Source organism: Scomber japonicus, chromosome 6 (assembly GCF_027409825.1).
Source record: "Scomber japonicus isolate fScoJap1 chromosome 6, fScoJap1.pri, whole genome shotgun sequence".
Taxonomy (NCBI): Eukaryota; Metazoa; Chordata; class Actinopteri; order Scombriformes; family Scombridae; genus Scomber; species Scomber japonicus.
Window position 1 is genome coordinate 29004652 of NC_070583.1, and position 142655 is coordinate 29147306.

General features: G+C 39.8%; 2 protein-coding genes and 3 long non-coding RNA genes across 5 annotated transcripts; 4 read left to right on the forward strand and 1 right to left on the reverse strand.

The window, feature by feature from the left end:
- Nucleotides 1-2530: 2530 nt before the first annotated feature.
- LOC128360365 (uncharacterized) lies at nt 2531-14530 on the forward strand. Its single transcript, XR_008321494.1, has 3 exons — nt 2531-2801; nt 13367-13435; nt 14482-14530. It is a non-coding gene; the product is annotated as an uncharacterized LOC128360365 (long non-coding RNA).
- Nucleotides 14531-15684: 1154 nt separating this feature from the next.
- On the forward strand, nt 15685-43307 carry elna (elastin a). The gene is made up of 35 exons (XM_053320253.1): nt 15685-15823; nt 19940-19997; nt 20110-20243; nt 27533-27568; nt 27780-27851; nt 28604-28633; nt 29645-29718; nt 29938-30015; nt 30436-30487; nt 30628-30690; nt 31663-31695; nt 31808-31879; nt 32692-32733; nt 32817-32891; nt 32986-33036; nt 33152-33223; nt 33435-33470; nt 33620-33751; nt 33922-34053; nt 34148-34252; nt 34962-35066; nt 35190-35273; nt 35370-35402; nt 36228-36350; nt 38366-38476; nt 38669-38773; nt 38926-38958; nt 39471-39569; nt 39659-39694; nt 40155-40205; nt 40334-40344; nt 42367-42393; nt 42840-42866; nt 43064-43117; nt 43242-43307. The coding sequence occupies exons 1-35, from the start codon at nt 15685-15687 to the stop codon at nt 43305-43307; spliced, it is 2451 nt and encodes an 816-aa protein (XP_053176228.1).
- LOC128360364 (uncharacterized) lies at nt 37289-38181 on the reverse strand. Its single transcript, XR_008321493.1, has 3 exons — nt 38140-38181; nt 37576-37593; nt 37289-37339 (listed from the first exon to the last, which is right to left on the reverse strand). It is a non-coding gene; the product is annotated as an uncharacterized LOC128360364 (long non-coding RNA).
- Nucleotides 43308-43493: 186 nt separating the features above from the next.
- LOC128360362 (uncharacterized) lies at nt 43494-51843 on the forward strand. Its single transcript, XR_008321491.1, has 7 exons — nt 43494-43505; nt 44120-44182; nt 45906-45944; nt 46467-46526; nt 47967-48002; nt 50064-50129; nt 50295-51843. It is a non-coding gene; the product is annotated as an uncharacterized LOC128360362 (long non-coding RNA).
- Nucleotides 51844-54101: 2258 nt separating this feature from the next.
- Nucleotides 54102-101989, forward strand: limk1a (LIM domain kinase 1a). The gene is made up of 16 exons (XM_053320764.1): nt 54102-54159; nt 59666-59765; nt 78729-78867; nt 93703-93812; nt 94925-95149; nt 95470-95575; nt 95953-96164; nt 96322-96508; nt 96738-96824; nt 98599-98730; nt 98872-98931; nt 99353-99418; nt 99813-99981; nt 100115-100170; nt 101222-101379; nt 101744-101989. The coding sequence occupies exons 1-16, from the start codon at nt 54102-54104 to the stop codon at nt 101910-101912; spliced, it is 2034 nt and encodes a 677-aa protein (XP_053176739.1). The 3' UTR covers nt 101913-101989.
- Nucleotides 101990-142655: the final 40666 nt, after the last annotated feature.

The window sequence follows — 142655 nt, forward strand, 5'->3', positions numbered from 1 at the left end:
CATAAGACATGACTATAGCAGATTATTTATACTTATTCAATATGAGGTTATTTTTTTCATTTATGTGATGAGTTCACTGGGAAAAAGTGATGTTTCAGTCAGCGTTGAAATCTATCCAGCATGTGTGATATTTATTTTATGGCAGTTTAAATTTACTATTGGCTATGATTGGCATTTGGTGTGGTATGGTCCACTGGTGCAATGGGACCTCAGGTATGCCCTGAGAACAGCAAAACTAAATTAAACTGTTTAATTGAATTTAAACAATTCAGTGAATTTGTAAACAGCCCTGTTTATAAAGTTAATAACCAGGCCTGGCAGCTCATTTTATTTACTTGCTGGCCACCTTCATCCGTTTTCATGCAGTTATGTCATGAACACTATGTTTAAATATTGTAATTTAATTAGTGAATATGTGAAAATGGTCTTTCAGGCATCTTCACCTATGTGTGCCTCTCTGCAAGAACATGTGTATTTGAGAAAAAGTAATCAAACTAACTTTTGGCCTTTAGATCACAGTCTCCTTCACGCTGTATTTCCCACCATTTCGATTCAGTGGAATAGTAATCATATTTGGCTTCTTGCAGGGCTCAGTCTATGCCAGAAACAAAGTGTAAGTGTAAATCATCCGTTTCTATAGTTGCATTTACTCTAAACGTAAAGAGAAAACTGACATTGTAGCTAATATGAATATGTGTGAAAGACACTAATTGAGATGCATCCACTCAAATGGAAATTGCTTCTATTAGAAAGAAAGATTAAACCTTATGTGGAGCTGAATGACTCTACCCTCATAATTCAAGTAAAAATGTGCTCTGCATTCAGTCTGAACAGCTGATATTATTAGGATGCTTGACCTAACTTGAAAGAAATCAGCATGAGGGAATATGAACATTAATGGTGGACGTCACTACTATGAAGGATATTGTGTGTCTTGGAAAGCAGAACCCATTAGCATGCATGCAACAGCCGGGTCTGTCAGGTTTGTGTCTGAGAGAGTAATGAGTTTGGCCAAAGCTTTTGCCAATAAAAAGTACCTCTGCTCAACCTGTTCTACTTAAAATCTCAAAAATGTATCCCGGGGCAGAATAAAAAGATGGACAATGACAGCTTTGTCAGCAGTGAGGTGTTTTTTAAGTAATGACTAGATATTTTTGAGCCAAGCTGAATCTGTCTGGAGAGGATGTGTCCTGTTAGTGATAGAGCTCTGGTGCAAATCTCCTTTCGACACGAGATCTGTGAAACAGTTAATCAGTCAGGAGTTGTTTTAAAGTGATTTGTTGATATTATATTTGGTAAATGAAGAGGAGTCTTAAAACATACTTTTAGGAAATACAGTTAAGATTTTTTTTTGGGGGGGGTAGTCTCTTCTTCTCCATAATGTTTTTAAAACAAGTACATTAAAGGGCAACTGCCAAAATGTGATTATGCTCTGCCAAAAATCTTAATTCATAAAGAGATAAAGCTTGTATAGCCTGTGGTAACCACTGATGCACACATATTATCAGGAACGAGGAGAATCTTGCCCCAATTTTTCTCTGACTTTGGAAAACCATAAAAGAAATATTTAAGCCATAAAGCAGGTTTTTATTTTTCTCTATTCTGCAGCCAGTCTTAAAAGCACATACAGTAGGTTGTGAAAATTTCATATACTTCAAAGATTGATTGTTCAGGGATCAGGTCTGTTGGCTCCTGCTCAGAAAAGTCAGTCACCTACATCCTGTAAAGTTGAGAATTGACAGACGTTGGTCCGTGCTTCCTTTTGATCCCCGTTATGAGACTCACAATGTCAATTATCTTGATGAACTGGCTCTGACACACTGCCCAAACTAGCAAGCTGGTGTCTGTTGGCTTATTTATCCTCTGTCATTTGTGTCTAATGGCGACTGTTTTCTCATTTCTGTATTTGAACCTCTGTGACTGGCTTCTATGCATGGACTGCCTGGCATGGTGCACTGCTATTTCCAGCTTATTCCTGCAGCCAGTGACTTTGTAATGTCTTGTTCTGATATTTTGTAGACACATGCAGATAGTTCCTGAGTTTTATCCCCTCTGTCTTAAAGTTTTCATATCGATTTCTTAAGTAAAACAGCAAGAAATGGTGTTACTGCTTGTGCTGAAAACTAAGCAGCTGAAAATTAGAGCTGTAGTAATTATCTGGGTATGTAGTTTGCGCTTCTTCGGTCTCTTTCCTGACTCTTGCAGATAAGTATGCTCCGTATCCATGCAAATGCTTGGCAGACAGTTCAATTCCTTCTGGATGAAGGGGGGGGGGGGGGGGGTCTCTCTCTCTCTCTCTCTCTCTCTCTCTCTCTCTCTCTCTCTCTCTCTCTCTCTCTCTCTCTCTCTCTCTCTCTCTCTCTCTCTCTCTCTCTCTCTCTCTCTCTCTCTCTCTCTCTCTCTCTCTCTCTCTCTCTCTCTCTCTCTCTCTCTCCTTCTGAGTGTGTCTCTTTCCCTCTCTCCCCCTTTCCTTGCTGGCAGCAGCGTCTGTGCTGTTGGCAGGAGTGACCAGAATAAAAACAGCAACACCAGACATAGAGGAGGAAAAAAAGCAAAGTTATCCATTGAACTAGAGTCTTTGCCCTCTCTTAATTACGTCAAGTCCCGTATCTTTTCCCTTTTTTCACCTTTTTTCTTCACTCTGTTAGACTTCGTGTTAGTGGTAATTAGCTAGAAGAGAATAAAACCAGCTGATCGAGAGAGGGGTGGTGCATTTTGGAGCGAGATGGCTAACAGAAACATTCTGTTGCTCTTCTGTGGACTCTTCCTCATAGCACTGATTCAGCCTTCTCTTCAAGGAGGTAAGTGTGTACCACAGGTGAACTGAGCCGTGATCTTCTCTGCATCAATCACAGACTAAGAACAGGTGCATTTTGTGCAGTTTGTGTGTCTTTGTCCATCTGAGACATGAAACATCACAACATCTTAAGTGATTAAAGTTTTGCAGATGCTTATCAGATGTCAGGTATTAAGCTTAACTTTAACTTATTTTTAAGCAAAGTTCTTTTTATATAATATTTTAAACATGTGATTTATGTGTTGCAGTATAGCTGAGTGTCATTTTTTATTAAATAAAAGTGTTTAGTTTTTACCCAACTGTAACTTTAAAAAAAAACAGTTATGCAGTTACATTGTTATGCAGTTCTGATTTGGTTGCTGAATTAAATATACTGGTAATATAAAGCTCCCATGCTGCAGTCATGAAAGTGAAAGAGTCTTATCTGTCTGTCTGTCTTAGTCTGTCTTATCTGTTGCATGCTCAATGAATCCCTGAATAACTGTTTCTATCACTTCACTGTTAAATAGAAAGGGAGTTATTCTTAGCACCAAATTTACATGTGCATTGCTAATAGGCTGGAGGTTATGTATCCAGGGCTTGACTAGATATTTGTGTCCACAGGCTTTACATTGTTGTCGAGTTTAACAATAAGAGATGACTCTTCATCATAACTTTATATTAGTTCTGCTATAATTTTAGTGTGTGCATAATTTAAATCTAATTTTAAATGATAAACTAACATGTAGTCCTCTATAATATATTTTCATGCCTGTATTTTTCAGCATAAGACAATTAAGTTGCATCCCACTTACACCTATGCATTCATTGTGTATGTTAACATGACTCCAGACAGTGTATATCAAGTCAAGTGTAAAGCTTAGGATCCATCCTGTAATAATTCAGGATGAGAAGGTTCCAGCTGGTCCTTCTTTTCATTCAGTAAAACCAGTAGTTTTTAATGCACCCCTGATCAACTAGCAGATGGACAAACAGTCTGTGTGAGTCTCACCTTGAAAGCTTTTCTTGGAACTACCAACTCTACCCAAAATCCACAAAGCAGTAACATGCAGATTTTCAGGAGTTCGTTTCAAGTGCAGTTTGAGTTTGGCTGAGATTCTCTCAAATATTCAACCCCCAACTGGAAAACATGTTTAGCATCTGGGACTGTGTATGCGGGAGTCAAGTCCATTTTATGTTGTATTTATTTCCTTAAAAGTCACAGCTGTTTATGTTCCTTATCTCCCAGTGTCCAAATGATCTTTCAGATGCATCATGGTTAGATTGTTAGATTTTGTAAAAGAAATATTTTGTCCATATTAAGTCTCACTTTTTTTTTTTACCTGTTTGTTGGCTGTCTCTAATTTAATGATGTTTATAAGATCTACCCAGGATGTCTTTGTCAGGTCATAGATTGTAACATCAAAAAATGTATTTGCCCTTCTTCCGTCTCTGTCTCATAGCACATTTATCCTTTCTTCTCGGTGCCAGGCACATTTCACTTGAGATTTCAAGGCGCATTTGGGCAAAATATATTGCAGGTAAAGGAGCCAACAGATATCAGTACTGGCTTAAGAGCACAACTTTGATCTCAAGTGAGTGTTAAATCCATCCATAACATTTCTGTGGCGCTTAAATCATCTCCACGTGTCTATGCACTCAGACCTGAAATATATAAGACTCTGCTTGGCCCAAGGGTCAATTATCTATGTGTAACATGAACCTCATTAACGCTCATACAATGCCTCTGCACAGAAAACTGCACTTATGCTTGCGAAATTAACCACTTGAATTATGATGGAGCGCAAAGCCTGCCTGACTGTTTTCCATCAACAAGTGTAAATGAGTTATGGTTCTAGAGGAAACATCTGGGAAGGAGTTTGTTAATAAATATGCCCCCTGTCATCTTACCAAACCATTTGCAGGCACTTGAGTATATTTGTTGGTTCCCTTCAGTACAATGAAAGAGGCAGACTTTCTTAAGATTCCACAAACAAACATCTGTCTTATGAATACAGTGGATGTTATTCTTACAAAATAAATGTATGTTGATGCAGCTTTGGCTCAGTAACCTTCTTTTTATTGCTGCATTAGATAACTAAATTAAATCCAGCTCTAGACTGCTGATAAAATTCTTTGAATAAATTCCTAAACTAGGGAATTTAATCAAGCTCATACTTCACTGGCCTAATAAATGGAAGTGAACCGCTCAACAAAGTGCTTACAAATTTGTAATGAAATGACACCAAGTGCTTTGTAAAGTTAATTAATGCAGAGACAGTATCAAGTGACCCATCCATCTATTTCTAACCATGATGTATGCTGTGTTGATCTAGACAATCTCAACAACCAACTAGTGAACTTGTGCCAAAGTCATTAGTTTGCTTTTTATGATGGACGCTGTTAATGGCACAGTTCTGACCAGCAAAGGCCAGTGGGAGATGAAAAGGGGAAAATAGCTGCTCTGTTCCTTCATAGTCTCAAAAGAATTTGTGTGATGTTTTCTTTAGTACTGCTGGAAGCTAGTTTGCCTCATTTGGCATTGACCACATTCAGCCCTGAGACTAAGGAATTTAATACATTAATCAGTGGCAATTCCCTAGCTGTGTGTGAAGTTTAATGAAATCAGTGCCGATTGGATGGCATGCATTGGCTGTCACAAAACACTCGTGATGAATAGCAGCATTACCACAGGCATTGCTGGTAGATACCCAATCTGATTGTGTTGATTCCTCAAGCAAGTGGTGCTTCAGGCTTTATTGGTAGCGTGTGTTGTGAACACCTCTCTGGCACTAATCCCTCTTTTGGCAACGGTGAGCGCCAACCACAGCGTATTGGATTAATGTGACACAGTGGCGTCCCTGCACTCAACAACTCTGCAGTGCAATTAAAGAAACAGACCATGTGCAGTACTGTCTGAGGAAGACACAGAGGTTTTTCTTCTGTGAGTTTTTTTCTTGTTTTTTTTTCAGCGTCTTTATTGTTGGACCCACAAAGGCATTTTAATTTGTTGATGTCAAGTGGTTTAGTGTGATTTGCAGTGAGGTGACCTCATTCAGTATTCATTTGGGTCCGAGCCTTTTAGTCACAAGCACTGTGCATGCAGGGTTTGCAATAGTGAAAGAACTGTTATTCTACTGTATTCATGTCGTACTCTGGCACAAATCCTAGGAAAGTGTTGGGAGATTGGACAATTCTATCCACGGTTTGCAGTTTTACATCAAAGCATGTTGCCTGGCTGGGAAGTCACTTTCTGCATCAAACCTCCAAGCCAGAAGGGATTACTAACATTTTGGCCAACAGGTTTTCCTATCACCATCACTGAAACTACTGTTAAAAGTGTTGTAGTGTTCAGATCAAGGGTTAGGGATGGATGAGTTGTTTTAATAGATACATAATTCAAAAAGACTGCACTATCTACATTATAACACACATCATGTTTTACTATAAGTGTTACCTTTGTAAAACTGACAGACTGTTTAATAGAATGAGATCTCTTCATAAATGGAAAGCTGATATGATTCACAACCTAATGTGTAGATGATGCAAACGCCTGCAGGTTTCTTATGTAGCTGTAGAGTTTTATGTATGTACTGCATGTGCACAGTTATGAGGGTGAGGGTATTCACATATTAGCAAATTGTCACCATTACTAGAGAACACAGAGTTAATAATATGTTTAGCTCTTACTCATTGGTTGTGGATAAATGTCAGTCCTGGCATCTCCCAGTCAGATGTTTGGTCTGTGATCAACCAGTGCCAAGTCTTCAACAAAGAAGCACATTAAGGCAGATGACTCATCCCAGCCACACTGCAAGCAGGCCTCACCAGTCTGTGAGCTGTTAGGAGAAGTCTGCAGGCTTGCGATGCGAAATGGCTCCTGTCAGGAATGTTTTTGTCTGATTATGATATTCATGTCCAAAGCTCTTCTTGGTTTACACACAACATGACAATACGAGTGCAACATTAGTATGAAAATATTGTTACAGTAAAAAACCATAACTGATGATGAACTGATAAGAAAAGATGGTAATAAAAATGAAGCTCTGATTAAGCACATTACATCAATTTAATCAAAATCCTCTGGAACAAAAACATTGTATTCTGTCTTGTATTAGTTTCAGTTGACTTTTTTTTTGTTGGAGAGGGTAAACATGGCGCCTTTAGGTCTTTGGCATTAATGAGTTGGTCTTAACTAAACATTTTGGGTTGTAGCAGCACAACTACTGTCAGGTTCCCACAAACACTTTACAAAATGTCTGCAGACTGGACTGTTTGTTAGGATTTTGTTCTCAATCACATAAACCACAGATTTCATGCTTTCCCATTTCAACTATGTAAACCGCTTTAGTCCTCGCCAGGATAAAAGTAAAATGGAAATATCAATACCTTGTTCATAAATATGATCAAATCATTCTTCGCTCAGCCACATTCTTTCTCACAATTCAGATGCCAAGCCACTATATTTCAGGAGGTTCATTCCAAAACACAATTTAATAGTTTTGCAAGCAAAAACATGCATTATGTCTACACTAAATTTTTCATTATTTAGTCTAGGCAAGATTAAGTCAGGTTGCTTCTATTTTCAGGTTCCCCATCAATTCATGTAATGTGTTTTGGTGTAAGAGCTGAAGATGGAGTAGAAACAGGCATTGCGGTGTGTTTAGTCTGACATTCCACATCTGATAAATGTTTTATATGACAGCACAAGAAACTTAAGGCACATGAAAAAGTGTATATAAACAGTAAATAGTAAATATATGGTCCTTTTTAACATTGCATCAGTCCCTACTGTGAAAGACGGTCACATAAATCAGTTTCTGGAATGGAGTCATAATGTGAACTCTTTGTTCCACTTCCTTATAGTGATTTCACATGGTTGATGGTAATCTTCAACCATGGTTTATTCTTTCGTCATGTTCAACTCCACATCATCCACAGCTGTTACAGACACACTCTTTAGTTTCAAATCCTGTAATGATCCTCTGTCAGTTTCCAGCAGGAAGGCTTCACCCATGACACCCAAAGGAAAGCAACTGACCCACAGCAAGATTAGAATCAGGTCTACGTCATTAAAATATTGCCATCTGTGGGCTGTGTGTTTGTTTGCCAGTACATACTTCACACTGATGCTCTGTTTCAGAGAAGTGTTGCTGAAACAATGATGGGCAAGTGTAGAGAGGTTAGGATATAGTGATAAGATGGATATATCCATTTTGATTCTTACTGTCTTTGATGCTCCGCATACTTTCCTCCATCCCCTTCCAACATGCTGTGGAAAATAGACAGTGCGAGGGGTGACCGACAGGCCAGCTGTCACATGTCCGATAACGGGAGATGTAAGGGTGCCAGGATCCACAATGTTTGCTTCACTGCACTGTTGCTCTGGGTAGCAGTATGAAAGCTTCCCTTAAAGAGAGAACCAAACCTCTTCCTTTGGGACAGTGGGTTTGGATGTGTCTGAACACCGCAAACAGTTGTTAGTTTGCCAAGTTTTATATTATCAAGAATGATGGAAATATGTGTGCAGAATTGTGTAAATATCAGATGGTTGAAGTGGTGTAAACAGATGACAGAATACTTTTCCTCAGGACTTCCTAAGCTATGCAGAGCACAGCATCGTGATCAAGAATGTTAACGCTCCTGTAAGTCTTTAATGAAGGACGAGGAATGCCGTAATTAACATTTCTGAGATTGAATGTGTGAGTTACGTGTATGTACTCACATTTGAGTTTGTTTTGTGTGACTGAGTGCAAATTGTTAGATAAACGCTTAGTCATTCAATTATTTAGCAAAAGCCCAGTAATCACACGACCACAGCACAGGGTCATGGAAATGTCACATTACTCACTAGCTTGTTGTAAATGAAGTGAAACTAAACGCTTTTAAGTTACAAAGAGCAATTGTAAAAACTGTCATTAACATGGGAGGTACTGCGGAAAAACCCATCATCGGCTTTGGTTTGATTCAATAACAAAACAAGTTCTGACTTACAATTTCCCAACTTTTCTGCTATTCAGTCATGATTTGTGGACCCAATAACCCAAATCCCCCATAAAATTAAATGTTTTAAGCCATCAAGTTTTTCCACATAGACTGACTTGTAGATAAATCCATGAATCACACTGATGCATGCTTTATCACCAGCAGTGATGCTCAGGCAAAAATATCAAATAAAATATCTTGCCAGCTAAACAGTTGATAAACATGTCACTTCATATTTTCCAGGCTGACACGAAAAACATGATGATGATACAAAACTAAACATACGGACGCTGAATACAATCCTGTCCACCTGTTAGCTTGTGTCTGATGGACTACATCATTTTATCAAAATTCAAAACAAGAATCTGAGAAACCAAAACACTCTCAAACACATATGTTGTGTATGAAAATGATTTTATCTAAGCCTTTGAGTTTTCACATATCGTTCTCTGTGTGTTATATAAATACAAATATGCAACTCCTTGGAATCAGGATTTTGTGTTACGAAATTTCTTAGTAATTGTGTTGACTTGTCAGTCACTAACCAAGTGAAAGTGTCAAGTGGTGACAGGATTTTTTCTCCTAAAGGAAAACTTCACTCTAAAAGACTTATGTGGTATTTTAAAACCACAATGTTGATAAATGTACTTAGAATTTTAGGGCTCAAGTTGTTTGGTTGAGTATCATACAGGCCAAAATACAGTTTAAAATGTGTTACCCAGCCACCGTGTCCCTGTGGGCTCCACATGGGTCACTGTTGGGCTGGAATTTGGTCAACCCAAGTGGGAGCGATAAACTTTGTCCACCAGCTCCATTTATGTGGACCCTTTAGACATTTAGAGGATTCCTCCATATGGTATTCATGTCAGCAATCATCATCAAAGTCACTTCAGACTGAATACAAGTCCGTTTCTCTTGCTTGTGCAAAGTCAACCGCTAAGGTGATGTTGAAGTCATACTTTTTATTTTACCATACTGCCTGTAAGAGGTTAGGATATGTGTGTTGAGGGGATGGGATTGGGGGGAAAAACAGGGAAGAATGAAAAAATAAAATTTACAATATAAATATGTCTGGGAAATCATATATTCAAGTCCAGACACTTGTTCTTGACCTCGTGATTGACATGGAAACTTTTCAGAAGTGCCAGTATAGCACTCCTGGACCATGTACAATATTGTACAAATCTGTTTGACTTATTTCCCTTCTGCTGTTGACTGGCTGCATTCATAGCCAGCACGCCATCTAATGTGAGTCTCATGGTTGGAACTCATTCAAAGCCGAAGTGAAGATAAATTTAAATCACTGTCAGGATTCCTGTGAGTGAATCTACACCATTACCCTCTCCGTCCACTCAGAGCAGCTATGAACTGTTTAGCCTAAAGACAAACCGCAAGGAGACTGTCCTCCCAAGAAAAATGACAGTCCCCTAGAGGCCGTTATTATGACAGGAGCAAAAGACGAAATCGGGTGATGTCATTGTAGAGTGACAAAGTCCGTGTGGGGACGAGGTCAGGGTGGTCTGATGGGTCAACAAAACATTATTTGTTTCCTGTTTCCAACTGTGAGTCAAAATTGTTTATTCCAAACCATCACTACAATTGTTACCCAACCTTAACCACATCATTATTATTGTAACCATGACAACGAAGGTCCCTTAACTTTAACTAAATTAAACCGTGATGTGTCCCAAACCTCAATGGAGTTTTTATTTGAACCCAAATACAGTAATGCTATTTCCCTAAATCTAACTAAGTTGTTTTTGTGCCTAAATTTAACCAAACCTTTATCATAGCATTGCTACCTCGTAAAATGTATTAATTTATCAACTGGGATTTGCACCAGTTTTGGCATAGACAAATGATGTCCTACTGATAGAGGCATCAGCTCAGAACATGACTTCATGTTGCTCTGCAGTGGACCAACAATGTATTGTGCAGTTTAATTCGGGAGACTTGTTGGCACACGAGACTATTGACAGTTTATCTGTGTTAACATAGAAACAAACCACAACAGTAGACATGCTTGGTCCACAATCTAAGGTTTATTACTTGGTTTATTACTTCTGTCTCACCTTTTGTTACACTGTCCATGTTCGCAAGTTGTGAAATTCTCTCAGATTTCTTGCTCTCTCCAGTAGAATAATATAGGCTTAAGTAATGACTTTAACTTTCATCTTCGAGTTTCCCAGATTTATACATGTTAGGCTGTATTTGACAGTCTTACCTTTTTCCTCTTCTTCTCCATGAGTAATTGTTTCAGCAACATAAGATATAATATTAAAAATAACTGAATAATAAAATAAACGTTCAAATCTTTCCCAGGGTTTTATATTCGCCAACATTAATCATATCCCAAACACTCATGGCAAACTGTTGACTAAAGTCAAATAAATTTTGCTTCGTCTAATCCCTTGTGCTCTACAAGTCAGTCTTGTCCATCACATACATTCCAGCACATTCCCATGACCTGGCTGAGATCACTAGGAATGCAGGCGCATGATGATGATGACGATAATTAGGACAATCATGAAGAAACCTTCAGATTTATTGAGGTAGGTCAGGTCACTTGGCAGAGGTCAGAATGAGCCTTATTTGGATGTGTGGTCTCGGTGAACCTATTGCACTCTGTTAAAGTGGTACAGTAGCACGATTGGATCCTGAGCATAGGAAAACTGGACCAGACACACACTCCCCTTTTCCTCGCTTGCCACGCCGAGACAGGAAATCCTCCTTTTGATTGTGAAATGAAGGAGCAGAATTGAAAACAATGACTCCACCTTCGTCATGTGGTGCCTGCACCTGAGATCTCAGCAATGGAATCAATACCACTGACAGACAGACATACACTGAACGCAGACGAATGCACACACGTATTCAGACTTGAATTAGTTCTGTGATAATCAAATACAGACCTCTGTGTATTATTACTTGGTTCTCATTTTTATTTGAGCCTGCAGAATTTCAAGATCTTTTCAATCAGTCTGCAGTATCACAAGGACAAACCTCAAAAAAATCTGATCTGTTTCCACCATCGTCCAGCTCTATGATCAGCACAAGATGAAGCTAAAAGGCATCCTGCCTCTCATCTGCCCGTGGGTTCATTCATGGAGTCATTTTCTGTCCAAAGCCATGGCCACCACTATAACTGTTTCCATTTACACTCCCCCTGAAAGAAAAACATGGCCAATTCACTGACATTGTACATGACCATACTCTGTGAACTCTAGTTGGCACAGTGCTTGTTGCTTGAGAAAAAAAACCCTCTCTTGAACAAAAACAGGCAAATGTTTTTAGCTCATTCTAATCCAATTTTAGTGAAGTTTTTGAGTATCTAAGTGAATATGACAATGTTGTCCTTGCTAACTTTAACATAAACAACTCACAGTTACGTCAACATGTTTAGATTTTGTGGTGGGGATGTTCAGAGTTTCTTAACTTCTCTGCTCATTTTCTTTGGGAGCCATTCACCCCACATTATTATATTATATTCTTAAATATAGTGAGTATCCTCTGCATGCTGTCATACCTTCACAACCCATCCAACAATTGAACCTTTCTGTGTTTCAGAGCTCACTGGCCTCCACTGATTGGCACTAACTGGCTCATTGTGTCAACTGTACAATAGAAAGAATACTGTTGTAATTGTGGCAGAAACCCATTAATATGTCACAGCTCATTAGAAAAAAGGGTCCAAGCCTTCTTCAGTACCATGGAGCAATATGCTGGCATAAGTAATAAACTGCTCTGACTTTTAGCTTTTGGCAGTGGCGTGTGTCATGAAATTTCATCAGTTAAATCGGACAGTAATACCTTGTAATGTCCGTCCCTAATGGCCACACTCAGCGGACAGAACACAAAGCACAGTGTTCACACGCTAATAAACACATGAACGCCTTTTGACATGTGGTTTAAATTAATTGGCCTCCCTACACAAGTAAGAACCATTAAATATAATCATTGTGATTCTACAGCCCCTATTCTCTCCATAATGTTGTGTTTTTTGTTATATAAACCAAGTTTTTCTCTCACAAAATATAACTTGGATTTAGCTGTTAGTTCTCCCAGATCAACTAGAGCCATTTTTTTTTCCTCCCTTGCTATTATTTCTGTTGTTGTTCCTTGCACACATGAGGCCACCATGTCTGGAATCCAGAACGACCATCTCAGGAGTTACTCAGGCCAGAAAGGAGGCTAGGGGATATAGGTGGGGGTTGAGGGTGTCTACAGCGCTGCAGCAGCTTTCTGAAAGAAGTTTTCCAACTGCAGTACCTCATCAAAAAGAAAACAACAAGAATTTTCTCCTAATCAAGCCTGTGAAGTTTTTTTCTGTATGAATTTACTTTTGCTCTGGCTGTTGTGTTCATGTTTCATTTTGCACGCCATCACTGCCATGACTTAAGGCAGTTGTCTATGTCAAAGACAGTTTTTCAGTTTTTTGCTGTCTGGGTCACAGATGATGAATGTCTTTGGGAATGTTAATGTAATGTCTAATAAATATGGTCATTGTTTAGAAATGCTGTTACAAGCGTTGCAATGAAAAATAAATATTAATGGCTGAGAACTGATCGACCTTTTGTTTTTTTTTCTTTTCTGTTTCTGTTGTAGGTGTGTATGTACCACCTGGTGCTGGGATAGGACCAGGAGGCGTCGGACCAGGAACTGGATACTTTCCAGGTAACAAAGCCTCCAATGTCTGTCTGGACAGTTTAAACAAAAATAATCCAGAACACAGCCACAACAAACAAAGTCTGTTTTTACTTTAGCGGAAATAGCAGTTAAATTACTGCACTGTAGACCAGACCTTTTTACTAAAAATACCTGAATTTGAACCTGAAATGAAACTTAACGTACTTCTTAAATGTATAGAAATGTAAAGTTTGTAGTGGATGATGTCAAAAATACAAAAACAGTATTAAGTGTTTTTTTTATCAATGCAAACATTTGACAGCTTGATTGAACTACTTCAGATGGTCTGAAATAACTCACAGTTATTGCTTTTCTTTGGGGTTTTTTTCTTTTCTTTCTTTTTCCTTCTTGTGATACTGTGTTCTCAGTGTGGTAAACAAACAGCAACTACATTTGGATTGATAACTGCTTTGTTCATTCAATCTGTTTTGACTTAACATTCAGTACATCTTCCCTTACTCACTTAGAAGGGAGTATTAAGTAATTTCCGACCACATTGTGGAAGTATCTGTTTGGACTTTCTCTGCTAATAAATTTGAATAAATAACTGTTTTTTTAAACTTTCTGATTGTGCACAAAGGTCCATGTACAACCAGCTGTTTTCTTGTTTTCTTGTTTGGTTTGTGTTAAGTTTCTTTGTCCACTTTGTGTTGAACATAGAAGTATGAGTCACTATCTTAACAACTATTATCACGTGAACAAGAACAAATACATATATATACACATACTGTACATAATATACATATATATATATATATATATATATAGTACTGGTCACATGAACATACATTATATGACACAAACTTCCTTATTGATGTATTCTCCATTGTGACATAAATACGGACAGTGCATAAGCATACAAAAAGCACATTTCAGCAAAATGCACAAGATGCCACACTCGATGTCCCAAGATAAAGAGAAAGAGAAAAGTCAGCTGGTGTAACGATGAATTTCTGGGCCAAGAAACTGTCCATTACATCACTACATGTAGGCATACCATAAGTCAATTCTCTGTGCGATTGTTGTTTTACAAGGATCTACTGGAGGAGTCCCGGCGGGCTATAAACCAGCGAAAGCAGCAGGTGAGTAGAGAAGACATTAGATTTATGATTTTTTTCCCCCATATATAAAATGGGCTTTTAAGAATCTCATGTGGTTCATCATGAGATGGTGTACTACTGTTTCAGTGATTTGGATATGAGGAGCTACTAAACTCCTATCATTAAGCTTTCTGTGAAATGTTTCAGGAACATGTTTTCAATGTATTAAATTGTAATGTAAAATATTTAGAAATCAGTTTCCAAAGCACTTGAAGTTTTTAGATCAACTATTATTCATTATTCACAATAAGTCTGTTTTGTGGTTAGTGTTAGGGTCAGGGATTAGGTTTAGTCATTCTTTCACTTAGCTTTATTATATAATAATATATAAGGTTCATACCAATAAAGTTTGCTTTTACTTCTTATAAACTTTCTTTCTTTCTTTCTTTCTTACATTCTTTCTTTCTTACATCTATAAAGTCATTTTCCTTTTGTAATCTTTCAGTCATGAAAGCAGAGTTGCTTTCTCTGAGCTCTGCTTATCTTTTCCAAGTGGCCTTGGCCTTCATTGTTCTTGCTGCAGCCACAGATATTCTCTCTGGTGTTTGTCATTCACACATTCAACATATACACTTAGCCCTCCAGGCACAGTCCACCTTGGCAGCAGTTCACCAACCACAGACAATGTCCTGGCATGGCCCCAGCTCCCATTTGCTAAACAACTTTAAACACGTGTCCTCTTCACACCTTTTAGCTTGAAGTACTAAACCCATGACTTCAGAAACATCTGCTGTCATGAGAGTATTGACTAGTGATGATCTTATACTGTAAGTTGTTAGTTAGATGTTTGTACGTTGTATCTGAGTGCTACTGTATGCACAAGCTAAAGTTTTATGTTAACAAAAACAAGAAAAAACAGATTGTCTGTCAACACTTAACTGTGGTCTTGTCAGATCTGGGGGAAAACACATGTTGGGACTTCTTTGTCACACCACCACAAGATTAGAATAATTAAATCTAAGGGATATTGCTGTGGGAAAAAAACATGTGTTCAGGGGCCAACCACTGTTGTTAAACTAGTTTAATAGAAAACATTATGAGGTTTGTGGTTTGGAAATGTGAGATCTGTTGCACATTTCTCTCAACAATCCTATACAAAGATCATGACATGGTGACAGGGCATGAACATTGTTAATAATGGTGTTAATATTGGCAGCACCTGACATCTGTCTCTGTTTGACACTGACAATAGGAGGTTATGGAGGCCGCGGTGTAGGCCCAGGTGGTTTGGTGCCAGGAGGCGTTGGACCTGGTGGCATTGGAGGATTGGGAGCAGGTATGAAAATAAAAAACCTAGAACACAGGTTTTTTTGTTTTTTTATTTTAGCAGTGTCTGTCAGCATACATCTTCCACAAGAAGTTGTTGTCATTATTAATTCACATCAATACAAAATTAAAAGGATTATCCTGTAAATCAAGATCAAGACGTCTATGTATGAAAGGCATGAAAATGCTTTATTATTGCAGGGAAAAACGTAACTTACATTTTGTTTTTCACCTAACAGGACAAGGTGGAAAGGCCCCTAAACCTGGTAAGTTGGAACATTTATATTATTATGTGTTATGGAAAGTGGTGTAAAGGATGGACATGTTTTATTGTATATGTGATATGCTTTAAAGTTATACTGTAATGGAAGCAAAACAGATTTCTTTTTTAAAAACATGGAAGATTCCTCTGTATTACTTTGAGCAGAAAAGGCTGAAGTACCCTGAAAGGAAGGAAACTGAGTGTGTTGTTATTGGGTGGATAAAGTAGGTTAATGTATAGAATGCATTAAGTTAACACACACATAGAGAGACCTGCACAGACGAAGGTCAATGACTTAAGAGAAACAGTCTTTTGATTGGTTGTCACCAGGTTTTTCTTATCACTCCGTGTTATCGCCAGTGTTGGTTTACACTGGCTTTGCAGCCGCTTCAACGGTCCTAATTGGGTGGGACCTTACAGAGATTCCACCACTCCTACACCTTTGCCATAGTAGGGAGTGATGATTGGCAGAGTGTAAACGGCCATCAACGCCTGCCAAACAATGGTGCCAGAGCACTGATTAATGTTATTGTAATGTTAGACCCTTACAATATCTGGAAACCTCCTTGTTGAAATTTACCACAGCCCTCCTGTGCGATACTGTACAATATTTTTCTTTGCTGTATTTCAGTCTGCAGTACATTGGTGCTTTAGCAATGTTTAGCTATCGTTTAATTTCCGTAAGTACTGCTGATACAATCTCGGCCTACCTCTATGTGTTTAGAAAGATAAGGAACCTAGCAGACGTCTTATTGTCCTGATAACACATGGAGCGGGTTACAGAAGGGTCCCCCTAGAGTGCCCAGCCCCACCCTCTATCAAGAGTTGCAGGAGAGCCATTTTGTGAAAGTGACCTAATATCCAGTATTCAGTGGAAGTTGATTTTGGCTGGGATAAGCACACTATTAGTGGGGAAGTATTGCGCTAGCTTTTGTATGCATTTATGTTCTGCCTCTCTCTCACAGTGGACATGGGAAAAATTACATCAGTAAGAAAAATGAAAGCATATTTTGTTAAAAAAAAAAAATTAAATCAATTTGGGTGTGGGTGCTCCCTTCCATATTCATTACTAATCTCTGCTGGAAGAAAAGAAATCCTCTAACACAGAGGCAACAGTTATAGTCTCTTTGTTTTAAACATTTTTTTGTAATCAGAAGGGAGGCTTACATTTACAAAGGAGTTATGTCCCACTTCATGGCTGCAGTTATGTTCAGTAATCTCTGATGGTTTCCATCAGTGGTGACTTTTCATATCAGTGATTTAGATGCCATCAGAAGAATATTGGCTGAGGCTATCCAAAATTTGATATAAGACCTTCCTACGTATTTTACAAATATAAATCGTCCATAACTACACAAATGTACATCTAAAAGTTCACCAGCATGTAAGCCTCACACAGTGGCAGGTTGAATCCATCTGCATCAGTTACTCAGTGTTTGGCTTGCATTGCAGAAAACATGCCAGAATAAATTCCTTTCTGCCAGCATAAGAAAAATCGTTTACCTTTTAATATATTAAGCACAATGACAAAGATTCTGTTGCTAAAGAGAGGCACATGCAAAAGGTGAACTGCGCGTAGATGCACACATTGAGAGAGCTGTCATTCATTCTCATGTGTAAGCCAAGCAGTGACATTGCATTCCACAGATACGCACCTTGCCTGGCCAGTAATGGAGAACAGCAGCTGGCGATGTGAGTAGCGTGACTGCAGTGAATTGCAGCGTAGCTCATGCAAGACCTTGTAAATGTTACACTAATTGTGAAGTCTGTCAGCATCCAGCTTTGACAATACACCGAAAGTTGGAAAGGGGAAGTTTTACGAACAGCTGTTAGACACTGTCATCTTTCCTGTGCTCCTCAAGTAAAGGTGGATTCAATCCTCATGCTGTCATTGCCAAAACTTGGCTTTTGTAGTATAACCTCTTACCACTTTCAGGCAGTGTGAGGGCAATATCGATCTAGGAGATGATAAAATGAAAAATGATATGAACAGTCAAAGTCTATAAGCAGTTTGCACCCTCGGAGATTATACTGTAGGTATCATAGAGGAGCTCCATGAAATACACTAGTCACCACTGGGCTATATTTTGTCCATCTTATTTAAATCAATAAATGTTTGACACATTTTTAGTATGATCCCATATAATTCATCAGCAACACAAAAACTCAGAACACAAAAATGTCTCTTAAATCCTGTATGAAGTTAGGATTTATTGCGTTTAGCATTTGTTTAGAACTGGAGTGCATATAGTCCTTACTTGCTGCATTTGAAGACAGCATTGCACATCGTTGGACAGGAAAGCTTTTTTCTAAAGCTTTTAGCTTCATGTTGCCTCCCCATTGCCTCTAAATAAACACAGCAATACAAAGTAATGGAAAAATTGCGAAAATAATCACAACAATTAGGTGCAAGATAAAATCATACTTGGAAAGATGTTTGAACTGCAATGCATGTGTAATCTAAGATGATGGATTACATTGGTCAATGCAGCTACATGTCTCCGCAAGTTGTTTTTGACAGCGTTCAGAAATCTTGGATCACTCTGCGAGCGCACTTCAGTTTGCAGTAGATCAGACAGTTGTAGCCTCTGATTGCAGCAAATACATACGCAGGTCTACAGTTTATAGAGCCTGTTGCCAACATTTGAGTCTATTTTGAAGCTGGTATTCATTTTATGGCTTTTTCTAAGAATATTTCTCATGTGCAGCTACTAAGAAAATGGTTAGTTCACCACCGAACCCCCACTTTGTAGCATGATGAATATTGTGAGCACCTTTCTGAAATTTGAAATGCACAGCCCATGGATACACCTGAGTCTTCTGGTCCATCATTTATCCCTCTGGTTCATATTGGGTCATTGTTTGAAGAAGAACGAAGTGTACTTGCCTGCTTCTCAACAGGAAGATACTGAGGAAAGGTAGAAAGGAGGACAGAGAAGAGACAGTGTGGAAGCAAGGAGGATGGAAAATACCAAAAACTCTCACATATATATTGCATATATGTCATAATTATAAACCACTCACACACACACAAACACACAGCATTATATGCAACACACATGCTTAAAAAGCTTGCTGACAAAGAGGAGACTGATAGATTGAGGTGCGGATGAAAGTGTTTAGCCAAAAGAAGATGAGCTTGGAAGAGGTCTCGTCTCCTGGAGCACATATGCTTTTTATTACCGGAGCTCAGACCTGTCCTCGGAGCTGTCAGAGACTGGAAGCGTCTGCATGTGCATGTGGCTGACCCAGAGAGTATGCAAATATGTTTATGATCTTCAAATGTGTGTTATTACAAGTGTGAGCACATGTGCACGCACGCAGACACATAAATACTCAGAATGTATCCTGACAGTGGTTTGGGGACATATTGTATCCCTTCTGGCCACATACACAGACACATGCCATCGATCAAGTGCTGCTTATTCTGTCACTATTTGAACGATGGCATTTTTCTCTGTTTATACCACCTACATATCTTTCCTCCTCAATCTGCCCTACATCAAGTCTTGGTGGCAAACTTTCAATATCTTGGAACCTAAACTGTCTACAGAGGAAATGTTTAGGAAATGTTTGTTTTTTCTAAATATCAGAGCCACCTCCACACTCAACTCAGCCCACCCAACATACACACACACAACCACCTTTTTTGTTCACATTGTAAATGTTGTTTCCCCAAACAGTTTTTCACCAGATGTTTTTATGAATAATCTCACTAATTTATCTAAATAATTGAAATGATATCAGAGTAAAGCCAGATAAAATGCAAGATAAGATATGGGATTTATTAGTTTTTATTAGTGTGTAATGATTCATGCATGCCTCACATTACAGTTTATAACTGATATTTTCCCCATATTGAAGCGATATGTTATAACTCAATAGCAGCTCCCCAGCCTTTCATCAACCCGTTCTGTGTCAGGTCTGTGTAGTTAGCATTTTACCACCAATGGGTTTTTTTTATGTTCACTGTGTGAGTTGATGAGCCATCCTTTGGCATGCTCTCACAACCTCTCCCGTGCTCCCTTTGCCAGTACTCTAGGTCTGGAGCATGGACCTCTATCCTTATCCATCTGGCAGCATAGCCCAAGTGTTGTTTACACAATGATGGAGAAATTTCAGCCCATGAAGACAGATGGCCGATTGAACGACCTGGTTGTAATCAGTGGTAGAAGCAGACTGAAGTCTGTTAGGTCTGAGATCCTGTTGTGTGGATTTGCGGCTGAGTAGAAGAGTTGAGGATTTTCAGTAGATAAGTATTCTCAACCTTTGTATCATGCCGCACTTCAGAAGCTACATAAAATTTATGCAATCCAATATGTCAATTGAAGCATTTTTTAAGACATAAAAGGCTGAAGAGTCTCCCGCCACAGTATAATGGCGATGAACCTGAGAGCAAGATAGGCTTCTGCATATTTTCGTGTTGGCTCAATGAGCCTCACCTGTTTTCATTTTCTTCCCTGTCAAAAATGTGTCCATCTAGGCAACAGTACATGTTTTACTATCTGAATAAATTTTGCTAACTTGAATGTTGCAGGCCTTTGTAGCATCAGAGCACTCACATTTCTCACCCATCATCATTTAGAAAGTCACTGCAAAAGATGTCCTTCCAATGTTATTTATTCTCATATTCAACTTTATTAAATCTTGTGTTTCCAGTGCAATTTTCTTCATTTTTAAAATATGCTTTGAAATAATGTGTGTCATTGAAAGTATCTGACCCCAGTGAAAAAATGTTTTCCTGTATTTCTCAATAGTTGTCAGGGTGCAATTCTGGACTAAATGCCTTGCGGAAACGAATGGTGTTTAAACGACTTTAGACCTATTGGCCTTCCTTCCTTCTACACTTTTGCAACAGCTTTTTCACTGTCAGTGACATAATTTATCGTCGTCACTTGTTTTCCTTCGTATTGTATCCCATATATTTGCTACAGTGAAATGTGTCATATGTCTGCCCTATGATCTTAGCCTTCGTAATGACAGAAGAACTTGGAAAATGCTTTTAGGGCCGACTCGATGAAGCTAACATCAATGTTTCAATGTGCATGTTCTTTGTCGAGCTGACCTGTTGAACGCAGGTCTCTTTTCTCAACCCTGAGTTGTCAGAAAAGTATTCAGTGGAATGGCAGTTAGATGCATATGTGGACCATCTGGTAGAGGAAATATACTTGGCCAACATTACATACCATGGCCACAGGCTGCACTTGTTGACTGGTTTTCTCGCATTATGCATCATTTGCACAATTGATCTTCTCTAGACATAGTACATACTGGTCAGAGATCTGCAGTTTTTCACAACTGGATTCTCTAAGTGCACATGTACTCTTTGTACTACACTCTAATGCTTGCAGTGTGCTTCTGCCTTATCTGCGTGCCTTTACAGTACATACTGTGAGTGTGTGTGCCAAGCTAAAATGAGTGATGGTATGAGTGTTGGGTTAGGGATAATCTTCAGACATATTGAGGGGGCTCAGTGTTGGCGGAGCAACTGTGACATTCCTTTAGTGGTGGATAAAAAGAAGAATAGCAAAGCCTCTCAACTCTCACAGAAACCAGTAAAAGCGATAGTTGTTTGGTTGGATTGAAAGCTTATATCATGTCATGCTGTGCTCTGTATGAGTTGTAGAATAAACAATGACATCACAACGTGAGTGGATATTATGTACAAATTAGCACAGTTTGAATTAAAGGACAGCAGTAATGTCTTTACACAGATGTGTTTGAAATAAGGCATGTGTTTGCAGAGTTGTGCTGAGGTGGGAGACTCACACGGACTCAGGCTGGTGAGGTCAGTCAGCACCAGACGTCACTGGGCAAGGCAGCCAGGTTTGGCACGGTGGCGGTGCTTGTAATCCACATACGCATGGTTACTTTTACAGTTACTGTTAATTTGGAGTCATTTGTAAGAATTGCTCAACGCCTCGGAGATGATGTCTTAGTTCTGATGCCCAAGTGTGTGGGTGGGTGAGACCCTCCAAAGTTCGATCATCAGTGTGAGAGCTTACTGCATAATGAAACCGAACTGTCTTTTTTAGTATGATGCAAGTGTCCCCTATTAAAATAAAGCTGACCACCCATTACAGCAATGACTAAGTACACCGACATAGCAGCTTGGAAGTCCAGTTTTATTACACAGATTTCTACCTGGATATTGTCCCAAAAGCAGAGATTTAAAGAGAGTGAGGCAATCTGAGACCCTTCCCCTGTTTGTCTGTAGGAGCTCTGACAGTTGTGCACTTGGGGTCATCTGGCAAGGTGGGAGGCTGAAGCTTTGAGACTTCTCATAGATAGTGTCAATGACTGCATGGAAAAGGAAAGCGAAAACAATAAAGAGGCTTGCCGCCAAAGTCGGCTGGCTCACACCAGCCAGCGAGGGAGAGATTTTGTGTGTAGTGGTGCGACAGCGCAAATACTTAATTAGTCCAACATGCAGCTAGTCCTGCTTCTCCCAGCTCGGTGGCCATGACTGACAGCACAGAGAACGTGAAAGTGACAAGGAGCAGGGGAGGTCAAAGGAGAGGGAAGGGAGAGAAAGCAAGGGGGGGCTTCAGTGTGTCCACTTGTCTCACGCGATCTGGAATTACTACAACACCTCGCATCATTCTGCTTTCATCCAGTTTATCCCACGTCACCTCGTAAGAATGCAATCTATCCACCAACTTGGAAGTGGAACAGTGCGATAATTTGATACTGATAAAAATCTGGTGTCGTGGCTGTGAAGGACATAATGATGGGCTTTGTTTTCAAAGTGGAAATTTATATGGGACCACAGCCGAAGAACAGAATCTACCTGTCAATCCCAGTAAAATGCTGATTCTCTTGAGACCTCCCAGAGTCTTTGAAGATGAAGTTATCATAGAGATTTTCCTTCACATTACAGAAAGTCTTCTTTTCCATGGCCAGCCTCTGGGCTTCTTGCAATTACCCTTTACCCTTTCTGTGTTTGTGGTTCGATGGTTTGTGATGATTGTACAGCAAACCCAGTATTTAGCTGAACACAAGACTCAAGATGTGTCATTTTTCTGTGACATGCTGGTCAGTTTTACAACTCAGATGACAGTTTTAAAGGGATTTGTGAGATTTAATTGTATGACATGACCTTACTGTAAATAAACATTTGTTCTCAGACCACTTGTCTGGTTAAATATGAGTTTAAACAAAGAATATGCTGAGAAACAGACCCCCAAAATTTCCTGGACATTCCAGAACTCCGGCTTCTAAGTCTGCTCTCTGCGCGTCTGCCGTCAGTTACAGTGGATCCCTGCCATGGAATTCTTAGCTCTCCTAAATTAAACCCTTCACCGGGCCCAGCTGGTTCACAAAGTAGAGAAAAGGAGAGAGGGGGGAGAAAAAGGGAGGAGAAAGAGAGAAGCGAGCAAATCCATCTTTCACTTCTCACGTTTGGCTTCCTCTGGCCCCTGCTATTAACACCTCATGTCTGGTTGGCGCAACCCCTTTGACACCGATTCGAGAGGAAAGAGAAAAGAGAAAAGGATGGAGGAACAGGGAGAACAAGAGTAAGAGACTGAGGGCCGAAGACAATGTTATGATTAATGTCTCTTGTATTCCTGTGGTTCTGAAATAGATGATTACCTTACCTAACCCCAGTGGAGAATGAGCAAGACGTTTCAATTGTGAGATTGAAACCAGATATTCCTGTTCACACTGGCTCATATCCATCACTTGTGCTGGACTTGAGTTTGAGAACATGACTGGTGACTGAAAGAACTAGCCATGCTGTCTGGCCAGTTTTACTCCAATGTCAGTCTTCAGTTTTAATACCATTGCATATGACATGGTACAGCAGGAGGTAATAAATATGGCAGCCTGTCCTTCGTCACATTTTCATCTCTCTCTCTGAAAACAAGACTCCCTCTTTGTCAGAGAGGGTCTAGACATGCTTTTACATGCATACCCTAACTGAGGTCATTCACAAACCAGCAACCACAAATGAATCACCGCTGTTGGGCGCTGCTCAATTCCACACTGTCTCACCATCGCAGATTTCACCTCGACAACCTGCTGGTGCACTTGTCACTGCGCAGCTGTGAAAGCTAGTGGTCTTTTCTGAATGGAAACTGGCGATTAAACAATGTTTCTGTCAATTTTTTTGGGAAATCTAAATGGAGGGAAACTATGATGCATTTCAGTCTTGCATCACTTACCTTCCAACTTCCTTGGCCCCCAATTCTCCCTCCTGTGTAGTATTGGGTTTCTGTCCCTTCCATCTTGTGTTCAGAGCGTTGACCTTTCGTTGGGTTCCTCTGACCATGGTCCAAAGGCATTCAGTGTTTTAACTGGTCTCTTGGGCTTCCCCCTATGCCTTCGGGGTCACTAAGAAAAATAGCCGCTACATTGGTGTACAGAAATCCTTCAGTTTGTCAGCAATCAGCTAAGTGCTGGGAGTAGCACCAAAGAAAAGTGATGATTTGATATCAGGGTCATGGTGCAGACTTTCCATGTGTGTGGTTCATGACAACAAACAACATTGGTGTAGACTTCCAATAAAGTGTGAGCTAAGACAGGTCTATTTATGTGAGCTGACGTGCTGTAGTAATGGTTGTCCAACAAAAGCATGCTTGTTTGGGCTGACAAGATGTTGTGAATATGGTTAAACAGAGAGCTTTTGTACAAGAGCTCAAACTCCATCTCCCAAATACTGTATACAATCAGTGAAGAAATGCCAAAACAGCAACGGTCCAGATTTTGTTAGCGTGTCCTCTCACTGTGAACCTGAAAGTACACAACCTCCAGGGTAGTATTTTTTTACTTGAGAGCATTTTATTTTCCCAATGTCTAGTGATGTCAGAACCACAAAAAATGAAGTTTCTGTTCTTTTCATTCTTGTCTAAACTTTGTGTCTGCCCAAGGCCTGCACTCATGGTCACACACACAGACACACAAAGTTCACAGGCTAACTTCTGCGCATCTGCATCTTGTCTCCTGGTCTCAAATCAGAGAGTTGAGCTCAACGTGGCAGGTGCTGGTTGACCCTGAGCTCAACTGCCAGAGCCAGGTTGGGTCATGCACATGTGAGCACAGGTGGGCCAGATGATGGATTCACAAGCTAAAAGTCTCCACAGTGCTGCCTGTTTTCACTCTCTCTTCATGTTTTTCTCCCATTGACATGCATAATCTCTCAGTTGCGCACGCTGTACTGTATATTTCAAACACAAACACCTCCAGAACAAAACTAATCATCACAGGGGAAGACCAGAACTCCAGAGTCTAAATTAAAGAAACATTTTACATTAGAAAAATGTCCCAAAGATCTTGTAACTACTTTTGTTTCAGTTTCCTGTGAGCTCCTTCTGTGCTATGTACAGTTCACTGATAAAAGGAGACAAATGAGAACAAGTTCATCGTGTCAATCCAAAATACAATGGAAGAGGGAAAGCCCTGTATTAGTCTGATTTATATAAGAATTGAATACTGTTGTTATAACTTCGAGGTGTGTCTGGGGATAGAGCAATGGAGGAGACTCTCACTGAAAATTTTGAAGGAGATGGATTATCACAAGGCCGCTTAGCTTAGCGTCTGGGCTCGCATTGCATGCTCAGTGTGTGTGCCAAGCCCTTGGCAAGGCCAGTGCCCACATTTGTTTTGACTAGGTCATGAAACTCCACACTTCCATCTTTCTGTCTGTCTCTCTCCCAGCACATTCCTTGTGCTTGTCAGTATCATTACCTGAACCCTGCACATTTCTGAACAGACTCCAAGCTCTCACCCTCCGCTTCAATCTGACTCTCTCTCTCTCTCTCTCTCTCTCTCTCTCTCTCTCTCTCTCTCTCTCTCTCTCTCTCTCTCTCTCTCTCCCTTCCTTGTCCAGCTTGTTTCCCATGCTTAGTTGTTCTCACCCTAGATTTTTTTGGCTTACAAGTATTGATGAAAACAAGTTCCTCGGTGGACTAATTTGTTGGCAGCATTTGAATTTGTTCTTGTTTCAAAAACAGTCATTACTCCAACATGTTTATCTCTGATTGGGGAGCTTGTTCAACTCAAAACTTCTTTAAAAGTAGCACTGACCTTCAAATTCTTAATCACAAGGTCTTGTATGAGAGACCAAGAACATCACTCTGACTGTATCTGGAGATACTTAATGTCAACTTAATTGAATCTTGCTGTCAGTAATAGCGAACCTTCACTTACTTTTTTCACATTTTTACATATCATAAAACAAAATTACATGAGCAAAACACTTTTACCAAGGACAAAACAAATTTACATTTTAGAAAACAAATTGACAAGATGCGAAACACTTACGAGTCCCAAAACAAATTTACAAATGACACAATCTCCACGGTAAGGGAATACCGAACGTGACGCGGAAGTGATAAAGTGAATGGCGACCATCCACCAGTGTGTTTCCTCAGCTACTAAATAGACTATAGACAAATATACTTATATATGTCAATGAAATAAATTAGCTGCTATTCTCATGCGATGGACAACACTGAACAGTTTTCGTCGTCTCACGACACTTTCACAACTCGTTTCTTACTGACTCTACAGCTTCACCTGGTGGCAGAATTTATACAACGCTTAACTCATGAATGAACCAACTGCAGTGCAAATTAAACCATTTGTAAATTTGTTTCAGGACTGGTAAAAGTGTTTCACCACTTGTAAATTTGTCTCAGCACTTCTTAAAGTATTTTGCATCTTCACATTTTGTAATGTTATTTTGCACTTCCTGGCCACTGTAGTTTTTCTAATGTAATGAGCAGTTGGTTCCTATATCTTCTTTGCTTTTTAGTAGATACTTTTTTACTTTTAGCCTTCAGATTAAAGCTGTTTCCAATTTCCAGTCACCCAATGACACATTTAAATATGCATACTTCAAGATTCATGGCTAGAGTAAATCACAAGTTAAGTTGAATATTCTTTGAAAGTCATCCTGAACCTTGTCAGTACAAAATACTCCCTCTCCCCATTAGATACTAATCTTAAGGGTCTGTAACTCTTTTTTAATCCATGAGCAGGTGGTGAACAGTTTATTCAATGGTATTCCCTTCTTTCCACACTTTTTCCATTTCCTTATCTTCTCACTTTTTTGTTCTTGTCAGCAAGCAGATATCCAAGCTGGGATATGACTTTATTCATGGCTCAAGTCAAGCCAAAAGCGTTTGCCGCTCATAGATTAGTTTGCAGCCTCAGAAAGATCAAACTGCTCCCTCCAGTGTTTAGAATACAACATAACCAGATGGATTACCCTTTCTGATCTTATGTCTATCAAGTTTCTTAGTAAGTGGGTTCAGCTCTTTCCCCTGCTCCCAAGGTACAGGCCTTGGCTCTAGAAACATAAATGTGAGTGTTCTCAATCAAAGTTAATTAGGCACACATGATATTGTGTCATATTTTGTATGCATTGTTTTCCAAAATGTATAGTATGACATCTTGCAGGTCCTTGAAAATGTTTTGATGTAAGACTGTGTAATTGATTTCTTTCTTCTCTAGGTTATGGCAATCTAGGAGTTGGTGGTCTTGGACCAGGTGAGTACTTGAAACCTGGGACTGAAACTGGAGTTGGTAGTTTGTATAAGTGTAACACTAAGTTGATATTTGGTTTGAATGTTTGACTTTCAGTGTAATATCCAAAGAACTAAAACACCCACTTCACACACTAACAATGTCAAATGTTTTTTAAAGTTTACACTACACCTTAATCCAACACTCACTTACCTTTACCCCTTGTTTCATTTAGGTGGTTATGGTCCTCCATATGGCGGCGCCGGAGGCTTCTACCCAGGGGTTGGACAAAAGGCTGCCAAAAGAGGTACAACAGATGCTTAATGACAAAATCTCTTAATGTTTGATAAATCAGTCACACCCGCACACAGCAGAATCCAGACAACTGATGTTAGTTTAGTGGAGATGGACATGTGCTTTAGCTATTTACTGTAGAATTAATTCCTGGCATCTTTTTGTTAATGGATGCTTCCACTGGACATAATTATGTGCTCCACTGCATCTCAGACAGTGGTGCGCTTTTTCCTTGAATTCAGGCCAAGCATTTCTTCAAAAACTATCAGTGCATAAAGCCAAGTTACTTTAATAGAAGCTGGGGATCATCAAACACGATGACAGTATGGAATATTGTGTCTGCACGACACACCAAACATCTTCCATTAGCTTATTCTGAGTTGTTTGTTGTGTTGCTTTCCTTTCTAAGTCACAGTAAATATGTCTACAAATTCAGCTCTAAAATTTCCATTGGTGATTGTGAGCATAGTTTTAGATTAAGAATTTAGCTCTTCACCTATTGTCTGTATGTTAAGTGCAAAGTCCAGTGCTTGAAAATTTAAATATGAAGCAGCATCAATTTATCACTGTAGAAGGGTGTAGTGTTAGGGTTAGGGTTAAACATTAACTCACGCTTTGGTGGTCACCTGCTAAAGGATGAGTTCCTGCCTTGTTTCAGAAGAGATTATTAGTCTTGATTAGACAAATATTCAGCTTTGGTTCAAGCATTGTCTCAATAGTTTTTCTGATAAAGTTACACAGAGATTCTTGGTGTCTTAATCACAGGTGCTGGAGGCCCTCTGCTACCAGGAGGAGGTAAGCTGATTTTTGGCCTGATGACAGACTACTGCATGAACTTTAAGTGTGCTCAACACTGATACATCTGCATGCATGTATGTTAGAAGAAAGCCAAAATGAATGTTTCACATTAATGGTAACTCACGAATAACAGAGTTTGGCACATAAATGTACATTTTTATTATGTACCTGTAAACTTTAGACAGTTTGAACTTCAGCCGAGCCGGCGTGACCCGAAGTCTGTGCTTGTATATGCGCATGATTTGCTTTAAATTAGGCAGGCTGATTAAACATGGACTCAGGAGGGCCCAATCATGAGTAGGACTGCATTATGGCAAAGAGCCTTCTCTTAAGTATTGGTTGGCAATAACAAAACTAGTCCCTTGAATCAATCTGTGCTCTTTTCATGACACTCAAAATAACATGTCATTCCTCTGAAAGAGCACAGATAAAACAAAACATTTCTTTGCCAAACTTTTCCTCACCTCCCAGGCCACATACTTACAGACAGTGCGCAACGTCTGTCCGACAAAGTATGGGGAGTTTAAGATTAAAAAGTGAAAATAAAAAGGTTTGAACAAATAAACGATTGTGTTTTATCCTGTTGCCAAGCTACTTTACAAGTGAAGCTGACAGCTAATTTCCTGCACGAGGGGATAGCCAAAGAAATGAGGCATTTGATGAGGCAAGGCAAATGCCATGCATACTGACTGCGTCCACTGATTAGATTAAAAGTCAGCCATGTTGCATTTGATCATGTGGTGATGACAGACTAGAGGGGCCCGATTAGGTGCTACCAATACTAATGGTCAGTCTGGGTGTCTGGCTCCCTGCTGAAGAGGCCAAACCTGGCACAAGACGTAAACCTGTTCATTATGACTTTATCACAGAGCCCTCTAGTGGCCATGGGATGGACAACAAGCATATCCCACAATACAAGGTTTCATGGTTTTATGTGATGCTCACAGATGTATAAGTATAAGCTTTAAACCTTGAACTGTTTTCGTATAGTTTATATTTAAATATCAGAATACTTTGCTTTGGAACAGGGGCAGGAGCAGGACCTGGAGGAGCAGGAACTGGAGCCGCACTGCCAGCTGGAGGCAAGACACACACACACACACACACACACACACACACACACACACACACACACATACACACACAAATCACATCACATTACATCACATTACCCTGCTCATTTTCATTTTTAATCTTATTTTGCTCTGTTTTCAATGAATAGTGAAAGTGACTTTTTTTTCCAGTTTTTCTCCAATTTTTGTCTTGGATGACCCACTAACATTTCATCTTTTTTTTTTCAGTCCCTGTTATTCCTCAGACAGGCCTTCCAGGAGGAGGAGCTGGTGTTGGAGCAGGAAAGAAAGCTGCCAAAGTTCCAGGTTTTGTATCAATTTGATTTTGTTTTTTTAAATATATTAAATAATAATGTTTTACACATTTAGGGTCTGCAGTGTTATGTTGGCCATGCTTATGTGAGAATAATAATAATAGTAACTTTATTTATATAGCACCTTTTATAGACATGATACAATAAATTAAATAGTGCAATAATTATATCGAATGATATTAAGAAAGAAGTGAGTCTTACGAAGAGATTTAAAAGGTGACTCAACTAATTTTAGTAATAAAAACAGTCCTGAAAGAAAAGTAAAGACACTTCTGTAACATGTCCGCAACACCATTCTGTCTTTGCTGCCTCCTGCTTCATCGTGACAGTTTTTGTCATAAGTCCAGATCATTTTCACATATTTAACTATGGAATAAAAAGTACAGTACTGTCCTTTTATTTGTTGTGGCAGGTGTTGGTGTGCCAGGACTTTACCAAGGTGGATTGGTACCAGGGAAAGGTGTGTCACTTTCACTGATTAATCTCAGGCACTATATTGGCACTTGATATTGTCTTTTATTATGTGAAATGTCACCGGTTTTGCAAATAAGCACTTTACAAGGATTTAATGTGGCTGTTCTCTGATTGATTATGGCTCCCTCAGGGTTTGGCGGACGCGGTGTTCTGCCGGGAGTAGCCACTGGCACCGACCTGAATCAAAAATCAAGTAAGGTGTAGCATTTTAGTCAGGAGTATTGGCTGGTTTTGAGTTTCTGTCATTGGCATTGAATAACGCTTGCATTTTTATTTTTTTTAGCACTGTTTCTATTGCCTGTAAAAGTAATAAGGACCCTGGGAACACAGCAGCTCAAGGCAAAAATAATATAAAATACAAAAACACTATACACATCTGGCTCACAGTACTGGTGATCTGTGATACCAAATACCGCAGCCAAAATGTCATCAGGAAACAAATAGGACTGTTCAAAACTCACAATTACATTTGTAAAGAGTGTCTCCAGTAACTTGATTAGACCATTTCCAGAACATCTGCAGTACTGGAACAATCCCACAGCTCTCATGTGAATGATCTATATTTAGGAATATCTAATTTATCTTATATTTAGATAAATTTAAGCGATGTAACACCTTGAACTGTAAGAAGCTATGTCTGGGAATCCCTCCCAGTGCTCCTCTGAGATCTCTTTGTCTAGGTCCTCCTGCCTGACCTGTCTATATGCTGCACAGTTTTTAATCTTATGAAACAGTTAAATACTATTTGCTAAGAGGGTTTTACAGAAACATCAGTTACACAAAATTAAGTTTGCTTAAAAAGACACCTGCATATACTTAAAACCTGAATCTCCTTCTGTATGAGATTAGATTAAATTAAGTCAGGAAGAGATCCAGATTCAACAATCTGCTGTTCACCTGAATCATAACACATTTGAAAAGAGTATATTTGGTTTTGAGCCTAGTGTCCTATTAGCTTAAATACTTGCTGGGGATTTGAATTTGGCTGTGCTCAGGACTTTTGGGAAAAAAGGATTTTCATCATGTTGTATCCAAGCAGCTGTCCTCTTCAATTCTCTAGCGTATTGTGTGTTTTTCTTAATGTTAGACTTCTAGTACTTGCATTCAGACATTGATCTTCCTTCATATGTGCATCTGATTGCATGATGTGAATTCTCTTATGCAGTTGGAGGCGGAGGACAGGGAGGTGTAGGACCAGGTAGGCTTTTTTATGATTATTACTGCATTTAAAATAAATGTATTTCTAATTTTGTCTGTATTATTAGTATTAGTTAGTCAGGATTTACATTATTTTTGTCTCTGATCTGGAGGCCGCGGGTATGGTGGCGGGATGCAGACAGGAGTTTTTCACGGATACCCCCTCAAATCACCCAAAGTTCCAGGTGAGATCTGAAACTAGATAGAAACTGCGGTTTACAGGTTGTTGCATTCATCTATCCACCGATTTATTCATAGCGAGTATTTGAACCTTGTTGGTGTTGCAGTTCTTTCAGCCCTAAGGTCTTCCATGGTGGGTTTATCACAGGGGGTTTCAGCAGAGATCTGTCTTTGGGGACCCAGAAAGCTTTTTCTTTTTTTCTCCATTTGTCAACTTTCTGAGGCCCCAAAAACAGGACATGGCTGCGTTGTAGAGATTCCCACAGTAATGTTACTGTTCTACTAACCCTAGTAGAGGAGACAAACGCTGCTACTAAACTTTACATGATTCAGCAAACTTGCCAACTCAGAGAGTGCTCCAAAATTTCATAACTGAAAGGAGGTTTTACGAAACTGAATCTTCACAGAGAAGGTTATCAAGATTGTATTCTTCACACTTTTATCTCATTGCACTTACACAATCAGTTACATCATCATTGAATTGGCAGTTCTGCCTTTAATGTACTGTCTTAGATTATTTTCTGACAGTTACTATCTAAATGAGGCATGTTAATCACTTGGATATTTGTGAGTAAAGACACTGATAAGACACTGCAGAGAGGACACAAGTGATGAGCAAGCAAAAGAATCATTCATATGTGAGCGTCTTTCTAAATGACATTATCGAGTGATAAACCATTAACTTTTACAGGGGGGTCAAAAATGTAAATATTGTATAAAGAGTTTCAAAGGGGACATTTCTATCCCTTTATGGCAGTCTTTTTACAGACCCTAACCCTTGTCCCTAAGGAACTCTAAGAGGTGTTTTTCTCTTCAGGTGCCTATGGAGCAAAACCTGGAGGTGGCAAACTTCCCTTTGGTAAAAATACCTTTTCTGTTTTTAAAGATTTGTTATTATTGAAATTTGAGAGCAAATAATGATGTGTCACATTACACATTCAGGTTATGGGGGCTTTGGTGCTGCTGGAGGAGCTGGACTTCCAGGAAAAGGTGGCCCTGGTTATCCTGTTGGAACTGGTGTGTGTGTTTTTTTTAATAAATATACTGTTAATTGATGTGAAAGGTAGAAAATACCACAAAATCTCTCTCATGTTGTTTTTCTTTTCTGCAGGAGTGGGTCCCGGTGGTCTCTCTCCTGCTCAAGCTAAAGCAGCCAAATATGGTAGACCACAGCATTCATTAACCAACACAATACTTTCCTATCATTAAAACATTATGTAAGTTGTGTAAGATTAGTTCACATTTGTATCTGACTGAAATATGTGCTCTATGCTCAGGTTTGGGCGGTCTTGGAGGCGCTGGAGGTGTTGGTGGCACTGGAGGAGCATTTCCAGGGCAGGTGCCAGGAGGTATAATATCTATCAAAAGACATACAAAACAAGGCTAAATATCAAAAGCCATGCTAGTGCCCTCATGACTGAGAAACCCTTCCCACCAGAACATAGACCTGTTCAATGGTGGAAAATATTGAGACAAGTTAAATCATTACTACTATCAATGCATCTAGTACAATTTCCACTGATGTTATTAAATGCTTCTGGATCTTTACATATTTTCCAGCAGGCTATGGAGCTGCATCCAAGGCTGCTAAATATGGTGAGAACATATTTTTCCATATCATGAAAGCAATTTTTACAATCACATTCTCAAACATCTTAGTTTCCTTCATCCTAAAAGAAAATGATATCATAAGTACCTCAAACATCCATCACCTGTTTGTTCCACTGGTGTCTCATGGATATTAGGAGTACCAGGTGGAGTACCAGGTGGAGTACCAGGTGGAGTACCAGGTGGAGTGCCAGGAGGAGTACCAGGAGGAGTACCAGGTGGAGTGCCAGGAGGTGGATATTCAGCAGCAGCCAAAGCAGCTAAATATGGTATGATGCATAAATTACACCATCCAGCACTTTATGACTTAAAATTGTTAGCTTACAAGTTTTTTCTCCTAAAAGAAAATTATATCAAAATTATATCAAGTACCTCAAACATCTCCATTTACATTGACTCATTTTACTTGTTTGTTCGACTGGTGTCTCATGGACATTAGGAGTACCAGGTGGAGTACCAGGTGGAGTACCAGGAGGAGTACCAGGTGGAGTACCAGGAGGAGTACCAGGAGGAGTACCAGGTGGAGTGCCAGGAGGTGGATATTCAGCAGCAGCCAAAGCAGCTAAATATGGTATGATGCATAAATTACACCATCCAGCACTTTATGACTTAAAATTGTTAGCTTACTTTTTTTTCTTGCCCTCACTCGGTCATGTGCACTCAAGGACAAGGAGCAGCAGGAGGACTAGGAGGACTGGGAGGAGCAGGAGGACTGGGAGGACTGGGAGGAGCAGGAGGATACCCTGCCGCTGCAAAAGCTGCTAAATATGGTATGGATTTTTTTTTTTGTCAACCAAAGAAAAAAATTCCATTAAAATCAGAAGTATGATTTTTTTCTGTCATGCAAAAGAGGTTCTGATCCCAATTACATTAATTGAATAATTGTGTCTTTGCAGGAGTAGGAGGACTGGGAGGAACAGGACTGGGAGGAACAGGACTGGGAGGCCAAGGAGGATACCCAGCCGCTGCAAAAGCTGCTAAATATGGTAAAGTAATAATGATTACTATTCATAACTTCTGAGGTAGTTGCCCTGGTTGGATTTAGATTCTTTTTAGTGTGACGCAGATTACCAAAGGCCAGGAAAGAAGCCTGAGAGGGACAGAGACTGGATACAGAGGAGTGGAGGTTCAATGCAATAGTCTGGTTTTTGTTTTGTCTGTTTAAAGCTTTGACAAGACGACAGCACTTTTGCAACTCAACAGTGTTGACAGTACTCAGACCTGGCCTCTTGGTACTCACTATTACAAGTTTAATAGAGTCTGCTTGATAACAGTTTCAGATGCAAAGTAAGTCAAATAGTGCTGCTGTTGCATACATCTGTTTATGATCTAATGTGCATACAAAAAGTGAAGGGCTCAAAAAGTCTGGTCGGGTGAAAAAGACCATAAAATACCCCAATTGTCAGCACACTCTCCCCCAAATATACTAGACTAGACCATATCATCAGCTTTACCTGGAAATAAATGTGTCTTCCACAGGAGCGGCAGGACAAGGGGCAGGAGGACTGGGAGGAACAGGATTAGGAGGTGGAGGATACCCAGCTGCTGCTGCCGCTGCTGCTGCTGCTAAAGCTGCCAAATACGGTAACTCTTAACAATCAAAAATCTAAATTAATTTAAAAAAACTTGCTAACCAAATAAATTGTCTCTCAATTGGCATTTTAAGTGAATGTGCAGCATTATAACATGACTATTTTTTAATAAAAGGTCAAGGTGGTGGTGCCGGGGTACTCCCAGGTGGTGCTGGAGGTGCAGTTCCTGGAAGAGTCCCATTTTTACCAGGATATGGATGTAAGCAATCCTTGAGACAGATATTTTACTTCATTGGTTTTCAAAGTTACAAGATCATTTTCTAATCTAACATCTGTCGGGTATGTTGTGTTGCAGCTTTGGCAGCTGGAGCAAAACCTCCTAAATATGGTGAGACTGTGATCTTATCTTATCCTTCTTACAGTTCATAGAGTGTGACTAGACTGATTATAATATATACAGTACCAGTTAAAACTTTGAACACACTTTTTCATTGAAGTGAATCAAACTTTTGACTGGTACTATGTGTGCAACAACATTTTGCCTTAAATTCCTTAATAGATACATTTTCTGTGTAAGTGAAGATGGTGTTTACTCACTCCTCAAGTTTTTCAGATTGATTTTGCGTCCTTTTTTTTTCTTATATGATGCACAATGCTTTATTCCCTTACTTAGGGGTTCCAGGAGGAGCAGGAGCAGGGCTAGGAACAGGAGGCTTCGGAGGGGCAGGAGGAGTACCAGGAGGAGTACCAGGAGCTGGACAATACCCTGCTGCCGCTGCTGCTGCAAAAGCTGCAAAATACGGTACTGTAAATAAGCCCTCAAACACACCGATCCTGCAGACATTTTCTTGTGTATATAAATCTATTTTTCACCTGCCTTTTCCTACTCAATGTTATATTTTTATTTTGACTATACACTAATGATGCAACTCATGTTACTGACTTATTTAGGTGTTCCAGGAGGAGCAGGGCTAGGAACAGGAGGCTTCGGAGGGGCAGGAGGAGTACCAGGAGCTGGACAATACCCTGCTGCTGCTGCTGCTGCTGCAAAAGCTGCAAAATACGGTACAGTAAATAAGCCCTCAAACACACCGATCCTGCAGACATTTTCTTGTGTATATAAATCTATTTTTCACATACCTTTTCTTACTCAGTGTTATGTTTTTATTATGACTGTAAATTAATGATGTAACCTGTGTTACTGTTTTTTTAGGAGTTCCAGGAGGAGCAGGGCTAGGAACAGGAGGCTTCGGAGGGGCAGGAGGAGTACCAGGAGGAGTACCAGGAGCTGGACAATACCCCGCTGCCGCTGCTGCTGCAAAAGCTGCAAAATACGGTACAGTAAATAAGCCCTCAAACACACCGATCCTGCAGACATTTTCTTGTGTATATAAATCTATTTTTCACCTGCCTTTTCTTACTCAATGGTATATTTTTATTATTACTGTAAACTAATGATGCAACTCATGTTACTGACTTATTTAGGAGTTCCAGGAGGAGCAGGGCTAGGAACAGGAGGCTTCGGAGGGGCAGGAGGAGTACCAGGAGCTGGACAATACCCTGCTGCTGCTGCTGCAAAAGCTGCAAAATACGGTACAATAAATAAGTCTTCAAACACACCGATCCTGCAGACATTTTCTTGTGTATATAAATCTATTTTTCACCTGCCTTTTCATACTCAATGTTATGTTTTCATTATGACTGTCAACTAATGATGTAACCTGTGTTACTGCTTTATTTAGGAGTTCCAGGAGGAGCAGGACTAGGAACAGGAGGCTTCGGAGTACCAGGAGCTGGACAATACCCCGCTGCCGCTGCTGCTGCAAAAGCTGCAAAATACGGTACAGTAAATAAGTCTTCAAACACACCGATCCTGCAGACATTTTCTTGTGTATATAAATCTATTTTTCACCTGCCTTTTCTTACTCAATGTTATGTTTTCATTATGACTGTACACTAATGATGCAACTCATGTTACTGCTTTATTTAGGAGTTCCAGGAGGAGCAGGGCTAGGAACAGGAGGCTTCGGAGGGGCAGGAGGAGTACCAGGAGCTGGACAATACCCTGCTGCTGCTGCTGCTGCAAAAGCTGCTAAATACGGTACAGTAAATAAGCCCTCAAACACACCGATCCTGCAGACATTTTCTTGTGTATATAAATCTGTTTTTCACCTGCCTTTTCTTACTCAATGTTATGTTTTCATTATGACTGTACACTAATGATGCAACTCATGTTACTGCTTTATTTAGGAGTTCCAGGAGGAGCAGGGCTAGGAACAGGAGGCTTCGGAGGGGCAGGAGGAGTACCAGGAGCTGGACAATACCCTGCTGCCGCTGCTGCTGCAAAAGCTGCTAAATACGGTACAGTAAATAAGCCCACAAACACACCGATCCTGCAGACATTTTCTTGTGTATATAAATCTATTTTTCACATACCTTTTCTTACTCAGTGTTATGTTTTTATTATGACTGTAAACTAATGATGCAACTGATGTTACTGCTTTGTTTAGGAGTTCCAGGAGGAGCAGGATTAGGAGCAGGAGGAGTACCAGGAGGAGTACCAGGAGCTGGACAATACCCTGCTGCCGCTGCTGCTGCAAAAGCTGCAAAATACGGTACAGTGAATAAGCCCTCAAACACACCGATCCTGCAGACATTTTCTTGTGTATATAAATCTATTTTTCACCTGCCTTTTCCTACTCAATGTTATATTTTTATTATTACTGTAAACTAATGATGCAACTCATGTTACTGACTTATTTAGGTGTTCCAGGAGGAGCAGGGCTAGGAACAGGAGGCTTCGGAGGGGTAGGAGGAGTACCAGGAGGTGGACAATACCCTGCTGCTGCTGCTGCTGCAAAAGCTGCAAAATACGGTACTGTAAATAAGCCCTCAAACACACCAATACTCAACACACACACACACGTGTCTAAACTTGAGACTTTTGCTTGTTTATGAGTTGATTGTGAGGGAAATAGAAAGAGTAAATAATAAAATAATTCCAAAACTATTTTCTCAGTTATATATCATTTAATGTAAATGAAACTGTTTTCCTTAATTAGGAGTTCCAGGAGGAGCAGGAGCAGGATTAGGAGCAGGAGGCTTTGGAGGGACAGGAGGAGTACCAGGAGGTGGACAATACCCTGCTGCTGCAAAAGCTGCTAAATACGGTACTGTAAATAATAAGCACACAAACACACCAATACTCAACATCCCGACACGTGTTTGAATATTCAGACTTTTGCTTGTTTATAAATTGATTCTGTTGTGAAGCGAATAGAACAAGAAGGGGATAATTAAATAATTCCAAAACTATTTTCTCACTTATCTCACTTTGTTTCCCTTAATTAGGAGTTGCAGGAGGAGCAGGGTTAGGAACAGGAGGACTGGGAGGAGCAGGAGGAGCTGGTTTGGTACCAGGCGGTGGACAATACTCTGCTGCTGCAAAAGCTGCTAAATACGGTACTGCACTGTACATAAGCAGAAGGATATTACATATTCAGAGACACTGACAATACTTTAAACACTAGAAAGTGTGTCCAAACTTATGTCTGGTAATCTATGTATAGAATACACAATATTTATAGTGATTGTTGTGTATGAACTGTGGTTCTAATGGGAAGTTTATGTAACTGCTCTGTTTTCATTCATTAGGACTGCCAGGAGGAGCTGGACTGGGAGGAACTGGTGGAGTACCTGGTGGAGTACCTGGTGGAGTACCTGGTGGTGTACCTGGTGGTGTACCAGGAGGGTTTGGAGGTACAACATGTGCATGTGTATGAAAAACCTGTGGAGTTACTATTATTATTATTATCATCATTATTACTAGATTATTTAAGAGGTTAGATGTGACACCATGCAAAGTGTATGATGAGAGACAAGAGTATTGACGATGCTTTGTTTGTATGCAGGATATCCAGGCGGTGTGAAACCACCTAAATATGGTGAGGAGAAGCTGTAAAACTACCACACTTTAATTATTTCGTATCATTCTGTTTACTCAAAGGTCAAAGGTCTTTTGTAATGTAATAGTTCATTATATCTTACCTTAAAGCAGCTATAATCAATATTTTTGGAATAACAATGTATGAAATGGCAATGTGTAATGTTTGTTACGTGCAGTAATTATTCTACAGAGAGTTATGGCAGAGACTCTGCAGCTCCGCATGGCTTTAAAGAGCTTTCGGCACCTTGTCAATTTAACGTTTTGGTTTACTCTCACTTCTCTCTTAGCTTTGTTTTTGGCCACTGCAGGCAGCTTCTTTCAGTGAAAAAGCACCAACAATCCTCTGCACACTCACTGCTAAGCACAAAATGACAAACACACACACTGTCTGGTGAACATTGCCAAGCATTTAGCAACTACAAATACAGATATGTCCTTCAAGAGTTTGTAGAGATTAAACACAGAGCTAAAAGAGAGTGAATATGGGACTTACATTCACTGACCTAACAGGCGTCACCGGACTAGGACTTGCCGTCCCAGGAGCTACACCAGGTCAGGCTGTCGGTGTTGGTCCAGGCGGTACAGGTGTTCCTGTAGGCTTAAAACCAGGTAAAGCTTTGAAAAGTTAAGTTACTATTTTTTATATGAACCCTTTTCTATATTTTGCATAATGAATGATGTTTTTATTGCTTTTACAGGAAAGGACCTTGTTCCTGCAGGAACCCCTGATCCAGGTACAGTGAAACACTGTAATATATCTACAGCGTTACGGGAGTATAGTACTTATAGTACTGCATAATCAGCAAAACAGCCCTGGATCATTTTACACTGATCGTAAATATTATACCATTAAGGATATTTTCAAGCATTAGAAGCTCATTCAGCTCAGTCAGCAGCAACACACAGACGGTCGGCCAAACCCACCACACATTTCCACTTTCACCTGGCACACTGCTACAAGTACTTCCATCATCATTGTTTATGCCCTCTACATTTTTCTTCAGCCATTTCCTGCCCACACAGCTCACGTTTTTATTGCTAGTGCTACCAGCTATTGACCCCCTCTAGCTTACATCCTCCCAGCCGTGGCAATGTCAAGATCCACCTGACGGCTTTTGCCTTTTCTAGTCTCTCCCACTCTGCTGCATTTTAAAGCACAATGGATGAAACTGCTACCTGTTGTCTTTTTGGCAGGGCCCACGCCTATTGCCACAACTGGCAAGGCCCCAGAGGTCCCACAGCCCAGTAAGACTTAATGTTTGCATGAAATCTTTCGCCATGTAGTGCCATCTGTGGTATTTAGTATGCCTCAAATTAAGAATTGTTATGTATTTTCTACTGTGATGTAGTACACTGTAAATCGCTCCTCTCAGTATTTGTGAATGTGAGTGTTTCTCCCAAACTAGACATTTTAGTCAGTGTTTTATTCAGTGTTGCAGGTCTGCATCAATATTTTAAGCAGCATCCAGATTTAGCATGTTAATGGCTACATATTTAAATATGAATAACACAATTTATCATCCAAAAATAGACAATATAGTACCTACCATCAACTTCTTCTAGTGCTATATTTCCATCTCTTTGTCTAAATCTTCATGTATTGTATTGTGCAGTATGGGAATATATTCATAATATGTCCAGATATTACAGTATGAGGCTTACATTCATCATTCATCTTCTCAAATACTGTTTGGACTGTAGAAAACTGTCTTTAACAAACAGACAAGTGTTATTCACTTCCTTCTTTCAGCATTACACATGATCTAATAAGTGAATTTGGCGTCTTTTGTTTTAATCAGCAGCATTGTTTGCTGTCAGATACAAGAACATTTTACATCCCAAAGCTTCAGATGTTTCAGACACGTTCTTTAAATGCCGGGCCTCATGTAGTGCTGAAAGAGACTTTAGTTTAGCCTGCCTGAACTCTTCCACTCCAGTATTATTATTGTCAGTTGTGGTTAAAAGTTGTGTCTTTTTTCTCAACAGCACTTGTCTTGCACATGCCTTTTCTTTTTAACTAACCCCTCACTGTGCTTGATGGATTATTTTCATGCATACCTGTAATATTTGGATCTTCATTGAGTCTACATTCAAAATGTGATACTGTTGATTAACTCTGAAATCTAATCTTCACACTGTTGACTTCTCATCGATGTTTCGAGACGTTTGTGTTGACATGTCTGCATTGGCTCAGTTTCTCCTGATTAGTGTTACACTTCACGTTCTACAGCAGGGGAGCTTGGTGATATTTCCAGGAATCAAATTTCACAAAATCATTGCCATGAAAGTGTCTAATGTGTCATTTAACTTGCAGTTTTATATAGTTGTATACTGTATGAACTGTGAAGCCCCTGCTATAGAATACTACCTTTTAGTAGGTTGTTGTGTTGTATGTCTGCTGTCTTGACGAGATGTTCTTGTCATGTTATGTTAAATGTTTCTTTTATGTAATTATGGTGGTGTCTTGCATTTTGTTCCCCATTCTCATTTCTGCCTTTTCCAACATGTAATATTAAGTTATTTTTCATTTGTTTCATCATCAACAGCCATTGTACATTTAATAATTCTTAATGTGACTAAACAAAACAAATACATTATAAAATTTCACATTATAAAAGACAATTTAACTTTAACTTTTTTTCTCTCCTTTTTCTTGCACTTGTGGTGGATGTCTTAAAACAGGCGGTAGGTTGAAAATAAGTCTGTATTTTTTTCATTTACTTGATTTAATTCTATTGTATGTTTCAATCTGTGCTTACACCCTGTTACTTATTATCTTTTTGATAGTTGCTGGTGGAATTATTCAGCCAAGTGGTGAGTAGTACATATTAAATGTTTTTTTCATTAATCATTGTACTACAGCAATCTGTGGGCCTCCACTCAGACAATGTTATGTTATATGATCTCATAGACACTCAACAATTAAGCCTGTTTGGCATCATTTCAGACCACCCAAAAGACATTAAAAAGTCTTTCCTAAGGCATTTATTAGTTTCTGACTATGGGAACGTGGGAAAAACAGTAAAATTGTGCAAGTCTACTGTACTCTGAACTACCTCATTAACCTAATCACACATTTTGGCTTTTCTACATTATCTCCTTTTGATAACTAACTAATATTTTTTTAACTTCTATTCACTGAACCTCCCCTGAATGTGCTTGAAGAATGCCCTGGGGGGCCCCCCTCCCATTTTGAAAACCTCTGTGCTTTAGTAAACTACTGTATCTGAAAAACATAAATATGTATTGTAGCAAATTAAACCTAATGAGTTTTTATTTTATTTTATTTCACAGCTGGAACAAGTGTTGGTAAATATATATTATATTGAAATACACACAAAAATAAATACCCCGAAATCTTATTATTTGATATGTGACACTTAAATTGTGTATTTGTATGTCAAAGGTGGAGCAGGTGTTGCGCCCTCTGGTGGTAAGAGCAGTTTTTACTTACTTTTGTATGTGTATTAATTATGTGACAATCAATTCACAAATGCAGTGTTTTGTATACAAAAATATACAAAAAATGAATAATAATGTTTTAAATATTTAAAAAAAAAATTCATGTCATAATAATAAGTCATTTGATTGCAATTGAGTCTTACATATTTCGGGCAAACCATCCTTTAGTGTTAATACTGTGAGCAGTATGTGTTTGCCTTTGTTTTTGGTTGTATTACATTATGCTGTTGTTGTTTTCCTTCTTACTCTTTAGACTGTAAGATTTTTTTCTTTTGAAGTGTTTTGAAAAAGGTTGTTGGGAGGTTTCTTTTTTGTGTTTGTTGTTGTGTTTTTGTCCTCAGGCTTATTTGCATTAATAACACATTTTGAAGTAGGGTATGTTAGATAGTTCATGTCTTAGTCTCTTCTTTCTTTCAGTTGCACCCGGAGTCCCACAACCTGGAGGTAAGCCAATATTTATACCATTATTGATTCAAAAACTCAACATGGTTGCTGTAACCTTTGAGTTGTGTTTTGTTACTGAAACTTTATGGATTGAATAAATTCAAGTGGCCACATGGTGGAGACAAAGACTAACACAGCAGCTCTGTCTCTGCTGCAGCCTTTGACTCTATAATGATACTAAACACTCCTGCTTTCAGGTATTGGCGTTGGTGTTGGAACAGGGGGCAAACCACCTAAACCAATCTTACCAGGTAACAATGACCAATACCTACCTTTTAAAATATTCCCTTTAAAATCACTTCCACTTTATTTTCACTTAGACATAATAGACTTGTTAATTGTGACTATTCTGCTTTTATCTTATCTGTGTTTTAGTTCCTTATGGTGCTGGTACCGGCCCTGGAATCGGAGCGGGAACGCTGCCTGGAGCGAAACCTTTGAAACCTCCAGGTATGTGTGCATGCAAGCAAAAGCCATCAGAACAATGTTTGAAGTGTAATCTTTAAATATACTTACTTGTAAAAGTTGTCATGCACATACTGTGACAGACACACATAATCCTGTCTGTACGCTCACAAATTACTATGTTGTGCCTTTTTGCAGCAGTGGGTGCAGGAGGAATCCCATTGGCAGCAGGAGGTGAGAACACAACTATTTTTTTCCCATAACATGAACCATGGTTGTATTTAACATGTAATATTATAAAAATAATTTGTGAACCCCAGAAACACTAGAGTCAGGTATCAGTCAAAGGATATGCAAAGTATTAAATATATTCAAAAACCCACTACTTTTTCTTTTAAATTATTTTTTGTTATAATAAGACTTGCACACATATAAGCCACATACGCATTTGTACTGTGGGAGGTTACAGAAGGTAACCCAACAGACAATAATGCTACCTTCGTCTGTCATCTTGATTCAGGGGTATGAACAGGTTATGTATGAGACAAGAGGGAGCTGACAGCAGCACTAATACACAATGTTCCAAAAAACGTTCTGCCCAGTGCTCAAAGTGACAGTTGGTCAGGAGATGCCATCGCACTGCGCTTCCTGTGCAGGAAACTGGCCAACATGCTGATAAGTCTCTGTATGGGGTGTAGTATCAGGGAGGAGAAGCCAGCTGGATAATTTGTCCAAGGAAAGCGACTGGTGTTTTAGAGGAAGCACTAATTATCGGAATAGTTTTGCCATCCAATCCTACACTAGGTATTCCTAATCTATATCTATATATTTCCTTTCTGTTGTGATAGGTGGGTACCCTACTGGTGTTGGACTGGGAGGTGCTGGTGGCGGAGCTAAAGCACCCAAACCAGGTAGGCCTGCTTCTGTCAGAGCACATGCAAGCAAACTGAACTTGTGTGCTGTGTTGTGAACTTAAGTCTTGTTTTTCTGATAATCCCCTTCAATAATATGGTACAAATATTGTCCTTCCTCTTCATCCACAGTAAGGTTAAAGGTCAAGGTCATATACACAACAGCACTTGGGTGGGAGTAGATGACAGCTAACAAATTATGTGACGACCCAGATTTTCAGTTCTCAGTATCTGTTCTCACTATTGCACCATGACTCCCCTTTTAGCCTCTTCCACTCCCCCACTTTTACCCATTTTTGACTTTTTTATGGGGGACATGGGATCTTTAGGGGGACGTATGTCAAGTTTTTCTCCTCATAAATCTGTAATAAACAGTGTATTTTGGTTAGGAGCCTATTGATGGCAAGCACTTCTGTTTTGGAAATTGCTCGGAAACCCTCTCATTGTCAATATACCTAGGAGAGCTCTACATCCTCTGAATGCCCTAAAGTACGCCTCTAGTTTGCAGCTGTAAAGTTTCATGAGGCTGTAATTATCCTAGAGGTCACAATAGGTCATAAATTATAGAGTGAGGTCAACTTTCAAATACAATCAAATAGCTACTATGGAGACTAACATCATTACACATGAAGACAATTGGTCTTATTGAATCCACAAGCTTCCGGCTTTCCAGTCATATGAAATTGAAGCAATTCCAAGACTGTTTGGTGAAACCAGTATGCAGAAATATTCAAAGACATTAATTTTAGAATAGATGAAAATAACACATTTATACTGCATGCATAAAACTGCATGGGATTAGCATAAAGTGGGCATGTCAGTAAAGGGGAGATTTATGTGTACCCATAAAACCCATTTTTATGGAGATATCCTGAGGAGAGAGATCAAGGGAGCCCTTTGAAAATGACTATGCCAGTTTTTCCCTCGCTAACATTTAGCCTAACTTTGAAGCGTTATTTAGCCCCAACAAGCTATCATGACATGGTTGGTGCTGATCGATCCCTGAGGTCTTCTAGTTTCATATGATACAGCCGCATAAAGACAGTAATGGCATAGATGTCCTTGGAGAGTTCAAGAGGTTAATATCACTGGAGCTGGATTTTCAGTCCTGTATTTAAGAAACCGTTTTTGGCCTTATACTCTGAATTTAGTATCAGTCAAGTGCTGTTTTGGGAACAGTTTCCTTTAAGTGTAACAGAGAATCTGCTGAAGAAATGACTGAAATGTATTATTATCAATGGGTCCTTTTCAGTATGAATGTAATGTAACAATACAGTATTTTGTCTCAGACACTGAGATATCATTGGGGGACATTCATTGGAGATTCTGTAACCCTGAACTAATGATTTTACATAATTCAACGCCTCTAAAGATCCCTACAGTATTACAGTACCGTTAGGACTTTGGAAATGGAGCATGTCAGCAACAACAACAATTCCTGATGGAGGCTGATTACCGTTAGTAATACTGTGTACAACATCAAAGTGTGACTGTTTGAAGATAACACAAACCTCTGGAGAGTCCTGCCCTGAAACGGCAAAACTCAGCCAGAGGAAGTTTGGACGAGGTGGTTGCAGTGACTTCAGCCGAGCAACTGGCTGCATGTCACTGTAGGGAGTACAGTTATAGACACATAAAGCTGATTATAAGTCATGTTTACTGTACTGTAATGATTAAAACAGACATATTCACGGATTGGTTTGTCTGCTTTTCATGTGAACAGGCTATGGCAATCTTGGAGGTGGTGGTGGATATCAGCCAGGTGAGGACAGTTGTTCAATATTTTACACTTTATCAAAGATACCTAAAAAAAACTAAAAACTAAAAAACAACAACCAAAAACATTATAGTGGGTAAATATGGCACACATTTCACATTTACACTTTGTGCAGTGCAGCCTTTGCTCCTACCCCTCCTCTTCCTCTTCCTCTCCCTGTCAGTGAGGGATGAGTGTAATCGCACAGCAGCAGCCTCCTATTATTACTACACAGATACTGGACAGGCTAGTCCTTGAAACCCGTGGCCCTAATCCTCCTCCCAAAGGCCAGAGAGATATTTGTCTGTATGAAACGGTTCCACAGATGATTTAATAACTTTCCTCATTTGCCAAATGAGTGATTATTAGCTTCTTGAAATGTAGGTCAAGTTGGCATATTCACTGTATTCACATTTTACATTTTGAGATGTTTTGGACACATAACACTTATTCTGTTGAAAAATATACAGTTACTCATATTGTCAGTTTGCACACTGATGTTTTCTGTTCATGGATTTTATTTTTTAGGTGCAGCTCCTGTCGTTCCTGGTTATGGAGGAGGAGGTTACCCCCAACAGTACTACCCAGGTACTGGTATTGCTTCCTGCTCAAAGAATATGTGTAGACTTCCACTTAATTAGCATTTTGTCACATTTGTCTGCTGGTGGCTTTCCAACAGATACAGCGAGCTGTATATTTTTGTTGGGTGGTGAAAGACATTGTGACCTTTGAGGACCGCCGGTTGTGTCATAAATCAGGACCAGAATACAACAGGCAACAGAATAGCATCATTTATCTTAAGAAGGTGAAGGTTGTAGGAGGATGGTGTGTGTGGCTGATGGTGTGAGTTAGATACCTCATTCTCCCAAGAAAAAACAGACAGAAATTAAAAAAACACAAGCTAGCTGTGGTTTGAACACTATTAATATGACAAATTTGATTTGTGTTGTGTAATATATGCTTTATCCATCAGTATTTATTTTCAATTATTGAGGAGGTTTTTTTTACTGGAAACTAATCATTAGCACAGAGTAGATCCAGGCCAGCCACCACATAGGCAAATATTTAGACCACAGATGATTCTTTAACTTTTCATCCTTGTTTCTGGATCAGGAGGCGGATTAATGGTCTACTGCCATCAGCCAGGTAACACAGCTGGACAGATGAAAGGGACAGGCAAACTGACCAATCACTTCTTTTTTTCTTTTTTTTTAAAGCTGAGAGCATAAAGAACCCTAACCCTGTTATATTGACTCTTTCTCACTCTCCTTCCCTTTATGCCAGACATTTTCATCTAAACACAATACAACTCGAATATACACTAGAAAGACTGCAACTTCACATCATCTCAGATTAAATTTGAAAAGTCCTGACATTTTTTGATAATATACTAAAACCTTGTTATGAATGCACATACAATGATTAGATGTATTCTTTATATTCACATTATTTCTTAAGATGAAGCAAGCAAACAGGGCTTTTCATATTTAACATGATCTCTAAGCTTTTCATATTTAACATAATTTTCATACTCAACTTGTGAATTTACGTGGGAGGTTGACTTTAAATGACAATAATTACTTTTCTCCTCTGAGCGCCTGATTACAGAGGTTAATTGGATTATTTTAGTGCAGACAGCACCGCAAATTGAAATTATATTGATGCTTAATGGAATCTTTTCTTCCACTTGCAAAATATATATTGGGAAAATTAGGCTCATTTCAATAGTTTTATTCACAAGTACTTTCCAAAATATAAACTAAGAATATATATGGTTTTAAATACAAAACACAGCTGTCTGTCTAAAATCTGGCAACTCAAATACACAAAAGACATTTCTGGAGCAAACAGCTCAGCACCAGGACTAAGTGCCTCCCATGTGGTCTACTCTTAATGTCAACAGTTTCTCCTGACCACATCCGGGCCAGGAAAAATATATCAAACACTCTGACAGATCAAAAGTGTTTCCCAGCTTAGCACTCGTCTAATTGCACCATCTCATTTATCTTCCATGTGTCTGTCATCCAGGTGGATATGTACCAGCCCCACTGACTCCTCAACAAGGTACAGGACATCATAAGACACACACACACACACACACACACACACACACACACACACACACACACACACACACACACACACACACACACACACCTATATTTATGACGGAATGATTGTTTTGGTAGGTTGATATGGTGATGTGGAGAGGGTGATGTGAGGTGATGTGATGTGATGTGATGCGAATGCTTGTGTGAATGCTTTGATGGAGGGTTGGGGGAGGGGGTGTGGATGTATATCTATGGCAGTACATGCGTAGGATCGTCCAATAGCAGTCTGTGTTTGTTCCACCACTGTCTTTTTACCTGTACGTTTGTATTGCATGTTGTTTTTTTATTGTATGTCATTTATGCGCTGCAACTTTTTTCCCTGTCTCCAAGACAAATTTCTCCCTGGTGGAGACCAATAAAGTAACCTAACCTAACCTAACCTAACCTAACCACACACACACACACACACACACACACACACACACACACACACACACACACACACACACACACACACACATACACACACACATAAAAAGGGGATAATAAGTGGTTTCAGTAATGAAAATGTCTCCCTGCGACTCAACTCATTTTCCAATTTCCCTCTCTGTTCGTTGGCAGAGGATGGCAACATGTCAGATTATCTGGATGAGATTGGGAGAGGGTGCAGTGTGGGGTTGGTACTGTGTGTGCTTGTCGGTGCAGATGGCACAGCACAAGCAGTATGTGAACGCATGATAATCTGCATTTTCCTGAACATCAAAGATTATTGCTAGTGGGATTATTTCAAGGAAACTCATCTGGTTTCTTCTGCAGTGCCTGAGGAGGCACCGGCAACCTTCGAAGGCACCTGTAGATCTAAAGATAGTAGATTGTTACACAGACAGGAGTTTGCAAAATGATTGAGAGAAACATTTTATAGGTCACATAAAGCTTCAGAACGTTTGTTAGTATTTGCGAAGTTGGGCCAATGATCTCCTTCAAGGATAAAGCAGGCGATTTTCATATTTTTCTTATTGTCAACATATGTCAATAAACCACACCATTCACTGGGTTAACATGTTCCTTAACCAGAAAGATTAAAGTAGTTTATTAAGAAGTGGCTCCAAAGAATAATATGAGCAATTACATTTTCATTCTCTGGAGAGTTGTTCCTTTTATGGCCGACGCCAGACTTTTCACAAACAATACTTGAAAATAGGATCAGTTCATTGTTGGTTTGGCTCTGCACATGATATGCCAGCCTTATACTTAGAGTTGGAAACTGGAGGACTAATCTGGTAGATCTGAGTTAGACTTGATGTTATTGGCTCGTAAGATTTTTGTGTGAGGCAGAGAGATTTACAGTCTTTTCCATAACTGTCAGAACACAAGCTATGAACCATGTTGTGTCAGTTCAGCTTCACATCCCAAATAGTCCTCGACTTTTTTGTTCTCTCTTATTTCAATCCAGTTGACAGCTGTGAAGTTTCCAAACATATGACGAAATCATTTAGCTAAAAGTATTCAATATTTTCAGTATTTACTCGCTTTCTCTTGAGTTTTCAAACTCCATCTGCTGAGTGAGAGCCAATGCTCCTAAAAGAAATAATTAATGGACCTTAAAGGTGCAATAAATGACATTCAACCTCACTTGATGTCAGCGAACAGCTATTTGCTATGTGAAGATAAGTGATTTTCAACATCAAGAATGAATGCTCAACTTGTCACACATTGTATTTATCATCCTCAAAAAATGGATGTTCTCCTTTAAATCCACATAAACACACAGTGATTTTCAGCCAGCACATTGTTTGACCAGTAGATCTGACCGTCAAGTGTTAATTTGATAGCATCTTATCAACATGTTAATGTCATTATGCATTAAAATACACACATGGATTTCTCTGTGTGTGTTAGTAAGATTTTGATGGAGCGAACTTCAACTCAGTCCATCAGTAGCCTTCATACTGTGTAATTTCTGAATTGGATGCCCCATGCTGGGAGATGAATGAGATGTCTTGTGGAACAGCAGAAGATCATATTTGGTTAAAGTATATAGCTCATACTGGTTGTTCCTCTTGTTGTTTTGCAGCCAAAGCAGCAAAGTATGGTCCATTGCAGAGCTTCCTCGGTGGTGGAGGAGGAGGAGCCTATAGAGGTAATATACACATACAAACTGAGTTCAAGCTTATAATATATACAGAAGCCTGCTGCAGCAAAACATTTTTAAAGTACTGGCTATTTATAGATGAATCCAAGAAGTTGTTGTGTATGATACAAACAGTAATTTTCATCATGCTTATTTGTGTGGTCTTTGGTGCAGGTGGAGTCGCAGGATGCCAGGGAAAATACTGTGGGAGGAGGAAGTAAACGATCTCTTGAGACAGTGTGACCTCAAGAAACCATGGTGCTACTGCATGATCTAGAATGTACATTTTATATGCGAATAAATCCCCATTAGACAACATGTAAAGCCCATTTTTGAATTACTTGCTTTACTTCAATGTCTGTTTTGATACAAACCCACCGACCCAGAATTTTGTACACGTTCGGACGTGACATTTGTTATTGATAGTGCCTTTAGTCATTACTGTTAATCGGCTTTAATTCCCCCTAACTGCACCAGCCTACTTAAAAGTGTGTGTTTTTGTCACCATGTGTTGCTTGTTGTTGTGCATAAATGTGTGCTGTGTGTGCGTGTGGTTTGCGCATGTGGTTGTACTGTTGTGCAAAGGACTGTCTGAACCATCGGCTGCCAATGTGACCTTTTGAATGATTTCCCTTTCTCTTTAATCCTAAAGCAAGGTGACCTGTCCTCACACTGTCTCACCTCACTGTGTAGAGTTTGTCACCTCTCTGACCTGCAAGATGGGCTCGGGTTGGTCGAGGCATGTCCGAAAAACGGATGAAATCCGACCAATCTCAGCATCGTCTATGCCTCTCCGTCTTCTCTGCTGCTATTTTTAGGTCTGCTGAGTATAAAGCAGCGGGATTCGGGGCTCCGGCCAACCCATCTGCTCTCAGTAACTTTGCTGATTCTAGTTGCTATGCAGTTCAGTTTTCTCAGCATTTTTTATGTTGCCATACGTGCGATTTATGAAGAGCAGCCTCTGTTCTGATGGTAGCTGAAGACAATCAAAAAGTGTTTGATTCAGTAAAGGAGGTTTCAAAAACAGTGTTGCCATTTTTTGCTTTTAGCTCCAGGTAGATTAGATATCATTCATGTACATTATGTATGTGTGATTATGTGTCACTGTCCAAAGGTGCTCAATTGTTTAGTCTTATTTCAGCAGTTATTTACTTGTATGTAACTTGTCATTACGTGATTATTCAAGCTTTTTTTGCACCATGCTTTGACTCATAGCTTTATTGTTATCAGGAATGTGTGAACATACAACAAAAACAATACTTTGCTTTTGCATTTATTCACTGTAATACAGTAGTACAATTGTAATACAGAAAATGTTTGATGGGTGAGCCTATGTGTTTAGTTTCATATGAGGCAAAAGCCCCTGTTGTTCTTTATTTACTTGAGCTGCTTTTAAAAAGGCTTTACTGACCAAAGGTTCATGAGCACTGTCGCCAAGTGATCCCATCTCTTTCTGTAATTGTGTACTGTATTTTGTACTAATTTGGTGTTAGCTGGCTTCAGTTCCACCACTCGGTGCTGTGTGCGAACTATCTTTGAGCCTCGCGGGGTCAGACCTTGTCTTATGTGCCGTGGGATACTCTTCATCTTTATTTAAAACTGTTTTTTATAAGGAGGAACAGTGTGGTTTTGCACTTTTTATATTTCCACGACAAATATGTGACTTGTTCGCGGACATCCTGGCATTTTATTTGCTTCATTAAATAACAGAATAAAATGTGTTAAAGAATTTGTCTGTCTAATTGTTTTATTGTAAGTGCATTCCACTGCAGTAGCATTTTGTCCTGAAGACTGATGAAAACCACCTGGCCTGAGGTGTCCTGGTGGATTAAGGCACATACCACGTACTGTAGGAATTATGTCAACCAAAAAACTATAAATCAGAGGCCAACAGATATTGTGAATGATTTGGAAAAATTCTATCACACTGAAAACAACTCCACAGATACTGTACGGGTAGACAGTTTGCTGTGGCCTCAGTATGGACAGTCTTAACTCTGGTTTTGTTGTGCCAGCTGGAAATAATGAAGTCATGCTGCCGTTCACTGGAGATCTCTTGGGACAGCTTCTGACCCGCGATCCACATCCTGTAGACGTTAGATTACACTTTTGTTCCTTCAGCAGGAGCTGTAGTCCTGTACTGCCCCACTTCAGAGGTACTACAGTGTCACCGTGGAACTGCAGACTAATGTTATATTATGTTTCAGAGCTGGTATACATACAGTAAATCTCAATGAAATTACTATAATTACTTTAAAGTATCCTGAAAAGAACATTATGGTCATCAAATATAGAGAAAATAGTGACTTTAATCAGGGTTTACTGAGTAGTTTAGAATTCAAAAGCATCTTCTGGTTCAAACTGCTTCATTTAAACTCATGTAAATATTTACTGATTACTGATATATTACTGTAAACTTAAATCTCCCGCCATCTACAGTTCGCTTTTTCTGGACTCAATTACTTTCAGATTTTACACTTAAGCTGACATGTTAACTGCTGTCAGTGCTTACTGTACATACTGACACTTCAACTGCTTTCAGTGAACTTTCACTTGAACTGTCTCCAATGGAAATTTTAACTACTTTCACCAATTACTGGTCAGCTGACATTTGCTTCCATCTCTTATGCTTCAAGTAACACTTCAACTGCTTTCATTTCTTCAACTGACACTTCAACTATTTTCATCTTTTACTCCTTCAGTAACATTTCGATTGACTCTCATCTCCTCAATTGACAATTAAACTGCTTTTTACTTCTTATACTGTAGCCAAAATACACCAAGCAGCAGAACATGTCCCTTATAATCAACTGAGGCTGCTGCTGACATTTCAACTGCTTTCATGTTTTACTCCCTAACTGGTATTTCATCCCTTCAATGTGAGTTGGACTTCTTTTAGTGAATACACTTTTTTCACAGCTTCCACTTTAAATGACAAGGGACTTCAGGAGATTTCAGCATGTCCACTTCAACTCCTTTCACTTTTACTGATACTTTTTAAAAAACCCATTCAGTGCTTCAACTAGCACTCATACAACATTTCACAAGTAAAAAACAAAAAAAAAATCAACATTTTAAAAAGTTTTCTTGCAAATGTGTTGCATCACGCTTCAGTCTTCTCCAGAAAATGTACAGTAGCCATTTCTAATTATTTAATTGGACGTGTACCAACACAGCACTGTAATGCCAAATAACACAGTGGTTTTAGGGGAAACAATTACGGCAAATGCAGTTATAGCCAGGACTAATACAATACAGCTACCATAAGGGGATAGTACAGCTTCCACTTCAAATGACATTTCAACTTCTTTTATCCAGTACTCCCTAATGGGACTTCAGCAGATTTCAGTATGTCCACTTCAACCCCGCCCACATTTTAAAACATTTTCTTGCAAATTTGTTACATCACACTTCAGTCTTCTCCAGAAAATGCAGCCATTTGTAATTATTTAATTGGACGTGTAACAGAGCACTTTAATGCCAAATTACACAGGGTTTTTAAGGAAACAATTAGGGGAAAAGCAGTTATAGCCAGGTCCAATACAATACAGCCTTACCTTAAATGGATATTACAATTTAATAGCATTTTAAATGTTCAGTTTTCACAAAAAGTAGCAAAAGATAGTTACAATATTGTCATTTTTAAAGCCACAGTGGTATTTACTGCATTGCACTGCCTTCCTCCTGACCCCTCCTTCCCGCCCCCTCATGCATTAATTAACCAGGGAGTGATCCTGGTTGGCCAACCCGACTCTTCCTCTCCCCGGCTTAGAGGCTTCATTGGCCGGGAGCTCTCTTGAATGAAGCGCCGCAGAAACGTGAAGGCAGCAGCAGGCGAAGGGAAGTTGTGTGTACCGCCGCAGGGAGGGGACCGACGCACAGCAACACGACCTGCGGGCGGGCTGCACTGGTGGTCGGACACCGGTTCTCTGTCGACCGAAGGCAGCTGGCTCTCTCCCGGAGCTCAGTGTCGGAGAGTGAATGAGGTTGATGCTGCTCTGCTGCACCTGGAAGGACGAACGCATGGGAGAGGAGGAAGGTAAGGAGCTGCAGGGTTGTTTACAGCCGGGGCGGGAGATGCAGAGACAGCAGTGCATCCTCCGGTACTTAAAAGATGCTCCACCAAAAAAACACACAAAAAAAACATGCTTTACATTGTTTTCTCTTCTTTTAGTGTGATATCTACCCAGTTATCAACACATAATGGTGTAACACTGGTTTATCTGCAGGGAGCGTCAGGCTGCATTTAATGTGCTGCAACTGAAGCCATGTTTTCTCTCCGGGTTGATTCACCCATCATGTTTGCATGCAGTCACCCTCAGGTCATACACACTGTAATCTACAACATATTCAAACATGTTTATCTCATAATCAGATACATCAAATAAAACGATGACTCAATTGACCGAATAATCCAACATTTGATCACTTAATAAGGATCAGCTTTGAGTTAAAGACCAACACAACAAAGCTGAACTTAGATAAACAACATGTTTGGGATAATTTAATGACAAAGTACAAATTAAAAAAAGGCCAGACATTAAAATACATCCTGCCTGTCTTCATCAGCCTCCTTGTGTGTGACTGTAAATCAATGTTATAACAGATTTTCACTTGTTAAAAGTGATGTTAAATGGGCAAATCACTTTATCTTAGTGGTCATTATTAGTTGAAAAATAATGAATAGTAGGGTGATTTTCATTATCGATAAATCTGTCCACTATCTTCTCAATAAATCGGTTTGATGTTTGCGCTACAAAATGTCAGAAGATGGTGAGAAATGTCAATCACTGTTTCATTCTCAAATGTTTTGTTTAGTCCTCACCAACCCTTCACAACCAAAGATATTCAGTTTAATATCAGAGAGACTAAAGAAATCAGAAAACACTCACATTCGAGAAACTGATATCAGAGAATTTTGATGCTTTTCCTAAAATAATGACTCAACATGATCAGGGCTCAAAATCAGCACCAGGCAGTGGCCAAATGCTGGTAAAATATGCAAGCTTCACTCACCAGCCAAAAAAACAATGGTAAGATGTCGAGTGGCTGGTAAAAAATTGAACATTGACGAAACACTGAGTGCAATTAATTGAAATAGTTGGTGTTTCAACTAATTAATCAGTCAAAAATGTATGCACTGTGTTTATTTTTGGACCTCTAAATGACTGACTTATTTTACTCTGGGAAACTATTCTCATAAAACAAGGAAATAAATCAGTCTTTGGTTAAACTGGTCACAACTGGTCAACATGTAACTGATGATAAAGGATGCAACCAGACATAATTTTGTTTTAATGGTTCACAAGCTTAAAAATGATTCAGCATTAGACTAACACTTGTTGCCTCACTGTTTGCATTAAGACGTGATGTTGTGGATATTTCCGTGAGATACTGTGTGATTATCCTGCTGCTGATCAGCCAAAGCTGTCAGTCAGGTTTCAGTTTAACAATAGAGCTTTTATGTGATGATGACTCACTTTGCATTACGGTGTATTAAAGTCCTCTGGTGGAAGATCAACTGCAACGCTGTGTGAGGATTGATGGGGGGAGTGGGGGTGGGGGTGGGGGGGAGGTTCATTTATGACTACACAGGTCATACAGTACTATATGTATATGAATGCAGGTGTGTTTGTTTGCTTTTACCGAGGCATTCATGTCCTCTCTGAGACCTTTTCAGACTGCAGAGGTCAAAAGGACAAAGGCTCCATGATGAAAGAGATGAGTTGAAAATATTAATGAATAAAAAGGTGAGGTGAAAGGAGAGCAGATATAAGACATTAGCTCACACCAATCTCGCCCTCCGAGCCGATCAATAAAACTACTACAGCAAGGCTGCTCGTTGAGGCTTTACAGAAATGAGCCGACTACACTGAACCTCCGCCAAGACACTTTTCAAAGCTAGACACAGATGAATAATAGAAGCTACAGCGACATAGATAGCTAATTTATCGATCAGTCAATGAACAGAAAATAAATCAGGAACTATTTTGATCATTTATTATTCATTAAAGTCATTTTTTGTACTGAAAACACATAAAATGCAGCATTAATAAAGCAGTAAATACAGTATATGTTTTTTAATGTTATGTTTGTCTCTTCTTTTTTTGCTGACACATGATGATCTATTGTAGATGATAATGATATTCTGCAGTGTTAGCTAACCTACTAGAGCTGCAACAAGTAGTTGATTAATAGTTTAGCAGACTGACCATTTTGATAATACAATAATTATTCATTTGTTAAGCAAAAAAACAAAACAAAAAAAAGATTTAAAATGTGATGTGATGAAAAATTAATATCTTTGGGTTTTGTACAGTTTGTCATACAAAACAAGACATCTGTAAATGTCGTCTTTGATTGTGGGAAATCATGACAGACATTTTTTCCTTTTTTCTGACACTTTGTTGACCAAACGATTAATCGATTAATCAGAAAAATGGCCCTAATCACTACACCAGTCTTAAATCAAGCCTCATCTTAGTAGTTTGAGTCTGAAACACGACTTACATGTTGAAGTGTTAGCTGTAGAGCTGCAACAAGGTGTTATTAGGCAATTTATTGGCATTCACTGTCATTTTCAAGCAAATATGTAAAGATATACAAAGCTTTTACTTGTACGATTAAGTGATTATTACAATAATGACCCTTAATACCTGCTTTACATTGAAAGGTTGACATCTTTGATATATTGTTTGCTTTCAAAGTTGTTGCTACTCACTATTTGTGAGTGTACTGCAGGTTTAGGATCGTTAATCAACTTGCAAGCATGTCGAGGACACAAGGAAGCAGTAGAAATAATCTGTCGCTATTCCTTCCTCTTACCGTCCTGCTAATATCAGACTTGTTTCTGTGTGACCATTTGCATACTTAAACAGGATCACCAGGGTTAAAATGCTTTAAATAGGCTTGTTCACATTTGTTACTTTGCATTTCAGAGCACTAAAGCCTCTCCACCTACTGCTCAGGATGTGAAAGGGCGTGTGATGTGTCCTTAGGCAAATTAAGCGTATCATAATGTACTATAATGTCTGCTGTTTTCTGTTGCTGCCACCTCATCGTTTCCAGTGAACAGATTACATCAGCAGCAAACACACACACACACACACACACAAACACAAACACAAATTGCCGTTTGCATTTTAATGCACGGCAGATTAAACTTTCCCGACTCTGCTAAATTGCTGCTAATTAACATTTCCCTTTTGAGAGAATGATGGGGGTCTAATGACAGTTATCTCGTGGAAAAGACGGGAAACTTTTGAAAAACAAAGTTAATTTTTTCCTTGGAAGAATCTCAGTATGTTATTCAGTTATTTTATTGTGTGAACTGGTGGCTTTTTTTAGCATCACTATAAAAGAAAGAGGTGTGGCAGCATAGCTCAATATATCATAATAATAGTTCATTTTGTGATAAAAGCACTACATTTGGCAGATGTGTCGATATATATTTATATATATATAGAGAGAGAACAAAACTGGACATTGGGCCATCATGAGTTTGCACCTCAATCACCTTGATAAACAAATAAAGTACTCACAATTCTGTGGACTTTTACAAAATAATTGGCATTTCATTAGAAAGGCCATTCTGTCGAATTGGTGCCTTTTCTGTCCCCAGGACATTACATGCATGACAATGCATGTATTATGCAAGTATTTGCATAATACATTATGTTATTAAACAAAGTGTCCTGTATTTTGTCCTAATTGCAATTTGAAGATAAAATCTTAATAAAACTATAAAACTCTGAAAAAATACATTTCAGCCCATCCCCACACGAATTATAATGATTAGTATAAGAACTGGCAGGACCTGTGCTACCTGGCACCCCACCAAATAGCTGTGTACCTCGGACCAGAGATGTCATGTGCCCTTCCAGTTTTCCATGTTTTGACAGGCTGCAACACTGTATCCCTCTTTGCTGGACATGGAAAGAAGGCTGCAAGGTCAACATGGAACTGACACATGGACCACTGATGCTGGCAACATTACTGAGAGGATTGTGATACTTCTTTTTGATACCAGTGCAAGAAAGAAGCTCATTCCACAGAAAGACTACACAAGTGGAGCACATCAAGACAGCAGTGTACCAGGGAGGTGACATGTGGGGGAAGACTCTGCTACCAGACGCTGTGCTGCAATCACCAAGTGACTGGATGTGGGTGAAAACACATCGAATGTATGAGCCCCACTAAATGACATCGCCACAAGCACTATCTGAAGTCTTGTCACAAGTTGATTTTGCGTGGCAGGAAGAGTGGCAACAGAAAGTGCTGCAGGTGCAAGAACGCTGCACATCAGTGCTCAGGCATCTGCGTCATTTACTGAAACATTAAAGTGCTGTCTTGCTGTGATAAACAATTAACATGATCTAGATGTGTTCATAAATGGTTCAAATAGTATACAGCAATTACACTGGCCTTTTCAGATCACCTAAGTAGCATAACTAATGGCTTCGCATTCACTGAACATTGTTACATGGCCTATGTTAATATGTTACTATTCTTGCTACTGCTGCGGTTGAATCCAGTTATCAGTACAACATGTAGGGACAATGTCACCATTTTGTTGCATTTGTTTCATTTGTCATTGTTTTACATTGTAATAAAACATTCTTCACTTTAAATCTTTTGTAAATAATAGTGGTGGTGCTGAAAACATGGAAACAACAACAGCTTGAGGGTGGCTTAAGTGTTCACTGCCGATAACTGCTTGCAACGATTTTGGAAAATGGCTGCCATGGTCATCAAAATGCTCATCTACAATGACCAAATATCCAGATTACTACTATATATATTCTGTTATATACCAAATTTGGCAGTTTTATCACAAAATGAACAATAGATTTGCTGTGCTGCCACACTTTAAACACATTTGGATATTCAGAAGATGTGTCTGATGTGACTGCATTTTGTGGTACCAGATGGGGTTGGGTTTTAAAACCTGTTGCCAAAAAAGGCTAATAAAACCTGCTACTCCTTATTCTGAGTAAACTGTTTTGGAATGACCGAAAGGGATTTTAATCGCTATATAATTTGACTTAATATTTCTTTTTTTTTAGTTTTGATGAAACAGTTTAACTCAATGAGCCAAAACTATACTATATGTTCTCTAAAGAACATGCAACAGTGTGACTCCTACCATATTCAATGACAAAAATGAATTATGTTTCCATTTTTCAACTAGCTAAAATGATGTTACCAAACTCTGAAAACTTTGGTCTGTGTCCATTAAATAATGTGATAAGACAAATCATTACATCCCTGCTGAGTAGTACCCATTAACATTTTGTGTAAGCTCTCTGTTAACACCAACATGTGTTCATGCTGAATGAAGGATTTCACAGACACTATGGATTGTGTGTTGCATATCTGATGTTCTCTGAGCTTCAGCCGGGATTAGTGACCGGCGGAGGTGATTTGCATCGGAGGCGCATGCAAACACACATCAGCAATCTCATTCAAAGAGCTTTTATTGATGTTCATGTATGATGAGGTGCTCTCTGACCTCTGTCTCACGTGTTTCTCTTGTTTTATCGCAGCTGGAGGAAGCTTGCCCGTCTGTGCGGGATGCAAACAGAGGATCTACGATGAGCAGTACCTCCAGGCCCTCAACACTGACTGGCACACCGTCTGCTTCAGGTACTCCTCACCACAAACAGACCAGCCTCAACACGTAGATGAGTAGGTGCTTGAGTGGACACATGTCTGCAAACGATGGACGATGGAGCAAGAAGTAGGACATAGTCAGGCCAGAACCCACATACAATACTTTGGATTAAGTTCAGGTTTGAGGTGTAAGTAGAGAAAGGTGCTTGAACATGTTCAGGCCAAACAAGTGAGGTCACTCAGACAGGAGATTAGCTCAGTGCAGTTTGTAAACATGTTGCATTGCCCAACTCTTGTGACCCATCCTTACAACCTGCAAACACTTTCAGGGGGTTAAAGTAGGAGGGAGTTGTTTTAGTCACTGTTTCGTAGGAAGTTTTTACGGTTTTGAATTTGATGCGGGCAGCGACTGGGAGCCGATGGAGCAACATGAACAGCAGGGTGACATGTACTGTCTTAGGTTTGTTGAAGACCAGATATGCTGCAGCGTTCTGGATCATCTACAGACATACATGCGGGGAGGCCTGACAGTAAGGAGTTGCAGTAGTCAGTCCATGATATTACGAGAGCCTGGATCAGGAGATGTGCTGCATGCTCAGACAGGCAGAGTCTGATCTTCCTGATGTTTTACAGGGAAATCGACACGACTGAGCAATTGAGGCCATGTGGATTTTAGTGGTTAGTTGGTCATCAGTCATGACACCAAAGTGATGGTCAGACTCTGTGGACTTCAGTTTGGCTGATAGGAGCTTGAAACTGATCTCTGCTTGTATAGAAGGACTGACTTGGATGACTGAGCTCAGTCTTAAGGCCCATTTATGCTCAACGTTAAATACGGATACGGACGGAGCCTTCTGTCCCTGCTCTGAGTTCATTTCGTCCGCATTTCTGCATGTTTCCATAAAGCTTACGGATACGGACCAAACGGAGCAGTACCACCGGAAACCATGAGGGGGCAGTGTTGCTGTCACTACTCGATACGTAGCTCTAGTGAGACACGAAGAAGAAATAACAATGGAGGAACTTTTTGAGGAAAGGTTGTGCGAGTTGGTTAGAAACTTTACACATTTCATTTTTGACTTTTATGCAAGAGGAACATTATCAATATCTCTTCAACAGTCGCCATGTTTGTTTTTGAGTTTGTTGTTGTCATAAACTTTTGACTCTGTGCTGCCCCCTGGTGGATTTATTGGTTAACATCCATGCTAACGTAAAGGACGCATGGAAGTATGTGAGCAGTGACGGTACCATCGTTTGAAACGGACATATACATTTTCGTACGTCCGTTGAGCATAAATGGGCCCTTAGAGAGATGTGGAGACTGTGAACAAAATGTCTTCTATTTCTTCTCAGATAAATTCTGATCAATTGTGCTGCAGCAGGTTGTGTGTGGGGGCAGTGTGTTACTTTGTCTGCAGGAAATCTTTTCACTTTTTTTATGTGAACCAATAATTAGACTTTTTTCATAATATGTACAAACAAATCTGAACTGATCTGGTCTTGGTTGACTATTATATGAGAGCTTTCAAGATTTTGGTGTCTGTGGATGAACTGTAGGAGTCTGCATTGTTTAGAATGCAGCTAAAAATAAATTTAACACTCTAAAACCACTTTTAATATTTAATTATTTAGCATACATTGATATTCCCTGCCCTTCTAACTAGTTTGGCTGTGATGCAGTGAGCAAGTTACACTAAACCAGATGTATGATACATAGGGGTAATGTGTAGTCTGATCATTAAATTCATTTGTGGATGTTCACATGTGCTACTGATAACCTGCCTGAACTGTAAAAGAAAGTGTTGAAGTTGAGGCATCACTTACTCTTCAGATCAATACAGTGACTCCATGCAATGAATAAGAAGTGGCTCAGATGGTGGAGACATACTAATGGCCATTGATCCTTTCAACACGCCAATCTGCAATTTGATATTTCCGTTGGCAGCTTCTGTGACGCCAGGAAGGAGGCATAATCGCCCTTTATGAATTTTCAGATTATCAGATAGAGTTTAAAAGTACAAAGATAAAAAACAGACTTTTATGGTAGAATTTCATCAATTAAGGAAAACAAATATATTATTAAATGCATGAAGCTTTCCTTAACTGTTTATTGGGAGCATTTTCCTTTCATAGATCTATTCAGCATCATGTTTTTTGCTTCTCTGTTTGTGTGTTGTTGTTTTTAGAGGAAGCCATGACACAGCAGAAAACATTACCATACTGTGCGCCTCATTATTAGAATCTCATTAAGCTGAACCGTGACAAGTTATTTACTTTGAAAGTGGGGCAGTTTTAACAAGACCTGCTCTATTTATTATTAATAGGACAGAGTTGTTGATGTTGCGACGGCTTTTGTTACCGATGATCTTATGTAATATCTCCTCCTCTTCCTCCCTCTCTCTCCTCTCCTCTCTGTCTCTCACATCCTTCAGTTGATGAAACCTTGTTTATGACAAACGGGAGATCAAACACGCTCTGCATTTTGTCATTTCAACACTCGTAGCATTCAGACAGAAATCAACCTGCGTGTTGTCTTAATGAAAAAAGGGCTACAATTTGCAGGTACATACACAATGATGTATCTTTGCACCATAATTTTCAACTTTGATGATTTATCACTGTGGAATTCAATGTGCTGTCTCCGTTACATCAACCACTGCAGAGATTTCAAGCTAGTTATATACAGTAGACTGAACTCTAAGCTCCCAGTTTGCTGAACTAATCTTGTTGTACTTTGCCCTTTAATTTCATTATTTATTCATTTAGTTTGTAGGTAGGTGTAGAAGGGTCGCTTCACCTCGCCTGAGTTGTTTCTAGTTGCTGAAGGTGAGTAGAATTGAGGTGCTTTGGGTAGAATTGAGGTGCTCAGGTTTTATCTTTCTCAAAGTCTCTAACAAGTTTGGAATTAGATTTTTAGGAAGCTGCTGTTGTCAGCTGCCTCTAGATTTTACAAAGGAGTCGAACTCCACTGCTCACTACATTCAGGTGGAAAGCGTCCACGTCACTCTTCCTTTGACTGTGTTCATCTGAGCTGGTCGGCAGCCGTCGTGTGGAAAAACTCACCGCTCAGTGTGTCATTAATGATTTCCTCCACCAGGATGTCTGAATGGGAAACCTGAGAAGTGGATCTGGACACAAGCAGAGTCCACAATGGTTGTGTGTGTGTGTGTGTGTGTGTGTGTGTGTGTGTGTCTATGTGTTTGTGTATGTGTGTGTTAGATGAGAGCACAGATAGGGAGTTGCATCTGGCTGCCTCACCATGGATAAAGGATTGTATTTGCTCTCAGCAGGGTGCCTTTTTTAACTTCATGTGTGAACCTGTTTTGCGTCTTTGCATATTTATGCAGTTCATACTTTGATAACAAAAGTGCTGCTGTGCATTTTTCTGCGGCTGCACTTCCATTAGCTGTGATGTCTGTGCATCTAACAGTCTTGTATAGGGGATTCAAACTTGAAGGTTGTGCCGGCGCTCCTTTGAGGTGTCAGATATCTGCTTGCAGCTTCTGCCCAACGTGTAGCGACACACATATCAAACTGTTGAAATAGTGGTGTAAAGCCATGTGAGTTACTAAGTCTGTTAAAAAAGAGTTGTCGTCTCTCTAGAAATTCTCTTAGAAATCATCCTGCAAAAGCAAACCATGTCTGGAATTTAGAGGGAATCTTTTTCCATCCCCGATCCTCAAGAGGAGCAGGATTGTCATGGAAAAGGAGGATTTAAGATGGTTTTGCTAGTCAAACAAGACTCCCGTGGAAAATTGACTGGTGGGACTGGGAAATAGAGCTTAAACCCCAACAAAAAAATGAGTGGGTCCAACTGCAGGGCCCAGCGCTGCAATGGTGCGTTACTGGAGTGAAAAGGAAATGGAGATGAGAAGAGAAGAGAGGATGAGAATGCAAAGTGAAAGTGCACAGTGTTATTTGGAGACAGAACAGAGTCCCTTGGGAGGAGGAAAAAAAACATCTCAGAAAATAGCAGAAGCTTCTTCAGGTTTCCTGGGAAAATGCAACAGGGCCGCAAAGTGTTTTCACATAACTGTTTTTCCTTACTTGCGTTTGTCCATGAGCTAAACTGTACAGAATGCAAAGCTCAAGGGAAACACTATGTTCCCTTTATTTGGAATTCAGCCATATTGCTTATTTACTACCAGAACTCAATTATCAACTTTCCTTTTATTGATTTGTTGCATTACTTAGGCAATAAAGTTTCCATCATTTAACAGAACGTATTGATTGTAAAGTATTTTACACTTTTGTAGTCTAGTCTCAGAGATGTGTGAGTATTTCTTGGACTAGAAAAACATACTGCACAAGCAAAAACTCTGATACATCCATGAAATTGCCAGCCTCCCATTGTGTTGCAGAACTGGCCTCTGGGAAGTGTAGTGCAGAAACATTTCACAGATGACATCAACACCACAGATCATATATAGTAACAAAATTATACACCAGTAAGAAAGTATTAGTCAAGATAACATTGTACTCACTCTGTTGCTGAGATCTGGGAAGGTGGCAACATCAAGACGAAGTCGGATGTGACAAGAAACACAAGCAGGCAGATTAACCAAAATGATTTCAATCAGGAGAGACTGAATTAAAAGAGAGGCTGAAAGAGAATTTAAATGATTGTATTGGCATGGTGCGCACAACAGGAAAGGTTTAAGAGGTATGTGAATAATCTTAAACCCCAGCTGAGCAAAATTCAGCAGTTCAGCACTTCTCTGTTTAGAATAGTTGATCCACCTTAAGTGAGCCTGATCAGGTTAGGCTAAATCCTTCACTTTTCTAGCAGTTGGGGAAGCAATAGGCAAGACCTTTTTTTGTTTGTCAGATACTCATAATAACAATCTGAGTCTGTCAGGAGCAATAAGAAGGACAAACAAGTGGACTTGCTCAATATTGGACCAATTCCAGAAATGTTTGCCCCCATTAAACCTCAAATAATGGGAAAATACTATAGGGTCCAAGATGAAAAATACCCTATAAGTTAAAGTAGCTTTTGACATTTGAGAAGAGACACAACACCAGATGTAGGAAGGTGTGCAGTGTTACGATAGCACTCTGGAGTCAGTCTCAGCTTCTTATTTCCTCTTTCAAGTGAGGAATAAGAGGATTTCTAGTCTTACGCTAATTAGCATCCTGTATAATCCTGCTACTTTCATGCATTTTATTCACTAAAAGGAATATTTTTGCTTTATATTTTTGTTCTGTCATTGTTTAATTTATATAATGTAGTCCGAATCACCAGATTATTGCAAATTAATTTCTTTATTTTCATTTTCTTTTGCTACATTAACAATAAAACCGCTTAAAATGTGCATGAAACTGGATTGAGCAATACTGAAGATCATCAGTTTTTCTTTTCTCTAAAAACTCAACCCATGCTGCAGAGGAACTGCAGCAAAGTGCAGCACCGTCTTGCTCCCAGTGAAACTATTTCTGCTTGACACTCATCGACCCCGACAGTCGTCCCAAAGGAGTACAAAGGCTGGTGCTTTGTAAGCAGTTCAGCTAGGAAGTTAATCAGGTGTGTGTCTACATCTGATGATGTGTGGACTGAAAAGTGTATTTTCTGATGCATTCACACATTTTCACATTGACATACTTACAGCTGTTGTGGAAATCTGTGTGAGAGATAAGAGTTTAGGTAAGACTTCCCTCTTCTCAAGGACAAAGTGACACAGTGCCTGCAGCTCGTCCATTAACGTCCGCTAATGTCCTGCACTGTTGGCCATGTTCCTGTCTCCATCTGTCTCTGCTACACCCTGACTCACGTTAACAGGAGGAACATTTCTGCCACTGTGCTGATAAAAATGACCAGTTTATAGTTTGAGGTCCGATAACTACTTCTAGTTTTGTCAGTCAAAAGAATGAAATAAAATATACTGAAGGAATTAACACAGTAATCATGCTGCAGGCCACCAGCTTACTGATATAGTGAGGTTTGGCTGCGACTGCATAAAGCGCTGCAGTGACTCAGCTGTTTCTACTTACAGATGAACTCTGCCTGGTAACAGAAGCTGCAGGACAAAAACGAGGCAGATGATGATGATGATTCATGGTGCACGAGTCTCAGACTGTGTATTGAGATTGTTAGGAAATCTTAATGCATAACCTGACTCTGAAATCCTACACTGTTGATGTTTCCGTGACATTAATGAGGTGAAAACATTGAAGGGAAGTGATTAGTGAAGCTAATTAGATGTGAAAAATGATGAATAATCACAACAAAGGAGCTTTGATAAACAAATAATGTTGAATAGTTGGTGTATTAGATATGATGAGAATAGATTGTTTGCACCTTAGATAGCACAAAGAAAAAAGAAAAGTTTAAAATAAAAATAAATCCCTGTTAAACTGATTGATATGAATGTTTTTCCCTGCAGTTGATTATTAACTAAGAACAAAGTGAAGGTCCTGTGCAGTGTTTTAGATGTTACACAGGCTATGTTATGTTCAGTCTTTATGTTCAACTGAGTGCGTTACAGTTTGTGCAGCATGGTGTTGTGTGTGTATATATAGTGATCTATATTAATTTATAGAGATCGTTGCTATAGTGACGTGTGGCTGAAAGATCCATCTGGGATTCTACCTCAGCCATTTCCTGACTTTAGTCTCCAGACATCACAATTAATTTATAAGCTGTTATAACCAGAATTACTATTCATCTTTTCCTTAAAAATGATGTATTATTCATATTTTATAGATATAGTATATTTATATTCTTGGGGCTCAACTGGAATATCTTTGCTTGATTTACAGCTCAAAAAAGCTCCTAATTTATCTTGTAGTGGCTCTTTATGCAGCCCCTCAGTTCAGCCTCTGTTTGAAACAGGCTATTTTAACCCCTGTTTTTAACCCCCGCCCTCCCAATGTGCACATTCTGATTGGCCAGCTCTCAGAAGATGTGTTCGACTTCTGCCAGCTCGGGAGGCTTTGTGAACAAGCAGTAGTGTTATTTTTTCACTTCTTTGTCTTGTTCCTTATATGATGGAAATTTCTGAAATACATCTGTCCATCCAAAATATGCAAATGGTCAATGTTAATGTCTGTCGGGCATGCCTTGGCAACAACCTTAGCAACAACCATAGCAACAGAGGCTACAGAAGGAAAAAAACATTATCTCAGTTTCTCCTCTGTTAGCTGAAGCACTGAAGAATTCAACAGATTTAAGGATTAGGGGAAGTAATAAGCAGATAATGTTAGGGGTGTAATGATAATGTATCATGTAATTAATCTTGGGTCTTTACTTTTACCTAATCTGGGCGTTACTTAATCACTGTTTGGGTCAAAGATGACTGAGGATGTTTTGAAAAGTCTCAACAGTCAGCCAACATCATGAATTATATTTCTTTGTGTATCTCTGATCTCACCTTGTGTGATAAAAGAGGACACACTGTCTTGCTTGAACTTCTCACCTGATTAGTGGAAAATAGCTCTGCCTTAAAGCACTGCAGTGCTCCAGTGTTTGTTAAATCAAATTAGTTGAGTGGAGGAGGAAGGGTTTAATAGATGATGCATAATAGAAAAATTTGATTTGTGTGGCCAGAATCTTGAATTATATTGAATAGCAAAGGAAATGGGGTAGCTTAGATTACAAAGGCATTTCAAACTTCTGCAAGAGTTTCCACGAGGTTAGAAAGAAGGAATTATTTTTAAATTGTTGGTTATTAAATAAAGTCCAAAAAAAAAGGCACAAGAATATCATTTAAAAAGAAGAAAATAAGTCGCCAAAAGGTGGGACGAGGCGCCATGGGCCGAGCCTGTGATGTCACAGGGTCAGGTCTGCTCCCAGAGGACGGTCAGAGGACAGGAAATACTTGATAAAGAAGCGTAGTCTCTCTCTCTCTGCAGCTGCACTGAGAGAGGAAATAGAGGAAGGGAGAGACAGAGTACAGAGAGAGAGTGTGTCACTGATGGTCGTGACAGCAAGAGGCTTGTCGAGCTGAACATCAGAGTGAAACATCAGAGCTGCTGACATGAGCGCATCGTCTGACTGTCAAAACAAGAGCCTTGCTCCTACGGGTGGCATGTCAGCACAGAACCAGCGCAGCAAGACGCAGCAGCAGCAACACATAAAGTAAGTGGACTGATTGATTCACGTGGGTGGATGTGACCGAGTTCAGTACAGTGATGTTCCTCTCAAGACTCAAGTTTAACCTCTGACTAAACTATTGCCACTCAAGGTCCACTTACTTGTCTTGTTTCAGGGCTTTCAGCAGTGTAACACAGTCTTTGCTCGTACAAACTTTATTCTGAGAACATTTAAGACTTTATTTAAGGTTTAAGGTTTTGTTTTAACTTGTTTATCTTACGGCTAATTTTGGCACATTTTATTTTAACATGGGCCTCTCCTTCCAGATAAACTAACTTAAGTCTTTTCCTGTTTACTAGTATTGAAGAAACACTTTGGGTTAATCTGGAAGTTATTTTCTTTATTAATTAACTAATTTCTGGTCTATATAACATTAATAACAACTCTTCAGTGCTATAACCAAAGAATTTCAGTTTACTGTCACATAAAGACAAAGAAAAGCAGAAATCTTCACAGACCAGAAGCTGAAATTAGGTTATATTTGGATGTTTGCTTCCAAAAATACTTCCACAGCTGCCGAGTCATCTGTCCTAAACCAAACTCTGAGCACTAATCTGCTCTCAGGGGTTTAAGTTCAGGCACCATGACTGATTTTAAACATAGAGCAGTTTTTAAATTCCTATAATACTTAATTCAATATATTGAACACATTTCCTCTCCTGGACAACTTTTTAGGGCTTAAATATCTTTTCTTGTTTTAATCCCTGTGGTCTGACGTGGGTTGATCGGGTCAGGTGATTTCAGCTGTATTTCACTTCCCTTTATGTTCCCACTCAGAAACTCCTAGACTGACATGAATGTAATGGATAAAAAAACCCCCATCATGATTCAGACTGTAAAATTATTTTCCCTTCTATTTTCAAATCTATCTTGTAATACACTATAAGATCCTCAGAGTCATGTAGACACTTTAACATCACTTTTGCATTCAGATAATTTACTCATTTCTCTTCAGTTGTCTCTCACTTCCTCTTGGGCTAAAACACGTCAGTCATCTGTGTCTGGTACACTTCTGTCCCTTTGGATAAAACTTTTTTTTTTTAACTCTCTGGTTGTTTACTTCCCTTTTCTCTACAATGCACCACAGTGAATCAAACCCTGCTGTCATTCATGTGACTGACATAATCTCTGTGGTGTATACTGGTCATGTTATTGAATGTTTCTCTGGTTGGTTCCATTTTTTAGTATCTTAGGGAAACACAGTGGGAACAAATGTGTGTGTGTGCTTTTAATCTCCTTTACAGTCAATTTTGCTCTGAAATATCTTTTAAACTGTCAGAGTTTTAAATAAATAATATAAATAATGGTTAATCTTCAGTTTTCACATTTTGCCCTCTATCTGCATCAGGAATTCCCGCTCCTCCTCCTCCTCCTCCTCTTCCTCCTCTTCCTCATAACATGGCAGGGTTCATACCTGCTGATAACATTGCAGAGGGCAGAGAGGAGTCATCCTGTGAGCTGGCACATTTTTGAATTATCGTCTGTTCCCGAGCTCTGACCTTTGGCTCTCACTACAATGCTTTAATCACGCTTTGAAAATTACATTTTTTTTCACATTGACTCCAGACTTAAACCCTGCATGCGATTAATAAGAGGAAGGTTAACACTTTCTATGTCGTCCCATCACTTTCATGTTTGACTTTGATCCATTCAGCCCTAAGAAAAAAATATACTGTCTTTGTCAGTATTCATCCAAAAATATATTCAACTCTGTATTTTTATTAAGTTGTTGAATAACTACAGTATGGACCAGTTTTAATTTGGATCTTTTTGGATTATTTTGTTCTAGAGCTGGAACGATTAATTAATTAAACTAATCAAAGAAAATTAGATTGAAAACTATTTTGATAATCATTTGGAGTCTTTTTTTAAGAAAAAATGCTAAAATTCTCTGGTTTGAGCTTCTTTAATGTGAATAGTTTCTCTTTTCTTTCGTCTTCAGTGATAGTACCTAAACATATTTGGGTTGTGGATGTTTAGTTTAGGTTCCATCTTGGGTTTTAGGAAACATTGGACATCGACATTTCTCATTTTAAAGACCAAAATGACTAATCAGTTATATTTCGAATGTGTGTGTGTGTGTGTGTGTGTGTGTGTGTGTGTGTGTGTGTGTGTGTGTGTGTGTGTGTGTGTGTGTGACCAGAATAGTTGGTCTAAATTCAATCATAAAACAAGGGTTGGGTCATAAGAGAGCAATAAAGCACGACAAGTGGAGTCACACGGTTCATTTAACTGTATCACTACTGTGTCCTGTGAAGCGCGGCCACACCTTGAAGTTATTGTAAACCCTGCACAGCTGTCTGTATTCAAATATTGCAAACTCAAGGGTTCGGGCATCGATTGAAAGCTACAGGGAAAAAGCCAATAGGTGCATGTTGAGTTTAGAATATTACAACACTCAGCAGCATTTATGTCTGGTGTTGACTGTCCCACCATGCAGCCTGTACCTTTTACACAGGGGTCGATCTGGCAATGTGACAACCTCTGCTGCCGACTTAATGGTGGAACAACAATGCTCTGTGTTCCTACCTTTAATACAGAACAGTGAGGCGAACTAATGGCACAATATTCCCGCCTGAAATAAGCTGTTGAAAAGAAGAATCACAAAAGTTCTGTTATGGTCCCTTCAAGCTTAGATTTGGGGGACTAACTTTTCTCTAACCTTTTGTGTAAATGAGACCGGCTGACGACTAGAAACTCTGCTGTCTCTCGTGAATCCTACCGAACCTTCATCATCATCATCATGGTTCCCAGAGCTTACCGAAACCTTTTATCATTTCCCCGCAGTGGAACAAGCGAGAAGGCCCCAGACTGACTGTGCTGACAGCTTAACGCTCACAAAGGAATTTGCTGCCGTGCACATCATTCACTCATAGTCTGCCTGAGCTCCTGTTTACCGGCTGAATAAACCAACGAGCTACGAATAAAGAGCCACAGTCTGAAGCATTTGTTCAGGCCACGGAGGGCCTCACTGTTTAAAATTCACAACCTGCTGTCCTCTATTTTATTCCTTTAAAAGTACCAAATACTCAAGGGGTAGACGCAGGTGTCTGTGCTGCTGAGCTTGTGTTTGCCAAGGTCAGAGGGAATACACCGGAGCCTGATTGGCTGAGGGATTTCCTGTTTGAAACCACCCAATAAAGAGTGACTGGGGGGTTACCATGATGAGGTGATGAGGTAATGCCTCTTCTTATTTTTTCAGTGAGAGGCTGACATCATCGCTGTGGCATTCTCTGTTGCCATGGAGAAGGAGGAGGGATTGAGGAGGGGGGGATTGATAAAACAGGGGGGCACAAAAAGGGGTGCGTGGGAATGGGATGAATGTGTCCTTGTTGGTGAATGTGCGAGAGGTGAATGGATCATTACCATTTAACTCACACAAATTAATCTACATTTGTTTGGTCGGATAAAGTCTCGTCACACACTGCAGGTACATTTGTTGTTCTCTGTGTTTGGGAATCCTCCTGGAAAATATCAGGAATGGGAATCTTGGCACTCGACCAGGAATCCTTGTCTATTTATGTCTACCTCTGAGGGGGGAAGAAAGGGGTCTCCCCTAGACAGTCTGCCATTTCCTTGGCTTGTCTTTTTCTGTGTGTGTGTGTGTGTGTGTGTGTGTCTCTAACCCACAACCCCCTTCTGTCCTTCCCAGAGGTCGGGTTTTCTCTCTGTCAGGGAGGATTTCAGCTTAGCCTGCAAGAAGCAACAACAGTCACGCACTATCACATTTTCTATAGCAGACACATTTGTTTTTGTCACCATCTGACTTAATTCGTTTGACATTTATTGTCTAATTTTCCTTCGTTTACTGGACGCCTGGACAGACCAGTCAGTTATCAGCTTATTGATCCAAACTACTCAAAAGCATTTCTGCTGTCTTTGCAGATAGAAAGGAGATGGATGTCTTTCTGAGCTTGACTCAACATGATAGAAGATTTAACAATTAAGCAGCTACACATATGTGTATGTGCGTGTGTGCGTGTGTGCGTGTGTGCGTGTGTGTGTTTTGGAGGTGTGGCTCCTCGTAAATCTTTTAGCGTGGCATCTGTCTGCTGGCAGTGATCCTGTCTCACGCCTCTACCAGTGTTTCCTTTTGACTCGTCCTGCTTCCTGTAGCAGTGTCAGTCTGCACGTCATTTAATGACCTGTGGCCACACATACACACGTCCACCCACTCGTGTACACACACACACACACACACACACACAGACCATAAAATGCTGACCAGAGCCGGGCGGTCAGCACGGTTTGTGTGGGAGTCAGATTTGATTCTGGTTTGGTTTTATGTCACCGCGAGGCATTCAAGGAATCATTTGATAAAGGGAATTGTCAGTTACAGTTTTGCACATGTTTACAGCCTTGTAAAGACAAAAATATTTATGCCTTAGATTCATGTGGCAGGAAGTAAAGATCATCTGAGGACCATTTTAGCTGAGCAGCTGCTGGGCACATTCATATTTGAGGCACAACTGACACGTCAAACCACAAAGATCTGCATGTCAGTTCAGCTTTGCCCAGTGACCGCTGAAATAATGGAAACGTTTAGCCCTAATCAATAATTACTGATCTGTCTTTGTGCCACTGTGTACATAAACCTAATTCATGGTAACTTAAATAGTCAAATTTAAATCTAAATAGTAACTTTAGAATTATCATTTAGTTGTTTGATGTTTTTTCTTTACTTATTCTAAGAAGGATACAATTTTATGTACTTGTTTCTTTTTGTAGTTTTTCTTATCCAATTTAACATACAGCTACAACTACTAACAATTATTTTCATTACAAATTAATCTGCCTTTGATTTTTCTGGCTTATCAATTTTACATTTCATCGTATGCTTCAATGAAACATCAAGAAATAGTAACATAAGTCAATGGCAATTTCTCAGAGCACAAAGCGACATTTGTTCCAAAACTCAAAAATATTTAATTTATGTCACATAATATTTAATTATATGAAAAATCAGCAAATTTGAAAAGCTGGAACCAGATAATTTACAGCTGTTCTGCTTTAAAATTTTAGTAAAATGATAAAAAATGATCAAAACAGATGCTTAACAATGATTTGTTAAAGGGATTAATTGAGTCATTGTTTCAACGCTAATTTAAATCACTACAAGCAGAAAGTAACAATATACAGTAGTATTATATCTTTGTGTTAATGTGAGCATGTGTTAATGCAGAGAACATGTATTTTTCTCATTTGTTAAAACACCTGTATGTCATTGTGTTTTATTTAATATATTACATTGTCATCTTCCTCAGAGGTCGAGCCACTTGGGAAAATCACTTCCAATCATTCATTCAGACCTGATGTTTTTTCATTCAATGCCGGCTCATTTATCTCAGCCGGGACAAATTAATCATGAGAGGTATTGACCCGGGTCAGGCCGTCCACATGATTAATAGGATGCACAGTCGTTCAAAAACACATTACATCATGAAATTGTCCAATGAGATCATCTGACTTGGAATCATAAATATGAATAATAGCAGATTGATAAAGAGCAGCACGCAGCTAATTAATCTGTTTAAATAATTTCTCATACACATAAATTTTCCTGATAGCTATAATTGAAATTTATAATCATAATCATGATTTGAATCAAGGTTTTTTTTCAACCTTTTCCAAGATTTTGTGTTCGCACTGTGGAATCAAAAATGTTGTCCTGTGACCTCTTGAAATGAAAACAGATCTATATTCAACTCCTCATCGCATGGTCGTCAGGGGAAGACTTATAATAAGTTTGGTTTCTTTTAACTTTTCATGTAGCGCCATCATCAGGTCAATCATGACATCTCATCCCATTTTATATGATCAAATAATGAATTAAAAACAAAACTAAAACTACACTACTAGTTAACTGCTAGCTAAACTATTTAAACTAAAAACTAATCAGACAAAAAGTATGTCTGGCACAAACACCAGCATGATACAAACTACCTACAATGACAGATACCATCTTTGGGGAGAATTTATTTGACTCATACTTTACGTTTTTTTTGGTTTGACTCATGTCCCATCCGCTAACATGGAGGGAGCAGAATTTATGGCTTATACGGCAGCTGGCCACTAGGGGGCGATTGAGATGTTTTGGCTTCACTTTTGGGGGGCTGTAATGATGTCCCAGAAGGCGCTGGAACCAAAGGTACGAATCAGAGGAAATCAAGTGTCCAAAACCAAAATTTATTAACAAAACAAAAACCAGACTATTAACTAAAAGCCAACAAAAACTGAAAGAGGAAGGTCCAAAAAAGCCGTCTAGCAGAAAAACAAAGGAGTCTCAGGCAGAATATAACAGGCAGGACTAGAGCAGGGCATGAGGATTGACGATCCAACAGGGAGCAGCTGAAGAAGGGCAGTATATGATAGGGGGCTGAGATATGATAGGGGGGCTGAGTGGGAGGCTAATGATGATGATAGGGGGCCAGCTGTGGAAGAGGACAGGGAAACTCAGGTGAGGGGAATGGGGTGATTGCAGGAAAGGGAGTGGCAAGATCTGTAACGACCAGATGAACAGAAAATAAACAAAAACAGCTGATCCCGTAACACACAGTCAATTATATTGACACACTAGCATTTAGCTTAAATAACTGCTGCACAACCTCACAGATCCACGAGCATGATTTCAGACAGTCTCATTTCCTGCTGTATATCCTACAGTTGGAAACCACAGACCTAAAACACAAGTAGTGTGAAAGTATGAAAACTAGTCTTTGAAGATGAAGTTAATGTGGCAGCAATCAGCTGCAGTCTGGTTTTTGTGGACAGAAGGAGGTGAGAGGTCGGGGACCAGACTGCCTCCCGTTGACCTGGAAAAGGGAATTTATTACTCTCTCAGACACTTTGAGCTAATTCCATCAAGGATTTGAGAAGGAGGGGGGGACATTTTCAGATTTACTAACTCTGTTCCCCCGTTCTCATCCTCCCTGTCATTGGTTGTTTCCTGGCCCTCAGGGAATCCAGCTGGGCTTCACAGTGTCTGAAATTTGCTCTGCTCCCTCTCACTTGTTCATGGTAGTTATTTATGTCCCTGCTCAGCCTTTTCTTTGTCTTTGACATTTGTCTTGTCTTGCAGGTTATTATGTCTTAAATCAACCAAACCATCCATGTAATTTAGTCTTTATTGTCTTGTCATTTGCCCTCACTGATATGACTTTTTTCAAACACTCTCTTACAGATTGTCTCGTTTCCGTGTATGTGTTGACAGGGATTGCTAAGCTCTTCATCCAGCTAGACTTTTGGAGTATCATAGCAGAGTGGGCAAAGACTCTCTCTGAGTCTCTCAAACTGATAATCCTCTTACACACATCCATGCAGAATCACATGCAAGCACGGTCGCACAGAAAAACCTAAATATGAGCACAAAAGCACGCGTTAACACACTAACCGTTATTCCTTGAAAAAGCATTCATTTTTACTCTGGTGGAAGTCTCGGTTATAACTGAGCATCACTGATTGTCTCTCTTACCTCTGAGATAAATTTCTTGTCCTGGAGGCTTAAATTTCTGGCATCTTTATCTGGGAGTCCCTAATGTATTCACTCATATCTTTAATACTCTGCTGCCACTCCCAGCATCGCTCGGAGAGGTTTAACTTTGAAGGAAGTGAACCTCACGGCACTATGATCACTCCTGCCTCATTGTGTGTGTGTGTATGTGTGTGTGTGTGTGTGTGCAGAGTGCAGGCGAGCGCATCTGTGTATCCTCCCCAGGTATGACTTTGCCTCAGCAGGGGTCTGCAAGATGTGCGTGTGTGTGTGTGTGTGTGTGTGTGTGTGTGTATCTGCGGTGAAAGCCAGTTATTGAGCGGCAGAGAGCCAAGACAGCTGAGTAGCTCCTGGCTCGGTGCTGCGGACGTCTTCTGAAAGCCTTGACCCACTTCCAAGACCCCCCTGCCGCCCTCCTCCTCCCCCACCACTCACCCAAACACGCTGCATACTGAAGCAGCTCTGCAACAATCTGCTGAGCTTCTCTCTGCAGTGAAGCTCTGCATGCAGACGCTGGGGAGAGTGGGTGTGTCTGTCTAATAAATAAATTGTATATGTGTCAGTGTGTGCATGTGTGTGCACAGTATGCTCAGGTTTACAGTAGGTCAAAGACTGAAGGCAAAGTCACAGAAAAGTTGCTGCCTCTGCTAAATACATTAATGAGCTGTTATTTTACCAACCAGCTACAAAAAATCGAAGAGCAAAGTAAGCAGGATGCTGTGTTTGAGTACAGTGAAGGGCTGGAGGAATGAAATGGATGGCATTGTTGGGTTTTTGTTCTGTGTTATGCACAAAATCTTCTGATGAATCTGTATGATTTTTATTTTATGCCATAACATAGTAAGTTTAAATGAGGCACTGATAAAGGTAGAATTCACAGGTGAAAATGTCAGTTTCTGGGAAATCCAGGCAATTAAATATATGAATATGTGCTGCTCAGGCCATAGTCATGGCAGTCTGCACTCCCCAAGTTTGAAGAAGCATTCTTTTCTTAATTAAATTTTTTTTCAGCTCTAAGAACAGTGAAATGATCTTTATGTGTGGCTGAAAACATTAAGATGAACAATCAAACAGAAGTGTATTAGAGAATATAGTAAATTAATTACACATGAAGCCCATTTATAATCGTCATGTCAGAGCTAGACACTAAGAAACAACCGATGCAATAGCAATGACAGTAAAATGAAGAAAAATCACATGTAAACGGCAGGACACTGGCATATGATGAGGGACAAAGCAAATTATTCTGCTCTACACAGTGAAGCTGGGCACATGCTGTTATTGTCAGAGCAAACAGACCTCGATTTAAGCGGCCCCCGAGCAGGGACGGGACCAGACGGCCGGCTGATGGAAGGGATGCTCCACAGGGAAGCAGAGGAGACTCACTTAGTCACGGCCTTTAGACGCAGAGATTTAGACAGATTACAAACAAGCACACACAAGCCTGCATCTAACTCAGACACGCAAATACCATACTCAGAAGGATTAGCACACTTTACATTTATGGACACATGCAGAGTAAATATGTCCACTTCAAAACATACATGAGGACACGTCTACAGATACATGTTCTGGTTTTTATGATGATCCGTTAAGGGCTACCAGACCAGTTTTATTCTGGAGAATTTTAGTGCTCTGTGTTCAGCAGAAGGAATTTCATCATGTGGGATTGTCAACACCCTTTTTCCTCTGAAATCCTTCTCATCATCCGTCATCACCTACCAGGAAATAACCTTTACTTACTGGTTTCTATCATTATTTTGAATATCAAAGCAGCATTAGTTTGCATTGTAAGTGAGCTGGGAATGTATCCTCCCTCCACAGCATAATGACACCTCCGTCTGTCTCCGTGTGTTGTCATCTGCTCTTCACTCTGTCAACAGCTGATGTCTATCAGGCTGATGTCACTCTGGACTATTAGAGCAGCTCACTAGTGAACTCTATTAACTATTTAACTATTGACAGATCGTTGGTATCGTTGGTTTGCACAGATGAATCTGTCTGACGGTGCTCCATATCAGTCTGCTCATGAGTACGATAGATTGACTAGGCTTATCAGGCAGAACAATATTCATTGATAAATGCAACCTGTAAAAACACAATGTCAACACCACAGATTATATTCTGGAAAAAGCAAAACACACCATGCTCTTCTTTTCTTTTACTCTAAATGAAACTGAAATTTGAATTGTGCTCACATTTTGTGTGCAAAATGATTAAATGATGGAAACTGTGTCGTGTGAAGATTAAAATGTATATGTGTACATTCAACGTAGGTTTTATTAAAGTGACTGTTGGTCTTTTTCAGGCACTTCAATATTATAAAGTGCTAAGTTGGACCAAACAGAATGGATGTTGATATAAATGCTCATCTGAAACATCTTAAAAAGGTCTATTAAAGTCAGTTTGCTGACATAAGCACTTACTCCCACTAGATGTTACTTTCATTCATGTTATTCAAGCTTCATCTGCAGTTCTCACAGGCTCGAGAGAGAGGGGCTAGTTAGCCTTAGCCTTTTTTTGTGTTGATGAAAAATGAAAATGTCACCTCTCTCATCTCTCAGGTGATTCACAATTCATAGCAACATGAGTCCTTTAACTTCAGCACTTTGTACGTTACCTCGTGATCGAAATCAGCACAAGTCAAAACAAAACCAAAGACGTATTTCAGTGAAAAGCCTGTTGATGCAGCAGACTGCACCTACATTGTTTTGTCTTTTTGTTCATTCTTCTGTGCTTCTAAGACTTAGTCATAGTTGTGTGTTTTCCTGTGATCTCATTTTGTCTGTTCCACCTCAGGTGGGGCGGTGAGTGTCCTAGCCACAAAGGGAGTCATTACCACCATGAAAACTATAATTTGGGGCCCTGTAGGGTGTCATTATAAGGTTTAAAGTGCAGTTTATTGCAGCACAACATAATGTTCTGTCAACACAATAACAACTTCATTTGGTGTTCACTTTAAAAGGTCCTGAACTGCTGAATCAGTGACGTACAGATACTTTTTGCTTTCACTAAAAGATTTGCTTATGTTTCACTCCGATGTAGAAAATGCTTTTAGTCGTGCTGAATAGATAGGTTGATGAATCATTTTATTGTTGCTTATTACCACTGTTTCAGATGATCAAGATCATTTTAACATGTAATTCAGAGTGTTGTTCACGGCATGTTGGGACCTGATGATGAACAATTTTGATCATTAATAAAGTAAATGATTAATGGATAAATCACTATATAATAATTAGTTGTAATCTTATTCAATTTACAGACATTTCTTGTTTCCGATGTCTGCATTAAGCTGTTGCACTCATGTTAAGTGCTAATCTAAAGGACGAATGAAGGGATTTTATCTTTAAAAGCATATAATTAAGCATTGATTAAAGCTCCCATGTTTTTTCTCCATCTCCTCCTCTGTTAGGTGTTGTGAGTGCAGTGCCTCGCTGTCCCACTGGTATTATGAAAAAGAGGGACGGCTCTTCTGCAAGAAGGACTACTGGGCCAAATTCGGGGAGCTGTGCCATGGCTGCAACGATCCGATCACCACCGGCCTTATCATGGTAAGAGGATCCATCTGCTGTCTCTCATCTCTCCTCACCTCCCTGCACCTTTGTTTGCAGAAAAAAACTCAAATTACAGATTGGAGCAGTGTCACTGACAGCACACACATACATGCAGGACACATGCACACGCCTCAGCCCATACATTTACGGTGTGTGCAAACATAAATATATGCACACAGGATCCGTGCCAGACCTGTAACTGACCCTGATGCCTTTGTCAGTTTGTCAGATTGTCTTACAGACCACCAGTGAAAGTCGGGTTGTTGTGACACAGGAGAGCAGAGATGTTCAGGTGCATTAATGCGGTCACAGCATCGGAAAGCAGATAAACAGACTGCTTCTGCTGATAAGCGGTGCTGCTTTATAGGACATACAAGAAACAAGCATTAAAGGAGAGTCGTGACTATTTGTTGTTTAGTGATGGAATCACTCACATTAAAAGCTGAAAGAAACTGATCAATAATATGTTGGTGTAACTAATTATTTTGTCTTACTATGTCTTAATGCCCTGGTGATTTATCTGCCCCTGTTGGTCATTTCTGGCTTCAGCATCCAATTTGTGGGGATGTCATGGTTTATGGTCGGAGTATTAACCCCAAAGCTGTGCATCTGTTTCTGCCTGCTCAACCTTCTGTTTCACACTAATGAAAGGTAGTTTTAGTGGCTTTAGTTTGCAAAGGTGCACACACAAACTAAAATAACAAAACAGACCTATTTTCTTTCCACAATTCAGCACATCTGTTATTTCTTTTTCTTTTTTCATTAGATGAATTTTTATGTAAGGTAGCATGAGGCTGAAGATTGCAATTGTACAAGAGGAAACACAGAATTCAGTAACAAAGAAATTGTATTTAATGTGGATTTGGTCACATCCTCCGATCTGCTTTTACTCATAATACAACTTTTAAAATGATTAAGGCAGGTTTTAGCAATAATGTGGTCCACATGTCGCTCAGCGTAATCCAGAGATCCAGAGCCTGTAATGTGCTTTGATGTTCAGAGTCATTTATGTCGCCCTGCTTTCAGTAACAGAGAAGAGAAGCTGTATTGTAAAACAACAGAGCGGTTTATGAAGTGCATCTTCCTCCCTGCTCCTTCATCACTGGCACACTTTGGAAGACTAATCCTTGCTGTGTTTACAGCACCCATTGAAGTAAAACTGGAATTATCAGGCACAGCAGCAGAACAGACGATGTAAAAAAAACGATGTCAGCTGTGTGTGGAAACATGTGAGACTCATACTGTGGAAAAGTACCGCCTGTCATCTTTGCATGAAGCTTATATATGACAGCGAAATTATCCACAGAGAACACTTTCTGATGATTTGCATTTTAGAAGGTGCCATTCGCAGCTGACAGCATGAAATGTTCAAGTACGTTTTGAAGTGGGATTTATTTTAAATTATCTCAATTTGTGTTTCAGTTGTACTCTGTGACAAATATTTAGGATTTATACTGTACTATATCTGTACTGTGAAATAATGTAAATGATATTTTTATTGAAGAAAGGTGTGGCTTGAGTGACTGTTTGCTATATCAATAATCTACTGACTGCTGGAGGTCCTCTGATACTGAAAAGTGGTTAAAATATAAAGCTGAGTGCGCATAAACTACCCCTCTGACACTCCGCCTATCGGTCAGATACTGCAGCCAGCAACTTCTGGCAGGTCATGTGTCATTTTCTGTGTGTGTGTGTGTGTGTGTGTGTGTGTTTGTTTGTGTGTGTGCTTTTTATCATTTCCAAAGCCTCCAGACAGCCTGCCCTTTGCGGTGCAATCTCAATAATGAAACATATAGGAGAGTATAAAGTGAATTAAGTAGAGGGATTGCTGCATCCACCTCCGCTCTCGTTTCCTATACTGGTTTATCGCTCTTTTTACAGAGTGCAAAGACACTGATTGAGTGTCTCTGCAGTTACACCTTAGTGCTTTTGAGATCGGTCAGCCAATCAGGCGTTGTTGCCAAGATGGCCAGAGCAATTGTATTACCACACAGACAGACAGACCGAGGTCAACGCCTCACGTCTGCGCCACACCCAAAATGAAGTCTAGTCCCATCCTGCACCTGTCCAGATTAGCAGAGAAACTCGATCCTATTTTATTAAATTCACTGATCTTGCTCCACACTTGAATGAGCTGCAGACTTGGCCGTCACAGTCAGGATGCAGAGATGAGTCAGAGTCTGCAGACAGAAATATTGAATTGATGGTCAGCCAGAGAGCAACAGAGCATGGAACAATCAACCTTTCAAGGTCTATTGCTCTGTATTTTTTTTGACTGATTCAAAGCTCTTGTCATAAAAATAACTTTCTATCATCCTGAGCACCTTTAGGACAACTCATCCATGTTGACTTCAAGTTGAGCTTTACTTCCTGAGGTCATTCTTGGAAACAGAGACTCACAAAACAATCTCCACTCAAGGTCCACTTCATTCCTTGTTCTGGACATTTGGACCATATCACGGTCTTCCTCAGCAAATTAGGTTTGCTCAGTTGTCATGGAAATGTCAGTGCTCAAACTCTCCGTTGTCCTGAGCACTTTGAAAACAAAAACACACTTCATGTTGTTTCAAGAACAAGCCAGTAAGTGGAGCTTGAGTGGTCCAGAATGAAGCTCAAAGTAACTTATTTCATTTCGGTGAATATGAAAGTCATTTTCATTGTTTTCACAGTTAACAAACTGTTCAGTAACCACAGCTGCCCTGTGGATGGGGCCATTGTCCCTAACTCAATATGGTCTCAGAATATTATTGGAAAGAGAATTGAGAGTGTGTGTGTGTGTGTGTGTGTGTGTGTGTGTGTGTGTGTGTGTGTGTGTGTGTGTGTGTGTGTGTGTGTGTGTACTTGCAAACAGGTGTGTGCAGATGTGCAGCTTCTCCTTCTGTCAGCACTTTCAGTCTTCTTGACTTAACTAGTAATAACTCAGTCAGAGGAGGTTATTTACTACCTCCACTGAGATTGATTTATGTGCTCCACACTGAGTTAACTTCTATAATTGAATTCCCTCCCTCGCTCTGTCAGATAAATCTGCAGTCATCCCCTCCATCTCCACATTCAGTATAGAGTGAGTCGCTGTTTCAGGTCGGATGGGAGCGCTGCCAGACATCGACCTGGGCCTGTTGGGGGTTCAGAGCTTGAAAGAAGCTTCTGGTTTCTCACCGTCACTGTTATCTGTGTCACAAAACACTGTCATCCGCCTGCTCTCCGGATTTAAGCTCATATAGATGATCAGTTCATTCAGACCGGAGTGACCAACTAACTTTTTACATCAAATGACTGCGTGAGTTTATGTAGGTGAAGGTGGCATTAAAACGTATCCCTGATGCAGGAACAGGTAGGTTAATTTTGGAGTGGAGGCAGGGAGGGGGAGAGAGAGAGAGAGAGAGTGAGAGAGTGAGAGAGAGAGAGAGAGAGAGAGAGAGAGAGAGAGAGAGAGAGAGAGAGAGAGAGAGAGAGAGAGAGAGAGAGAGAGAGAGAGAGAGAGAGAGAGAGAGAGAGAGAGAGAGAGAGAGAGAGAGAGAGAGAGAGAGAGAGAGAGGTATGAGCTGGTTTGGGAATAATTATGGGAACTGACTGATTGTTGGTATGTGTGAGGAGGACATCTGGAGTGAGTTGTTTCTTACAATAGATTGAGAATGATACATGATAAATATATTTGAAGAGAGATTTTAGATGTGTGTTTTTCGTACAGTTTTAAATACCTTTAAATATCTAACTAACCCTTTATGTGGCAGCCCATCAGATCCTGTTTATTTGACCAAGAGTTTTAGGTGCACAAAAGCTTCTGCTGTTTGTTGATGGTTTGGATGGCTTATGTTAAATCTTCGGGACTTTCTTTGTTTCTGTTTTTCTTTCTTTGTTTCGAAAATACAAGAAGTCTCAACAGTTCAAGGTGAAATCTAAGAGTTTCCCCAGAAAGCACAAGAACTCTTGATTCTTTGGGGGGGTTTTTTGGCATCGCGTTACCATTTTCTAACTCCAAATCACATGTTTTAAAAGTTACGTAATGTGCTGTAGATCCCCTATCACCTCTCTGTACTAGTTATTATTTTCTGTTTCAATCTGTTAGATACATTTAAACTAGAGACATTTAAAGGGCCAAGTTAAACAGGGAAATGAAAGCAGAAAGAAAACTTCACTTATTACATGATATTTCCAGTGGAAGACACACAGTTAGTATGTTTTATATCATGTTCTGGTTTTTAATAATTAATGTCAGGCTGTTTAATTGTTAGACTGTTTAATCAATGAAACAATAATGAGAGACGGTAGTTTACGTCACTTCCTTCTTGCTCTAAATTTAACCCTGCCATCATGAGTGGGACAGTATGCTAACATCGCCCTACACATGTGGTTTATTGAGAAGTATATTTCAGGTTGGAACTCAAACCAATGGAAAGTCCCAGATCTGCAATGAAATGTATCAACTCCCACGGGGGGTTAGGGGTGGGATAGCTCAGTTTTTTTTAGGTGTATCTGCCAGTTATTGCAGTAAACACTTAATGAATGTTCTGTTTTTTAAGTGAAGACAAATGTGTTATATAAATGTTGGGAAATAGTATTTGTTAAGATGTTCAGATTGGGGTATTAGTCAACAGAATTGGCAGTTGCTGTCTTCAGTGATACAAAACAGCTCTGTTCTTGTCTAACCACAACACGCTGCCCCAATGTAGAAACTCATTTTGCACAATATTTATGATAAAGGGAAAGTTTTCGTTTCACTTTGACTCCTTGTGGAGGTGAGGTGAGGGTCATATACAGAACAGTGCCCTAACACAGCTGCTGATAAGACATTTTAGCTGGATGGTTGCCTGCTGTGGACTTTATTTATCACTGTTTTTATTTTATTTAAATATTTGATTTAGCATCAACACCTAAAATACCATACACTGGCCGATGATCTTCAGCACATTATTTTTGGAAACTTTTTTTTGCATTTCCCCTTTCCAGTGTGGTACCGTTGACGAAAGCAGCAGCATGTGTAGGCCGACATCCCCCCTTAAGGCACCAATGTGGTCTGGCAAGTTTCGCTTCTGATTTGACTGCCCACAGGTTGAAGTAGACTCAACTTCTTGTTTTAGATTTAGATCTTTATCTAAAGGTATGTTTTTAATCTGCTTCAGACATCATGTTCAGACATTTAACATAATGTCACTACAATTATTCATTGTTGGAGCCAAAACCACAGTTTCAAAGTTAACAAACTGACTCAGTAATATGAGTTTTACAGAAATATGTAGTAACCATTAGTCACTAGAAGGTACTGCTCACATTAGAAAGCTGCTTCAGGAAAACACCTGAGTGAATCTCATTGAGCAAAGTTGCCTTCACTGATAATAAAATTCAACTTTTCATCTGAAAGAAGACGGGGATGTTATTTCTGCCCATATGTATATTTACAAAGGTTTTGCTCGCTGTAATCAAAGATCCCCTCCTATCTATGCTTTGTGATGGGTGATAAAATCCACAATCCTCCTTTTTTTATACAAAAATATATTCCAAAATGTACTTGAATATAATGTAATATGAGGCTTAAATCAAGTGGGTCTATTTCAAAGTTAGCTGTTTTAGCATAAAAATCTTTGTGTTGCTTTGCTGAACTGCAGTGGGAGAAGTTTGGACTTCCTCATTCCAGAAAACAGTTTGACTGGCACTCAATCGAACCACAAAGAGGGACTTTTTCTACTGAAAACACTGATATGACTACCTCAGATGATTGATGGTTATTTTTAGGACGACCTTAAGCCATTTTTTACCCTTATCACTTACATTGAAACTTAATTAGGAAAGAATTTCTTATTGACGAGGATGAACAGGATTAACCTGTTTCAATGTTCATTATGGACACAGACAGACCTAAAAGTTTGTTTGTTTGTTAAAAGAACTACTAAAATGTTCAGAGATATCTATATTTGGGTTGCACTGTGTTTCCTTTCATTCCTTTAGATAATTGATCAAATGTAGATGATTGAGGAGACGTTAAAAATCATATGCAGATAAATCTCATTATTGAATAAATTGACAAGATACCATTAGTTGCCCAAGTTGTTCACGTTGATTTTGAAGAAAAGTTCAAATTCAAGCTTTTTGGTTTTTCTTGTGAGGCAACAAATCCAAGTAAAACAGTTTATTTTGTTCTGACTGTAAATTCAATGTTTTAACATCTTAGACTGTAAGAGAACATACGAAATAAGCATGAAATTGCAAATGGCATTAACATTTCAAAGACTAAATGATTAATTGAGAAAGTAATTACCAGCAAGTTAGTTACAGCCCTACTTATCCATCCTACACATGAACTTTATTTATTTGCACATAAAGAAACATGCAGGAAGTTACAGAACATCACACATTGATGATGTATGTGTGAGGCGGGGGGTTTTATTGAAGTGTAGGATGTAAAAAAAAAACAATATCTAAATAGTCAGAAAATGTGTTGACTTTGAGGCTTAGTATCTTTATATTAGACTCTAGTAGTAGAGAAATTAAAAAAGAAACCTGATACATAGCCTATTTTAAGACTAATGTGCAATTTTAGTGTATAATTGTGTATTAAAACAATCAAAATTATATCATAACCAACAGCTGAACTCTGCAGGTAGCTTTTTAGGCAGTCTGATTATTCAACGTTGTATCATCTGTATGTTGATCTAATAAACAGACATTTCCTCTCTGTTTCTCTGGAACAGTTTCCCATTCAACTCCCATAACTCCCACAGTAACTTAATCATGTTTTCTCTACCAGCCATCTCTCCCTGCTGTCTCTACAGTGCATCAACATAATAACCAACAGGCAGTGCAGAGAGTGCATCTGACTGTCTATTATTATCTGCCCACTCAAGAGCCTGTAGTGAGGGGAGGGATCGACAATGACATGCAGGACATATTCGAAGCGTTGGAAAAAAGTGGGACGACAAGGACAAGTACAGAGACGCCTAGTTGACATGAGAGTGACGCAGCAGCAAAAACAAACCTGGGAAGAGAGATTGTGTGAGGCCTGACAGGAGAGAGTAGGGACAGAGCCACACAAGGACATCACATGATTTACTTTTAGTGCCATGTTACTTCAACCTGTACTCCACAGAAAGATAATGTAACATGCTAACATTAGGCCTGTCCGACATGTGACTCAGGTCTAAGGGTGTCGCTGTTGAAAAGTGGACATTCAGGGTGTTTTTTTACTTTCATCATTCATTTTAATCAGTCAGTCAATCAATCAAACTTTATTTGTATAACACTTTGCATACACCGTGATGCAACACAGAGTGCTTTACATATTCAAAACAAACGAACAAAACAACGAAAAGAAGTCATCAATCAAAGGAACTCTGTAATGAGGAAATACCAGAGTTAGGATTAAAATTGAAAAAATAAATAAATCAAAAACATTAAATAAAGAGCTAATAAAATAATAAGAGATAAGGTAAGAATAGAATTAGTAGTAAAACAGGCTGAAATAGAAAATTAAGGCAGAATAAATGAATATTATTATTATAAGTTATTTTTTTTAAGTAATGAAAGTAAGAAAACACTTTTAAATCTGCAAATAATACTATTTTAATATTTTGGAAACCTTACATATGGTATTTATGTATAAAATAAACAACAATGGTCCCAACACTGAGCCCTGGGGAACACCACAATTAACCTTCAGTGGTTGTGAGTTACGCTTATTTTGATACCTATTCTTCAAATGAACCTAAAGAGTTTCTACCCCTCTAATTCCATATCGTTGTGATTTCTTCAATAATAGGTCATGGTCAACTGTATCAAATGCATTTTTGAGATTCAGGAATACTTCCACTTTTCTTTGTTTTCTATTCCAGATGGTATTTACGCCACAATGTCCAGAGTGAAAACAAAGTTATTAAATCTAAACCTTTATTGCTGCTCACACAGTATATTATGTTTTGTGATAAAACATAAAACATAGGCTAGATAAAAAAAAGAATATTCTTTCCAGCTTTTTAGAGAACTTTGAAAATAAAGAAATAGGTCTGTAGTTAGAGAGTACATGTCTGTCTCAGCCTTACATAAAAGTATGACAATTTTCATTTTGCTTGAAAATACACCAGTGATTTCACCACACACTCAATACTATTGTGTCTGTATTTAAAAAACAACACATCTAGTTTAGTAAATAAGCAGCAAAATTACTTTTTGATAAAGTTTTTTATCAAGTCATTCCTCAAAAATGTCAAACACTGGCTGGTTCAACCCTATCAAATTTAAAGATTTGCTGCTTTTGAATGTTTTATTTTTGTATTTCTCATGATGACATCATTGTAACTCAAATTTTTTTTAAGTTGGTGTGTCATTTAGACAAATATGATCATGAAGTCAACGCCTTGAACATGTAATGGGAATTTTCCCACTATTCTGACATTTAGTAATGAAATAATGAAAGTTATCATTATAATGTCATCAGTGGGACAGAAACACATATCCTATAAGTGTACTTTACTCTGTTTTCTCTTTAAAGCATATTTTTGCTTGACACAGTGCTATCATAGCTTTACTATAAAAATAAATAAAACTGAATGTATGACATCAACAAAATAACAAATGTACTGTAAAATTAATTGTAAGCGTCAGTTTCTTGTTTCAAAAATGAGATTGCAGGATAGAAGTGAAGGTGGGGTGAAGAATTTGCTGAAGACACCAGGGGGTAGAGTAAGTGGGGAGAGAGGGGGGGCTGAACCAGCAAGCAGGCGCGTGTGCAAGAGTGGGCGGGTTCAAACAGGAAACGATGAGGTCATAGCAAAAGTGAGAGAAGAGAGAGGCAGGGTGTGTGGAGGTGGGGGAAGCGGGGGGGGGGGGGAGTAGAGCGAGGAGGGCTGACATTGATTCAGAGATGAGCTCAGCTGCAAAGGCGTGGGCTGCTCCCTCCCTCTCTCTCTTCCCTCCCTCCCTCCCTCCTCTGGCAGCTCTGTCTCTCTCTACCCGGTTTGGCCGATGCCAGTGTTTTGTTGTGACAGCAGGGGAATCGCCTGCCTCAGTAGAATGAACTAGAAAACAGCGGAGAGAGAAGCCGGCTCTCGCTGACATGGTGGGAGACTTGTTTTTCTGGAGCTTCTGCTGTCTCAGGCTGTGGAAAAGGGACAAGAAGGTGAGCCTGTTCACTGCTGTGGGTTACTGTGGGTGTCTTATGGGTGATAGTCAGTCAGTCATCCGTAAGCCGGCAAGAAGGCAAGGAGGCAGGGGCGCAGACAGTCTCAAGTGGTTGCTGCTTCTGCTGCTGCTTGCTGCATGGACTCTTTCCATCTTTCATCTCTCTTTTAAAATTGGATCTGAAGAATGATACTGTACGCCGCTGTGTTTTGTGTGTCATGTTAAACTGGGTCAGCGTATTGCTTTCTAATTACAGATCTGCTCCTCTTTTTTTTTTCTTTTTTTTTTTGATGATGAGGCGCGCCGGTTTCTTCTTATCTTTTCTTTTTTTTCCATGTCATGAAAAACTGATGAGCCATTGCATGCGTGCTATTTTTAGAGCATTCTTCTTAAGATAAAAGTAGGTTTCTTCCGGCTGCATACTTGCAATTGTCATGTCTAATATCCATGTCATTGCACAGTGTTATTTTTATTTCTACCACCTACTGTTCACGCAGGCCTCACTTGAAACAGTTTCCTCATCATGTATCTTCAGATAGAAAGGAAGAAGCTGAATGCATGAACAGCATTTCTAAAAAGCAGAGGCCTGTGTTATACTGTGGTACTGTACTGTTTGTGGCAGAAGGGGGTTTCCATTCAGAGAGCATCAATGTGGTCTTCTGTCTTCTCTCTCAGGCTTTCAGTGTAATTGTATTTGCTGTAATCATGTAGCTCTACTGTAGCTTGAAAGTCAATGAAGTGGATCACACCTTCCTTTGCTTTTACTTCTACTCAAACTGCATTGATTTTTCTGTGGTGTGGCACATCTTGATCACATTTATTTCAGCTTTGTGAAATCTTTTTTTTTTTTGGAATTTGACCCAGTTGTTGTAGCTCTCACTTTGGGGAGTATCAGGAACCTAATGCACGTGCTGTTTTTTTTACTATTGCTTCAAAACATCCAGCATGAGGTCATTTTATAAACACGTTTCTTCACCTGTGTGTTGATTCTGTGAGATCAGTCACATATGGACTCTGTTTTTGAGTTTAGACAATGAAGGAGACTCATAGTGTAGACTATTACATCAAACAGGAGGTTAAGCAGAGACAGATCTCTATAATTTGCTGAGGCCATTCAGAAGCACCTTTCTGCATTGTTGATATGAAGTCATTCCTCCACATTTAGCCAGAGCTGAGTGAAGTCACAGGGTCTGAGTGAGTGGTATTTAAGACATAAAGAGATAAGTAAGCATATAGAGGTTCATGATTAGGTCCTTAGGTGTATAAATACACACAGACATTTTTATCCTCATTCATACGTAATGCATAGTGCGGCATATTACAGCTAACCCACAAGAGCTGATAAGTAGGCCTAGTTAACCTTCTGAAAGACAGTATAGATAAAAAAAAATAAAAGGATAATCTCAAGAATTTACCTCCTCCTCTTCTTCCAGAGGTGACAGATGCCACTAATAGTTTCTGTCTTTCTTTTTATTAGTAGGCAGTTGGTATTTACTGCTCTGATTGCTCTTGCTTTATTTATTACTAATTCTTGACATGCACCTACACATTTCACATATCTTATTACACAATATAATCAACAACACAAATGGGAAATGATGTGAGGAAATTGGAAAATGTCGAGGGGGGAAAAAAATGGGAAATGAGTAGAAAATGATTAATATTGTGTGGGCAAAATAGGAACTAAATTATTCATTATTCAAATTAAAACCTTTAAAAAATTATAAGAGCAAATTAAAATTAGAAGTTTAAATTTTCCTTTTGAGTTATCACTTAACCCATGAGTGTTTGTCACTTCCACAGTTTTCAACTCAAATCATTAACATTTGACTTTAGTTGTAAACTAATTACTAGGTCCAGATAAGTGATCACCCAGACCACTCAGGAAACGTCAACACAGGTGATTGATAGCCTGAAGATGTCAAAGAGGCCCTGACTTACTAACAACATGTTCCTAGCTGTTTAGTGTCGCCAAGAGTATTAGACCCTAATAAATTCCTCCAAATAGCTTGAAAGTGTCTGTTCACATTCCACAGTTAACTTAACATCACACTTATAAATAATTTAAAAACAAATAAAGGGTCCGAACACACCAAGCAGGCATCCAGCACCGTTAGCTTAATTTATTCTTTGTTGGATCGGGCATGTTAAATGTCAAAGGTCTGTGTGCCTGTTCAGCCTGATCAATCAGTGATTTAAATCAATCAGAGCAGTTTCTCTTTACTTTTTCAACTAACAGACAACAGCAGTTCAAAGTTTAACAATCCCGCCATCACTGTTGTCACCATCCAGACTAAAGATTAAGACATAAGGGGTTCTCTACCCGCTGGTCAAGAGTATGGAAACAAAGAAAACGCACTGACATAATGTTTATTTTTATCATTTTATTTAAGCTTTGCTATTCATGGTCTTACCTCTTCAGGAGTCGTTTGCATCAGCTCTTAGGTTCAAACTTTTGCCAACACGAGTGTTTACTTACTAGAGAGTTACTCATGACCCAATTGAGACTGGTTGCACCACAAAATACAGTTCTTATGTAGAGGTTAGTTGTTACGAGATGTTTACACCCAGCCACAACCCAACTACTGCATAGCTAACTTGACCAAGTGACGAAACAGAGTACAACTAACTCTGAAATACACATTTTTCTCCATGTATACATATAAAACTTACGTAATACCTACATCTGGATACAAACGTTAAGTTTAACATAATTTGGCCCCATTATATTTTTGGCAGATATTTAAAATGCTACTTCCTGTTAGCAGAGTTTTCTGTTGGATGTTACTATAGACGTCTCCTAGCAACACATTACTGAAGTTTTTACTAGAGGACACATTTATTAGGTTTTAATGGTGTAACTCAATTTAGTAAATTAGTAATTTAAAAGTAGTTATCTACAGCAACTAAGAACTTAGGAAGAATTATACACACAAATTTAGTAATTTACAAGTAGCCTATAAAAAAAAAACACCTTGCATATACTAGCTACGAGGGCTGATGAGTAGTAGAATAGTGAACTTTACTTTAAGGTTTCACAAACACAAAAGGTTGGGGGTTGTCTCTTCTTGAACTACATTTTTATCAGTTACCTCATAAACAGGAGGCATTTTACTCCCTCACATAAGTCAAGGTAAATATGTGCCCCAGAGCCCCGTCTCCAGTGGCAACAGAGCATTTTGCCGCAACTTCACCCTGTTACTCCTCCACCCACGATCGACCTGCTCACCCTTCCCCCTCGGAGAGCTACACGGTATGGTTTGTTGTCACTGGAAGACGCCACGAGACTACATGACCGGCTAACACGCGGTCACAAACTCAAAGAGCATGATGAGCTAATACAGAGAAATACACACACACACACAGCCGCTGAGAAGATAAAAAAAACGAGGAACCAGTGGTGTGTTAATACATGTGATGTTTCTTGAATCTGTTACTCAGGCAGTCACATGGTTTAATACAACAATGAATGACGATGTATTTAGAAATTGGACAACACTTCCCTCTTTTCTCCCTGTATTTCTTTTAGCTGCTACTATCTGCCTTTGTATCTACACTACAGGGTGGATGCCTGTCCTGGATGTGAGGATAGCAGCTGCTGCCTGTCTGATGTGGTTTTATAGAGGGTGTGTGTGTGTGTGTGTGTGTGTGTGTGATGCCTGCATGGCAAGCAAATGGCAGCCACAGTGTCAGGTTGTGTAGAGCCACACACCCTTTTCATCTCCGTCCAGCTGTCCCCGCTTCCTGTCTTTTCCCATTTGTAGGGCGACACCTAAGCCAAAACAAATCTACTAAATCCATGATAACAGTTGTATTTAATTTTAAATGAGATATTTCAGTCCCTCAATAATCCTATATCTCACTTCAGTCAAGTCCTTAGATTGTCTTCACTCACCTCCCTTTCTTATTTTTGTAATGTGATGCGCTTACGTTCACTATTTCTCCTGCCAATGTCTTTCAATTGTTGTTTATTTCTCCTTTTTATGAGGCTTCATGGAGGACAAATAAATAAATTAAGACGGTCCAATAAGGCCCACAGCTGCCTTGTTCCCTAGTCCATTATAAAGCCATTATATCTCTGTTTCCGCCTCTCGTTCTCTCCCAGTCTCTCTGCAACAAAAACTAAACAACATGTGCAGCCGAAGTTGACTTTTCTGTGTCTTTTATCTTTTATTTGTTGTCTCTCTCTCAAAAAAAAAAGAAAAGCAAATTAAAATGGGGAAAATAGAGCAGATACAAATAAGTCAGGATCTAGCCAAGTGATGGTATTTCGCTGGAAGGAGCTGCTCAGATGAATTACTTAAAAAAGCCGTTAATTAATTACACTGCTTGTACGGTGTCTTCCTCTTTGCAGCTTGAGGGCCCTTGTCTGCATGTGTTTATCTGTTTGTGTGCGTTCGTGGTTTCAGTGCTGCTCTCCCAGGAGGGTGGGGTGGCAGACATATGGCTATAGACAATGATTTTATTGATTCTTTGATCTGCACATTTTCTGCCTTTTTGTCTCTGTTTGCCCATTTTGTGTCAGTTTTATTGACGAGTTAAGAGTAATGTTTCTCTTTCAGGGCGAGTAGTTGTTCTGATTTAGTCTTCCATGACTGCAACTCACATCTGAGGCCAAGTCTGCATCCATGGGTCCATATAATGCTTTTTAGTGATGCTGGTTTGATATTAGCTTTTTTACAAATAAAAATTAGTCAAACTTTTATAATCCAGAGCATTTCTTTAAATCACATATTATAATATTTTTAAAGATGTAATATGCAAATATTTACCTTAATGGGACTAAACACTACAAAATTTCCAATTTCTTTGTTTTTTACTGTCTAGTCAATTAATTATTCTTTGTTCAGCAGTCCTTCATACAGTGCCCCTCCTTAGTCTTGATATACTGAATTAGAATTGCAGATCGCTGCAGTTGAAAAGTGCTGTGACAGGGCCCACTCCCTCCAACATTTTCTGCCACTCAAGCCCAAAGTGAAACCACAAGCCCAGCCTCTGGGGAGCAAACAGCTCTGATGGACCCGACCTTTAGTGTTAAGCGTTGTAGCTCATGTTTAATCATACTGTAGCAGTCGTTAGGTATTTGAGTGGGTGGGCCGTTTGCATCGACCAGCGCAAAATTACCTGAAGGTGTTAAAAGGGGTCGATATTGATATGCGTAGGTGTTAATCGATTTCACAAGAAGCAAGGACACCGAGAGTTAATGAGCAGCAGTAAAAGTGGGAGGATTATAGAATATATGATGCACAGTCAGTGTTTTCATTCTTATGGATTTATTTTTATTATTTTAACAGCCTTGGTCTGAAGAGACCTGAGCTCAAGTCTCCAGCGGGAGCAGCATCCCCAGATCTGCCAGGCGGCCTGATTAATCTGGTCATTGCCTGTTCTGTTTGTTTTGTTTTTTTGGCTGTAACTCAATTCCCCCTCTTGTTTGCAAAACTGCCCTAAGCTCTGGAGGAGATCTGGCAGAAGCAAACCCAATTTCCCAGATTGTACTGTCAGTGACCAGACCTCGCCCTACTTCTCAGTCCAGTTAATAAAGCCTCATGTTGCTTGTTCCTCCGGTCTCGTCACAAAACTGCTGTAAATACCCTGGAGTGTTTTCTTTGTACAGAACATTATTAATCATTCATTTATTATTTATTCATGTTGTTTACATGTAAGTTTTATGGTGCAAAAAGCAGAATGTTGATTTAATTGTGTCGTTGTTTTTTTGTCTGGCAGGTCGCAGGGGAACAGAAATATCACCCAGAATGCTTCACCTGCCTGAACTGCAGGGCATTCATCGGTGATGGAGACACATACGCTCTGGTGGAGAGATCCAAACTTTACTGGTGAGCCTCAAGCACTCTAATTTTTAAAGAAACATCATAGAAATATCAAAGTCAGTCAAAATCAAATCAGCAACCTCTATATATTGAAATGAGTTCCTGTGTTACCCAACTATTACTTGTTTTAGTTTTCTTTTTTAATTCCCTCTATTTCTGCAAGCCAAACCAATTAAAATCCCTTTTGAAATGCAAATTTATCTGAACTGCAGTTTTACCACAAATATCTAAGCTTACAGTGTGATGACAGACAAAACACACATCGAATGCTTTGAAAAGTTACTCAAAGTAGAAGTTATAGTAAATCACTCAAGACATCAGCACTGAAACAAACTCTTTAGCAATAAATCTCTAAATTCAAATCAGGAACAGTGAGTTGCTTACAGGTCATGTTGTGTATCTGTTTCAGTTTCAGGATGATCTTCACTTGTGTTACTTGTGTTATTCTGACTGTCATAGGCCTTGGGCTTTAAAAAACAGTGTTCAGTGTGAAACACGCTGCAGTACACAGAGATCCATACAGACAGAACAGGCTTTGTCCTCTTCTCTGAGTGGAAGTGGAGCCTGACTGTGTGATTGAGTCAGATCATTACAGTTATTGAGAGATTTACATGATGCAAGACTGGGTTGTCTCGGGTAGTAGACAGAACGAAAATCACCAATTACGGAAATGGCTGGTGTCAAAGAGGTGAAGTCTAAATTAGAGAGTAATTTGGGCTGTGTGAGCTGTATAAAGAGGGTCATTTAAATTGAATGTCTGTGTTAGTTTTGACTTCATAGTTATTGTATGGCTCCTCTTTAGATTCCTGTCATTCTTCTGGGTTTGGGGAAAAATAGTCTTGTTTGTAAGACAAACTTATGAAACAGAGTTATCAGAGGTCGTGCTGACCTTCAAATCTGAACAATGACCTCACAGTGTTTTCCTAAAATGAGCTGAAGCAACATCTCGTCAACAACATGTGATCCTGTAAAAGCTGCTTTAATGAGAACTTGTTCCCTGTATGATTACATGGGCTGTTTCATAGTCAGTAACCTCACGAGGATTTCCATTTTTCTCCCTTCCCCTCCACCCTTCCTTCCCTCATCGTCTCCTTCCTTTTTCTCTTCTTCCCCTTCAGTGGTCACTGTTACTACCAGACCATTGTCACCCCGGTGTCGTTGCCGGACTCACCATGCTCACCATGCTCGCGTATCCCTCACACGGTCACGCTGGTGTCAATCCCCGCCTCTGCCGAGGGAAACAACGGACACAGAGGTCGGGGTTTCTCTGTCGCCATCGACCAGCCACTCAGCCCGATCAACGGCTACAGCCCCGAACATGGACCCACTGTCAGAGTCTCCCAGTGAGTCCATTTGTACATGTCTTTGTGTAAAAAGAGTATGTGAACAATAGAGCAAAGAGAATGAAAGAGCAAGAGAACAGTTGCAGCACTAAAATAGATCAGTAAATGATGGAGGACACACAATGAAGGGTGATGGATGAGGTTAATTTAAAATGTATGATACAACAGAAAGAAAAGGAAATGGAGGCCACTGTTATTCAAATGAGCTGAGACTGTATCAGATTCTAGGTCTGAGTCCAAATGAATATGTTCAACAAAAAATGTTTTTGAAGAGTCCTCTTTCATTTTCCGCAACTGCTTTATTATTCCTCCCTATACAGAGTGGACGAAGACTGCATCAGTCCAGATGTGAAAAATTCGATCCATGTTGGAGACAGGATCCTGGAAATCAACGGGACTCCAATTCATAACGTCCCTCTGGATGAGGTATTCACCACACAGTCCCAAACACATTGTTACTGAAATATTACACTGGAAATTGGCAAATCAAAAGTATGATTTATTCGAATTTCCTCTAGTTGAGGAAGGAAATGTGGCCCAATTTATCTCTTTTCTACTTCAAAAAATATGTAATGTTTTGCTTTTATTTGTTTTAAATGGACATCGTAACAGACCAGTTTTATTCTCTTTGGGCTACTTTGTCTTCCTATATAATTCTCCTGATAAATATAAACAGTCATCAGTCAACTTTTAGACCATGGGATGTGAAGGCTGGACATCTTAAACTGAACTTATTGCAGAACTGTATCCCACAGTTACTTCTGCTGTTCTAAATTTAGACTGAACTCCTTCTGTCTCTCTAGATCGACCTGCTGATCCAGGAGACGAGCCGGCTGCTCCAACTCACCATCGAGCACGACCCTCACAGTCAGGGTCAGGAGGGAGGCTCCTCAGGGGCCGAAGAGCAGGTGGACGGCCCCTTGTCGTCCCCTCTGTCTGGGGGCCCTAGCCCCATCCTGCCCATCACCCAGCCCCCAAACCCCGACATAAACAGCCTGAGGTCCCGTATCATCACGTAAGAAATTTATACAGCTGGTAGTTGTGTTAATACCTGAACGTGGTGTTTCTAATTAATGAAAAATAGAAGTTATTTTAGCTCCTCCTTGTGTTCATTCCCTCAATTGTTGTCCCTCCTTCTCTTATCCTTCTCTGTCTCCCTTCTCACCCTGCAGGCGGAGCTACAGCATTGATAAGTCACCAGGCTCCAGCAACGCAGCGTCACCCATCTCACAGAGGAAGGACATTAATCGCTCAGAGTCGCTCCGCGTTGTCTCAAATCGGACGCACCGCATCTTCCGCCCCTCTGACCTAATCCACGGAGAGGTGCTGGGGAAGGGCTGCTTCGGACAAGCAATCAAGGTACATTTGAGTTGAGCAAGCTTAATGGTCATACTTAGCATGTCCACTAGATGGCAGCATTGAGATAAGTCAGAGAGACGGGCGAGGCAGGAGTGGTTTTAACACATCCTTGACCCATGCTGACATGCAGTAGGTGGAGTGAAAATTTCACACACGTTATAATTAAAATCGCTTTACAATAATGTCTCCTAGCTTGTTGCTCAACTTGACTCGTTGTGTCTCGTTGTAGGTGACCCATAGGGAGACGGGGGAGGTGATGGTGATGAAGGAGTTGATTCGCTTTGATGACGAGACGCAGAGGACATTCCTGAAAGAGGTGAGTGGATGAGGACAATCACAGTTCTTCCATTTAGGAGTGTAAGATTGACAGTCAGGCAGAGTCAACTGTTTACTTGTCCTAAACACACATCTAAAATCAATAAGTCCTGACCAGATCATAAAATAAACAATATGTTCAGAAATAATTTGCATAATAATAAGTAATTAAAAGCCAATTTGAGTCTTTAAATGAGAGCATCCTTAATGTCAGTGAAGCAGGTTTTGTTATTATAAGGTGGAGGTTTGAAATCCAGGACCAGCGGACAAAATCTGGGCTGTGGAGGTAAAATGACCAGAAGCTGAGATTGTGGTTAAAATTAGAAGCTCCTCTTTGTGAATGTAGAGCACAGCTGAATAAAAAAGAGGAAGAGTTCTCTCACCTGAATAAATTAAAGTTTAAAAAAACATAAAATAACCACTGAAGTAGGACAAAAGTGAGTGTTAGTATAGGCCTTCCTCTCAAAAATGATGAATGAGGTGAAAGAGATAACAGAGAGTGACTCATCCTGATGTTGTAGACTTCTGTAAGTTTTAAAGGACTTTAAGGTTATGTGTTCTGAATGACTCCTAGGTTCTTTCTTTGCTTTGTGGTAGATACCCCAAACATCAGCTGTTTGATATCAGTATCTTAGACTCATCCAATTAAAAGCCTTTTAATTGAGATGTCTGAAACTCTGGATAATTGTTCCTGCGTGGCTCTGTGTGTATGTGTGTGGTTTAGTTTTATTAGGTTACGAGAGTCTTTGCTTTGTAATCAGTGTAGAAGACGACTGGGTGAAAAAAAGCTTTTAAAACAACCCCCCCTCCCAAACATAATGAGAATGATTACTACCCCTGCTGCCTGTTTGTGTGTAGGTGGTCCCACATTACACATTTACACATATCTCTTGTTAACTTCACAGCCTCTCTAGTGAAGATGAGGAAAGCCAAAGATATCATAAGACTTTGGTTTGTGAATATTTCAGGTTTTTGTGTGTGTGATGACAACCTGTCTCCTCATCTTTCTCCACCATCCAAACTTCAGGACGGGAGGTGTTTTATGAGGTGTCAGTGTTGTGCTCTGAGCAGCAGCTATGCGGGAAACTTCCTTGTAAAGTCCCCCTCCAGTCAAAAATGTGTTTTACTTGTTACCACTTCAATTGGATGAACTGCACTGTGCAGAATGATGTATGTGCAGAGTTTGGCTGTTTTCGCCATCATCTTCTGAAGAGGGAAAGTTTCTCTGTGCTCATGATTAATCTCAGCTTAAGGCATGTACTTACGAGAAGGATTTGTGACACCATATCTAGTTTGGAAGTCAGTCATGGTCCAGTATGTTACTCACAACAGTGTGATGAGGAAACTCCAAGCCTCCAGTGCACAAACACTGAGAATGGACAACTTGTACGCAGCAATTCAACCTTTGAAATGAAAAATATTTACATATTCATAGATTCTGGATTTTTAAACAAGGGAGAAGAGGGAAATAGATTAAAAAATATATTTCAACCACAAATTATTATTCAAAGCACAGCATTTCTTAATGTTTTGATGAGTTCTTTAAAATCTGGTCAAGTAGAGTAGCTCAAAAACCAAATAAAACAAAGGTAATTTAGTCGCTCTGCCTGGAAAAATTCAGTCTACAAATTTGATAGACTGACTGACTGCGAACCTTTTGACACACAGAATGGATTTAAAAAGATGTCTTGCAATTCATTTACATTAATAATTCCATCAGAAAAATAATTTATTTTAAGGCTGAGGTGTAAAAATATGTGACGTTGTTTCCTCAGGTGAAGGTCATGCGTTGCCTGGATCACCCCAACGTGCTCAAGTTCATTGGTGTCCTCTACAAGGACAAAAGACTCAACTTCATCGCAGAGTACATAAAGGGTGGCACCTTGAGGGAGATCATCAAGAAAATGGTGAGAGTGTGTAATTTATGGAGTAATGGAGGGAATTATTTGGCCTTTGTAGTTTTCCAGTTTTAAGTTTTAAAGATTAATCTGCATCAACATCTTTGCCACTGAAGACACTGACATTTAGTTTTTCATTTTTGCTCACAGGACAGCAACTACCCCTGGAACCAGAGGGTCAGTTTTGCAAACGACATAGCTGCTGGGATGGTGAGTTCAAAGATAGAAAAGTGCATGTGATTGTACTAGTTAGTTATCAAAAGCAATAACACCTTCAGAGGGGCAGTGTATTACCTGATAAGTGCAGCAGTTAAGGAAGCTTGAATTATGGTGCCGGCTCCCTCTAGTGGTCGTGCTAGTGAGCTACAACACTTCTCTGTACAATCTTTTCAATCCCCCTCTACGGAAATTACAGCATGAATTCCTTGAGGATTAGACCGTGTATTCCTCAGTGTTTTCCCTTGATACGAGCACAATGATGAATGTCATGCATGACTGGATTACCGTCTGTACAACATGAGCTACTTCAGATGAAACAATGCAGGATTGTTCTTCTGTTGTTTTAGATTACCACTAAAACCTGCTATTTTTAACGTTTTGTTTTTTTCCCCCTTATCTATCTGTCATTCAGTCGTACCTGCATTCCATGAATATAATCCACCGGGACCTGAACTCACACAACTGTTTAGTCCGAGAGGTAAGAGCTTGTGTATTCATGTAGCTGTGTGATCATGCACATATGTAGTTTGTTTTCTTTGAGGACTCAACAGAGTGAATGTGTTCGGTCAGACACACAAACAAAGAAGAGCTTTGTTTAAACCTTCTTGAAACACACTCCTTGAGTAATGTGCAATGTAAACCTCCAGCTTAACCCTCATGTAACAGAGAGAGCATTGTACTTGTGTCATATGAAAACAATATGTATGCATTGTAGAGCTCACATCTAAAGAGAAACACGTGGTTTAAAGTTGAATTTCAAACAACCTAAAGGAGCTTTAACACTTCTATATTCAAGATGCTTTTATCTTTTATCACTCTAAATATATTTCTAGTATAGCAGTAACATTTTATGATGTGTTTTATTTGTCTAGGACAACACAGTAGTGGTGGCAGACTTTGGGCTGGCTCGGCTCATGGTTGACGACAAACATGAGGAGAAGTTGCCACAGGGCAAACTGTCCGGCCTGAAGAAGCCTGACCGCAGGAAGAGGTACACCGTGGTGGGAAATCCGTACTGGATGGCTCCTGAGATGATCCACGGTATGAATTTGCCTAATCTTTTTTCAACAACATCTAGATATTCTGTTATACCACTACAGTCAACACATATTCCCTACAATTTTGAAACTGTATGCCAAAATAAACGTGTCTAATTTTGTTCTGTCTCTCCCAGGCAAGAGCTACGATGAGAGAGTTGACATCTTTTCTTTCGGTATCATGCTCTGTGAGGTGAGTGACCCTAAACTCTCAGGAATATATGTTTTTACTACTGTATCAAAAAAACTGCTTTAACTGTCATCGTTGGGGTGAATGTGCCGAAATTATAAAACACAGAGGAGTTTTTCCATATTAATGTGATTGACTGTTGCTTGTAAAAGATGTTTTATGTGTCACTTTAGATTAAATCCCTAAAACTCTTTCAAAATTCAGCCTACATGTTGAATTTGGCTATTGTTAAGCAATAAAAGCAGTCGTTAAATTCAGCTACAGTTTTGGCTCACCGAGTTATGAGCAACTTGACTTCTCCTTTGTCTACAGACTTCTATGTACTAAAGTCCACCTTTTTGACAGTTGTTCTGTCTTTTTCACAGCAGACATGTTTAGTTGTCACATCAGGAAAATCACAGTTGTTGCTAACGGCTCAAATTTTCCAGTAAAACACAGTGAGGGAGCATGCACAATATCAGGACCTTTAAATTCAGGTGGAAATTAGCCATCATTAATTTTATGGTTTATTGTGACATTTCAAAATGTGTTCCAGGAAAAACGCCTATTTCACCTCCTCCTAATATTCATTAAATACCTATTTCATTATAGAAGGAAAAATCTCACCTCTCCAAAGTTCCATATTTTTGTGGAGAAGCTTTCCAAAGCTGAGAGAAGTAAAAGATATTTACTTTCCAACTGAACATCCAGCCCCAAAGTGCGGTAAGCTTTGGGCCACATAATTTGGGCTCAACAGTTTGGTTCGCTGAGAAGCCCCAAAATATGACTTCACCAGATGGACACCATTAGTTGGAGAATAGTGCAGGGATTAGAGAGAGGAGAAAAGCAAAGATGTCTTCATGTGGCTGCTGACACGCAAGCAAACGGTAGTTGTGGTCTGCCGGGAATGATCAACTTCAGTTCAGAGGGTTTTACTGGTTTTCAGAAGACTGGCTCTGCTGCTGACGGGCAGAATTCCCGTTTGCTTTGACAGGCACTTCTGACACTTCAAACCTCACCTCTACTCTCTCTTTCTCTCTTTTTGTGTTTTTCTTTCTTTTCTTGTTCTCCCCAGATCATTGGCAGGGTGAATGCAGACCCAGACTACCTCCCCAGGGCAATGGACTTCGGACTGAACGTGTCTGGCTTCCTGGAGCATTACTACCCCCCTGATTGTCCCCCTGCCTTCTTCCCCATAGCTGCTGTGTGCTGTGACCTTGATGCAGACAAACGGTCAGACTTCTACAATATATCATGTTGAAAGGTTACCTAAAGGGACAGTTCATCTAAATCAAAACAGAGTTTGAAGCAGTCAACTGTAGCTCACCCCTAGTATAATATGTTCACTGACACCTGTTTATGGTGGCAGCAGCATAACAATTTTAAAACTCTAAAGTGATGTGTCTCTAAATATGATGACACTTTTCCACAGATCTACCTTTTTATGTAGATCAGATCAAGTATATCCAAATTTCATTACATTTGAGTGGATGTAATTTTGTTTTTGGGTTAACTGCCCCTTTTAATTTGTCAAAAAAAACCCCAAATATAAATCCAAAAATGATTTTAACTGAAATTTTGCATCTTGAATCCATAGCCCTGCTTTCACCAAACTCGAGGAGTGGCTGCAGAACCTGAAGATGCACTTGGACATTGGTCTGCCGATGGTGTCTGAAGTGAGCCAGCTGCAAAAGACCTTCTGGGAAGACCACAGCATCATGCACTCCGAGAACGGCCTGCACGTTCACCCCGAACAGCCGGAGTAGGGCTGGAAAGGACAGGAGGAGTGGGAAGTTAGAGTTAACCCCACAAGGGTATTGGAAAGTGTTAACGGGTGTCGTCAGTAAGGGCCAAGCAGGGCAAGCAGCGGCTTGCCTCTTGCAGTGCAGTGGCTGGTGTTGCTTTTTGTAAAGGGAGGAGTCATGTAAATACCCCTCCATGTCCCAGGCAGATGCAGTGGCCCTAGGCTGGCTCAGGCTTAACAAGTAGACTCGGGGAAAATGTGGATTTGAAAAACCACCTGTGCGAGATGCACACACACACACACATTCAAAATCAATTCAAGAGACATTAACTATGATGGCTTGATTCCGCTGCGGCCGAAGCTAAAGCAGAACGTATGCAATCAGACTAGACTTTCAAATCATGACTTTGAATCATGTAGATTTGCATTTGTGGTTTTCCACCAGTCATAGCATCTGAGAATACTTACTGTAATGTGTATATTCATGTGGATAAAGTAGTCCAACAAACAAGGCATAAAGAAAATCAGCCTCCTCACTTTGGGCCTCTACAGAGTACATTGTGCAGTACGTGTTTGTAGGTGTTCCTGTGTGTGACTTTGGTTTGATTTGATTTTGCTCTTTTTTTGGATATCAAAACTGAACTTCTGAAACATGCAAAGGAAGGGGGCCCGTCTGTTGGAGAGGACACAAAGGTCAAGCTCAATTCGCTGTCCACTTGTAACAAGTCAAGCAGAATTTTCCAGCTATAAATATCTCACTGAAGAGTGCATGACTGTAAATAATGCTGTCAGGTCATATCCTGGTTCATAATGTCCCTCTGACCTCATTTGGTCATCTACTACTTGACCTGCTTGTATCTCTGGCGTTGGCCCTCTCCCTCGTTTATTGTGTAGCACAGACTTAACTTTGAGGTACACATAAAGGCTTTTGGTACGTTGTCTCCCAATTTTAAGAGCTGTCAACATATTTCATCCACATCGACTTGGCATCTTATGCATTCGAAAGCATAACAGTGTACATAGCTGGCAACATTGTAAATGTTTTAAATATTGTAAATATACAGACATATTTTGTATACGTATGCTACATTGCCATATTTTTATTGGCCGACCAGTTGAAATTAATGAGAGTAAAGGTTTGACTACAGTCAGACAGCTGAAAGTTCAATTGTTTTTTTTTACTTTGTCACTATTGTGGCAGGTTAGGGGTTTTAAGCATTTGAGAAAAGAGGAATATTGACTTCACAAAACATCTCCTACCCTCAGTTCAAGCTCAGTAAGTGTTACATCCTGTCGTTTTCCTCCATCTGAAAAAGTCTGTTTCTCAACATTTGATTGATCCTCTGAAGAGTTTTCACATAGCTGGATCATCTAATCACATCAAATGGTTGAAAAGGGGTTAATGCCCCATTTTAAATCTCAACTCTAATATACTATAAGCAATGTAAGAGTCTTGAGGTCAATCAGTCTACTGTTAATTCACTCTCATCTCATGTACTGTACAGTAGTTCAGGTACTGCCTCATCGTGTCAGCTGTCTGTTCACATATCTGTGTCTCCTCTTGTGGATGACCACTGTTTGTTTACATGTAAATGCTAGCTGTAAATATCACTGTATATACATATATATATATATATATATATAAAAATATATATATATGTCTGTCTTTACATCTGTCTGCGTGCATTGCATAAATATGCGCTCTCACACTCCTCAGAAATAATCTCTTCCACTGTCAGATTTCTCTCTTGCACCTTCTAACAAAAACTTCTCTAATCTTAACTTTTTTTTCTTCTGTTGTTTCACGAGCTGCATGATGTACTAGCTAGGTCTGCTCAGCTTCTAAACCCAGCTATTTTTGTCTCTAAATATTGTGATTTTAAATGAGAAAACAAAGAGTGAAAGACAAAAAAGTCAACAGAGAAAGCTTGAAAAGGAAATGATGAAAAAAAAACACAGCATTTGTTTTTTTATATATAGCCACTGAAATCTTTTTGTATAGATTTGAGTACTTTAATTTGCACTATATTACCAAAATGGCTGGTTGAAGCCATGTTTTTTAATTTCCACTCTTGGGCTACTTGTGATAAGGAAATTATTATGTCGGTTCAGGTTGATATATGAATGCAAGACACTGATAGAGCCTTTCAACTGTTAAAAAAAAGGGTTCTGGGAAACACATCCTCTTGACAGCAAACTGGAAATGTAAGGATAAGTGAATATTAATAGATTAATATTCTGTGGATGTTTCATTTTAAAGTTTTAAATACAGTTTTTGCAGGAGCCTGTTGGGTCATATATCTGCGGTAATATTTACTGCATTGTCATTTTCAAGACTTCAACAAAAGTCTTCAAAACTCTTAGATATAAGCTATTATCATGTTCAATTTAAAAGAGATAAAGAGATCTAGTTTTGCTCCCAAGAGGATGTGATGTCCCAGCTCTGCTTGCTGCCTACAGACTGGTCCTTTGTGAATGATGTTCTGTGTTGTTTCTGACTGCTTGGATTCATATGTGATGCCCACAGAGGCTGCAACCACTGATGGTCTGTCTATAATACAGCACTTAAACTGGCCTGTCTCACCTCTCACCTCTTCATAATACTCTTTTGGCTCAGGGCCGTAATTTAATCTGGAGCTCCTTCACAATTCAGTTAATTCAGCAGCTTAATAGGAAAGCATTATTCCACAGTTACAGTGAGACTAGATAAGCATGTGACCTACTGTCATTGTATAGGCTGATAACACAAAACATGCTTCTAGGCTATAGCGAGCCCCTCCTGGTTGATGTGTTTCACTGTGGGCATGTACTTTACACGAGTGGCTTTGCTGTGTTTCTGTCTCCATTCCTGTCTGAGCCATGTCGAGCATGTTAGATGTGTCTGTGAGGACGTATTGATGATCAATGAGAATGTTGCAGCAGTACTTCTTTGCAAAGGATCGTTACCTCTGATCAATGCTGTGCCTTTGTTGTAAGCTAGCCTTGCCAACGACCCGAAAACGTGTCTGAGGAAACTGATTTCCTTTTTTATGTATCATAAGTGCAAGCCTGATTTAAATGGATTGAATATCATTGCTGACACTATCCTATGTTGTATGAGATTTCATCTTGTTCTGTATCATATTTATATTTTCCAGATTTCCATTGTCAGTTTTGATATTTTAATATTATATTTCTTTTTTTTTTGTCTTATTTAATTTTTTACACAAGCTGTGAAAACAATTCTGCACTTTAATCCTGAACGTGAACATTTAGACTCTGAGGAGGCGACTGTTTTTTTTTCCTTTTGTCACAGCTAAAAATAAAACTGTTGCTCCTTAAACAAACCTGAGACTCTACGTGTTGGTTCATTTATGAGGATATCTCATTAAGTGATTGTGTCTCTTTCACCACACAGATGTTATTCCCATACTCACCTCATCATTAACCTTCTTCTATATGTGTACTATTGAAGCACACACAGATAGCAAAGTATCGCAGTTTCAATAGTATGTGCAAACTACGCTTCACACAGGAAGTTCACACTAGAAGAGGACTGCTTTCCACAGAGAAAATGTGTTAGCAACATTAAAGTTGTAACAGTAGTACTTACCTCTGCTTGAGAAAGCAAGGGTGAATTAATTAGAAACGACCACCAGATGTCACTATCTGCCTCTGTGTTCCATTTCAATGATGAAATAAAAAGGGTACGAATCTTCTAAATGTGATTTTTTTTTTTAAACAAATACAGCAGGTCATCTACCAACATTAGGCACAGTATGTATATCCTGGTGTCACCACTACTATTACATATTGTATAATGCTAGTGGTGGAAGAAGTATTCTGACCCACAAATAAAAGGTCTAATATCACAGTGTAAATAAAATACTCAATTAAAAGTCACTCGAAATGTAACTTTTTTTCTGTAAGTAAAAGCATATAGATGTTATCAGCAAAAAAGGTGTTCATAATAATAATTATAATGCATTTGTTTGTATCTAAATATTGATCTACAAAGTCTATAATTGTCGAAGAAATGTGGTGGAGTGAAAAGTGCAAATGTTCCCTCTAAAATATTACAGATTTAAATTATAAATAACTTAAATTGAGGTAACCCTGTAAAACACAAGTACCTCAAGATTTGTACTCAGGATACTTAGTACAATCAAGATTATAGTACTGTAGGTACAATACTAATAAAGTAATGATTAACTTTTCATTAATATCCTGTATAATATCAGGCTACTAGTATTATCACTAGATTACTAATATTAGCCTACCAGATTAGTGAATGAGGTTTCATAATGAATGACATTAATATAATAATATTTCTACAGTTCAACCCTGTCCCATTCAGAAAAAAGTATACATATAATAATCATTAAATGAGTGGTAATTTTCGCGCGAAATGGTGCATTTATTTTCTCTCTTGCAGGTGCACGTAACCCCTCCCCCAAAAGCATCCACGTGCGATTGTTTTCGTTGTGACGCTGCTGCAGCAACTACTGTGACGTAACCAGCCAGGCAGCGTGAACGAGTGCGTGTGTATGTGTGTGTGTGTGTGTGTGTGTGTCACAGAGAGACACGGGGGACGGGTTTGTCCGGTCAAACACACACACACAGACACACAAACGGGCTGTCATTTCAGCACAGTCTTGCGCAGATTGAGAGAGCGAGAGAGAGAGGGAGAGGAAATTAAGGAAATACCAAAAGAAGAAGAAGACGGAGGAGAAGAGGAAGGTTGCTCACTGAAAACTTTGAGAGATGGAAAATTCGTCTAGCAACAACCGGTTTCGGTCCACAATGTTCAACCACGGTGAGTACGTTGTTATCATCTCAATCTGAGTCTCAGGCTGCAGGACGTGGTGTTACTCAGGTGATGCTGGTCGTGAATTAACTCCTGCTTGGACTGTCCCGCAGTTTGATCCTCATTATTGTGACTTTCCCCTTTAAACCGCGTTGTATTCATTTATTTTGCATGCATCGTTAAAACACATCTAACGCCACTGTGCAGATATCTAGGGGCCTATTTGACCAAGAGACATGTTTTAATCCAGGTTGTAAGATTTTAATAGCCGATGATAAAAGCGCACAGCAAAAAAATAAAAAAATAAAAAAAATCCCAGTCTATGAGAGGGAGGGTACACTTCGTTCTGCTAAACGAAAATCCCTGAAAAGCCTGGCAGTCTGAGCTCCACACGGGACACGACAGCAGGCAGACACACTGTAATTCTGCAGTTATGCAAGAGTGGTACCAAGATCCGCCACACTCAACTATTTCTGGACCCCTCACATATAGGCTGGGTGCACCAGTACACGGAAGGGCTGCAGTCAGGATGGAGAATCGCAAAAAACGTCTGCATGAAATCCCATCAAGTGTGCTAATTTAATCTACTGCTGCTGCAGCCATAAAACATGCAAACCTGGTTCAGTTTGTGGTGTCAAAAGCTTCAACTCTAGCTGTTACACTTGAGCCAGTTGTTGCTTAAACTAAAGCTGCAGCTATAACGATTATTTTCATTATTGATTCATCTGTCGATTCTTATCTCGATTTATTGATTAGTTAATTGGTTTATAAAATGTCAGTGAATGATAAAGATATTCAGTTTACTGTCATTAAGAAATGAGAAAATATTCTTATATGAGATGCTGGAATCAGAGAGCTTGGATATTGTTTTTCTTTAAAAAATGACTAATGATTAATTGATAATTGAATAGTTGGGAAATCATTTTGGCAACTAATCAATTGATTGACTAATGGTTCCACATTTTGGTGAAGGAAATCTTTAGCTGCTGTCTTGATTGGATAACACCATTTTGTAGCTGTAATATTAATCGCTTAGTTGATCAATAGAAAAATAATCGGCAAGTATTTTGATAATTGTAATAGCTCTCAGCTTCTCAAATGTGACAGTATACTGTTTTTCTCAGTCATATATGACAGTGAATTGTATAACTTACGGTTTTAGACTTTAGTCAAAGACAAAACATGCAAACTGAAGACATCACCATGACATCTGAGAAATTGTGAATGCCATTTTTTCTCTATTTCATCATCTAAACATTGTCAATTACCAACATCATTTAAACACTTAAGTTTAACATGAAGATTGTAGCTACTGCCTTTACATAGTCTGTCAGATACTGGATCATTGAGGAGGCCAATATCGATATCAGTATTTGAGTATTTAAAAACATACATTTGCCAAACCTCCAGTTAGCCTTCATCCTCAAAGTCTTCTCTTATAAAACTGAAGAGTATTTATGATACAGCATAAATCTCTCTGTGTTGGTTTTCCAAGCAAACACTGATAAGGATTTTACTGTTGAAAAAACAAACATGGCTGACAGTGGACTGACAATAAATTCCCTTAAGCATATTTTGACATTTCTGCACTGGCTGACCTATTCTCCTCTATGATATACAGTATCTGCTTTGCAATAATATCTATATCCACATATTTAACTCCTTTGTCAAACTGTATCAAACACTGATCACCTGCATCTTATCACATCTGAAATCTGTTAGCTCTCAGCCTGTTCGCATCTCATGAGCTTCCTATCTTGGTGAAGAAAGTAGTTTCTTTTAGGCCACACATGGTCTCATGATATGGAGTACTGGAGGCTACAGTCACACTGAAACAGCTGCCTGGTGCTACAGTCACACTGAAACAGCTGCCTGGTTCAGATTGTTGTCCCGTGATAGCGAGAGAAGAAGGAAGGTAGGATGGCAGCAAAGATGAAGATGAAAAAGTGGGAGGTGATGAGAGCTCTCATCCAGAGAGTGGGCAGAGATAGTCCTGAGTTTCCATGTTGTATTTGCATCTGTGGATCAGTTTTACTCCATGTTACTCCACTGCTCCACTGATATATAAACCCAAATGTTTTAAAGAAATCTATTTGTTCCCCTTTTCTCTCTACTGGTGAATCCATAGATACAAGTAAAAGTACTCAGATGATTAAGTCCAAGATGATCAATGTGAAAGAAGCATGGTGATATCTTTGGTCATGGCTCCAAAACAGTGATCCGACGTCACACTGTAAGAGAGGTTTAAAGATGGCCGATATGACGATCTTGCAGCCAAAGACAAAATTCTGTCAGAAATTTGGACTATGTGACCGTTGCTACGAACCACATCTACTAACCAACCAACAGGAACCGCGTCTACTAACACTAACACGAACATTCACTGGTCAACCACTAGGAAACATTAGGAATCCAGCATTAAATGACACACTGATCAGCGCCTGGGAAAAATGTTTAAATTGTCAGAAATTTAGGATAACCATCTCACAATCTGACTGCTGCTACAAACCACATCTACTAACCAATCAACAGGAACCACGTCTACTAACAGTAACACGAACACACGTCAACCAATAGGAATGCAGCATGAAATGACACCACTGATCAACATGACACTGGCGCGGTGCCTCGTGTTACCTCAAGCAAGTTGGCCTTGTTTCCTTAACCACAACCGTTAACATTCTCCTCCTCCTCCTCCTCCTCCTCTTCTTCTTTGGATATTTTCCCATACTCATAAATCAAACTATTGAAAGACCTTGAGTCTTGCTTAGCTTTAATGTTTACCACTATAGACGGTTGACGCACGCTGATGACATTTTCTTGTATATTGACTTGTGTCACCGCCGAAGATTCAGTAGGTGTGATCATTGTACAGTCGACATACATCACTTGATGTTGTACCCAAGTTCATGAGATCCATGTCGCTTAGTTTGACTTGGAATAAAGTTATAAGATCGCTCAAATCCCACAGTCTATAGGTACCATTAGACAGTGACTGAACTTAAAAGTGTTTCTGAGTTCTTTAGTGTTATCTGTCTTATGCCTGAGCTCTCACCTTTGCTATATCTGTTGGTTCATATTTTGTACAGCCACTCTAGATTTGACATCTTGGTGATATGTTCAAATGTTAGTTTTTACATGTCTGGCTTTTGAGTGTGTTATTAAGTTTTGGAGCCCTCCCAGATCACCGGAAAACTATTTTCAATTTACTAAGTGATATATACTGTAGTGAAATGGCTTAGCGATGAAATGTTGACACATATCGGCCAGGGAAATCTAAAACTACAAGACAGCGGTTGTAAAATTAAATATTTAACTTCTCAAGTACCCTCCATTTTTAGCCGAGCTGCCCTGTGAGCTGTAAGAATCTAGGCCTGCTTTATTAGGAGGCCGTAACCCATTTAACAAATGAAGCAAAAACACAAAGGCAACCCTGACAAACTGAAGTGTAGCTGTGGGTAAGTGGGCAATGTGGATGGGTGGCACAGTCAGCAGCGGCTAACATTCCTCAGGGGAAAGCCTTGTGGAGAGATGCTATCATTCTTTCTGCTGTCTGTGTCTGCGCTGACAGCATCACTGTAGGTCAAGAGAGGAACCACGAGAAAAATTAACAAGTCAAGCGAGTAGCCATTATACTACAGCCTAGGAATTTAACGTTGATCACATGTCCTACATCGCTGTAATAAAGACTTTTTCGGCTCTAAACTGGCAGACATGTGTGGAGAGCTGGCCATGGATGTTTAATTTATTTGTTCATATGATTGCTCTGCCAACAGCACACAGGACTCGTATTTGCATGACGTCCTGCCACAGTAACTCCACTCACATCTGGAGTGATGCACATTGATGCCAGTTCCACTTTAAAGAGCAGCTCATACATTATATATTGTCCATATGCAGGGATTACTAAAGCACTGCCTGCCAGCTGTAACATTTCCGCTGTCATGAGGTGGTTGTAAATGGTGGCAGAGGCTTTAATGATATTTCGGTTCCCTGACCTGCATTTCTGCACAGTCTGCTCTCCGAGCTTACAGCCAGAGATGGTCCTGAGTTTAAAGTAGCGAATCAATATTTGTTACAGTGCCAGTAAGTTTCTTAGCACAGGCAGCTTGGAGTAAAGAAATTTGTTTTGCCTCTTAAGAACTAAAAGAATCGTTAAATGGCAAACATCATGAATTATTTGAATTGGCGTCTGGTCCTGACTAATTACTGAAGAGGCCAACTGATCTAAAAGGGCCCGACTCTGATTTAAGTGCCAGTGTCCTACTGAGTGTGCCACACTCCTGCTCTATCCCCAGACAAGAGACTATGACCTTCAGCAGCAGGCGGTTTTAGTATGTGTGGAAATGACTTTCCAAATGTATTGTCCAGTAATAATTAATGTCCTCTATTGTAAAACCGGATTCCTTAGGAAGTGACTGATCCTGTAGTGGGCCTACTGTAAATCTGAAAACCTACAGGAGCCCCTGCACCAATTGATTTGAGAAACACAAGCACGCTTGGCCTTAGACTTCAGCTCATGCATTCTTTGAAGCATTCTTGAATACTTTTCATCACTGGAGCTTTATCACATACACATGTGCACTTTCACTGACACGACCGCTGCCCAAAATCTCAACACTCTCCAATCAAAAATAGGTTCATCATGTGTCGTGCATGTGAAGTGTCAGTGATAATCAGTACATTTAACGGAAACATTTTTCTTTAGGCAACTTTACACCCTAAAAGTATCAGTTTGGAATTCGTCTTCAGCTTGATCCAAACATCTTTAATCATCATCTCCAATACGCTCAGAGATGTGCACAAGTTGAATTTTTAATGAAAGACAATTTGATGGATTGTTTGAAAGATAAGTTAAGTCAGTGGTCTAAAGAAAGACCCAGTTTATTTATTTGGTCTTAGGGATGTCCGATATTATCGGCCGATATTTACTTAAAAATGAAAAATCGGGAAGTATCGGTATCGGGTTTTTATAACCGGTTTGTTCTGTAGTCTTCAGCATTTCCGAGTCTGCATGAACGCAGCATGGGACGTTTACCGGCGCGTTTGATGACGTAGAACAACAACAACACGCTAGACTCGTCGGTCGCTAACCGTGGCTAACCGTGGCTAACAAGTTCATAGCGTCCACCGCCATGTACACGAACACACAAACCGGAAAGGTTTACCTCCTCGTTGTCATTTTCTCTGTTATGTTTTCGGCGAGTCATCTCTGTGACGTCACTGTCAGAGTCCGGTGGGTCCCATCAGGGTCCTACTCTGCTATGGAGCTGCAGCTGAGAGGACCGAGTGAGAGGACGCGGCTGTAAAGGTCCCGCCTCCAGAAACGGGGCTTATGTCTGTGGTTTATAACTATTTCCAAGTGTGTCCTACGGATAGTCAATTTGCAATGACTGCAATGGCAGTGGCATATTAGCACTTTTTTTCCTTCACTTAAGTTAAAGTTGTTCTCTTATTTTGCACAGACAGTGTTTACATTTGGAAAGCCATGTTGCATTTATGTATGCATCCAGTGGGACATCACAATAAAATTAGGCATAATTTGTTAATTCCACAATAGGAGATATGTTATGCTGTTACCTAACAGTTTTGGTGTAAAAAGTCTGCATATATCAGTATCGGAAATTAAGAGTTGGGGAATATCGGTAGAAAAGTTCCCTAAAGTCCCTAATAATAATTTAAATATAAGCATCTTGGCTGTCTAAACCATGCAATATCTGTTTTGGAGCATCTTTGTGTTAAAGTAATTTTAATAAAGGGTTAGGGTTAAGTCCTTAATGCAACTTGTTCTAATGAGTGGGAGGAAGGCATCCTGACAAAGTAGGTTCTCCTTCTTTGGAAAAAATAAATGTCAAGCAGATGCTAAAACTGGATGATCCAGATGTCAGATAGTATGTGATTACCACAAGTTGACGAGATGCCATGCTGCTTCTGAGTTGTTTCTCAGATTACCAGCATTTCTTACATAATAAATGTAATGCTCTATTTTCTAAGGTTGTCTGTTGTTTTCTGATAATATTTATTGATAACATTTTGACAATATCTCTTTCTGCTCCTCTCCTATGTGTCTGACCTCTATTTGACGTGGATTTTGAAATATGTTTTCCTGCTGATCAACCATCCTCCTCTGACCAGACTATGAGGTAAGAAACCAGAGTTTTCCTTAATCCTGCAGTTGATGCTGAAGTAGGTCATTGGTGAAGGGCGATTTGGCCTCGATTTTCTCACCAAAATGAGGACATTGTGGTTTGTTGATGTCAATTCCATCACCCCTGATAGCCGCTGGTATTCAGGCCTCTGAGCAGTGTTTATCCATTACTTTGAATAAGTGACAAAGTGATTGAAATTTTAATATTTCAAAGTCTGATTGGGAAATGTCTTATCATTACATGCATTACAGAAGCTTCCTTCGTAAAGTGTTGAAACTGAGCTTGTGACCTTTTCTTGTCAATACTTCTTTGGCATTAATGACTTGCTTCGGGGTTTTTACTTTGAGAACTTAAGAATAGAATAGGTGTGTTCTCAAAGCCCAGATTTTCTGGTTCCATGTCGCACAAAGTGACAAGTGAAACAATCAGCTTTGTTTGTTTACCTGCTGCCTTTGTTCGTATTTCACTCTTACATTTTACTAGTAATAGCTGTCTTTTGTCCAAGCCAACCATGCCTCAGCAGAGTCAGCAACTCTTCTGATGCGTGATGTAGTTTCACAGTGACAGTGCTTATCTGTCATCGTCTTCCCAAGTAGCAAACAGCAGCAGTGGCCCGTCACCTCAGTGTCAAAACTGACCCCCTCACCTCCTTCTCACTCCTCCTCTCCATGTCTACATCCCAAAGCCCGGCAGCTGTGTTTGGCCCGGCTGAGTGGGGATGAAAGGGGGGGGCGTGTTTGTTTTCAAGCCCACAGTAGTTCACAGACGGGTGGAGAGAAGTAGATCTGTATGGGTGTGACAAACCCCGGTTCCTTCCTCCAGAACATTCCAGACCTATGTGACAAAGCTGCATTGCATGCAGAAGGAACACCTTGTGAGGATGTTTTCAATGTGACAACATCTGTCGAAGCTGCTCCTGCTGGCTCTCGGTTCGGTGATGGTTTTCACTGGTTACTCTCACGATGGTTTGGCACTTCTCTTGCTGGGTGTGTGATTATATAAGCAGATGTCCAACTCTACAAAAATGTATTTTAGGCTCTTTAAACCACACCCTTTGTGTGATTGTCATTAAACACACTGTATCTGTCTTCTGAAAGCAACCATCCAGTCCAGGCTGACATAACTGAAGTGCCCTAACCCTGCACCCACACCCCGTGGCTTCAAACCACGCAGGACTTCGGGGTGTGGTAGAGCAAGAGGGTGGCTGTGGCTTCCTTTTGTTAGACTAAAAATGCCACAAATGCACGCACACACGCACAAATGCAGAATGACATCACTGCGCCTGGGCAGTGCCAGGTTTGGACAGAGAGGCATCAAGGAGGGGACGGTCGTCTCTCTTGAGTAAACTTCTCCACACAAACATTCACAGCGCTGCATTCCTCTGTGGCTTTTACTCAACTAGCCATTAGCTTCCTGTGTTTCAATTGCTGCTTGCCACTGCAAAAAAAGTGTAGGCTGTCTATACTTGGACTTTATTAGCCCATTAGCTAGCTAGCCGCTGCAGTAGATGCCGGTTTTCCCCTTTCTACTGTTTTCCCCTGTAGCCTTGTCTGTCTGTTTTTCTCATTTTGCTGTCACTGCCAGCGTGAGGACTCTCATTGCGTTCATTTGAAAACTGGAATGGCAGAATCTGCAGATATACACCACCACACCCTTCTGTTGCCCACTGATCGACATTGTTAAAGAAAGTCACGCAGCACATCAGCAGTAATTAAGCCAAGGGAGTGTCAAAAAAAGGGTGTCAGCCATGATTTGGTAACATTTAGTGACAACACATTAACTGTTCAACTGGTAAAGCCCTGACATACTTTTACTTAAGTTCAAGTTCTCTCTCTTTCTCTCTTCTGCTACATGTATCCAGTCATATTTGTTGGCAGTGTTAGCATTACACTCTTGCCCCTACAGTAATGTTATCATCCATTACATGATCTAACTGAACTGATGCACTAACAATAGCTCTCTTTACTCTGTGAGCTGCTCAGTGAGAGACGGTGGCGTATCACTCATCAGTGAAACCTGAGCTATCATTAAGTATAACCCTCCTGTGGGTAAAGTATGTAGGCTTAATTCTCAGAGCATGTAGTGTGATGGCACTGTTGTGATGTAGACACTGAGGCTTTAGCGGTGGGGTTTTTGCCCGTGGGTTCTGCTTTGACAGGCGGCCCTCTGGGCTTTTTCAGTTTGATGCGAGGGCAAACAATCGGGTTAGGGAGCAGGCACGCAACACTGAATATGAGGCCGCCGTAAGACACCAATAAAGAGATGGTGAAAGATGAGTGCTTAATGAGGGATATGCTGTGAACATTAGACTTCATGTGTTAAGTATTATTTTATAAGAGCCACTGCTAACATACTTTCAGATAGTATGAATAATGCAGGCTAATGTGAGATATAATCATCTGTCTCCACCATAAGGATGTTAAGTACTTCTACTACATTAGAGAGATGTTTTGTGTACTTTTTATTCAAATAAATGTTTTATGTTGCGTTTATTTGGGGGAGGGTATGGCTGCAGTTTATAATATTTTGTTGAACTCATAAGGGTGCACAAAAACACCACAGGGAAAGCAAATTGTAAATCACTAATAAATGAATGTTGGCTGACTTCATTAAGCTGCTTCAGTTTAGGCTCCTGGTTCATGCTGTCACACTGTCACACTCTCATGATTTACTGGGACACTTGAAGAGGACGGAGCCATCGTTAATGTTTATTAGTAACAGCTGTGATTTTCTTACAATGACGAGACAGATTGGCTGCTGTGAAAAAGGCCAATAGTATAAAATACCTCCATGATAGTGTTGATGCTCAGGTATACGACACATACTCAACAGTACTATTTACCCAGTGCTATTAATCCAGCTGGTTTCATTTTCAAACATATTTATGGTCTCAATATGACCAGTTAATAAAACACACATTTTTCATCTTTTCGTATAAGGATAAGACTTGTAATGTTGCTAAAGATGTGCATTCCCCTACAAACCACTGTGGAATATCTACTTGAAGATTGCTGCTTAACGTAATAGTCTTTGGCTCATTTTACTAACGGCTAGCTTTAGAACGGTATGCTGAATTGCCCTATTTGGTCCTCCTCTGACATTCTAACTTCCTAAGCTTACCGCTTCCTTCCTTTCCCCGCTGGGCCTGCTCACCAGACCCTCAAGCTAATTGGCTCGTGTCTTCATCTCTGCAGATGTCCCACGTCAGCCCGAGCTAGCCTTCCAACCTCCAGCCTCAGCACTCTGCAGAAGTTTTGGTCAGAGGGCGACCTTAGACATTCCTATAAAGCCTCATAGAAATGGCCCCTGCCAAGCCCCCCACCCGCTATAAATAACCTCAGCCCAGTTCCCATGGCCCCCAACGAGGTCCAAGCACTCAGACAGCAGTGCACGAAATGCTACATCTACACCAGAGACAGTGCCATGGGGTTATATTGAAGATGATTTGCTTTCTGGTAGGAAGTGAGGCAGGTGATGAGGTCATGACCGCAGTTATTAATCAGTCTGACCACCATGTTTTGGGGGAGTGAAGGATTCTTTCTCTGTAAATGTAATCTGTGCTATTCACCAGCTGCCCCTTACTCAAAGGACTTGAAATTGCCCATCTAAGGAATGTACGCCTTCACTTTCTTACAGTCTTTCCACCATGCGGACAATCAGTGATGTAGCCATGAAGCTGACTGCATGGTTTGTCATCACACTCCAATTTACATCTCTACTGTGGTTGTTTTCTTTTTTTGGCATACTCAGGATCCATGTCCTCACTGCACAAGTATAGTATTTGCAGCATCCATTCCTAACCTCGAGCCCCCGTGGGACAACTTTCAAATTCCTCTAGTATTTCAATTTGTGGCTTTGAGTGCATGCTGGGGTTTTCTTATAGGTTAGCTCATGTGTGTCCAGTTCATGTTGTCCTGAAGCCAGTGTGCAGTATTTGCTGACTTCATACCATTATGGAAAACAATCACTGTTAACTTCTTGCTTTTTTGTTTACATTTCATAGATTTGTTGTTATATTTATGACAATAACAGGTGAAATGTTTAATCTTATCTTTGTTACGGGAGTTTAATGGACATTTTCCTAAAACTATAAGCAGAAAATGTTAGATAGTGAGTGAGTGTTGAATAAAGGATAGATATACATTCTGTGTTGGTGAAAGTTATTTTGGGGAAATGTAGGAAGTGTCTAAGTATGAGGTATACCTTGTGGATGTTGCTCTCACAGGTCCAACATTTAACATGTAGCAAATTGACTCCTGCACTTCTACACAGGCGACATATCAGCCAGACTGATGTTTGCTAGGATGAACAGTTAGGATGGCCCGGGCCGACAGCCAAGATGCCTTGATCTAATCTGTATTCTTCTGGGAGCAAAGTCTTTGAGTTTACTGTAACGGCAGACACTGTGAAGACACAGCAACACATCACGCAGACAGCAAAGTGAGACAGTTACTAACATTTTGGTATCATAACAGATACAGTACATGCAAATGATCAAAGGCAAAGCATGTGTCATATCATCATAGGTGCACACTAAAGATCATCATTTAGATATAATTATTCAACATCTTAGCAAACTGCAGCAGATCACTGCCTTCAGCCTTGATGTTACTTTAGATTAAATTACATATACATTTGACATCTTTTAATGTAGCCATGGGTGCAGATGTTTGTATGTATGCATATGCGTGCTAATGCAGAGATGAGATGACAGCTCTGTGTGTCCAGAACCAGCATGGTCCTCAGCTGCAGCGCCCTCCGCACCCCTTAAGAAAACACTTCCAGATGCTCCCACCATGCTGCAAGACAGCGAGAGGAAATGCCAGGCAAGCCTAAAGGAAGAGCAGATGAGATGGTGGAGATCTTCTTGAGGACATGGGATGTAGTAAAGGATGTCCCCGGAGAACATAAGATCCCTTACTTTTCTCTGCCATTGGGTAAAATGGAGGGCAAATTGGCCCTTTATCTTCAAGATCTGGGTGTCGAGGATTAAAAGGAATGTATGTTGGATAATTTGATATGAAGTTCAAGGAAAAGGAAGGATGGTGCTGAGAATAGCTTGAAGATGAGGCGAAACAGCTGAGTAGAAATGTGGAAAGCTTGAGGAAACACATGAAGTTTGACTTGTCTTTTTTTTTTAAAGAATGCTGATAACAAAAGATAAGAGAGCTCACAGACGTGCAGTCATGGAGAGAATCTGGTCAAGTCTCATTTTACTTCAGAAGCAGCTCCACAAAACCACTGGCATCCAGCCCATTTATATATCCAACATGAAATACCAGTAAAGAAACCAGTTTGATTGCTCAGCCTACCATCTTCTTCCAGTAACATCATCAGCATCACCCCAACCAACAGACACAGACACACACAGACCAAACAGATATTTAGCCAGATGGTATCAGATTTAAGCTCTTGGGTGTAAGTAAAGCAGAACGTGTTAGCGTGCTGTGACATGATGATGGATGGAGGAGAAGAGGAGGTTCAGAGTTGAAGACACAACCACAATATTTAGGGAATGTTACTGTAATTGGCATTTTAGAAAGTGGCTTATTGAGGGAGACAGATGTCCCTTTATATTTCTTTCTATGTGAGGGAATAAATCAGCCACATATTTATATTGTAATTTTCCAATCTGCTGTTCTTTTAACATCAAACACACTCACACACCCCTTTTTTTCTCGACATAAACAGGAAATCGCAGCTGTTGCACACAAGCTAGCCGCTCACAGATCAGACCAGACCAGGTGCTCTTTTTTTTTTTTTTTTTTTACCATCACCTCTGTCTGTGTGTGCATTTTCTTTCCCTCCATGCATCACACTTACATCGGACACTTTTTGTGTGCATGTCTGTCTGAGAGCACATGTGCGTCACTTAATCCACATCACTCCACAGCCCTCCCTTTTGAAACCAGACACTGAAGCCATAACCACAGCGCAGGCAAGCCACCATATAGTAAATATTGACTGCTCTTTGAGAGGTGAATAGTTTGATGAGTACCATAAATAGAAATTTGCTGATGTTTTATTTTTACTCTCTGTGGGAGACAATTTAGTACATTAACACACAAAAGTCTGTGTCACAATATATACAAATTATATGATTCATAGTGATGTTGATACTACATGTCAAATCTCTTTCATCTTTCTTGGAGTCTTTAAAATGTGTGTAGGATGTCTGAGTAGCTGTCAGCTGCAGTGTGTATGTGAGATGAGTGTTGATGGTCTCTGTGCATCATCTCATGACCTGTTCAGGTACTCTCCTGGATGTCGCTCTGTGACATTACAACCGTGATCACGATGGTTTTGTTTTGAGTCAAGAGATTTCAAGAAAAGTTTGAATGACTCTTCTGTAGTGGAGTAAATGCTTTGAAATGTGATGCGTTTGGGGAATGAGCGATTTGAAGGAATTGGTAGTGATTTTAGGGAGGAAGAAATGTGCTTCTGTGAGAATTGGGATCATACCAACTGGGCGAACACCACACAACATGTGCGTCTCATTGAAGGATCAAAGAGGGAGAAGCGTAGCACCGGCCTCCCCCGATCCCTTGAGCCAGCTCCCCCTTTTCCCCTCACCTCTCTCCCCTTTTATGTGCTCCCTTCTTTCCACACTTGTTTTTTCTCTTTTCTTGTTTTCCGGTGTACGAAAGAGCTCCCCGATCTATCTAAAACAGCCTGACTCACTCCCTTGGGCGTCAGGGTTTCTCTCTATACCGTCTACATAAACACTCACATACCTGTGGGATGGTGACCTCTCTGTTATCCAGTCGCTCACACCACATCAAAAGCGCTATTTATACTCATCTCCAGCCTTAAATTTCTGAACCTAAGACAAACAGTAAGAAATAGGTATGCTTTTTTTTTTTAAGTGCTGTAAATGTTGATCACTCAGTCAGAAACAATGTGATTTATTTAAAATTACAGCAACATCCAGTAGGCTTAATCAGACTTCTTCACACATATAGTGTTTTAATATATAGTGATGATTTCTGGCAGTTTATCTATAAGACAATCTTATGGGTTTTGCCTTTTCAAGTTTTCAAATTGATGTAGCAGAGCCAGAGATATTGTATCTTTCATTCGATGCATTCTTCTTCCTTGTTTAAACCCAGTGCCTACATTAACCACAATGCAACGAGTAGTGGCTAATGTAGACTGGAGACACTGACTAGCATCTTTACATTAATTTCTGTCTGTCCCCAAACTCCCGCTGACTTAATTTATGTCTGTGGAGGCAATTTATCACTTTGTGCAGCTTCTTCTATCCAGAGCCTTTCATACAAGTGTATTCATACAGTTGTGCTCTTTGCAAACAGACTGAAATCTGAACACTTACCTACAAACATTCATCGAGGTATAAACAGTTTACAAGTAAATCTAGATGACTTCCAACTTGAGATTAAAGTCACAAATAATGTTTTTACATCCCTTACACGTATATTTCTATTTATATTTCCTAATTTAAGGGTTCTCGCAATGAATTTACAATGATACTGCTTGAGATTTAACCCAAATTACTGTGTTTAAAAACCTCTGACTGGCAGGAAACCACATACTCATTTACTGTTGCTCTGTGTGAGGTTGTTTTAATTACAGGTGTCTATCTTATCATATGTGTGTGTGTCTATGTGTTTATACAGTATGATCTTCAAAGGTTAACAGGACATAGAGTATGGATGCCCATTACTGGCTGCTTTATGGAGCTGGCGTTAGTATTTAAGCACCATAAGCAGCTAATGACTTCCTCATTTTTACTGTTTGAAAACCTCTTTCAGTCTCGTTTTAGACTCCTGGTCAGTGGAAGGAAACAGGCAAAACATCCGGTAGTTTTAAGAAGATTAACAGGTTGCCACGGGCAACTCTTTATGAGGTGATATACACAGGCAGTGCTTATTCAGACCTTTCTCTAAGTATCCAAAGTATTTTTTAAGTGTCTTTTAATTAAAGATTTTGACAAAGACGCAGAAACAGGGCTTTCACTGAAGGTTAACTACTCTTTTTACAGCTTTCCATTAAATGTCTGTTCTAAAGAATAAGGTCATGTTCACCTCTATCTATCTAAAAGATGAGCCAAAACATCATTTCTCTCTAGAGGAACTATTATATACACGAATATCTGTGTTGCTGAAGATAATCATATTATTACCCAAAATCAAGAGTCTCTTGAGGTCGAAGTGATGTTTACCTGAGATAATGAGCTATAGTTTCAGCCACATACAAATACCCAAATACCTCACATACACAAACTGCTAGACTTGACCTAGATTCCAGTTGTCCACTTGTAAGTAGACTTACCTCTGAGCACTGAGTCTAATGATGGCCAGACTCATATAGAAAGGCTATTGAGGCATTGCTGTGGTCTCTGTCTCAATATCACTGGTTCCTGTCTGCAGGGGTCTCTTTGAAACTCGACACACAGTAGCATTTTAATGTAGAGCATGTGTGTGTTTCTGTCAGTGATAAAGTGCTTGATCATTTTCAGATCCATTGTTTCTATAGTCATATTTAATTTCCAAGAAGAGTTTTGGCAGTATATCTCTTTCTCAGTCACTATCACTTAAACTAAAAACATTAATCTGTATTTGAAGGTTATGCTCACTCTCACAGGGGGGTGGAGTCTATAAACACTCTCAAACTTACTGCACATTTGAGAGCCATGTGAACAAAAAATAAGCAAATACTTCTCACCTCATTCCTCATGGTAAGTGAACAAAATCAGACTAAATAGACTAAACTAGACTAGACCAGACAGACTAAACTAATCCTCTGTGACTGCACATTCAAAGGAGGTTTAATCAGACACAGTAATTAAAACACCTGTGTAGGTGTACCAAGGGCCTTTAACTAACAAGGTGGATATTCTGCTGTCCACCTACAGTACACGTCTCTTTCCCTCCATCACATTACATGTATTTAGCTGAGCTGCATTTCAGTAATCTGCTACATGTTTGTAATGTGAGTAAAGTCCAGTGTTTACCTCTGTGTCACTTCTGTGTATGTCTCACAAGCACCTCTTCATGTTTCCTCGAGAAGCCAGGTGATGAAAGAGAAACCAAACTTGATGGAGCTATGAGAAACTGACATGTAAGCACAGCTGAATGATATTTTATATTTAATCCCGGTTTCTCTGAAGCAGTGTTAACTTTTTGGCTCACCTGAAACTAAAAGATACTGGGGTATAATTTGAACTAAGTGAGTCATGTTAACATGTATTTTGGTGTTCATTTTAGGATCCAGACTGATGGGATGTCATGCTTGTGATCCCACACACTCGCTGCTGTGTTGTTTCCTTCCATCCACAATTTAAGTCAAGTGTGTACTTTCATGTCTCCAGAAAAAGGTTCAAACACCCCCTTGGGGTCTTGTAGGTTCCCACCACAGAGCAGACTTATGGTAGTAAATAAACACCCTTGTGTCCTTGCCCTTTCACTCCACCTGTTAACTGCAGCCACAGTAGACTGCCAGCCGCCCTCATGTGCCGCCTGTCCATCACATTTATTTTTGTGAGGAATGTGACATATTTTAAGAGCAGCCAGAAGGAGCGGGAATGTGTTTTACCTGCAGTCATGCATTGGATCACATTACAAAACACACTGAGGACATTTATGTATGTTTTGAATATTTGACCTTATAGGGCACAATGTGACTCACTTGTTTAAGCATTAAAATGGGTCTCAGGCTCTCATGGCTCTCATGACATTGTGCTTACGGTACGGCAAAGTTAAATTGTACTGGTTATTTTTTTAAAGACAATAGGGAGAAAGATTGTAGGGATTGTAGCTCTGAGATGTCCATCCAGTGTTTATCCAAAATAACAGTTGTGGCCTTTTCCACTCAGCCACTTTGGTTATGACATTGTTTTCACTGGGAAAACTACAGCGCGAGTGGCCCTGAAAAAGAGATCTTGGCATTGCGTAATGTCACAAGACAATGTGCAACAATGCCTCAGCGGTTTAAGGAAAGCAACATTAGGAGGAATTCCTGTCACAAGAAGCTTAAACAGTAAATTGATCTCTTATTTCTGTTACCGTAAACACAGAGAGTCGTAGTTTATAGCAGGACGGAAGTTTGGTGTGTGTGTAGAGTCACATCTCAGAAGCTTGTCAGAAGTTGTTGATCTTTTGCTGAATTTAGGCAATTTTTTTTATTTTTGTGACTGATTTACAACAAATTCTTGTTAGTGTTGGGGCTGCAGTGAACCAATATTTTCTAAATACCTTACTGTGTTTCAGAGTTTGTGTAGACAAAAGCCCCATTTCACTACTCTGAATGATGCATAGCAGCGTTTCTCTCTCTCTCACATTGCTGCCCAGTTTCCCTGGGAACAGTGCCAACAGGGTGCCCCTTTCTCTGCCTTATTACCATTAGAGGGAAATGGTGAAGGCTTGGGTATTGTCATGTTCTGAGCACAACACTCTGTTTAAAAAGACTCAGGTTTTATCTTAATGCATTTCCAGATATTAATATCTATATGCCTGACATTGACTGACATTAAAGGTATTTGTCCTGTGTTGCTGTGCTGTGTGTTTTAGCTGCATCCTGCTTTGTTTTTTAATCACTGAAGAATGAATGAGTTGAGAAGATTCATGAGTTTTGTTTTTCTTTCTAATCATGAGTCTAGTCCATCTAGAGCCAGATTGAAGCGGGGCCTGGCGAGCGAGCTCTGGCTGCTGACTTAGGAGTCTTGCGTTCGCTGGTGTCTGGGCTATTAATAGAGCTAGCCTGAGAATTCAGACTAAGGTCAGCAATCAGATTCCTGCTCCCAACTAGTGGAAGGGAACAAGAAAGAAAAGTCCCTCCCTGAAATTATGCATTTTTCACATTTCTATTGATGTATGTAAACCTCAAGTCATGCATGTCTGTACTGAGGGGTAGGGGTATCCATTCCCGCTGCTGCAGATTTCCCTCCAGAAAGTGCCAACTGTTGTGTCCTGCTGCCTACATTAGCTCATAGCTGTAAGCTTTTTATGTGATTCACACAGTGGAAAGTACTTTACCCATGGGACGTGTCAACACTGCCAAATCATGCCTATTTATATTATGAGGAGAAACAATTGTTGTCGTAACTTTGATTCACAGTAGCTGATATGAGCAGACATTTCAGAATAAGAGAGACCATCCTTCTTACTTACTTGAGCATGATTTTATGTCAAAGTATGAAAATAAAACAGCAACAGACAGCTATATATAATGGATATGTGTGCTGCAGGGCCATTAAGTCTGACATCCTCATTAGTGAACATAATGGATGAAGACAAGTCACAGGTGGGTGCATCTGTGTTTATAGTGAATTAATTTGACAGAGTGACTAACACCTCTTCTAGATAACACTGGATATTGAAGCTCTACATCAGTGCTTTCAGGTAGTGTTCCCTGCTCCACTGGTCAGCATCTGGCCTGATGTTTAGAGCTGCACATTTTGGAGGTGTACATGTCAGCTCTGTGAAGGTTCATGTCATCTTACCCAAATCCCTCTCCTTAAACTAGCATTAGTCTGCAGTCCAGACACTGCAGTGCAGTGATAAGGACATCATCCTTCTGGTTGATTTCTAATCAGTGAGTGATGTTCACAGATAGAACTGCAGCCAGGTCTCTGTCACAGCTTTAGGTGTATGACCTCATGTATTTGTGAGTCTCATGCATTTGAAATTCATATCAAAGTCTGATGCATGAAACATTTACTTAATAATATATATGTGCATTCCCATATTTGATTTCTCAGTATATTCAAAATAGCATGATTCAGTAGTTGGTGCAAAAGGTTATTGTGCTATGTGGTCAATGTTTTGTTCTTGGTCACATTTTTCATTACATTGTGTGCAATTGTTTCCACACTGTGTGAAATTGCTTTGGACATTTACCAGTTTCACAACTCTCCTTGTGTCTGGCGAAACTGGGAGACTCTTCAAAGAAATCTGAATCTATCAGTAATGAAAACTAGGATAGATTCAGATAGCGGACTGCATTTTGTATCCAGTTCCCAGACTGAAAAATACCCTGATTCTTATCAAAACTCTTGCCTCACTCTTATTTATTAGCAAAGAGCAATGGTCAACATGTAGGTAGCAGGCTTCTTATATTCATCCTCCTGTCACTGTTTCTGGTTAAAATGTCACATATCACAGATGGCACATCAGATCAGCTCAAGTGTTAATTTTTTAACAGCTTAAACAAAAAGTTTGGTTGTTCTCTGGTTAATCTGCTCTCTGCAGCTGGTGTCTCAATTCAGACAAAGATTATTTGTGAGTGAAGAGACATCACTCTGTAACACTGAGCGTGGTTTTGTTGTGAGCAGGAACCAACAGAGTCCAGACTCCTCTCTACAGAAATGATCTAACTGATCACTTCACATCATTTTAAGAGTCTCTCAGTTAAACTTTGATTCATATGAACATTTTAATCTGAGCCACTTAATAGTTCTGAGTCAGGATCTTCAGTGTTTGTAGTAAGTAGCTGGCCGTTAATTGAATGTGTCATACATCTGACGAACGTGTCATATATTATCCTGCTCAACTCAGTTCCAGGCTGTGAACATTAATGATGCTTCCACTGTAGGCTTCCCACAAAAGATGATTAGGCATGTTTGAGTTTTAGTTGTTCATCCTTTAGTTACTTGCAAATGTTGAAAGGTGAACTGAATTAGACTCGATGAGGGGACCCCCATCCCTAAATGAAAATAAAAATGCTCACAGTTGTGAAATTAGTGGTGAGATGGTATTTCATTTATTCCTTGTCTCAAATAGCTGTGGTTTTCTGTACATTACCGATGAGGCTGACTAGATTATTGTTATTAGCAGAGCACAGCTGCTGGCTAGACGATGGCAGCTTTGTCAGCAATCTGTCCACTCACACAGATAGATAAATAGACACACGAGCGTCAGCGAACATAAACACACAGTCACACACATCTGGAGCTTAACTCAGAGTCACACAGCCACAGCTATCACACACTGGGCTTAAACAAATACTAACACAGGACGCTTATTCCTCGATCACAGATGGCCTGCATGGACCAGATTAATGTCACTGACTCTCCGCCCAGTGGCTCAAACACATACTAACTACTTAAAATCAACACTACTTACACTTCTCATGGGTTAAATACAGCATGAGGGTCAGTGTGAAAGTCGATGACATGATTATCTGTGTGTTTGTTGTCTATAGCGTAATCTTAACGTGACATTAAACTGCTCATTCTTACATGTTTGCTTCAGTCACGTCATGTAACAAATCTGCTATTTTTGGCTTATGTTTATGGAGATTATATTATGAACATATGGTGGACGGACTTCCTGAGTGCCACAGTCAGTGTGTGCTTCAGCAACAGATGCAGTAACAGAATACTTTCTAAAGTGCCGGAGGCCTTTTGCTATGTACAGTTACCCTATTTTTGTGGCCATTATAGCCATATTTAACTTTTTTGTAATTGAGCAGAGTTGAATGGAAGGCAGGAATGTGAACTTTATGACTGTACTTCATAGGCAAGCTGATCATTTTTGTCCTTTTGGGGTCATGCCTGTGGAGGATAGAGTGTACAGTGCCAAAGAAAAAAAAACAGCCCTTGTGAGATGTTATTTGAGTTCTGGCCTTTGACTTTGGCTTTATCTGTGCACTAGTCTCTGCATTGCTCAAAGCTCTTTTTTTTCCTCCCCCCCATCTTACTGTCTTTCTGTCACTGTTGTTAATTTCTCCCAAATTGCCCTTCACCCACATCCTTCTCTCCACATCACTGTCACGTTGTGCCATCATATCGCAGTCCCTGCTGTTCCCAGAAGTCACGAAGACCCAAGGCTAGATAACAGTAGTTCATCACTCCACTCAGTTCAACTCACAGAATGAGTGTTTCTAACCCTTGAAGAGGCTTTCTTCTCATCTCTATATGAGTTGAATTCCTCCTCTGGAGAAGCTCTGTGCTATTTAGTGTTGTATCTGAGCCATTTGGATGCTTACTCATCGGCCAGGTTAAACTCACTTCATCTCCAAACTCTGCTTCCGTGCCAGGTGCCGTGTTGAGTCTTGGCTGCTAAATAAAAGCATCAAATGATTTAAAGAAAAGGTTTACTGCCAACTCAGGAAATTAGAGAAAACAACACAGAGAAGAAGAAAACACCAGATGGATTTAGCTCAGTATACCATTACACATTCACCATTTATAACGTTACTAGCTTTGTCATTTCATAGCTGTAGTACTCTGAATCCTGAATCTGCTCAAACCCTCTTCTCAATGCACACAGGACCTGTCAGATGGTGCAATGACCCAGTTTAAGAATGAGGACGAGTTTGAGTTGTTTTCTGCTCGTTACTGTTTTTCCACAGAAACATGACTAACATTTATTGACTTACCATTGGCAGGCACCTCTGCCAGCCTGAAATATACAGCTAGTTACTGTCTGACATTTATTGCTCAAGTGTTTTCACATCTGCAGAAACCAAGTATAAAATGCTGTCTCTCTGTGCTTCCTCCTCTGTCCATGCTGAAGAGTGGGTAGCTTTAATGGGTTGCCAGTTGAACAAACCAGTTGATTTTGATTCTGATGTAAATTCTTGTTACATGTTAATTCCAGCATTAATTAAAAAAAGGCACAATACCAACATAAATGAATTTTATAATAATATTACAATTGTCACAAATGTACAGCACTGCTTATATTTCAGTTCCTTTTTGGGATGTGAGTTACATGTTCACATCTCACTATGTGCGAGACTGAGACTGTGTCATTTCCTTTTGACACCTCATTTATTTGAGGTGTGAGGACTGGTGATGCTCAACATGTGCTGCACATAAATTCATGCACTTTTGATTTAAACCAAAGAATCGTGCAGCACTCTCTAGAAATCTGTAGCAGTACTCTTCTCACAGTGGTTCATAGATGTTAGAACAGTAAAGGTCAAGTTGATGTGATGAATGAACTAAAGAGACGAAGATGAACATAATCAGCAAAATATAAAAAAAGTTTTAGTCTTCTCAGCATTGTGTTCCCTCAGTGACAAGCTTGAGCTGAAAAGTGGTGCTAACTTTGACACTGCACCATCAAAGGCAGTCCAACCCGCCCATGTGGTGGTTCATGTGTAAGTAAGGGAGCAGGCTATGCCCAGCCTGAATAAATATTATCACGCCCCACCGAATGTACCCAAACACACTGTAGTGAGATGTAGAAGTAACCTAAACACAGCAGAGGCGACAGCTTTTAAACCGTAGTGTGAGCTGCAGGTTGTTGCAAAAGTTTTCGTTTTGGTTTGGCTGTCAATCAAAATGTGCACCGTGACTGAGATGAATTCATTGGGAGAAAATATTTCATCATCATAAAGATTTATAATCCATACAGTTGTGTCCAAAGATCCTGATAGAGTCCTAATTGCATTATTTCTATTTCTATTTCCCTGTGAAGCTGTGCATGTGCATCTTGTCATAGATCCATTATGACACAGAAAAGTTAAATACATCTTATTATCATTAAATACAGTCATCATATATCGTCTGTTATCATCCTTTCACTGTTCCATTGTTGTAGTGAGGGCATTTTAAATAAAGATAAACATTTACCTGATATATAATTGGCACAATTTTTACAAAACCTATAGTTCACTTTGGTCTCTTTAGCAGTTTTATGAAGGCCAATATACCTTAGTCATCATAATTGTGTAGGACATGACAATGAAACTTTCTCTCCATGTATCTGCATCATCAGTGCTGCTGTGCTTGTTGTTTGATATCCCAGCTCCCACCTGTTTTATCCTGATTTCTGTCTAAGCCTGATCTACACGGGGGTTTATCCTTCCCACTTCTGTCTGACGGTCAAAGCAATGCTCTTTTCTTCTTTTCCATTGTTGCTACTCCTTTTTTGCAGCAGCACTAGCCGTCAAGCCCTGAATGCAGCATGTGTCTGTGTGCAGCGTTATGTTATTAATGTCTGGCTGTAAGACTCTGCCGGAGCTGGAGGCGCAAAAGGTTTCGTCTGTACAGACCTGGAGCAGCCTCGCTGTCGCTGTCCTCTGCTGAGTCGTGTGTGTGCGTTTTGTGTCTCGGACATCTGCAGAATGGTAAGTGTAGCGAGTCATCATGCATTTGTGATGAGAAGCTCGGCTACACGGCACAAGCCAAGCCTCCTGTCACATACAAACCTGTCCTAGTTTTGAAGGGTATCTTTTGATTTTGACATTGATTCTCTGATCAGTTATTTATTGTTGCTATACTCTCAGCCTGGTGTCCTTCAAGCCAGTCAGGAATCTTTCACAGGAAAACTGTGCCTTTTAATAATGTGCTAATGAATGTCAGCACTCACTCTGTTGTCTCTACCTGCAATCTGCATATGTTGAGATTAAGATTTTATTGATGGCAGCATAACAGAGGTCAAAGACATGTAGTGAGTGCTGTTTGTCTGTGTGGGACTGCTCCTGGCTGGCAGATGTTCCTATAGTTATCATTCCAGCTGTGCATTACGTAAGGCAACTGTAAGTTAATCAGATATGTGGCAAACGAGTGTGAGTCCCATATGAAGTGTGTACAGATTGTACATTTGTAACACAGTATAACATATGTTTGAGCTGCATGTGCTACAGTCATTGATGAGTCAGATGGCCTGCGTATGTGTGTGTGTGTTTATGTGTGTGGAGGGGATACATGTGTTGAGGTTTCTCATGCTTTTTGTGTGTGTGTGTGTGTGTGTGTATTTCTTTGGCTCTTAGTGTATTTGGGCATCAAGATTAGAGCAACCGATTACAACTGGGAGGTGGAGAACAGATGGAAAGAGAACAAGGAAGGGAACAATTATGTGTAGTTCATGTTGGAAACCAGTCAGGCAGCGCCCCAGAAGTCACCAATGCCATCTGTCGAGGGTACGAGTAACATAACGGGACATATCTCTGAATCCTTGTTAAGAATGAGCAGAAAAAGCTGACATTAGCTATTATTCTGGGTTTGCAATGTAAAAGGAAATGTACATGTTAACCTCATTAAAAATACTTAGTGGAGTTCAGACTGATGTGAGTTAAATGTTGAGGCCACATGCTGGGAAATGAGCTCTAGTCAGCTCCAGCACAGGTGAAGTCCAGATGTAACAGCAATGTTCTTTGAGCAGGGCTTTGCAGTAATATAGCCTCGAGCCTTAACAGCTTTTAGCCCCACTGTGTGGAGAGTTTTCTTGAACCTTGAAAGGTCAGTCGGAGACAAGACCAAGCCCTCGTGCTTATTATGCTAACAGCTTCATAATCCTGAGCATGCAGGGATTCCTCACGCGGTGTCTGGAGTGTCAATCACAGAACTTGTAGGCTTATTTTAGAGACTGTTACTTGTCAATCATTGATGCTGTAGGCAGAATAACAGATAAACAGCTCAATCACTAGAGAGATGACCCTAGGTGACCCAGGAAACCAAGGGGGCTTTGCACTTGACAAAACCTGGATCCAGATAAAACAAAATAATTGTGTTCTTGGTCAGAAATGTTGACCAATTGTATATTTATCTTACTTAGTTATCCACATTTTTCTTATAGCAATCTAAAGATGAAAGCATATCTGAGTTACATCCTCACACTCGAATTGAACACTTATATTATATTTAACACAAATATCTGATTTGTTCTCACTTGAAGTAACACTTTTTTGCTGTTAAGTGTTGGTGAGAGCTGTTGTGTAATGGCTGAAGGCTGACCAACATGCATCACACTGTACCAGGGATGTACAGTACTTGAACACTAACCATCTGCTGCTCTGAGACTCTGAGTGTGTTTTTTGCTCAAATGCACATTACTTTTTAAGGCTTTACAACATTGACACAGAAGTCTGAAGGCTCTTTGTGTGGCATTATGTCCTCATATGTCGCTGCTGCCTTCAAAATCTGAAATATTATGCATCATAAATTCTCCCTCCTCCCATCTTTAAAATATTGTCCCAAGAGACAGTCCGGGTTGTTACAGATGTTGGGGTTTTTCCTGTGAAAGGAAACTATGAAATGAAAATGTGCTCTGTGCTGTGCGACTGTAGATTTGCTGACCAGCAAATTTTCCCACTATCAGCTCAGCACAGCTAAGCACATCCCCCAACGGCAGAACATATAAAATATTGATTTGGACAACTGTTTTTATCAAGCCTACGTTCTCTCAACTTGACTAAAATTATACTGATTTCATTGTGCAACTGGCCTGCTGATCACCAAGGCCCTCTTTCTCACTAGTCTCAAAGATTGATAAGTTCTCTTTGAATATTGAACAATATTTAACTAGATCTGAAAAAGAAAGCCACCAGTAATAGATCTTCATCTCAGTTCAGTCCTGTCTCACAGTATTTTTCATTAAAAACAATGCACTCAGCTAACAGCCATACCACAGTCCTGATATCTTAACTGTGCTTGTTGGATGACACAGTGATGTGATGTGTTGATAGTAATGCTCTCAGTAAACCTGTGGTGTGATAAAACACAGTCTCAAGAAATGGAAAAACAGGTGGGTTTGTCTTTTGACATTGTAGAAAGGAAGTCTTAAATCTTAAACCACTTTTCATGAGGTGGCTCTTTTTTATTAAGCTACAGGAATTCAAATGTTAATGGTGCTACTGGCAGAGCTGCAGATAAGGAGACTGGTCAGATAGATAATGGAAAACATTTTTATCCAAGCTAACAGCATTTTCTGTCAGTTGGTCTGCTCACCAATTTGATCCAACCTCTATAGATTATATTGCCATGAAGTTTGGATATGACCCTTCCCTTTAACTTCTCATCTAGCGTGCATCAATCAGGACAATTACTACCACCAAATATCTGCAAATCTACTGACATTTTAATCAGCCAAAGCTGCACTTTGTGTTTAGTGCAAATTGCTGACATGCTAAGCTAAGATAGTGAACATAGTAAATATTATACATGTTAAGCATTTGCATACGGCTCACCTCACAGAGCCAAGAGCATGGCTGCATACAGTCTGCACACAGCAGCAGATGTGGGTGACAAAGGGGAAACCTGACTAAATGAGTGGAGAAACACAATGAATGCAGATGCTTCCACACATATGCACTGCATGGTACAATTAAACAATTGTTTTCCAATCATGCTCTGTGGCATGTATACAAATGCTGAGCAGGCCCAGTTGATTCTGATTTTGTATCAAGATGGAAAGAGGATTTTAAAAGAGGGTTCATTGTAGGGGCACAGATAGCAGGAGCTTCAGTCACAAAGGCTGCTCAGCTGGCTGCAGGCTCAATAAGTGACATCTGCATCTAGATCTACAGGAAAGACATCAGTAAATAGGGGCAACATTTGATGATTGTGATCCTTATGCATTAGTGCAACATGTAAGGAAAAACAGAAGAGGTGACTGAGAATGTCAAAGCGGGACGTGATCGGACACCAGTCCATCAATAATTACATAGAGAGGGATTTTATTGTAGGCTGTAGTGCTTAAACCCCTCATTACAAAGATGAATGCACGTTTGAGAGTTCAGTGGAGCAACAACCATAGACACATAGGCATGTAGACAAAAAGTGATAGGATGAGATGAGTCATCCTAGCGAGTGCATGTGTGGCGTACACCAAGAGTACGGTACAGGCCTAAATGTTTGACCCCTACAATGAGGGGCTCGTTATACTGGGAGGGGCTTTTTGCTGGCATGGTTTGGGTCCACTTGTCCTGATGGGAGCGCTCTCTTCCACAATGACAATGCTCTCCATCCATAGAGCAGGAGAGGTCACTGAAACACCTATGAGAGATTTTAGACCCAGCAAGTTACACAGTGCTCTTCACCATGAACACCAAAACATCAAACATTTTTAGAAGAATGGTGTTCATCGCTCCAGTGGAGTTCACATACTGTAGAATCACTAACAAGGAGCACTGAAGCTGTTTAGGTGCCATGTGGTGGCCCAACACCATATTAAGACACTTTATGTTGGCGTTTCCTTTAATCTGTCAACCGTCTGGTAGTAATAAAGCTGCAAGTTGTTAAACCCCACAGATTATCTTGCAGGCATGTGTTTTGTTTGAAGTTTTTTATGCATACTGCACATGATGTAATGAACAGCCAACCTCCAACATTGCCTGCCCCGGAGACTGCTGACTGCGGTTTCTTAATCTACTGTTGCAAAAGTAATGAATCTACTGAATATTTTCGCTACTTTGTGTTTGCTTCCACTCGATTGGCACCTTTGGCAAGACAGGAAACTCAGTCCAGACGCTGATGTAATTCTCTTATTGAATCTGCTTCAAGACACAATGCCAACACTGTTTCAGCAGATCTGGGTCTCCGATTTTTGACCTCACCCTCTTCAGTATGGTCGTGATAAGGCCCAGCAGGATCCAAACATCACACAAGGTGGTTTTGTGTTCATGTAATGTGGGAATAAAACTGGTTGGAATTTTTTTGGAGTTGCAGAAGCAAGGCCACACAACAAACCCACTGACTTCCTTTCAGCGGGGCAGACAGAGTTCACCAGCCAACAGATGTAGGCCTTGTTTTGTCTGCTGTCGCCTTTTTTTTTTTTTTATCCGTTCTGTTTGGGTGCAACACACCTGTCCTAATAAATATTCATATCACATTTCCAGACTGGATTACCGTCAGGCAGTTTGTGTGGTTTTCTTCATGATTCAGCACCAATTCGTAGTAGAACCAGTAAACACTGTTGTTTCTGGCTCTCACTTTGAACAATGGCATAGAATAAACATTACCAGTCATTAAAATGTCCACATCTCTGCCAAAGGTGTAGTCTATGCCAAACATAGCGTAATTACAGAGTTCAGTGGAGACCAGACCCTTTGTTGTGGCTTCAGAAGTGTAATTTCAGCATTGTGTGTTTGCACGTGTCTGATTGATCCTGATAAGCTCTAAATCTGCTCGATATTTTAAACTGTGCTTTCTTAATTTAGCCAGGTTACATTGTTACATCCGTACTAATGCTAATGATGCAGTTCAGACTTCTCAAGTTGTTTACAAAAGATTACAAACAAAGGAGTGCAAACACTTGAAAATTGAGAATACTGCTCATTTAACAATAATTGCTATAATTTTCTGCCGTTTTGCATTTGATTTCGTCCTCAAGAGGAATCAGCAAAATAAAAGAAAACATGGAGCTAAAATGAGCCAGATTTTGGGCTGGCTGGAAATCCCACTCTCTGCAAGCAGGACTTGTGTGAGTCCTTGTGGGTCAGCTGGACGTCTGAACATACACAACCCATAAATATGTCAGCTACGCTCCTCCCAAACCTCTCCATCCTAAACTCCTGTTAGATGACTGAACGACTTAAATGAATTAAAATGAACAATGGAATTCCTCATTTCTAATCTGGAAAAGCATCTCCGTTGCTTAGAGCTATACAACGGAAACCTCCCCCTCACCCCTTCCCCAACACAGCCATATGAGCCATTGTTGCACCGTGCCACCTTTTGAGGGGGAAAAAACAAAGTGAGAAAGGTTTTAACTCCTTTCCAACAGGAATCTCTCTGTGTCAGATAAAGGGCTTTAATTGAATGGAGGAGGAAGCGTAGGAAGTGTAAGTTCAGCAGATCCAGCATCTCCTCGCTCCTTGCTATTGTGGAACAATATTTATGTTCCTGCAGAGGTGGTGGATATCTGCTTCAGAGGGCGTCAGCGTCCACTGCCTCTTACTGTACAGTGTAGACGTGCCTTCAACTTTCTCAGACAGCTGAGACAAAAATGTATATCAAATTCAGAGTTTCTGCATATTTTCTGTCTGCCTGCAACCACACAGAGTTTCATTCTTTCATGGATTTTCCTTTCGAGTGCAAAAACAGAAAGCACCCTGCTGTAGACAAAGTCACAGGACTGTTCATGCTCAGGGTGAAAGTTGATCCTGCGGTCAGAGCTCATGTGTATAGTGTACATCTTGCAGGACAAAAACCATTATATGAATTACAATAATTATAAGCGTTGCATTGATGTCGTCATTAGAGAAGAAACGTTGTTAAATGTGCTGGTAACAAAGCACAAGTCCTGGCTTTTTATTAAAGTGCTGGTCGATGATTCAATGTTTTTGTCTATGAATCAAATTGTGACAATATGATCATCATCTGTTACTCTAGTTTAAATGAGTGATTCAGAGCAAATTATTATTAGTGAGAGTTTTTGCTTTATACATTTGATAAGTTTTTTTAATGCTAACATTTTAACTGTGATTTTTGCCCAATTTTTTCAAATTGTAATAGATTTTATATCAGACAAATATTCTTATTTATAGCATACTATTAATTTCAGCTGTATTACCCTGCCCTATTTTGTTTTCTAACATTACATGTCTGTGAGGCAGACCTTTAGATCTTTGGTGATTATTATTATTTCACAGTTGATTTATAGACAGTCACAGTAGGAAACAGCTGTTATTAATGAAGGTGTAATTAATATTTGTAATGAAAGCTGCTTCACTTCACTGGTCATTTTTTACTGAGACACTTAAATAGAACAAATCCAACATTAATGCACTTTTTCTAAAACTAAAAAGTCTAAGAAAAAGGCTTGTCACACATGTACATAAAGGACTATGCATGACTTGCACAGACTTTTCTGCACATCTGCAGACAGTCCAGCTGTTTCATGTACTGAGCAGCAGGTGGCACTGCCCTCTTTCCGCCGTCCACTCCCATGGGAGACTGTGACAACGCTGCATCCTTTGAAATAACTAAATTAAACTCTGCTGCACTTATAACACTGACAGCTATGTTTTGTGCAGATGCAATTAGTCGATCTGACTCTGTGATTTGTTGGCCGGGATCTTGAATAAAAAGCTTGAATAAAAGCATTTGCTGGCTGCTGCACTGTGGCCCCGAGCCAGACAATCTTACAATGTAAACAGGGACAAACAGACATTTTAATTAGCGAGCAGCAATATGATCCTCAAAGCCCCAAAGCATAACTTAACTGTCATGTCCTGTGTGCGTGTGCAGGCCACCATATAGGCTAGTGCATGTACGTGTGTGTGTGTGTGTGTGTGTGTGGTTGTGTGTATGTTTATAAAGCCATCCATCCCTTGGGCACTGTCAGCCCTTTCAGACAGTCCCTGATAATCACAGTCATGCTGATGGCCAGCCGCAGAGGAGTAAAGCAGACCTGAAGTCATCTCCCCAGACACCATGATCTCTTCTTACAGGAAGTAACATCTCCTGCCTGTTTATCCTGCCCCCCTCCCTTCAGTCCCTATTCTGTACATTTGTCACATTAACAGGGGATTAAGTGAGATTTGCCTACCGTGTGGTTTATTGGACTGGCATGTCTGTGGACCTGATACTGTTTATGTTACTGTCTGCATCTTATGGTAGTTATTACTGTTGTATAAGTTGGCACAGTCGCAGTCAGAGCTATTAAGATTGTGATCGAGTTACATTTAGTTTCTTCCTCTCGTAGGCAGAAAGTGAATGCCGTCTCTGTTTATGCTCCCACCGACTCCTTCATGTTTAACTAAATGCTGGAGATTAAATCCAAACCAGATCTTTGTAGGAGAAACAGTGTCAAGGTATGGTAAGTTGTAAGTAATGTAGTGTTTAATTCACTGCTGCTTGGTTACATACATAGCTGAAATTCATTGAGGCAGTTCATATCTGTACAAAACCCAAAGCCATAGCATCACAAAATCCTAATTCCTTAAGAATGAGTGAGTATTATAAGACTTCCAAAGCACAGAGATCCATTGAGATTAATGGAAAAGCTTTGTCCCGTGGCCCATTTAAGAGTGTGTGTGTGTGTGTGTGTGTGTGTGTGTGTGTTTGTGTGTGTGTGTGTGTGTGTGTGTGTGTGTGTGTGTGTTTGTGTGAGTGTGTGTTTGTGTGAGTGTGAGAGAGACAGAGAGAGAGAGCAAAAGAGAAAGAAACAGGACAGAGAAAGTGTGCTTCAAATAAAAAGATTATTTGTAGCATGTAGGTCACAAGTCACCTCTCCTCCCTTTTCCATGGACACACACACACACACACACACTCTTGTTGTGCCACTCTGGCCCTGGCACCACCAGCTGGGAGGTCTGTGGTGGATGTGACGGCCATTGTAAGAAGTTGTGTGCATCCTGCTGTTTGCCTCCCTCACTCTCAGACTCAGACCCCACACAGCTTTGAGTTTTTTGAGCCGCTTTGATTGATCCATATTTCCACCTTTTTTTATTCCAGTCATCAAGAATATGTTCTGAATCATTTGAGACACACAGCATCTGCATCTTCTTCATTCATCTGAGGTAGATTGCGTATGTCTGAGCGTCTGTTTGAGCAAGACATCTCACATGTGTGGCTTTAAGAATGAGGGCACGAGAGGCTTGTCGCAGGGTGGCGGGGCAGATGTTGTCAAGCTCCCCCACAGAGCTACTCCTCTTCTAAAGTGGGGACGTTTACTGCTGCTGCCGCTCGTCTGCATATCAGCCACAGATTGGCCAAAACTATACAGCAGGGAGGAGCTTGAAGGTGTACCTGTTTAAAAAAGACATCTCTAGTCTTAAGTCAGGGGGGGTAGGAGTGGTGTGTAAAACTGGATGCCAGTTGATTGGCGAAGCAGGGAAAATAGATGTTCTTATGTAACGCCGGGTGCCCTTAAACCAAAGAAGTGACACTCAGTCTGAGGAGCTTTTCAAGGCCTTTCCTCTGGTGAAACCAAAGGGACACAGCTGGTTGTGAAGGGACGACATGGCAGCAAATTCTGAAGCAAACAGTGATTCAGAGGTATGTGCTTGTTGCTTTCCCTCTTGCTGACCCTGCAATTAAGTGTGTGTGTGTGTGTGTGTGTGTGTGTTGCTCTTTGTTTTTCCCTCCTAAGCTCAGAACACACAGAGGTTGTCTGTAGCTCCAGGTTTCCCTCGTACACGCACAGTTTGCATGTGTCTGAGATTAGATAATCCTCATGAAGCCACACACACACACACACACACACACACACACACACACACACAGGCTGGACCATTAATATGAATCCATGTGATGGGGCTAATTGCAATTTTCTTTGAAGTTACTGAGAGGAATAACAAGATATTTAAATAACTGGTTCCCATGTGACTGCAGGGTTGATTGAGTTTTCCCCTGCTGTCCATGTGTAAGATGTTACAGCCCTCATGTATTGATCAGATGTAACAGCCTCATGCAGTGAGAGTGTCTCAGCCTCTGGTGATGCAGCTCAGTAGTTACTCATAGAAATACTTTGGGAGCAGGGATGCTGTAAAAGGATGCTGACATCATCTTATCTTCCTTTGACTTGCAGAGCGGAAACAAACTGTGCGTCCAAATATGTGGAGTTTTAGTCACATGGATGTTTGCAGGAGCTCTTTAGCTGTGGGGGTGTGTGGGTGTGTTGGGGGGGGAGGGGCTATTTCTGTCTCTTCTCTCTCAGTCCTGAGCCAGCTTCACACAGAGCGCTGCTATAACTATCCAAACAACCACAGTATTCACACAGAGCACACATGGCTCACTTCACCACCTGTTACTGGCCTCACCACAAGGGGAAACCTCACTGGTATTCAGCCTGTGAATTCAACAACAGAGAAATAAACAAAGATTGTTTGTGACGTGGACGCCTTTGAATAACCAATTATATATTAAGAGTTTAAAATCCAGGAAGTACTCGAGCCCACAGTGACTATAACGTGACTTTATATTTATACTGATAGATCATTGAGAGATCATTTACAATGACATCGAGTCACTTACAACAGCAAATAATGAAAATAAAATTATTGATGAATAAAATACAATAAAATTATACAAAACAATTATAAGTAGATGTTGGGATTGTTAAGATTAAAATGTCCAAAAGATATGTGCGTTTATTCTATGTGAAGTAAAGTGATGTAGAGACTCTCTCACATCTCTCTTCACCAGCGTACTGTTAAGTAAGCATTCCTGCCAGAAGGGGTGAAGCTTGCCAAGAAAAAATGATTTAGCATTCATTGAATAATAGCTTAGTAATTACTGTAGCCGGATTATAAATGACTCTGTCGACTACATTTCCTCACAAGCTGAAATCTGCTTTCATCATAGAAGGTCAATAACACATGTTGTGTAGTTTCTTTATGACTTTTGGCAGTTTCTGATTGCATTTCCCATGTCATACAGGGAACATTTGAAGTAGGCTTTCCCCGCCGAGAGCTGCGTTTTATGCAGCAAATCATCATCTATCAGCAGCATGGCAGCCAAACCCACGGCCATGAGCCAACAGTAACAAAGCAGTGTAGGCAGCCACACAACTTGTTTATGTTGAATTGGGTTTCATGTCCTTCAATTGTTTCTCAGGGGTTACTCAGGCTGGACGTGAAGGTTGTAGGTCCAGCGTAAACTCCTGTGTGTACCTCAACATTCTTACTCTACTAATTTACAAAGGTCTCTTTGACAAGCTTTCATGTAATGATGACAGAGGATAGTGTTTGTCTTAGTGGTTGTGCGACAGCCTATCATTAGCCCCAGACTGCTTATTAAATTTGATTAAAATCACTGAATCTGTTGGTCTGGACTACATGCAATAAACAGCTCTGTGGTCAAATTGTGGCTTCAGCCCCACTTAATGATTTCACATAACAAACAGGACGTTCCAGGACAACGTCTCCTCCAGAGTCGATATCTCAGACTGGGCACAGGCTGAAGTTTGGGCATCGAAACACTACTAGGATGTGATTGGCAGTTTTTCAGAAAATCCTTAGGAAGCATCTGCTGTCATTACAAAAGTTAAATATTCCTGTTTATGTTTAATTGTCTCCATCTGATTTATTTGACTGTGTGTAGATTGAGAATGAGTGTTTCCTTTTTTTAAGGATATTTATATTGTTCTAGAAGAAGGTTTATTCTGTCACATTTTTAGTTTCTGATCACTCCACTTAAATCCGACCCAGCGCACTCTGGTTTCACCTGGTCTGAAGATTATTTAGTCTGTTTCATCACCAACAAACTCTGCACACCAGCACTGATGTTAAAGGTATCCAGTCGTCAGTGGTAACGAACTGACTCTCAACAGGAGCAGAAATGTCACTTTGCCCAGTTATGGAAACTGTAATTGGTTCAGGTCCCAGCTGAGACCGGTTCCAGTGGGAGACTCTGTGTGGTAGCCTAATGAAAATGTGTGAAATTGATGTCAGAGCCCATTAGATTATATTCTAGTTATAGAAGATTGTTTTTACATTGAATAATTGATCATGAAGAATAGGAATGAGGAGACATTTTTGTGAAGTTAGGCCACATTTTGTCGATTTCTTATAGGTGTTTGTTGGATCTCTTTTAAATAACCAAAAAGAAAGTTGAGCTTTTTTAAGGTTAAAGGATTGGTTTAACTACTATGCTCTAAATCAGTAACTAAATACTGATATTATATCATATATATACTGTCACTAACATTAATATAACCTATAAGCAACAACCAAACCAAGCATGATGATTTTCTATATGGCTGACCAGAGGTGGATTGATGTTTGTATTGACATTCAATCAATTGATCTGTTTCACATACTATGACCTAACTTGTTTTTTCCCATTAGCAGTAAAGTGTAGGAAGTGCTCATGCTTTTGAGTTTGAATCGGCTGAAAAGGGATGTTTTATCTGATGTGAAACAGAGAGGACACGCTGTCAGCAACAGTAGATGTTGGTTTGCTGATAATAGAAGTTTCTGCTTTTAACACTTTACTGAGCCAGCTGTTTCCATCATGCCGTCTTCTGTTATGTAATCTTAGCTTCTTGTGGTATTTTTTGGAAGAGTTGACGAGTAATAGTGCAACAATCTTCCACCTGGACTGCAGTGCTGAGTGAGCGTTTCAGTGGGATTTAATCCAAGCAAAGGATCGAATGCTACTGCTTCTGTCAAACTTTAACAGCTTAATAAAGGTTGGATCTTTGCTAGTGGAAATATTTGCTTTTGGAAAAATTGCACACAGTAAAATCTGATTAAATTTCTCTTCTCTGTTGAACTTCTAAAGTTTCTTTAAGTGTCATAATTCTCCTGTATCCATTTTCCTGAAGGTGGGAATACAGACATTAAACCTCAAGCTTTTCCTAATTTTCCTACTGCACAGCTGTGTGCCAGGAATATCAAGTGGCTCTGATTGGACAGTTCGTCTCGCTGGAAAGGGATGATGTCATCAATAAAACTGCTCTCCATAGCAAACACTTTTGTTCTCGTGCTGCTGTAAACTCTGTTGATTCTTGCATTTTTCCTTCCAGCTGACTGTCATAACGTCAAATAAAAAAAGGGAGGAAATTATGTTTTTTTGGACAGCTGGACACACATAAAACCCAAAGATCCCATTTATTATCAAATTCCTTCCCTCATTGTATGCTGTAGCTTTTCCGCTGTGGCTTTATTATAAAGGATATTCACATCTTGCACTGATGGCCAGATTAGTTCAGTGGCAGAGTGAGTCTGCTACCTGCACACGGTCACGCTTCAACCCTCGGACTTAAAGACAGTGTAACGAGACACTTCAGCATGTGTGGCTTAAAGAAGGAAGCTGTGACCCATCTCTAAAGGTAGGGTCATGTTCAGGAATGCTGCTGAGGGAAAGAGGGTACTTTAATGAGTAAAAGGTAACTTACATTTAAATGCAAGTTATAACATTAACACAAAAAAGGAAAGGATGGCTAGACAAGTATAATGTCTGGTGATTTAGCTGTTGTAGCCTGATACATTTTGTTAATCATGGTGTCTCTTGGTCTTTCAGTCTGGTTTTTAAAGACAATAAACCCTCCAGAGTCCATACTCAGATTACATTTTGGAACAGCTTGCTGCATACATTTACACATGAATGAGTAGATCTCCTTAATGCGTATTGTGTTACACAAGTACGTTGGCATATAAATAGTTTGTAATGAATTCATTCAATAGCTTAATTAGAGAAGTCATTAACATAGTGGGTTATATTTAAAATAGAAATTGTGAGCACAGCATACAGATTGGTGGAAACACAGGTTACCTTTACTGTGATTCGTTTCCTACACTGAGCCGTCAAGCATTCAGTGCTAGTATCAGCCATGCAGGTGTTGATGGTGTTAACTGTTGATGTATGTTGAGTCATATCTGATAAAGAGATATGCAGTTCCAGGGTGTAAGTGTTAAGAAAACACAGTGGTAGAGTGCAGCGTGTGTTTCATGTGTGGGTTGGTGTGTAGCCTGTGAACAGTGACTCATAGCTCATCAATGCTGATGATCAGTTCCCCCCCCCCCCTGGGGGCACAGAGTGGCTCGATGGGGCTGAAGGACGCAGCGTCCTGTGATGGAGATGTATAAATGCTGTGGCTCGTGATCTCTGCTTCCTGCTGCCTGCTGGAGTGGGCATGAAGAGGAGTTCACACACAGACAAGAAAGAGAGGCTTTACACTCTGATAAAAGGAACCACAGGTGAGGCTCTGTGAGAGAAGAAGGTGAGGCACCATTTGGAGGGTGAGCATGATTGGTTTACTTTGTAGTGATCACTTTGTTGAGGAAGGAGTAGGTTTAGTGTATTTTATTGTTCATGTATTCGCTGCGGCTGAGATTCAGCTACAGGTTACATCTTATTGTTGATTGCTGTCAATCATTTCAGTATTTCAAGTATTTCTGCACTAAAAAAGCAAAAATACAAAATTAAATGCTAAACTTTGAATGTAGTTTAGCTGTAGACTTGTCAAAGGTTTTAGATCGACCGTGTCTTCTATGTAGGACACAGCACTGACCATGCTGGACATTGATCTCTGTGCTTTGGTTGCAGTGCAGGAAAACAGGTCACTGATTTCCTAAACTGTGAAACTATCAATTTCTCCTCTGCCCTTAAGCTCTAAATCCCAGCATAATTAAAACTGTGGACCACAGATGGATGACACAGAAAATCATGTAGAGATGACAGGATATTTTCTTTTAGGATTACAGGATGAGCTTTTTAACTCCAATTGAACAACGATGGAAGAACATC

What these genes read in the sequence shown, in the direction of transcription:
- limk1a (XM_053320764.1), top strand. Translation starts at nt 54,102, where the DNA reads ATGAGGTTGATGCTGCTCTGCTGCACCTGGAAGGACGAACGCATGGGA. An exon ending in ACGACATAGCTGCTGGGATG is followed by an intron (nt 98,932 to 99,352) that starts GTGAGTTCAAAG and finishes TCTGTCATTCAG; the next exon opens with TCGTACCTGCATTCCATGAA. An exon ending in ACAACTGTTTAGTCCGAGAG is followed by an intron (nt 99,419 to 99,812) that starts GTAAGAGCTTGT and finishes TTATTTGTCTAG; the next exon opens with GACAACACAGTAGTGGTGGC.
- elna (XM_053320253.1), top strand. Translation starts at nt 15,685, where the DNA reads ATGGTGTTAATATTGGCAGCACCTGACATCTGTCTCTGTTTGACACTG. An exon ending in TGCAAAAGCTGCAAAATACG is followed by an intron (nt 36,351 to 38,365) that starts GTACAGTAAATA and finishes TCCCTTAATTAG; the next exon opens with GAGTTGCAGGAGGAGCAGGG. An exon ending in TGCAGGAACCCCTGATCCAG is followed by an intron (nt 39,695 to 40,154) that starts GTACAGTGAAAC and finishes TCTTTTTGGCAG; the next exon opens with GGCCCACGCCTATTGCCACA.